At 41.7% G+C, this 144,179-nt stretch overlaps 2 protein-coding genes and 1 pseudogene across 2 annotated transcripts; 1 reads left to right on the top strand and 2 right to left on the bottom strand.

The window, feature by feature from the left end:
- Positions 1-33,276: 33,276 nt before the first annotated feature.
- On the bottom strand, positions 33,277-35,562 carry LOC148874596 (receptor-like protein kinase FERONIA pseudogene; annotated as a pseudogene).
- An 8,101-nt stretch (positions 35,563-43,663) lies between these two features.
- On the bottom strand, positions 43,664-116,389 carry LOC148874595 (chloroplast envelope quinone oxidoreductase homolog). The gene is made up of 4 exons (XM_088963717.1): positions 115,927-116,389; positions 76,759-76,900; positions 71,556-71,647; positions 43,664-44,682 (listed from the first exon to the last, which is right to left on the bottom strand). The coding sequence occupies exons 1-4, from the start codon at positions 115,990-115,992 to the stop codon at positions 43,993-43,995; spliced, it is 990 nt and encodes a 329-aa protein (XP_088819843.1). The 5' UTR covers positions 115,993-116,389; the 3' UTR covers positions 43,664-43,992.
- Positions 116,390-124,194: 7,805 nt separating this feature from the next.
- LOC148874594 (uncharacterized) lies at positions 124,195-124,617 on the top strand. The gene has a single exon (XM_088962212.1). The coding sequence runs from the start codon at positions 124,195-124,197 to the stop codon at positions 124,615-124,617; it is 423 nt and encodes a 140-aa protein (XP_088818338.1).
- Positions 124,618-144,179: the final 19,562 nt, after the last annotated feature.

The raw sequence follows: 144,179 nt of genomic DNA, 5'->3' as shown, positions 1-144,179 counted from the left end.
CTTACCAAGAAAAATTCAAAACCAAGACTGATCAGGTGGATCCTTCTACTACAAGAATTTGATATTGAAATTAGAGACATGAAGGGTGCTGTGAACCTGGCTGCTGATCATCTCTCTCGGTTAGACAAGGTAAGCTCAGAAGAGGAGATAACCAGCAACATCTGAGAAGAATTTCCGGATGAACAACTATACTCAATTCAAGAATATGCATCCCCTTGGTATGCTGATTTTGCAAATTATCTAGCTGCACAAGTCATTCCTCCTAACCTATCATATCAACAAAAGAAGAAATTCCTTTCTGATGTAAAATACTATCTGTGGGAGGAACCCTTTTTATATAAATTGTGTACAGATCAGATCATAAGGAGATGTGTCCCTGAGAAGGAGATGGAGTCGGTACTCCAATTTTGCCATGATAAAGAAGTAGAGGTCATTTTGGAGCTAGCCACACCGCAACCAAGGTTTTGCAATCAGGTTTTTATTGGCCTACATTATTCAAAGATGCTCACAGGTATGTATCCACATGTGACAAATGCCAAAGATCGGGAAAAATTTTCCGACAGAATGAAATGCCCCTCTCCAAAATTTTAATCTGTGAAATCTTTGATGTTTGGGGTATAGACTTCATGGGACCATTCTCGAATTCTTTTGGGAATAAGTACATCATCGTTGTTGTTGATTATGTATCTAAATGGGTAGAAGCCATGGCTTTGCCCACAAATGAGTCAAGGAGGGTGGTACATTTCCTGAAAAAACTATTTTCCCATTTTGGCACTCCACGAGCTATAATTAGTGATAGGGAAACTCACTTTTGCAATAGCCATTTTGAGAAGTTAATGTAAAGATATGGAATTACACATAAATTGACTACCCCTTATCACCCTCAAACTAGTGGCCAAGTGGAGCTAGCTAACAGGGAGCTCAAAAGAATTGGCATGTCCCCCTACAGGTTGGTCTTTGGTAAAGCATGTCATTTGCCAACAGAATTAGAGCACAAGGCCTATTGGGCTCTTAAATTCTTGAATTTTGACATTGATGCCATAGGGGTTAAAAGGAGGCTGCAATTGAATGAAATGGATGAATTCAGACTTGCCGCCTATGAAAATGCCAAAGTCTATAAAGAAAGAATTAAAGGATGGCATGATAAGAAATTGCTGAGGCGAGACTTTTATGTTGGGCAGCAGGTATTGTTATATATTTCCCGTCTCTGCCTGTTCCCAGGCAAGCTGAGATCCAGGTAGTCTGGACCCTTCACCATCACTTAGGTTTTTCCCCATGGGGCTATAGAAATCACCCACCCGGTTCAGGGCACATTTAAAGTAAATGGCCAGCGCCTGAAACCATATCTTGACAACCATTGATCTTCTTGTTCATGAACAGGTTAAGGCATCTTTTCTTCATTTTCTTTTTAGGATATTAGTTTGTAAAATAAAGATCTCTTTTTCAAAATTTCAATTCATTTTTAGCAGAAGAGGCTTGCCACCAAATTGCCCATTTTATCATCTAGGGAGTCCTCTATTCACCCTTCTCTTTACTTGCTATTGCTTTTGTTGATTTCATTGTCATTCCCTATCACTAGGAACATTGCAGACTGCTCATTTTAAGTGTGGGGGAGTGAGCCTGAGGCTAGGGTGTGGGAGCTGAAACCATGCACCTCATTTACCCCAACACACATATGCAGGCAATGACATATCCAAGTAGACTGGAACCCCTCAAGTTTGGTGATATTTATTAGGTGATTTTTTTTAAGAAGTAATACAATGAGTTGAGGGAGACCAATGTAATTGTTAAGTTTTTATTCTTGCGAATGACCCAACTTAGTATATGCATGAGAAAAAGGGGGAGCTGAATATGTCTTTCAGCATAACTAGCCTTAATTACCTTCATGTGTATGAAAGCACTTGATTTCATTGTTAATGGTCAAGAAAGCTAGTGCACATCTGAAATGCTGATACATGAGGTTCAATAATTGAGCCCAAATTGACCTCCTATTTTGAGCTGAATAGTAAAACTAGCAGCTCAGAACATGAGTCTTGTTATCTACCTCAAGCATGTGACTAGTGTGAGATGGAGTATAAAATGCACTTACACTAAAATAAGAAGAAAAGGGTGAGATGGAGCATAAAATGCACTCACCCCTTGAAATAAGAAATTACGGTGACAACTGGGGTTTAAAGGGGCATACTAAAGTTGAGCTCTCATTAAGATATAGTTACATATGTGAAACTTAGTGCAATTAGCTTATTAACTTTGACAATTAAGGAGCTGATTTATATATGGATTAGGAGTGAAAGCTAGACTTTGATGAAATTCGTATTCTCCTTTCCCTGGATCTTATACATGTGTTAAAATGGTAATTTATAAGAATAGGAGCTGAACACTTATAAAAGTTCCCCAACCACTCAATGCATTTCTATCCTAAAAATTCACCCGATAAATGGTGAGAACAAAAGAGGGGGAATGTTCAATTTATGGCTGATGTCTTTGCTTGAGGATAAACAAAAGCTTAAGTGTGGGGGTATTTGATGAACATACAATTTATCTATAATTTATGAGGTCTTTGCATTGATTATTATGCTAGTTTTATTTAATTTTGCCCTAATTTAGCTTAATGCTAAGAAAAGATTTCAGGGGTAATTAATCATAGAAAAAAAAGGAAAAAGATAAGAAAAAAAGGTCCAAAAAGACCAAATTCAGCCCAGCCCGGTTATGGAAGCAAGAGAGCACACTTCGGCCCAAGAAGTACAAGTTGATTCCTTGAGAAAATTCAAGAAAAAAAAGTCTAGCAAAGAGTAAAATTCGGCCCAGTAGAGAAGGCCTATTCTCAGCCCAAAAGAGCAGCCTAGAGTGTAGCTATCATGTGCTAAGAGGGAGCCTAAGTGCAGTCCAAATAGCAGCCCAAAGAGCTAGGGGCAGCAACCCTTAAAAGGCTTTCAAGAGAGAACTCTAGAAAGTTGAAGGGGGGTGTAATACACCCCATTCTAGAGGCTTCAAGAAGGGGCAAGAGCCCCCTTGAAAATCTATATAAGGAAGCCTCTAGAAGGGGGGAATGTGTTCAATTTCTTGAGAAAAAGGCTCTCCCACTCCTAGAGGTTCGAATACCTTGAAGAGAAGAATAGAGAAGAAGGACTAGGCGCAAGGAAGAGAAGAAGAAGGGCTGAAAGAGTTCAAGTGAAGCTAGCAAGAAGAGAATGTGAGATCGAAATTGGGGGTTTTTGATTCAAAGATCTATTGTAATAATTCCATTCTAGTTTCATTTTCCTTTGATTCGAATTAAGCTTCCTTGTTGTAGTTTTCTTTTCTTTCTCCCTCTTCCATTCTTTTTGATGTAATTAAGTTTGTAAAATTTCAGTTCAAAAATCAATTTCATTTTGATTCATTCAAATGGGTGTGAATTGTTCTTGAAGTATCTTGATTAGGGGTTAATTGTAGATCAATTCAACCAATTAAACTTTCAAAACTTAGATCTAAATTCTTAGATTTGAGATTGCAATATCTGAATTGCTTGAAAGAGAATTCAGATCTACAAATTTTCATATTGGCCAAATTGATCTAAGCTTGGAATTCTTAGAGTGCTTGAGAAAGACTCTAGGAATTCAGATCTACTATTCAAGAACTGAATTGGAAGCAAGGTTAGAGATAACTTTCACAATTCAGTTGGTGATCAATTCAGATTTGAATTGATGCCTTAGAAGTGTTTGAAGAAATGCATGCATGGGATTAGATCTTTGATAGAGATATGGGGATCATCATTAATGCATAGAATGAACATGCACTTGAAAGAGGTTGTTCATGACCTTGGGGTTTCACCAAACCAAGGCTTAATCACAATCTATTCGAATGATTCAACTTGATTGATTGCTGAATTATGAGTTTAGGATTAACTGCTTACTCTTCTAACCTGAATTGAGAGCAACTGGGCCAATAATTTAGATAGATTTTAGTTTAGGATTTTTAGCTTTTGAATAAAATTTTGATTTATTGTTGATCAGATAAGAAGTTCCCAATTTAGTATTGGTATTTGTTTCCTAAGTCCTCATGGGAATGATACTTTATTCACTACTTTATTACTTGAACGGCTAGTGCACTTGCTAGTGTCACAATGAGCCACACCAGGCACAGAATGTCTGCGCACCTGTTATTTGCAGTTTCTATTCATTTTGGTTTGCAAAATATTTTTTTTTTAATTTTTATAAACTGAATGTATATGATTCAATCAAGAATGTAATTATTTAATAGAAATAGGGTTTCTATTTTTTTTTTATTTTCTCGATTGAGAAGGCGATGACGATGGAGATTCGCAGATGAAGAGTTCGCTATCTGCTTTTGCAGTTTGGGAAACTGCAACCCTAATAACTAACCTCTGTTTTGTAGGTTGTACGAACAGTCCAGATCTGTTTTGATTGTCAAAATTTAGAATTTTAATTTTAGATCTTTCATTGAATTGTTTCTTGAATTAAAGATTGGTTTTTGGACCGTTAAGGACCAGATTGGACCAAAGCTGTTTGCATCGAATCTAGGATTCGAAAGGGGCTGTATTCAGTCCTGTTATTTCCCACTCTCATGTCTGAAATCAATTTTTATTGGAAGAACCAATTCGGCCCAACCTGTAAAGCCTAGTTTTAAGGGGTTAAAACTGCGAAAGCCCAATTTTACATAAAAGCTATATGGGCCGAACTGCTAACTGCGATTCAACCCATATATTTAGATGATATTAATGGTTAATATTATGGACTTTAAATGGGCTGATTAATGGGTTTTATAGTGAGTAATCGATTGGATCAATTCTTCCATATCATGTGATGTGTGGATGTTTGATGTGATACGACCATGGGCCATAAGCACTTCGCCCATGATGATTCGTTAGTGGCTCTTGCGCACACCATGGCTGAATGCACATCATTTCCATGGTGTCCCCTAAGGTCATTGGACGACCCCTTCCTTTTATGGTGGGCTCCACAACCCTAAAAAGGGACGCGTGTGGAAACCCTAGCCAATTTGGGCCACCATAAATGTAACTTTATGAAAGTCAGTGGGAGTCATACTGGTTTGACCTAAATTAACTAGGGCGTAATTTTTGTTCCCTCCAACAAATATGAGTGTAGGTGATAGGGAGATCCATATGATGGACTCTTTAAAGGCCTTCCATCATTAGCACGTTGATGGGTCCTTCAGTAATGAGAAAACGCACCATAAAATTGGGTTATCCATTTGCTGTTGGGTCTGTCAGAGTGTTTCATAAGATGATAGGGGCATCATAGACCGATGTGGGAAGGGCTTCACCAGAAAATGGGAACTCTCTCACGGTACCTTGGCGTAACCTGAATATGATGGGTGAGCACTCACTAGACAGAAAGGTTTACCTGAAAATGGCTCTGAACCTTGTCTGACAGAGGCCAAAGGGAAACTCATATGATGAGTGGATATGATCCACAGAAAGGTGGTGGGGTTATACAACTGAAACAGTTGGCTCCACGCACTCCATGTGATTTCCCACATTTTCCAAGACATTTCGTCGTCTCCGTCACTGAGATAGGAGGGAAATCTTAGAGATGAACAAATGGAAATGGAGCATAGATTAAAAGCCTTATCTCTGTAGGTCACATGAATCAAACTAAGATTCTGGACTAATGTTTTGTTGTTTTATCAGAAAATGGCAAATAGACAATTTGCTAAGTTGCTTGACGACAACAAGCTTAAGGGCCCAAACTATGCCGACTGGTATAGAAAACTTATGCTGGTCCTGACTTCAGAAAAAGTAGATAAGGTGGCAAAAAATCCTGTACTGGATCGTCTGGGAGACAGGGCAAAAAATCTGCAGTTCATGACCACGTAGATGACCAAAGGGCAGCAAGTTCATGACCATTGTCTCCGGATGATGGGTTACATTAACGAGCTAGAGGCCCTTGAGTCCGGGCTAGATCTGGTCACACAGATAGATGCCATTCTTAACTCCTTGCCTCCATCATTCAATCCATTCATAATGAATTACAATATGAACAAGCTGAATGTTAGCGTTCAAGAGCTCCGCAACATGTTGCAACGGGCAGAGGAAATGATTAGAAAGGATGAGCTGATAGCCATGCTTGTTGAAGCTGGAAAATCTGGCAAGAAGAGGAGGGCAAAGAGGAAACCCTAGAAAAAGGCCACTAAGTCTAAGAAACAAAAGAAAGACAAGGCATCTGATGCCTGTCACTTCTGCATGTAGGCTGGCCACTGGAAAAGGAACTATCTTGCCACCTGGAATCTAAGAAAGGTACTTACAAAACTTGTGTCATTGAGACTAATTTGTTAGTCACTTCTGTGTCCTGGTGTGTTGACTCCAGGGCTTCAACTCATGCATGTAATTCACTACAGGGGTTCAAAGTAAGTAGAAGGCTGAGTGAAAGGGAAGTGACGATTTTCTTGGGAACAACTGCAAGTGTTACATCTGCGGCAATTGGAACCATAGAACTAGTTTTTAGAGAAGGAATTATTGTACTTAAAGATTGTCTTTATGTACAGAACTTAAAAAGAAATTTGATTTCTGTTTCAAAACTGTATGCTGATGGATATATTGTTTACTTTAGTAATATGATTACTGTTAAATGCAATAATAAATTCATTGCATGCGGGGAACTAGAGAACAGTCTCTATGTTCTACATCGTTCTCTAGAAGCTAACTTAACCGAAACTACGTCGGTGGAAATCCCCAAGAAAAGGACTTCGTAATATAGTCAGTCCCACGTGCCTGTGGCATTACCGACTTGGCCATATCGGTATTGACCGGATCACAAGGCTGGTAAATGATGGTCCTTTGGATTTTCTAACCGTAGAAGATCTTCCCACTTGTGAGCCTTGTCTCCAAGGCAAGATGACAAAACGACCATTTAATGGTAAGCCTGAAAGATGTATAGGCACACTTGACCTTATACATACTGATGTATGTGGTCCCCTTCGATCGGATCGAGGTGGCGAGTATCTCTCTGACGAATTCAGGGACTACTTGAAGGCCAACTTGATAATATCACAGTTGGCTCCTCCTACAACACCGCAGCTTAACGGTGTTTCAGAGAGGAGGAATAGGACATTGTTAGACATGGTTCAATCACTTCTCACATGCTCGGAATTATCCACATCCTTTTGGGGAAATGCATTGGAGACTGCTATCTACATGCTGAATTGGGTTCCAACCAAATCGGTTCCAAAAACTCCATACGAACTTTGGACCGGAAAGAAACCAAATTGGTTCCAACCAATCAAACACTTGAAGATTTGGGGTTGTCCTATACACGTTAAAAGAACGAGTGCAGACAAGTTGGAATCCAAGACCAATCGTTGCCTATTTGTAGGCTACCCAAAGGATTCAGTGGGTTATCTTTTCTATGACCCAAGTGAGTAGAAAGTGTTCTGCAGTTAAAATGCCCAGTACTTAGAGACTGATTACATCCTGGACACCCATTGTTAGGAAATAGTTCTTGATGAGGAGAGCTCAGGAGCAGTGGGAGATGATGTAGCGTGATTCGGGCACTCCTAGCTGGCTGCAGACTGGCTCCTTGTTGGCAACGAATGACACTTGAGAATATGAAAGGAAGGATTCCCGGGGGTTTACCTGGTGGGAATACTCCAATGCTTAAGCTAGTATTGTGTCTAGGAAGTAAAGAGAAAATGAAGGCTAAGAGTAAAGGTCATGCTTTATCACTATATTCAAGCGATTAGAGGTTTTTTTTTCCAGAAAAAGGGGTTTCTCCTTTGCCCTGAGGGCTTTCATAGAGGCGTTTTTGTGAGATCGGGCATAACCACCACTGGGCCCCTACCACAGCCGTTACCTTCCAAGGCTGCGCAGGTGGCCGTTGTGACGTATTCCTTGCCCGGGAAAATGACACGTCTCCAAAGTGACAGGCATGCCTCCGCCTGCTGAGAGACGTGGGTGCAGACTGCCGAAAGGACAGAGACTGCACCGTCAGTAGGGACTGGGCGTAGTCTGATTGATACGGTGTGTTGGATAGAAGCTTCCTAAGGAATGCTCGTGCAGCTCATTCGCGAGCTACTTTTCAGCGAGCTCGGGATACTTCAGGAGTGCCCTTAGTAGAATTGGTCCTCGGGATGACTTGTTTGCTTGGGAGCTCGGGCGAGCTAGTTTTCTTAGCTTGCAAGCTAAAGTTGCCTCAGAATATCTCTTTGGAGGTAGCTCGGGGAACCTGGAGCTTGCGTCGTGGCGAGCTCCTCCTTTTGCGTGCTATGATGTAGCGAGCTACTTTATGGGCCCATTACTTAGCTGTACTGGATCGCAATGCTGAGCTATCGCTTACATCGAGTTAGTGTCCATGTGTCACTGTTTCATAGATCGGGTCAAATCATCCTTCATTAATTGTCCCCAACTCCTCGGGCTAAGAGTATCACCTTAGTGCAGGGAGTTTATGAAGCGCAATGAACTGATTTGACCGAAATTCAAACTTGATTGATTATCCTCATTAAATGCATTTGCGGGAATCAAGAGATCTTTTGACTTCTCTAACTTTTCGGATTCCGAAAACGTGTTGAGGTGGCCTTTAATTCCGAATGTCATGCGGCTGCAACTACCTTAATCGTGGAAGATGTGCCGCCAATCGCCTTTGGTTTTCAAAAGGCGTGTGGTCAGGATGTCTGTGGATCGTTGGATCTGCTTTGATCTGGGCCGTCAGTTTGAAAGGACGGGGGCTATAAATAGGGGACCCCCTCGGACCCTATCTTCTTCAAGTCCATCTTTCGGATTCTAAGGTCACGTACTTCGCCTAGTCTATTCGAGTTCCTCAGTCTGCTCCGTTCCATCTACTCTGGTGAGTCCCAATCGCCGTCAGCCATGTCTGGGTACCCACGCCATACCTATCACAAAGGCGATAGCCAGGATGATGATGCTCCCTCGAGCTTGGGAGGAGCCTGGGAGCATATCCCGGAGGCTCAGGAGGCCTCTGGCGACATGGCATCTACTTCTAGGGGGAGGGAGCCTGATACCTTTGGCCCTTCCTTAATGACAGCGGAGAGACTCAGGTCTCTGATCCGCTACTTTCGCCTCCCTGGGGACCTGGCTTACAGCCTCCCTACTGACAACTTCCCCTGGGAGCATGGTCCCAATGATATAGTAATCTTTCAAGAACAGCTCGAGGCTGGCTTGTGTCTCCCCTTGCACCCCTTGATAGTGGAGGTGCTGAATCACTTCAACATCACTATTGACCAGCTTCATCCCAACGCTGTTCGAAACATGGTTGGGACTATATCCCTGTGTCACGAGTACTACCTTCCTTTGGACCTTGATATTTTTGTCTCTATCCTTTGTATAAAGAACACTACTCCTAGGGTTCCTCCGGAGAGGCGCTTTTATTACCTCTCTCCCCGTCGCGGCTATAAGCTCTTATACGAGCTGCCGAATAAGATTCCCGCATGGAAGCAGGACTACTTTGTGGTCCGTAACCCCGAGGGGTGGCCCTTTCCCACTGCTTGGAGGGGCGCTATCCAGGACCCCGGGGTCGAGCTGGACCCTGAGATTCGGAAAACGATGCTGTCCTGGGCGTCGGTAGGCTTCCTTTGCTCGGACTACTTGGCTGAGGAGAAGCTCGTGCAGGCAGGCTTGAGCCCGGGTAGGTTGGTCTTTTAGGTTGCGTAGTGCCTTGTGACTATTGTGTACACATTTATTTTGTTTCTCGTTGGACTAATATTTTGTGGTCTTTTGGCAACCATCATGTCTAGTGCCGATTTGCGCCGCCTTCTTTCGGGCAGCCAAAGATGCTAGGTGAAGAGGACACGCCCCGACTGGACCCCTCCTTTGAGAAGCACTGAGTTTGGGTCTGCCGAGCCGGTCCTACCCTCTCCTCCGCCCGAGATTCCGGTGTCCCCTTCTGAGGGGGCTAGTGGGATTAGCCCTGGGGGAAACGAGCTCCCTCAGCCAAGGGAGGCCCCCTTTAATCCCCTTCAGCCCCATCCTTACCCCCGGTTCCCAGTGGGAAACTAGGAAGGGGTGAATGATAATCTGGTAGCTCGTTGGAGAAGTCGGAAGGTGATTACTAATGACGAGATTGTTCAATGGGGAAATATGGAGCCTAAGGATCTCTTCGCATTCGCCTCTGCCCATTGCATTGTGGTAAGTGGCCTTTCTTCCCCCTCTCTCTTGTTTTCCCTTTTCCGCTATCTTCTTATCTTCTTTTTCATCGATAGGTAAATTCCGCCATCCATGCCATGGCTCTCCAGACGCGCATCCATCGCGTCGACGCCCTCGACCAGCGGGCTGCCAATCAGAAGCTCCAGGTCAAGCTCGACCGGATCCGGGGCGAGCTCCATCACACCCGCAAGGGGAGCGAGTCTCAGGAGCTACTCGTTCACGACCAGGAGGCTCAGATCGCTCGACTTACTGAAGAGAGCGCACGTTATAGGGAGGAATCATCGAGGATGGTGGGGGAAAGGGAGCTCCTCAGGCAGTAGGTGCGAGACTTGGAGTCCACTCTTCTGAATCAGACCCGAAACTTTGATCAGATGGTGGAGGCTGAGCGAGAGAAAGCGATCTGGGATTTCAAAGACTCCCAGGAATTTCATGACCTCCAGACAGAGTATGGTTCGGGTTCGTACCGCTCGGGGTTTAAGCTCTGTCGGTGGCTAGTTTGGAAGAAGTTCTCCGGGCTCAACCTCAACGGCATTACTATGAAAGGTCTGTCCCCTGAGACAGCAGACCAAGCGGATGAAGAGGAGCCTGACTCTCCGGAGGATGAGGAGGCGGATCCTTGAGGTGGCGTTTCTCTGGGCTTCTGTGGCTTCTGTGGCTTCCGGGTGTCGTAAACCCGGTCTTTCACAAGTTTTCGGTTGGGCGGTTGTGCCCTGTGATGATCAAACCTTTCCCGAGCTGCTTAGCTCGGTTACTGCACTTGTTATCTTCCTTTTCTGCTCTTTCTTCTCTTTTTTTTTTCTTTTTTTTTTTGATAATGAAAGTTTCTTCCTTCTTCTGAGTATGATGAACTCCCTTTATTTTGCTAAAGCGATCTCATCTTTTGAGCTATCAAAGTTACATACCCGAAGTAGGGCTCTTCGGTAGGCGTTATCCCGATTTGTCACGTTTAAGGCCTGTGGTATACCGCGAAGAGATTACTACGTATGTCCGAACTAAGCATTGGTTGGTTATTCCTCAGTTTGACCAACGTATTGAAATGAGCTATGCTTCATAGGGTTTGAACCCGAGCTGCTTACACCTTTGATATTTCATACTTGCCTTCGCCACTGAAGTGACTGTCTTTTTTCACGCCGAGGTCTTTGTTAGCTCAGTGTTTTGGCCCTTAGGCTTTGGGGGTGACTCGTGGCCCACTCTCGGAGCTTGCCCATGCCATAGAGGCGACTGGGTCTTCTTGTGGCCCCTCAAGCTTAGGGAGGGACCCGTAGTCCACTCTTGGATTTCTCTCAGGCCGAAGTGGCAACTGGGGTCTTCTTGTGTCGAGGTCATGTTAGCTCGGTGTTCTGGCCCTTAGGCCTTGGGAGTAGCTTGTGGCCTACTCGATTTTTACAGATAATATTGCATCAGATTGACAATATTCCATGCTCGAGGTACTTGTTTCCCTTCGAGGGTCTCGAGCTCGTATGTTCCTTCCCCGAGCACTCGTTTCGCTCGGTAAGGACCTTCCCAGTTGGACCCAAGCTTGCCAGCACCGGGCTCAGGCACCATAACTTTACGAAGGGCCAGGTCGCCAACGTGGAGGTTTTGCCTTTTGACCCTGGCATTATAGTACCGAGCTACTCTCTGCTGGTAGGCTGCGGTCCTAATGTACGCGAGGTCCCTTACTTCGTCGAACAGGTCGAGGTTGGTACATAGCTCATCTTCGTTTATTTGATCATTGTATGCTTCTAGGCACAACGTAGGTACTTAGATCTCTACGGGGATCATTGCTTCGATGTCGTAGGTGAGATTGAAGGGTGTTTCTCCCGTGGCATTTGCCTTCATTGTTGGCCAATAATACCCTTGTTGAAGCGCTTTCTGGGCAAGGGCCCTACCCCCCAAGTGTCCACTGCACAGACCCTCATGAGTGTCGCGGAGTATGAGCTCGGCTTCGGTAGGTCGCAAGCAACGCAGGTAGGGGAGCGTATAGGATCTCCTGTATAGCCGCTCGTCTATCATGACGTATTTAGCTGCCTGGCGTTGCACCCTTTTGGCTGCAATGCGATCTGTAGGGAGGGACCCGTGTAACAAGAAGCTCATTAGTGGGTCAATCCAGCTCGGCTTTGTGCAAACAATGGGAGCGACCTCCTCTGCCCCCCTGAGAATGCTAGGCCGAGATAGGTCCTCTATGTACACGGTTCTCATGGTGATGTCGCTAGTGCTGGCTAACTTGGACAGGGCATTGGCCTCGGCGTTCTCCGACCTAGGGATCTATCTGATGAAGTGTGACTGAAAGTTGAGCAGGGCCTCTTTGACTTTGGCTAAGTAGGCGACCATGGTCGGCTCACGAGCTTCATATTCACTCGTGACCTGGTTGACCACGAGCTGGGAGTCGCTGTAGATAACGATGTGCTTGGCTTTTACTTCTCTGGCTAAGGCTAGTCTGGCTATCAACACCTCGTATTCTGCTTCATTGTTAGATGCCTCGAACTCGAAGCGTAGCGCGTACTCCAGTTTCATGCCGCTTGGGCCGTGCAAAACTATTCCGGCACCACTTCCCTGTTGGTTCGAGGAGCCATCTACATGAAGGATCCAGGGCTTCTCATCCCAGCTCGCAGTTAGCCGAGCTAGGAGAGGTGCCACACTAGCTACTACTTCACGGGGTTCGGACTCGACTGACCCGAGAGCTTTGGGCTCACTCGAGGTGGGAGCCTCGCGCTCAACCGGCCTGGGAACTTCAGAGCTGAATGTGCATTCGACTATGAAATCGGCTAAGGCTTGGGCCTTAATGGCAGTTCACAGCTTGTATAGGAGGTCGTACTCGCTGAGTTCAATGGCCCACTTCGTCAACCGACCGGAGACCTCGGGCTTAAGCAATACTTGCCTCAGAGGTTTGCTGGTTAGGACAATAACAGTATGAGCTTGAAAGTATGGGCGAAGCTTCTGAGCTGCAATTATCAATGAGTATGCTAGCTTTTTCCATCTCCGGGTATTTCATTTTTGCTCCCTACAATACTTTACTAACATAATAGATGGGTCGTTGGACCCAATCTACTTCCTTTATTAGTACCGAACTTACCACCTCGTTGCTCGCCGAGAGGTAGAGTTCTAAAGCCTCACCCTCATCGGGCCGGGTTAAGGTCGGCATGCTAGTAAGGTATTCCTTGAGCTCGTTGAATGCGAGTTGGCAATCTTGGGTCCATTCGAACCCTTTGCTCTTTATTGCCTTAAAGAATGGCCATTCAACCTCTGAACCTCCTTCAGGTTCTAGGGTGGTTTCATGTCCAAGATGGCCTTAACCTTATCCGGGTTGGCTTCAATGTCATGCCGGTTAACGATGTATCCTAGGAACTTACCCGAGGTTACACCGAACACACACTTGTTTGGATTCAATCTCATATTAAACTTACGCAAAATTTCAGAAACAGAATCTAAGTCTTGTATTAATTCATGTGAGAATTGAGTTTTGACGACCATGTCGTCCACATAACATTCTACTTTTCTGCCGATTAACGGTGCAAACAATTTATTTACAAGCCTTTGAAAGGTTGCACCTGCGTTTTTCAACCCGAAGGGCATAACCTTGTAATAGTATAGGCCGAACTCTGAATAGGCGTCCAAGAAACTTAGCAACTCATGCCCTGAGGTTGTGTCCACCAAATGATCGATTCAGGGGAGCGGGAATCAGTCTTTCGAGCAAGTCCGGTTCAGGTCAGTGTAGTCGACGTACATGCGCCACTTGCTGTTGGCCTTCTTTACCAGGACAGGGTTGGCTACCCAGCTCGGGTATTGGACTTCTCTTATGAAGTCCGCTGCGAGGAGCTTCTCGACTTCTTCGTTGACCGCTTTCCACCGTTCCGGGGCTAGGTTGCATTTCTTCTGTCAAACGGGCCTAACTACAGGATCAGTGTTCAGCTTGTGAGTTATGAGTTCAGGGTCTACACCGGGCATTTCTACCGCGGACCATACAAAAATATCTAAATTTTGAAGTAAAAAGCTTACCAGTTCGGATCGTAGGGGCTCCTGGACGGATGCGCCGATCTGAAGCGTCCGAGTTGTGTCTGTTATCGAGGTCGGGACTGCGACTGTTTCTTCCGTGGGTGTGGCTCACTCTTCGCCTTGCTCCGTGGGTCATTCTAGTTCAAGGTCATCGGCCACCTTGGTTTTCCCCTTTAGGGCAACGTAGCACTTGCGGGACTCGAGTTGGTCGCCCCGCGCTACTCCCACACCGAAGTCTGTTGGGAACTTCATAGCCAAGTGGTCAGTGGAGACCACCGCCCGTAGGACATGGGTGATCAGTCGACCTACTATGGCATTGTAGGGAGAGGGGGTCACTACCACCAGGAAGTTGTGTTCGAATTTGACCACACAAGGCCATGTGCCGATCTCTATAGGTACTGTTATTTTCCCAAGGGGCCGGACTTCTTCTCTGCTGAAGCCTACCAAAGGAGTGTCTGCCGGCTTCAGGTCGCTTCTCTGCAACTGGAGCTGGTCAAACGCAGCTTTGAAGAGTATGTCGGTCGAGCTGCCTAAGTCGACGAGTATGCGCCTGACCTCGAAGTCGTTGATTCTCAGCTTTATTACGAGCGCGTTGTCGAGGGGGTAATGGACCCCTCGTGCATCGTCTTCTGTGAAGAAAATTGGCTCTTCCGTTCTCGACCACTTTGGGGGGTTCTGCTCCTCCCGGGTGACCTCACGAACCGACGTCCGAGCTGCTGCTGAGGTGCAACCCGCAATGATCGAACCTCCCACTATCATGTGGACAGTCCCCCGAACTGACCTCTCCTCTGGAGGCCTTCTTTGTGGTTGTTCGGTCGACCTGCTGCTAGACTCGGGAGCGTCTTTACCGTGCTCCCCTTGCTGACATGCTCTATTACTATTATTATTATTCTTATTATTTTGTACAAAGTTTCTCAAATATCCGCGACGGGTGAGCTCCTCTATCTCGTTGCGGAGGTTTTTACAACTCTTGGTACTGTGACCGTGGTCTTTGTGAAAGCTACAATATAGACTCTTATTTCTTTCATTGGGATTCCCCCTCAGATGGGGTGGCCACTTCACGTATGGGGCATCCTTGATCGCCATCAGGATCTCGGCCCGCTTCGCGTTCAGTGGAGTGTAATCAGCTCGGTCCAGGGCAAGAGCTCAGAACAACTGACCCGGCTTTGCACCCCGAGCTGTTTCCTTTTTTCTTCGGGTGTCCTCTTGACTGGAAGGCTCTCCTTCTCTCTTTCTTTTCTCAGGTACGCCCTCGCCCTTCTGGTTTATCTCCTCTTCGGTGGCTATGAACTTATCCGCAAGTTTCAGAAACTTGGTTATGGTCACGGGTTGGTTGACGACCATGTGCCACTAGAACTCTTTGTGCTTCATGCCCTTCTTGGCTGCTGCAAGGCGTACGGCGGGGTCTAGGCGCGGTATCTACATACAAGCATCGTTGAACCGCTTGATATAGCTCCTGATAGACTCTCCCTCTCTTTGTGCTACATTGAAGATGCTTTCTTCAGTTCGCGGGCACCGTTTACTGGTGACAAAGTGGGACGTGAAGGCTTGTGCGAACTGCGCCCAACTTCTTATCGACCCGGGTGCCAAGTTCCGGTACCATGTGCAGGCTGCTCCCCTGAATGTAGTGGAGAAGGCCACGCACATGCACGACTCACTAGCTCGTGCCAGGTGCATCTGTGACTGAAAGGCATCTACATGATCATTTGAGTCAAACGACCCGTCATACTTGTCAAGAGGGGGGAGCTTGAAATCCTTGGGCATCGGGACTGCCAGGAGTTCAGAAGACAGGGGGGATGGAACCGAGAGGAGGGGAGCTTTCGCTTCGGCCGAGCCTACCTCTTCTTTGCCCATGAGCTCGGGTGAATCGCGGGTGACAGATCGGCGAGCTCGGCGGTGACGTCTTTGCCTCTTGATGGGCTTGGCATTCATGCTGCTCACCTCCGCGCTATCCAGAATGGTTTGCGCCGGGGGTAGCCCGGTCTGCTGGTGATGGCTACGGATAGAAGGGGCCTGCTTGGAGTCTGTTGCCAGGATCTCGAACCGGTTTTCAAGGATCAGGGTTCCAAACTTCGACTGTCAAGGCGACGATGACCTGTCGAGCCGGGGTCCTCCTGACCTGTCCGCCCGCGGCGAGATCGGGGTAGTCGGTCTCTCCCGTTTGTCGCGGGGGGAGGCCTGGTTTTTTGGGAGATTTTGGGGGGCCCCTCCTCGGCCGGAGTGCTCGCTCTGGCGGTGAGACTTGGCTTGCTGCGAGGCCAGGTGCTGAGGCTGTTGAAGCTGAGGTTGGGGCAGCTGGGGGAACTGCTGCTGATACTGGTACTAGGAGACTTGGTGCAGCATGTGCTGTTGATATAGCTGAAGTTGTTGGAACTGTTGCATTTGGGCCTGCATGGCTCTCATGCACTACATCAGGTCCTCCAGCTGGTTTGGGCTGGCCACTGGGGGCACGACCGAAGGTTTGGTGAACGTCATTGCGGCTGTAGCAGGGAGTGGGGCGATGATAGGTGCCATTGTGAGAGGCATGTTCAAGCTGGGGATTCCGTCCGTTGAGAGGGGGACGGTGAACTGTCCGATATAGACAGTAGGAAGCTGGGGCTGTTCTCTGGAGTTATCCATTTCCGTTCTTCGTCCGACGTTGCTAGAGGAAGCCATGAACGCTGGGTTGTTTCAAGGAAGAAGAAGGAATTGAAAGAGTTTAGAGAGAAAAGCTTTTTGAAGCGTTTCCCACAGACGGCACCAATTGATGTAGCGCGATCTGGGCACTCCTAGCTGGCTGAGGACTGGCTCCTTGTTGGCAACGAATGATACCTGAGAAGATGAAAGGAAGGATTCCCGGGGGTTTACCCGGTGGGAATACTCCAATGCATAAGTTAGTATTGTGTCTAGGAAGTAAAGAGAAAACAAAGGCTAAGTGGAGGTCACGCTTTATCACTATATTCGAGCGATTAGAGGTTTTTTTTCCAGAAAAAGGGGTTTCTCCTCTGCCCTGAGGGCTTTTATAGAGGCATTTTTGTGAGATCGGGCATAACCGCCACTGGGCCTCTGCCACAACCGTTACCTGCCAGGGCTGCACAGGTGGCCGTTGTGATGTACTCCTTGCCCGGGTAAATGACACATCTTCAAAGTGACAGGCACACCTCCGCTTGCTGAGAGATGTGGGTGCAAACTGCCGAAAGGACAGGGACTGCACCATCAGTAGGGACTGGGCGCAGTCTGATTGGTACGGTCTGTTGGATAGAAGCTTCTTGAGGAATGCTCGTGCAGCTCATTCGCGAGCTACTTTTCAGCGAGCTCGGGATACTTCAGGAGTGCCCTTAGTAGAATTGGTCCTCGGGATGACTTGTCTGCTTGGGAGCTCGGGCAAGCTAGTTTTCTTAGCTTGCGAGCTAAAGTTGCCTCGGAATATCCCTTTGGAGGTAGCTCGAGGAACCCGGAGCTTGCATCGTGGTGAGCTCCTCCTTTTGCGTGCTACGATGTAGCGAACTGCTTTATGGGCCCGTTAGTTAGCTGTACTGGACCGCAATGCTGAGTTGTCGCTTACGTCGAGTTAGTGTCCACGTGTCGCTGTTTCATAGATTGGGTCAAATCATCCTTCATCAGGAGATGTCCCACAAGTTCCAGGTAGTGACCAACCTAGAAGATCCACTCGGGTATCCAGGTCACCGGTCCATTATGGTTATGACCAGGATAGTTACCTGGTGGAAGCCTTGACTAGTGAGGAGGATCCCATGAGTTATGCGGAAGCTATGTTGGACATAGATTCCCAGAAGTGGGTGGAGGCAATGAGAGTCGAGATGGACTCGATGGAGGCCAATGGAGTCTGGACTCTAGTAGATCCGCCATCCGGGGTAAAAGCAATTAGTTGCAAATGGATCTATAGGAGGAAGAAGGGCCCCGATGGCATTATTGAGACCTATAAAGCTCGTTTGGTGGCGAAAGGGTATACTCAGAAAGAAGGCATCGACTATGAGGAAACATTTTTGCCCGTGGCCATGATTAAATCCATTAGGATCCTGCTAGCTGTAGCAGCATACCATGACTACGAGATTTGGCAAATGGATGTCAAAACCGCGTTCCTGAATGGAAATCTTAGTGAAGATATCTACATGCAGCACCCGCAAGGCTTCAATGCTGCTGGTCAGGAACACATGGTATGTAAACTCAATAGATCCATATATGGACTTAAGCAGGCTTCTAGGAGTTGGAACATCCATTTTGACTATGTCGTCAAATCGTTTGACTTTGAGCAGAATCTGAATGAGCCCTGTGTTTACAGGGAGTCCAGTAGGGATAAGGTCACCTTTTTTGTGTTGTATGTGGACGATATCCTATTCATTGGGAATGATGTAGGAATGTTGACTTCGGTCAAGGTATGGCTTTCGCAGCAATTCTCCATGAAAGATCTTGGAGAAGCTTCCTATATATTGGGTTTTCGACTCTATAGAGATAGATCGAAGCGGATAATTGGATTATCTCAGGCTGCTTACATTGACAAAATTATCAAAAGGTATAGCATGGAGAATTCCAAGAAAGGAAACATTCCTTTCAGGCACTGAGTCACTCTCTCCAAGAAGATGTCTCCCAAGACTTCTGAGGAGATTGAGGGAATGAAAGACATTCCCTATGCCTCAGCCATAGGGAGCATTATGTATGCCATGCTGTGCATTCGCCCTAACATTGCTCAAGCGGTGAGTGTCATAAGTAGGTTCCAGGCCAACCCAGGGCAGGAACATTGGACTGCTGTGAAGAACATACTCAAATACTTTCAAATGACAAAAGAGTTTTGTCTGGTATTCGACGATAGTTCACTACAAATTCTGGGGTATATTGATGCCGATTTCCAATCGGATCCAGATGATAGAAAGTCTATGTCTGGGTATGTTTTCATGATAGGATCGTGTGCTGTTTGCTAGAAAAGCAGCAAACAGGGTTTCACAGCAAACTCCACAATCGGAGCTGAGTACATTGCCGCAAGTGAACCTACCAAGGAAGCCATGTGGATGAAGAAGTTCATTCACGAATTAGGAGTGGTTTTGTCCAGCACATCACCCATCCCGTTGTTGTGTGACAACAATGGAGCGATCGCCCAGGCTAAAGTGCCTCAGGCCCACTCGAAGTTAAAGCACATCGAGAGGAAGTACCATGTACTGCGGGAGATCGTTGGTAGAGGGGACGTCCTGATTCAAAAGGTAGCATTAGCGGATAATGTGGCAGACCCATTAACTAAGCCACTCACACAGAATACCACATTGGACCTAAGTGCAAGTGGGAGTTGTTAGACAGTTTTGTATGCCCTTAGATCCAATCAGTTTTGATGTACTTTTGATATTTAATGTAAATAAATAAAGTACATGTTTATTCATGTTGTGTGGTATGCTTCTGTGTAAGACCCTAAAACTGGACACTTAATGAGACTTGTGTTAGTTTTAAGTGTTCACAGCCATTCTAGTTTTTCCCATCCATCTCCAAGGTCTTGGGTATAATTGGAAAATTATCTGGGTTCAGTGTTTCAAACAAGCACACGCTGCATGTGCTTTGGGTCTAACCTTAGAAGTTGAGACAAGCTGTCCCAACTTCTTTGGCAACACATCAGTGTCAACCTTGGTAAGATAAACTGTCCTAGTCTATCCAACGGGTGAGACCATTGTAAATTAACATGAGTCTCATGAGTGTTTAGTTTAAGGGGTAATTCCATTGGAACATACCAATATCAACATGAAACAATAATGTACTTTTATTCATTTACAATAAATATATTTGTACATCAATCTGATTGGAGCTAAGAGCATACATTGTCTAACAGTGTTTGACTCTCACTACAAGAAAGATGACTTATAGCGACAATCAAAGTCCCTAAAAGACCCTAAAATTTCCAGTAGAACTCTTACCGGCAGTTGGCAAAGTGCTGCTAAAAGAAGTGTCGATAGAAGTTCTAGCGATAGTTTTGTTGACTGTCGGTAAAATTGGATGACTGCCACTGAAACTACTTTTAGCAGCAGTCGCGGCAGCCGGTTCACAACAGCCAGCAAAAGATGGGACGACTGCCACTATAAATCTGAAACATCTTTTAGCGGCAGTCACCTTTAGCGGCAATCACCACTGCCGCTAAATTTATATTTTTTAAAGTATTCCTGCAATACAAGAGTGGATTCCATTATAAATATCATTACCTGCTTGAATGATCAGCTAAATTATTTCAAAACATTAGCTTTCAAATGCACTTCTTTGAAAAATATATACACAAGGGAATCAAGCACCATTAAATATATCACCTTCAACCATCTTTACTGTTGCACAAAGACCAGAATAGTTGTTCACAAGTGTTCCATTAAATATATCACCTTCAATTTGTTATCCACTAGGTATGCATTATCAACAAAAACTTGTAGATCTTCACATTATTTTTGCTTTCACAAGATCTAGAAACAGATGGTACATACTTTTTTACGTATTTTCTTCTAGGAACTTATAATGGGCTTTAGTTGCAAAAGCACAGTTATGATGCCTCCATGGGTGCATGCCTTCATGCACTATGCTCTATTTGTTCGGATGATGTTGTTGAAAGCACAACTGGAGATATAATCAATATTTTTCCTTAATCATTGGAAAGCGCTAAAAGTCCAAAACTTAAGGTTAAATTGATATCTCAATTGTGTTATTTTAGATAAACATTGTCTTTGTTTTTGTTCCATTCAGTGGTAAATATAGCCATGTGTAGTGCATACATTCAGATTGCCAAAACTTGCCCCCTTCATGTATGGAGGCTAGAATCTCTTCTCAATATGCTCTGTTACTCAAATCCTTGTTTTCCATTGATAGATTGCATTTGTATAGTGGTAGATCTACTCGGGCCTGATCTTATTGAAGAGGGAGCAATGATTGCAGTATATCAGTTTCAAGTGGCAAAGAAAATGAAAGCTTGAAAACTGGAGAGAAGAGGCCTGCTCAAATCCTGGACTCTATGAAGATTAAGCGCTAATAAGTGGACAATGATATATTGGTTTCCATGGTGTAGACTTGGCCATAGACCACAAAGTCATCTGCTGATGAAATAAAATTTATAACGGTTAAGAAACATAGCCAAATGGTTACAAGGGACATCAAGTTGATTAAAGAATATATCTACATACCTGAGTTCTTTGCTCATCAAGAGTGAGATTGCATTTCCTGTAGGGACCTAGATTTGAACATAGTAGTAAGAAAATATCTGAATTAATTAGTGGTTTTTTCAGATGTTATAAAAAAGGTATGCCTCACTTGTGAAGCTCTTAAATTTTGGCATGCTTAGACAGTTCAGATAGTTAAAAGAAAAGATTAAACAATAATTGCTGCATAGTAGTTTAAAGAAATTTAGTTCTCCTTATTATAAAGTAACTAGGTCTGAAAGGAGGGAGATATCTATCATATAGATGCCAAGAATGCAGCGGAATAGGGTGGACGAATTTCAAAAATTTCTCTCCTCCCTTCCAACTGGGAATCATATTCCCTGATTTTAGAATACAATATTCAAGGATCTAATCGAACCAAAACCGAATCAGATCTTAACCAAAGAGAAAGGGAAGGGTTATACCCGATATAAAGAGTCAGTATCTCTCAACGTCGGTGTTCACGCCCAAAGAATACTGCCAAGATCTGCTCCATAATATTAACAATTAACATTATAGTCCATAATAAGCCCATTTATAATCCATAATATTAACAATTCAAGAATGATCTGAAATTAATATTTCTGATTTTAGACAATCACAAATCAAATATGGACTGTTCGTACCACCTACAAAACAGAGTTTAGTAATCAAGGGTTGTAGTTTCATAAACTGCAAAACGCAGAATGTGATATCACGATATGCAAATCTCTAGCACCGTCGCCATCTTCAATCAAGAAAATAAAAAATTACAGAAACCTAATTTCTATTAATTAATTACATTCTTGATTGAATCCTATACATTCAGTCTAGAAAAATAAAAAAAAAATTATTTTACAGACCGAATAGAATAGAAACTGCAAAAGGATTGCACAGACTATCTGCGCCAAATCTGCACTTCGATCTCCATGTACGAACAACCCATTTAAATCAAGAAATAAATTAAGAACATTTCCAAATTAATTTCAGATTTAACAAAAATTAATTTCAGATCAATCGCCCACATCCAGAAACAATTCCTTGGAATAAAACCAACAATCTGCGCAAATCCAGGTAGAACAGCTTCTGCCCATTTGCGTAGGTTCAGATCTGATTTTCTTGGTTCAAGATTCGAACCTATTGCTCTGATACCACTGAAAGGAGGGAGAGATCCATCGTATGGACTTCAAGAATGCAGCGGAATAGGGTGGGCGAATTTCAAAAATTTCTCTCCTCCCTTCCAACTGGGAATCATATTCCCTAATTTTAGAATACAATATTTAAGGATCTAATCGAACCAAAACCAAACCAGATCTGAACCAAAGAGAGAGGGAAGGGTTATACTTGATACGAGAGTCGGTATCTCCCAACGTCGGTGTTCACGCTCAAAGAATACTCCCAAGATCTGCTCCCACTAAAGAAGACACAGTGATACTAGAGCAGAACCAGCAGTGTTCGTCTTACGAACCAAATTCTTCACAAGAATTCGATGGAAGCAAAGAGCACCGTACACAATCAGCCTTTCAGCAAAGACTGATATCAAGAACACCTTCTTGATCTTTCCCTCTCAGAGAGATCAAACCAGGCAGTGAATGGCGGCGACGGCTGGAGGAGAACTCTAGAGGTGAAGTTGGCGTATTTGCTTTTCTTCTCTCTAGGGTTTCTGAGATCCTATCTCAAATTGCAGGAGGATTTTTTTCTACTAAACCCTTGGTTCAAATTCTTGTAATTCAAGATTAGGGTTTTTCCTCTTTCGTAGTGATTAAGAAACCTCCTAATCCTATTAGGAGTTATCCCAATCCAAATCTGTATTTGAAAAGTGAATTATCTTAATCCTATCTGCAGATTAGGTCAGTCCATTCCTGATCTTATCAGGAGGTTACCAGATTCAAATATTTATTTGAATTTGGTCTCCAAGAGTGGATAGGGTCAAAACCCAATCCTTTGGCTTGCCCTAATCTCAGATCCACCCCTTTAAGTGGGTAATTAAATCAGCCAGTTCGAAATGGGCTTTAGGCCCAATATGTATTAAGTGCTCAACAGGCTTCCAAACTGCTGCCCAGTTGGGCTTCTTTGTATGGCGTGGGACCCAAGCATTGATCTACACATCAACCATACGGGTTCAGCCCAGCCTTTGTTAAAAGGCCTAGCCGAATTCACTAGAAAGCCCAGTGAACCCCTTGAGCCCATCACGTGGACTCTATGGGCCCAACATTTACACTAAGTGGTCCATGGGCCAAGCCATCTTATAAAAACCCAAGGACTGTGGGCAATTGCAAGATTAGCCCATCAGGTGTAACCCTAAATGGTCTTACACTCAACCTCTCAGCCCATAATGATCAAACACTGCCCGACAAGAGAGGACCTCTCCCTCGGCTGCAAGGAACAGTGTTGCACTCTCTGCTCACATGGATCCCGGGATTTAAAACCATTTGCAAACATTTTGAAACCATACATATCTATATATCTTATATATAAATTTTGCAAAACAAAATTCTAACGATTGTAATCAACTGCCGGCAGTTTGGTTTCCATCAGAGAGAGTGCATTCCCGATCATTACCTTTGTCCGACAAAGGGGCTGATCCTGTCACTATGATCACCCACTCAGATGAATTCTCAGACTGTCCTAACATACCCAGGTTTTGACCCCCGCTAAGGATCTCACTGATTGGCATATCAAAGACAGCCCAATCCGACACCTAGTGTAGTATCATAATCGAGTCTACGGGTTAGGTGTAACTTTCCAGTTTTGTCCATAAATCTCCAAGGTCCAGGGTAATACTGGAAATCTGGTTCGGTTCAAAGATTCAATTAGTCCTACACTGCATGTGCCTTGGGTCTCACCCTGGCGGCTAAGACAGGCCACCCCAACATTTGGCAGCACACCAGTGTCAGCCTTGACAGGACAAATCTCCCCAGACTTATCCAACGGCTGTGAACATTCTAAACTAACACGAGTCTCATTAAGTGTCTATTTTAAGGGTCTTACACAAAAATATACCACACAACATGAATCAAACATGCACTTTATTCATTTACACTAAATGTCAAAAGTACATCAAAACTGATTGGAGCTAAGGGCATACAAAACTGTCTAACAGCTCCCACTTGCACTTAGGTCCAATCTTGTACAAGTCGGTGGTGGTTCAACACAATTTCTCAAGAAATTCACTTCCATATGTAATGGTTTAGAGTATAGGGCATCCGTTTGTGATTTTGAATGATGGGCATTAATGGCAGGATCTGGGGAGTTATGGGATGAGAACTTGTCTGGATTGGCGGGTTCACATCCGAGAGAACCGGCTTGACAATCGCCATTTCGAATTTCCTTGCCGGAACCGGTTAACAGATCAGTGCCGCCGGCCAACTCTAGCGAACTTGCTGGTAGTGAGCCTTATGAAGAATGGGATGATTCGTCATTGTCTTGTTTCTCCGCAGGTTCGTCATCTTTTCCTCTGGGAGAGTGTAATTTGCTGAAGGGCGTTGCTCTGATTTCCAGAGTAATGAAGTCAGACAGGAGATTTTAAATTCGTTGTTTTCCCTTCTTCTAAATTGCAACGATGTAGAGCTTCCAAAAGCTTGTGCTTTATTCGACAGGAGATATCTTCATGTCCCATTAAACTACAAAATTTGCAATGTCGTGGTAGTCTTTCATATTGAACATTGATCGGGATTGTATCACCGTTCAGAAGTGTAAATGGGACCTCTTGTTGAATTGGATCGTTAATATTGATTTGGACTCTAATTCTGGCGTATTTGCTTCATTTATTAATGCTTTTGCTTGCAGGCTCAAAAGGTTTTCCCAGAGCAGAGGCAATCTTTTTGACAGCATCGAGGTTTAGATATCCGATAGGTAAACCTGTAAGATGAACCCAGAAGCTTGCTTGATCAAGAGGATAGTCAATTGGTCTAAAGTTTGGATCCCCTTTTTGAGTGATAATAAGATAGATCGTTGTCAAATAGCCAAGGTCCTTTTTCCAAGATTTGATCTCTTCCAAAGCAGCTTGGGAACTTGACTAAATACGAGTTGGGACCAAAGTCCATAATCTCGCCATTTCCAAGTTTCCATGATTTATAGATCATTTCTATGAGTCCTGCCACTCTGTAAATTTGATTAGTAAGAACTTTGAAGACTAATGTTCTCTAGGAAGCAGGTCGTTATTTGTAAAACCAGAGCTTTTCTTGTTTTCATTCATTGAAGATTCAGATATATATATACACAGATACACAGCCATACATAGCCATTGAATCTCCTAAGTTCATAGGAAGTCAAACTCAAAACGGAGATTCCTACTCCTAATTTGATCCTAACTCAGCGGAGTCTCCTAATTCTGGAGACTCCCAATTCAATCCTAACACCCCCCTCAAGTTGGAGCATGTAGATTGTGAATGCCCAACTTGCGGAGAAAATACTCAAATTCTCTGCAACCCAGTGCCTTTGTAAAAATGTCAGCCAGCTGAACAATAGTCGACACATAAGCAGGATGAATGCAACCATTTTGAATCTCATCACGAACAAAATGGCAATCAACTTCAATATGTTTCGTATGCTCATGAAACACAGGGTTTGCTGCAATATGCAAGACTGCCTGACTATCACAATATAATCGCATTGGGTTCGAATGCGTCACTCCAAGAGCCAATAACAATCCCTTCAGCCATTTTAACTCATACGTGGCCATGGCCATAGACTGATACTCTGCTTCCGCTGAAGAATGAGCCACAGTGTCTTGTTTCTTAGTTTTCCAGGAAATCGGCGATTTTCCAAGTAGAATAAACCACCCAGATAGGGAACGTCGGGACAAATGACAGCTCGCCTAGTCTGAATCACACCATGCATATAACTGCAAGTCACAATCTGAACGCAAGAGAATTCCTTGACCAGGATTTCCTTTCAAGTAGCGCACCACTCGCAATGCAGCCTCCCAATGTCTTTCTTGCGGTTGCTGCATGAATTGAGACAGAATATGCACAAAATAAGACAACTCAGGACGAGTTGCTGAGAAATAAATAAGCTTGCTCACCAAGCACCTGTATCGCTCAAGATCAGATAAGAGAAGCCCATCTGTCAAGGCTAGATTGTGATTCTGCTCCATAGGAAAAGGAGCAGGTATTGCACCAAGTAATCCAAGTTCAGTGATAATATCCAGAGCATACTTTCGTTGAAACAAAAAAATTCCTGTTGAGTTTCGGGCAACTTCAATGCCCAAAAAATATTTCAATGGTCCCAAGTCTTTCATATGGAAGCAGTCACTCAAATATTTCTTGAAGACTTGAATTGCCATACGATCATTACCTGACACGATAATGTCGTCCACATACATGAGGACAAGCACATGTACCCTGTCTCGACGAAAGGTGAATAGGGAGTAATCTGAACCTGATTGCTGAAACCCATATGTCTTCAAGGTTGCAGTTAATTTAGCAAACCAACATCTTGGCGCTTGTTTCAACCCATATAGAGACTTTCGCAACCGACACACCATACCTGGTTTATTTGACTGAAAACCAGGAGGCATTCTCATGTAGACTTCCTCATGAAGGTCACCGTGCAAGAATGCGTTATGTACGTCCATTTGATGAAGCTCCCAATTTCTAGCTGTTGCGACTGCAAGAAAGGTACGGACAGTAACCATTTTTGCAACTGGGGCAAAAGTTTCATTATAATCAATTCCCTCAACCTGCTTGTTCCCAAGAATCACAAGACAGGCTTTGTTTCTTTCCATTGTCCCATCAGCGTTGTACTTGATTCGATATACTCATTTGCATCCTATGGCTCATTTTTCGGATGGAAAAGGCTCTACGGTCCATGTCTGATTATTCTCAAGTGCTTGTATTTCTTTCTGCATTGCATCCCTCCATTTTTCATCATTTACGGCCTCAGCAAAAGAAGTAGGTTCAACTCCTACAGTAATAGCTGCCAAGAAAGCACGATATCGACAAGAAAAACTGTTACAATTCACATAGTTATCTATGGGATAAGGACTACCTACAGGATGTGATTGGCCGAGTGAGCTTGCAAAGGGATGCAGAGAGGGACTCAAGCATTGTGTGGTGTTAAGCACATAGTCTCTTAACCTTGTGGACTGCTGTTTCTGTCGATGCCCACGCCCCAAATGAGAATCAAAGTGCTGCTGTTGCTCAACATTACCACTCCCCATGACGTCAGGACTGTCTTCGCTTGCATTTTCTATGGTGACGTCAGAAGAATTCATGGGTTCACTAGTATTGGCATTCGGGTCTACGTGGGTTCCTTCTTCTACACTGATTCCTTCTTTGCGAGTTCACCTCGCTGGTTAGTCTCCATCTCGCCATTTGCTAGTCCAGGTGAATAAGTGGATGGTACCAACACCTCATCTATCCCACTTATTCCACAATCTTGTGCTTTGTTCGGTTGTGCATCCTCTTTGTGTGCATGCGGGAATTCATGCTCAACGAAAGTAACATCTCTGGAAGCAAAGAACATGTTGGACTCTAAATCATACAAGCTCCATCCTTTCTTCCCAAAAGGATACCCGACAAAAACACACCGTCTGCTTCGACTGACAAATTTATTCCCTCCATGACCATGATTGTGCGCATATGCTAAGCAACCAAAGACTCGCACATTATCATAAGAAGGAGATCTCCCAAATAACATTTCATAGGGAGTCTTCCCCTTTAACAGAATGGACGGTGTCCGGTTGATCAAATAACATGCAGTCAGGATGCATTCCCCCCAAAAATCAATAGGCAAGCTGGCTTGGAAGTGCAAAGCTCGGGCAACATTGAGTATGTGACGGTGCTTGCGTTCAACTCTCCCATTTTGTTGAAAGGTCCCGACACAAGTGGTTTGATGAATAATACCACTTTCAGCAAAATAACTAGCCAAGCATACAAACTCAGTCCCATTATTAGTATGGATCACCTTTACAGGTTTGTTAAATTGCCTTTGAACCATAGCAAAAAAATTTCAAAGAACTCATCCCACTTCCGTCTTTTCAACTAGAAGATAAATCCAAATGCCTCTAGAAAAATCGTCTACTATGGTCAAGAAATAATGAGCACCACAAGAAGTTGCAGTTCTATAAGGACCCCACAAATCACAATGAATTAACTCAAAAATATCGGATGCTTTATTATTACTAGAAACAAACTCTTCTCGACATTGTTTAGCTCGGAAGCATCACAACCCTTAATATTGTCATGATTATTATTCTTAGTACTAATAAAAGGCAGCAACTTAACAATTCTATAAGAAGGATGCCCTAACATTTGATGTCAAATATCACATGTCCTGCTCTCTGTAGTCTTCATTGCTCTTGTTGATGCAATGCTTCAGAAATAATAGAGTCCCTCTTGCTGCTCACCCGCTCCAATCATGATCCTTGTAGTGTGGTCCTATATCACACAGAATTTATTAGTGAACTGGACAATACAATTTGATTCCTCAATCAATTGTGATACAAAAAGTAAGTTGCAATTCAAACTAGGCACATATAAAACACTAGTCAGTTTCAGATGATCGTCCAGTGCAACTGTGCCTTCTTTCTCTGCTATTGTCGCTTTCCCGTCTGGTAGCCCGATAGAGCACGGAATGATATTCTTTATGTCTCTCATCGACTGGAGGCTTCCTGTCATATGATGAGAGGCCCCTGTGTCTATTATCCATTCTGACAATTTTTGCTTACCACTTAGTCGCTGACTCCCCTCTTCCTGTGTGTTCAAAAGATTGAGCAACATGTTCCATTGCTCACTACTCAGTCCATTTAACCCAGTATTGGCTGGATCAATTGATTCTCCTTGAGATGCATTGCCTTGCGCAGAGGCTTTGGCTGTATTGGCCTTGACTTGACCACCACGACCTTTTCCTCGTACCCTTGCTCCTTTTTCTCTGTTTTCAGTCATGCCGACTATTGTGTCTAAAATCCCACAATCGGCAGCAGAATCACCACAAAAGATAGAGAACCGATCTCCAAATCTCCCTAATACCTGCTGCAGAACTTCAACTCGCCGAAAACCTATTAAAGATCATGACGTTCTGATCAAGAATGAACCCCTGAGTTCTCTACTCTTACCTGGTGAGGCGAAAATCCAAACTTTTTGTCCCGCGAAAGCCTTTTTCTCTGTTCGTCAGGAACAGAGAATGATAACCTTTTTCTCCCGCCGCACGAAGAAGACAAACCTTTCTCTTTCTTCTTCACGAGAAAGGTAAAACTCTTGAAGAAGACGGAAATAATTTTGCTCGGTACATGAAGTTTCTTCGGCCGATAATCTATAGAGTCAACTCCATGTCGGTAACCCAACAATCATCATAGCAACAACAATTCAGCTTCACGACGACTTCCTTTTCAACTGTCATCACCACCTCTGGTAGCAATTTTAATATGAGGACCAAAGACGCAAACTCGATGATCTCTTCTCCGATGCCTCAGTTGGTACCAAACCCGTCTTCCGCGTACTACCCAAGGTGGATCAACGACAAGTGAAATAGCAATTCTTACTGTTTAAATGGAGGAAAAAATGAACAGCGACGACAACTAGACGAAACGGCGACAATAACTAGGATGATCAATGGTGCCGGCAACAGAGGGAGGACGGCGACAACTCTTCAGCATTTGCGATGAGTTGATATAGCAGCAACGCAGAGGAGAAATGCAGAGAAGCAGAGCTCAGAGAAACGCAGAGGTGATTTTCAGAGGAAAAACGCAGAGGTACACAGAAAAGCAGAACTCAAAGACACACAATTCAGTGGACCATACATCAATTGCTGCCTTCGGAGGAAAACGCAATTCAGCAGACCAGAAGGAGTGTCGTCGCTGATCACTGGTCCGAAGTGCCGCCGTTGTTCACCGAAGGAGATGATGAACAGTGATACTTCAGAAACCACGGGTGCAGGCGACCTCGATGAAACGAGAAGGAGTGTTGCCGCTGATCACCCAAGGAGTTTCACATCACTAGTCCTTTGCCGGCGCCGAACAATCGTTGCTGCCGCCGCTGATCTCTAGAGTGCCGATGGCTCTGATACCATGTAAAACCAGAGCTTTTCTGGTTTCTTCTTTTTTCTTGTTTTCATTCCTGAAGATTCAGATATATATACACAGATACACAGCCATACACAGCCATCAAATCTCCTAAGTTCATAGGAACTCAAACTCAAAACGGAGACTCCTACTCCTAATTTGTTCCTAACTCAGCGGAGTCTCCTAATCCCGGAGACTCCCAATTCAATCCTAACATTATCCGTTGCTTTGATCGGACGAGGCAACCTCAGACTCGACAAATGTTTAAGTAGTTCCTCATCTCCGGAGAATCAGAAGGGGTGGAGGAATTCTCCACGTTCATTAGAGGAGTACAGTACAGATAAAAACTGAGAGCCTTGCACTACGGCAAAGAGAGAATTTGAACCAATTACTACATCTCGATTAATGACTGAATGATTATTTGAGTTCTTCACAACAAACTAACCATCTTTAGATTTGGGAACCATAAACTACCATTAGTAGGGGTAAAACCGAATTTTTAAAAACTGAACGTGTGAAACATAAAGTCAAACATCAATGTTATAAAAAAAAATCAAACAGAAAGCGAAATATCTAGTTCAATATTTTATTAAAACTAAATTTTATTAATATTATATTAATACAATTAATATTATATATATATATATATATCAGTGAAATGATATATTATATAATATTATCTATCTATCAATTTATATATATATATATAACATAAATTTTATTTAAATCGATTAACAGAATTTTTAATCCTGAAAACTGGAACCGAAACTTTAAAATTTGTTCGATTTAGGTGGTGTTTGGTAGTGTGTTCATCTCGTGGATGGACTGTTTCGGTCCATGCCACGAGATGAACATGTAGTTCGGTTGGGCATGGATTGGACCAGTCCACACTATATTGTGGACCAACCTCGTCCACACCCGAAAATATCGACAATGGGTATTTATCCTGGAATGGTTATATATATATATATAACATAAATTTTATTTAAATCGATTAACAGAATTTTTAATCCTGAAAACTGAAACCGAAACTTTAAAATTTGTTCGATTTAGGTGGCATTTGGTAGTGTGTTCATCTCGTGGATGGACTGTTTTGGTCCATGCCACAAGATGAACATGTAGTTCGGTTGGGCATGGATTGGACCAGTCCACACTATATTGTGGACCAACTTTGTCCACACCCGAAAATATCGACAATGGGTATTTATCCTGGAATGGTTCCGTCCACAATTTATTTTTGATATTATGTTTCACATTCACAATCGAAACCTTGCATTTTACCGTTAGCCTCTCCACCACGGAAGCACTCTATCATTGTGCTTTGCCGCAAAGGGAGGTCTCCTCCACCAAAGCGCTCTTCCAGGCTTTCTCTGTCATTTTTTTCTTTTGTTTCTGTTGTTGATATTGATTTTGGTGGTGTTACTCCCTTTTTTCCACCGCCATTTCCTTTTCTTTCTAATTCTTCATCTTCTCTTGCGGTTCTTCTCCTGAGCACCCCCACCAAAATGCAACTTTAAGTCTCCAAATTCTGAAACCTTTTTGTCAAGAGGCACAATCAATAACACCTTTTCAATTCCAGAAGTCGGAGTTGAATCCTTTGAAGAGAATTCTTATTCGAAGGACAACCCTCTACTAATCACCAATTCTGGACCCCCTCCAAGGGACCTACAATATAAAGATTTGTGATATGGATCACCGGGCACGGGCATGATCCATCATATTAGTAGAGAAGCTTCATGTTATGAAAGAATAGTCAAAGAACAACTACAATTTTCTTCATGTTGTCCACACGTTTTATGGATAGATGTTTTTTCCTTGAAAAGAGAAAAAAAGGTGAGGAGCATTATGAATGAGGTTAGGGAAGGCTAAGAAAACCTAGATTTAGAAGTGAGAAAAAAATTAGATAGATCTTGTATTTTGCTTTCATTATTTAACAGAAGATATGTCCCTAGATTGTGCTGAATGGAGGAATAGGACTTCTACCACTTACACCACTTAGGTGAAATCCAACATGAGTTGTGATAGACAATGTGAGGAATTTCCATTTCAAGAGAAATTTTAATTCTTCAAAATGATAAGTTTGATCAGGAATTATGAGAGGAGAAGAAATATTAGGGAAAATGGAATGCTTTCTAAAACTTAAAACTTTGTTAACATATGCAAATTAAACACTTAAAATTTAACACCAAACAGCAAGTCAAGGCATGTGTCTTTGCTGAATGGTAAACACAAGATAAAAATAATAATTTTTATTTTTTTAATTATTTTATTACCATTTTTGTTGAAATTAATATTCAATTGCCAAAGTCTTTTTTCAATTTATTTATCATATAAATTATAAAAATTAGACATTTATGATCGACTATATAGATTATTTCATAAATTGTATATACGATATGTGGAATAAAAAAGTGTGGTGGGTAATGATCCACACCATGCCTACAAAACACCAGTCTTAGTGTGGATTGGCCACGCAATCTATCCACAGTTCAAAACAATTGCGAACTGTGGTGTGGATTGATCCCTGCCACTAAGTGTGGTGTGGACTGGTCTACACCACCCAATTTTTCATCCACACTACATACCACTAGTTTTTGTGTTTTAGCCAAACAATGCTCACCCATTATTTGCTACTTGCCCTTTTATCTTAAGAATAACTTACCATAAATTCAGAATTCACCATTATAGCATAGGTTTTTATTCTAAACTGTTTTTTTTTTTTTATAAATTTTTACTATAAACAGTCGAATTGCGGAAAACAAATTCTATGAAACTGTTACATTTCTAGAAAACATTGTTGGATAAAATGACTGAAAGGCTGTATTTGGTTGCAGTGCAATTTTATTTGCACTAGTACAAATGTATGGAAGTGTAAATGAAAAAAAAAATGCAAAATTTGGTTTACTTTTGTTTTGGATCGATTTTACGTTATTCTTCTTTGGGTTTTATTTTACTTTATTTGTACTGCAACACCAAAACATTTGCACTGCCATATAGCTATTATCATCATCCAGTGATTATTTGCAAAATCGTTGTTCGAGTGTACAAAGGCCAAGCAATGCATTTGATGCCTCACGACCAATGAAACAGATTAAAGCAAATCCCACTTGCAAAAGCCGGCCGGAGATTATACTGCTTCCACTGTTGTCATCAGTCCAATGAAAAAGGAGCCAAAAACTTCTAGCATTATCACCGGCCTTCCGGGTTTACGATTTCAGAGAAGGACATCACGCCATTACATTCGCTAGTGATAATTCTTCCTCCATCTCTGCACGAATCATCAACACTGTTGCTAATCTTCTCTGCGCTCTCTTGGAGTTGCAATGCAAATTCAAGGTTCCACAGTACGTCAGCCATTGTTGGCCGTTCTGCTCCACGGTCAGCCAGGCACTTCTCTGCAATCTTCGTGAACTTCTTTAAGCACTCAGGTGCAATCTTGTCCCTCAAATATGGATCAAGGATTTGATCAAGGGTCGCATTGTGTAAGCAGCATAGAGCCCAATGAGCCAACAAAACCTCATCTTCTGGAAGCTTATGGTCCAACGCTGGTCTGGCGCATAATACTTCGAACAACACCACGCCGAAAGAATAGACGTCAGATTTCTCCGTTAGATGCTGCCGCCGGTAATACTCTGGATCCAAATACCCAAAACTACCCTTCACTGCCGTGCTGACGTGAGTGTGGGACAAGCTACTTGCAGTGGGCCCCATCTTGGATAAGCCGAAGTCTGAAACCTTGGCCACCCATTTCTCATCCAAGAGGATGTTTGTTGTCTTGACATCACGATGGATAATCTTGTACTTGTCACCAGTATGGAGGTAGTGTAAACCACGTGCGGCTCCAATGCAGATCTCAAGCCTTTGCTTCCATGGCAGAGGAGAAGTTTTGTAGAGATGATGACGGAGGGTACCCTGGGACATGTGGTCGTAGACGAGGATCAACTCTCCACGCTCCTCACAGTAGCCGATGAGGGAGACGAGATGGAAATGTCGTAGCTTGGATAGCAGCTCGATCTCGGTTTGGAACTCGTGGGCTCCCTGTTGGGATTTTGGGTTTCCACGCTTGACTGAAACGGAGGTGGCTCCACCGTCGATACAGCCCCTGTATACTTTGCCGAACCACCTACACCGATCATTCTGCTCTCATCAAAATTGTTTGTGGCCGCTTTGATCTCTGCCAACGAGAAATGACGGCAAAGATTGGACAACTGGGGTATTGAAGTGTTGCTCTTCACACTTCTGGCTCGCCGGGAAGAAAAGAAGAATATGATAGAGACTATAACTACAACACCCGCCACCCCTCCGGCAACAATGAACGAAATCTGTTTCTTTGAATTATCTGAGCGTCGGGAAGATGACCATGTAGGGGATAACGACCAATTCCGTGTAGGAATTGGATTGGGTTCGGAGAGATCGCCGTCCGTTTTGCTCAATTTGAAGATCTCTAATCCATTTAAGATTCCATCGGAGTATAAAGGCTTTGCTTCTAAGTTGGGACGTAGCGCGAGCCACATATCTTGATTGCCTTCATTTCCATTTGGACCCACAACGATGTGATCTCTATACACTGGAATACCGTTTCCGCCGCTCCACTCGATGATGTCGACGCGTTCTTCTGCCGTTTGATTTCTAATAAAGATTCTAAAGATCCTTTCGGAACGCTTTGTTATCTCATGTTGGAACTCGCAGAAATGGAGCCTGAAAAGGTAATAGAAGCCTGATGAATCAACAGGAAAATACCAAGTCAGGTCATACTTTTCATTCAGAGACTTGTTCATTCCCATCGACCGTGCAGTGCGGTAGACACTCTCTGGTGCTGTGTAGCTAGGTACTGAAGGAGTATACGTGACCGAGATAGTCATATTAGAAGGAATAACACCCAGTTGGCCACCGTGAAAGTAAGGAGTATCCTCTGACCATGTGCGATACATGCCAGTATCATCTTGAGGTGAAACTTCTCCTCCTCCGACGTTTAATCGATAAACCATCTCAAGGGCGACAGGAATATCATTCTGCCGAATTGCATAAGGGAGTATTTCATCTCGAATGTAGAAATTATCGGGCATGGAAAGGATCTCGATTCCATTCACAAAGCCATGTGTTTCGAAAATATTGGGAGTTGGTGAGAAAGTGATGATTAATTCGCTCTGCCTCTCTATGTTGACAACAAATTCTTTGAAGAAGCGATCCGTGTCGAGGAAATTTGCGGTAAGAGAGGCACTGAAGTTACGGAGGAGAATATAAGGACCAGCGGAAACGTCAAAGAAAGCATAGCTTTGATTGAGATTAGAATATGAAGTCTCCTCTCTAATCTGTTCAGAATTTATCGCTCTGCTCTGCATAATTTTTGTTCATTTTCACGTGCAAACATCTATGGATTTTTCAAGACTCTGACTTTTCTATCCAATGTTGGTAAACTAGCGTGTTGGGCCCCCTCCTTCGCAAGGGCAAATGCGAAGACAAATGCAGTTAAAAAAATAATTGTAAAAATAAAAGAAGGATTTAAGATTTATTTATTTATTATCTCAAAAAAAATATTTATTTATTTATTTAGAGCTTACCATTCTCCATGCCCCCGTCTAAGATTGGATTTTAGTAAGTTTAATTGCCAAAGGTGGGGTTTTACTTCACAACTTTTTTACAGCACTATTAAACACCGAGTTGTTCCATTGGATGATGCATTTTGGATTTTGTTGTTCTGTGACTTCTACTCGCTGATATATGTTCTCTTTTGGAGACAATTGACCTTCATTGTTAACGTTTCACGACTTTTGGCGTTGTTTGTAGGGGTCTCGTGAGATGTTATATCTTCCCATGCTTAGTTTTTTAAGAGGGGCATTTTGGACGATGGACAAGTGGACGCTGTCAGTGATGCAGCGTCCCACTTCGCCGGCTCGACATGCGGCAGTCAACATTAGGTATGAAGACAAGTTAGAGCAAGCTTGTTCTACAACATCAAATATGCGGCTGAACTTGGGCGAGCCGATCCTTCGACAGGCTCAGCACGCCCGAAACAGCCCTGCGGACAATGCCCGCATAAGCGCTGTAACTACAACACATAGAATGGTACATCGATTTGACCACCTCCAGACCAGCAGGCGACCTGTAACTGCTGCATGGATCTAGCAAACAACTAATCAATGCACCCCACGATTTAGGAAACAACTTCGTACATGGCTCAGAGATATTGCCTGATAGCACTTGAACCTGAGGTAGCTATAAAAAGATCATAGGATCACTCCAAAAGGTAGGCACACATAAGCCCTCACTCTCTCTCTCACATTCTCTTTGGAAGAACTATTCACTGACTTAAGCATCGGAGTGTCCTCCTAGGTAAAGACTTACCCAAGCACTCTAACCTCTCTTTCCTTTCAGTTCTCAGCTCGGCCTCACAGCTTAGCACACTAGCTCGACTCACACTGTAGATTGAACTCGAATCCACTCTCCAGACAAAGAAGACATTGCGGCCCCAAATGAACAAGGACCAACAGAAAGCCAAGTAGAGGCCCCCATTGAATCTAATGTGGCGAGCTCCGCCGAAGGTACCAGAAGAAAGAAAAGAATGCACCGTGTAGGGATAAAGATACAACTCGCTCGGGCAGGGGGTGAAGCTCGACCAAGAGAAGGTAGTGCGGCAATAGGGAGAATAATCACCTTATCTGAACAACTAGGTTTGACTAGGGAAACCCCTCTTGCACCAGAAATCCTCAGAGCTCCACGCCCTAGAAACTTTCGGGCACCCTACCTTGGAATCTTACCGAGGGAAATCAAACCCGATGGAACATGTTAATGGTTTTCAAGCTCTAATGCTCCTTCACGGAGCTAATGACGCTAGCATGTGCATAGTGTTTCCCACCACCTTAAAAGAAGAAGTTTGGTTATGGTATTCGGAACTGGCCCTAGGATCCATAAAAAATTGGGACCGATTCACCCAACTCTTCATCAACCAATTCATCACGAGCACACAACACTCAAAATCAGCTATGTGCCTGTTTAACATAGTCCAGGAGCCTAATGAACCACTTAGAGAATACATCTAACACTTCAATATGAAAAGATTGCAGATCCTGATTTGGACCCCTCTATATAGCTGATAGCAGCCAAAAAGGGCATTAAGCACTGAAAGCTAAAACAGGAGCTAGAACTCTACCCTCCAACTACTATGGAAAGATTCCTCATAGTTGCTCATGAATTCTTTAGGGCAGAAGAAGCAGTCGGAGGGGGGACTGAGACAATAGGAAAAAGGAAATGAACAGATGAAGAAGCAAGCACCAACCGAACCAAATGAAGGAGTAGATCACCTCGTAAAAAGTAGATCTTCAAGGAGAAGGCATAGCAGGTTGTCGTGCCGAAAAAGCAGATTACCAAACAAAAGAACATTTTGAGGATAGTTGTACCAACAACCCCAACCACCAGCCTTCTCAAGGAAAAAGAAACGATTCCTCCAATTCCTAACCTTATTTGGGAAGTTAAAAATTTTATTCCCACTAGAAAAGGGAGATAAAAACAGAAGGGACCCGAAACCCACTTCATGTGCACCAAAGCTGAGAGAGCCTCAATACTTAGAGGAAAATCACGGTGATGAAACAAATTGATTAACCCAATCAGCATCCTAACCCCATTAGGAGCGAGCTGGCCTAGGGACACCTGATAGTGCACTAGGACAACAATGATGAAGGGAAAAACAAAGGCCAGCCGCCAAAGACTCTTCGTAGACACATAAACCTTCCGAGCCATGCTTCCAAGGATAACGACCAGGACCATACATGATCCATTGGTACTCATCTGGGATCTTGTATCTATGACACAATTCTACCACCTCGTCCCATAACAACTCGATTCCCCCAAATGAAGTCGTCGCATCCTTGACCTCCTCCCTTTTACCTACCATCGCTTCATCATAGAAAGTCTCGAAAGAATTTTCACCGGAGGAGCTAGACTCCTCCCCTAACCTGTTACAGTGAACCCTATTCTCTGAAGAACTATGCAACATATTGGAAGTGAAATACTCACCGAAAGAGACGCTGGGAAGGACTTGGAAACAACCACCGCCGGACTTGATAGAAGAAAAACACATCTCACCCATAGGAAACAGAGCTCACCTCAGTAGGAAACTCCAAATCTTCACCTCACTCAGAAAAGTCCAAAGACAAAGTGGGGACCTCGAGGCCCCCCCTTATTTAAAAGCTTGCCTAATAAGAACAATTAACTACCCAGATTCGAAAGAGATGTGACAAGAGCACGTCTTCCACATCTCAGCAACGCCTACAACTGATAGGCTGTTGATGGCTGCAAGCAGACGCGTGTGCCAAATTTGTCAGTGCCCAATCGCGAAATTTGAAAGAAGCGCGCATTTTGCGTCAATCGTGGAAATTGAAAGAAGCACATATTTTTCAAAATTCAAAAGCCCACCACAACAAGCCTCGCTAATTGCACCAAACCAAAAAAGCTGAACCAAACGCGTAGACCAAGCAACAACAAGCTGAACTAGACCGGCTATAAAAGTAAACTGAACCTGAAAATAGAAGCTAGGTGAACCCAAATTGCCCCAAAAACTTCTACTCTCTTCATCTGCTAAATAGAAACTCGAGAGTGGGGGGCTATTGATGAGGGGCATTTTTGTCAACCCACTTGATGATGGACACGTGGGCGCTGTCAGTGACGCAACATCCCACTCAGCAAAATAGCTCACCGGCTCAACATGCAGCAGTCAACATCAGGTATGAAGTTGAGCTAGAGCAAGCTCAGCCCACAACGTTCGATACAGTAGAACAGCTTGCTGGAGTAACACGTGGCAGTCAACATCAGATACACGGCCGAGCTAGGGCGAGCTCGATCCTCCGACAACCTGAGCTCGCCCGAAACAGCCCCGCGAACAACGCCCGCGTAAGCACTGTAACCACAGCACAGAGAGCAGTACACCGAGTTGACCGCCTCCAGACCAGCAGGCGACCTATAACCGCTGCATGGATCTAGCAAACAACTAACTAGTACACCCTAGGATTTAGGAAACAGCTCTGTACAAGGCTCAGAGACATTGCCTGACAGCACCTGAACCTTAAGTAGCTATAAAAAGACCCCAAGATCACTCCAAAAGGTAGGCATACAGAAGCTCTCACTCTCTCTCTCACATTCTCTTTGGAAGAAATATTCACTGATTTAATCACCATATGTCCTCTTGGGTAAAGACTTACCTAGGCACTCTAAGCTCTCTTTCCTTTCAACTCTCATTTTGGACCCCTAGCTCGACTCACGCCACTCAATCCGAACCACCTCATCAATTCTGTACCTCATCTATTAATGGGCCTATTTTCGGCTTCATCAATTTTATTTGCTTTTGTTTAGTAGTATAGTGTAGCTTTAGCTTTAGTTCATATTCACTTTTTGTTTCTTTCAAAGAATGTTCTTACTGTTGGTCTTTTGTTTGTATTCTGAGCATTATTTCGTTTAGATTTTGGCTTAAAAAAAGTTCGATTTAAGTAGTTGACATTGGGACACATTTATTTATTTCTACTTATTCATCATGACTTGGTCAAATTAATTTAGTACATAAAAAATCCCAAGAGAATGGGCTCCCAAAACCTTATATTTATTAATGTCGCTCATAGATTCATATTAATAAAAGATATTTTTAAAAAATATTTAACTATTTATGAGATTAAGAATTTAAGACCGATATGTACTTCTTTTCTTTTATTTTCTTTATATAGAAGTACACAATGCTCATCCCCAATATCTATAATCCCAGCCCTGGTGGTAGTGATTTGATCCCGAATCTCCGTTACAATCAGCAAAAACAAAACCCATCAACTGAGTTGGGTTGATTCAGATACATTTCGAGTTACTTGTAGGCTGTATAAATAACTCGATCATCCCTATTTGATAACCATATAGTGTATAGGAACTATGGCTATGTTTGGTTTGAAGGAAAATTAATGTAGGGGAAAGGAAAGGAAAGGTAGGTTACAAATCTTGTATTGGTTTCCCTCTCTTTCCCTTCCTTTCCCTATCTTTTCCTTCAAACCAAACATAGCCTAAAAGAAAACTAATATGAATAAAAAAATTTTAATTAATAAAATTATAAATTAATACTTGAAATTAATTATGTAATCTTAATAAGAATAAAAGTATTATCTGATTATTATTGATATCAGGGCCCATGAGATGCATGGATAACATTATTAATATGCATCTAATTAAATTCCATTTAAAAAATAAAAAATTAATAATAACTTAATCTAACAGGAAGTAATAAAATAATTTATTAATTAATAAAAACAACAATTATAAAAAAATAATAAAAATATTACTAGAAAAAAAAATAGTTTTATCCAAGAAGCCCAAACAGATTTAGGTTTTCTATGCACCTATAGATTCATTTGGGACAAGGGTGGACTATGTTAAGAGATTTTGATAGGTTCCAATTCATTAGCATCACTATCAAATAAACATCAAATCGCTTAGTGTTATAATTGTTTAGATGTAGGAATTTAGCTTGTTCTTTTTTTTTTTTTCCTTTAATCTGGAAATTTCGAAAGTTCCAAACAAATCTATATGGCTGCAAAACAGGCAAATGCAGTGAAGGGTCCAAATGAACTAGACTCATTTCCATGGCTACTAGCAAGTCTAGCATTATCAGAGTGCAAGTGTTATAAGAAGCCTAATTCTAAAAACAATGTTTTCTTTATAGAACATGGACTGCTCTACCATACCACTGTCACAAAACTTCTAAGAAAACATGCACATGTAGTTATTGGAAAATAGGACTTGTGACAAGAGCTGCTCATGGAATTTGCACTATTGACAAGTATCGAATTAGAGGCAATTGTGTAGAGGCATTTGAAAGAAATAATCATATTGGATGGCTTAAAGATGATATGGGACCTGGAATTCAGATGATGGAGCTATCAATGATTTGGTTAATCCTCACTTTGTTCATTTGTTCTCTTCTGATAAACCAGACTTCAATAATTTTGATGCTCAGCTCATACCTTCGCAAATTACAGAAGAAATGAATCAAACTCTTTGTTCCATTCCCTCTCATGAGGAAGTGAAGTCTGCATTATTTTCTATTGGTCCTCTCAAAGCCCCAGGGCCTGACAGAGTCCATGCTCTCTTTCTGGAATCTTGTTGGGACACAGTGGAACAAAGAGTTTGTTCAAGAGGTTTTAAGAAATCCAGATTTAATAGCTGAAGACAATGATACAAATCTAGTTCTTATTCCCAAAATGGATAATGTGGAATTTGTGACAGATCTTAGACCTATTAGTTTGATGAATGTTCCTTACAAGGCAATTACTAAGATTATTGCCTTAAGGCTAAAACATGTAATGGACTTCCTTATTACGCCATTTCAAAATGCCTTCTCCCCAAGGAGACAAATCCATGATAATAGAGTTCTGGCCTCAAAGATCATTCACACTATGCAAGAAAAAAAAGGGAAAAAGTAAGGCTGGTAGCTTCTTGTTAAAAGTTGATTTAGCCAAGGTCTACGATAGAGTGGGAATTCCTATTCTAGAGTTTTCACCAATGGGGTTTCTCTTCGCAGTTTGTCTCCTTAATCCGTTCTTGCATCATCTCTACTACCTATTCCCTCCTTCTAAATGGCAATGTTGGAAGCTCCTCCAAACCTGAAAGGGGTCTAAGGCAGGGTTGTCCTCTCTCCCCATATTTGTTCATTTTATTATCTTCTCCCAAGATTTTTGTTGCACAATTTAGATATTGCTATAGGGGTTCAAACTTGTAAGGAACTATCCAAAGTTAAGCTATCTTTTCTTTACAGATGATATCCTTATTGTTGGTAAATGCTCCACCTATGAAGTTTCTAATATTAAAGATATTTTGCATATATAATTTTGGAGTTGTTTTTGGCCAAAGAATAAATTTTGCAAAGTCAACTATTTATTTCAGTAAAAGGCTGCATTTGGAAACGATGCAAATGGAGTGTAATGGTTCAGGGTATATTTGCACTCTGATTCACTTTTGCCTGTGTTTGGGAACATTACATTTATGCATTGACAAATGACAGACCAATGCATATTGACATTGATAGTAAGATGTAAAACTACATCAATGAAAAAGAAGTAAATTTACATTCAAGTGGGGTTCTGATAAAAAAGGCATATGCTTTATTGGAATTCATGTTTACATCGGTTACAGTTAAAAGTCTGTTTGGTAAGAAGACAAATTTTCCTGTGCAAAACTAACCCAATTTTGCAATTTATATGAACCGCTTTACACTCTACATATTTGCATTCACATTTATTTGCATCATTTCGAAATGCAGCCTAAGTAATTGGAAGACTGATTGCCTTTCACATGGAGGAAGAGAGGTACTTATTAAATCAACTATCACCTCAATCCCCTCTTACTTCTTGACCTCAAATTCCCTCCCCCACTCTGTTCTCAAATTAATTCAGTTGCTCGGGATTTTTGGTGGGGTCATAAAAGTGGCCAGTCTCATATCTACCTTTAGAGTGGGCAGAAATTCACAACAGAAAAAATAGCGGCGGACTGGGGGTTAAGAATATTCTCTACAAAAATAGAGTGGCTACCATGAAGCTACTTGGTGCCTTTCTGGAGCGTTAAACCTGAAGGATCATCTTCTTATATCTCGCGTTGCATGCTCAACTCGAGGGGGATTTTATTAAGGGGGCTCGATTTCTGATCTCTAGATGGGACAAGAAACATTACCCTAAGGCTGTGTTTAGTTTGAAGGAAAAAGTAGGGAAAGCTTTACAAACCTTGTATAGGTTTCCCTATCCTATGTTTTCCTTCCTTTCCCTACCTTTTCCATCAAATCAAACATAGCCTAAGTGATTCTCAATTGAGTGAATTTCGATGTATTTGAAAGTCAGAATTAATTGGGGAGAATTTTGATTCCATTCTAGCTCAGAAGATTCTTAATATTGAAATACCTGTTCGCCCCTTAGTCCACCAGGATCAGTTGATCTGGACTTTGATGCCAAATGGCCACTTCTCCAGTGCCTCGGCCTACAAGTTATTAAATTCTGATATTGCTGATTCTTCTAACAATCAATTTGCAAGCACAAATTTTTCTTGAAAGGACTTGTGGGATTTTAAGGAGCCGCCTCCTCACATTCATGTGTTCATTTGGAGAGTAATTAGACGTATTCTTTCTCTAGAAGGAGTTCTTTCTAAGTTCACAAGGAGGATAGACAATCTTTGCCCTCTCTGTTCATTTGGGTAAAAGTGTTAGCTCTTCTTCCTTTTCAATTCTGTGAGATTTGTATATAAGCCTCGAAACTTTACGTTAGGGTCTCATTATGTGGCTCAGAAGGTTAAAACTTTTGGGGATGGGATTATTTGGTTGGGCAACCCCATCTTTGTAATATTTTGCCAATTAATTTTATAGGATAGGGAAACCTATACAAGTGAGACTGAATATATGTACTCTTTAAATCAAATATTTGCACATACAAGTGAGATACAACACTGCCAGTATCATATAACAAAAACAACATTAAGTTCCCTCAACACAAACACATTAGAAGACTGTACATAGGTGCTCTTCGAGCCAAATATTTGCACACAACAAAATGATACAGGTTCTAAAAATAGAACCGCCAAATAAAAAAGACACCATGGTTTCCAGATTACAATACAGAGATACACAGGAATTTTAATACATGAATTACAAACGAAATATTTAGTAATTTTAGTATGAATATATCTTCTGCAAGTCCCATTTATAGTGATATTAATGAAATTCTTGTCCAACTTACCCCCAGGGGGCTAATTTATCCCCTAATTTATGGCTCCACGATTATTTTTCCAGTAGCATGACCTTCTATGCTCTTAGCCCAAGCATCTTCAGCCTTGCTCAGTGGATGTTTCGAGTCCACTAATGTCTTAAGTTTCCCTTCCTTCACCAAATTAACCAAAAACTCCAGATTGTCTTTCTTGGGGGTTACAAATGTTAGCACGTACTTCTTCTTAGAGAAGGTCAACTTCTTCAATGCACAGGTCAGCAAGGAACTAAGGCCAGGAGTGATATCTATAACTTTGGCATTATCACTCAAATTTGGCTCAAAGGTTGACCAAGGAATACCAGTCGCACAGTGGAGAACTACATCATATTTCCGACCAGAAGGACTCATCAAGGCTGCTCCATTTGTAGTCTTGTAATCAAGAACTTCATCTGCACCTAGGCTCTTAACCAACTCAATGTTTCGAGCCCCACAGGTTGCTGTGACATGTGTGTTCCCAAGCTTTGCCAGCTGAACAGCATAGTGACCTACACCACCTGAGGCCGCAGTTATCAGAATGCTTGTTGGATTGCCACTACCATCAAGCTTGACCCCAGCAGAATTGACAAGCATCTGGTGTGCAGTGAGGCCAGCTATAGGTAACCCTGCACCTTCAGCTGCTAATACTTCAGGAGGCCTCTTAACTGTCAAGCTCTCTTGCGCCATAGCAAACTCAGCAAGACCACCTCCGGTCTGTAATTTCAAAATGCCATGATTAACAACAAGCAGAATAAGTGATTTATTAACATGAACAAGGGCATTGGAGCCCATTAAGGTAGAAAGATAAAAGGAGTTCATTAGAGGCACATATACAAGTATATATATACATCAAAAGATTGATAAGAATTATTAACTGTCACTCGTCACAAAGACTTCAAAAAATAAATCTAAAAAGCTGTTTAAGATATGTTACCAAAAGAAGTACCAGAAAGGCCTAAGTTCCAAGATATGCATCCAAAGGAAAAAAGAAAAAGAAAAAAAAAAAACTCCACTGGACAGAATAGATATGAAGAAAAAGAGAAAGAAAAAGGAAAAACTTGGTAGAACTAATCCAACATACACGAGCAAGAGCTACCTTAGATGCAGGACACATGCTCCTCTTAAGGGTACCCTGGTTGCATGGGGGCAATTGATGTTTTTGCAACAAAATAACCCCATGAAAATGAATGAAACGGGTTAACCATGTGGAGTGTAGGTTAACCATGCATTGTTGCATGGACTCTCCTAAATGGATGAAATCCATATCTGATACATGGTGCACTCTGACGCTCTGGATTCTTGAGTGACACTTCTACATAAGACATTCCCTTCTCTCCTTGCTTATTTGGCATAAGTGAGCATCTAATGTTTATAACGACTTCCATCTTTCTATATAATAATTTTCTTGGTAACAAAGATAAACTTTTTAGACTTAATTAGCTCTTTTTTTTGTATATATATATATTTGAAAAACGTAAATGAAAAGTGATTGCATTAAAAAGGGGCACACCTCAAAATTGTAAATACAACCTTTTGACAGAAACACAAAGCTATCAAAAAAAAACTTTAATTTAGGAGGCTCTGTGCACAAAAAATCTCTGATTTCTCTTGGACAATATAACCCAACAGAGAAGAAATGCACAATGGACCAAAGGCATTTTCCTCTCCTACTGAAGCTGGTGTTTGCCACTGAGAGAATAAACCTTCAACATCCACAGGGACCACCCATTGCTGACCGAAAAACTCCACAAAATGAGACCACAAACTGTATGCAAGTAGACAATGAATCAAAACATGGATTGCTGACTCACCAACACTCCCACATAAATGGCATGAATTCTCCACCTGCACACCTCTAGATGCCAGATTATCTTTTTTTTAATGAATAACGAAGCAACTTTATTAATAAAGCAGATCAAAATACAAGAGTTCAGTCACCCCAGAGGTTGAGATGACCATGAACCATAAAGAACAAACTGAAAGAAGCCAGCCCTGCAAAAAACAATTATAAATCAAACTCTAAAACAGAAACCAATACATCAGGATATGGTCCCATCTCCCCAGAAAAGATTCTCTGTTTCTACTCCCTTGTCTAGCTAATCCATCTGCAAGCCCATTTGCAGATCTGCATTCCCTTTGAACAGCAACCACTGTCTCCTTTAAGCTCGGAATGTGTCTATACTGCCACAGGCACCTCTCCTCTTTTCTAACCCATTCCGCCACCACTTAAGAGTCCCCTTCAACAATGATGTTGTAGTTATTCTTCCTAGCCAGCTTTAGACCCTTTAGGACAGCTAGAATTTCTGCTCTATGATATGATTCCATCATAATTTCTGAATAGGGATGTCAATGGCCAGGTTAAATGGCAAACCCAACTAGAGTGGAACCTATAGGGTTACATTAGGGTTTCAGATCTTTAACCCAAATCCGGTTCAAGTCCTGCTTCCCCACCCTTTGGTCATGATACCTGACATTTCTTTGTACTTTTGCATGCCTTCTAACATCATAACCTTAAAATTTAGGATTTGCTTTCATGTTTCTTTTGGTCTTTCTTCTTTCACTATTAAGTGACACCCTGAAATCCATAATCCAAATTTCAGATTAAATTCATGACTCTTGGGTTTTCAAAATATGTTATAAAAGTACAATTGAAAGGCTGTAAGTTGACATCAGGTTAAACCTATAGGGTCAGGGAAGATTTGGAAAATGCTTGCTATTTAATTGGGTTAGGTCAGGTTCAAGTGGAAGCATTTGGGGTTGGGATAGAGTTAAGGTAAACCCCTACCAAACCTGACCCATTGAAGAAGTTGCTATCAGCCTCCAGTTTCTAATGATATCATCAGTAGAGAAGGTTCTGAACAAGTTAAAGCTTTCACCCAATGTGCCACTCTCACTGTTATGAGGTCAATAAGTATCTTCTGTCCTGAACCTTTCCTTTGAAGGGTCTTCCATTTCTTTCCTCCCAAACAGTCCACAAAATAGCGGCTCAAGAACATCTCTAAAGTATCTTTCCTCTCCTAGTGGACGGGTTAAGGAAAATGTTGCTGAAAACAGAATGCAAATCAGTAGGAGGAACCACCTGCACCCAATAAGAGCAGAAAACCACTCCCAAATAACTGTCACAAAATTACAGGAGATTAGTAGGTGGAAAGATTTTTCCCCATTTGCATTGCAAAGAATGCAGACATGAGCCAACAACTTACATGGCACACCAGCATCCCAAATCCATCTCCATGGCACATCCGGGGAATCTACAGGATGGTCCTCCCTATTAATTGATCCCAGCATAGATACCAACTCCTCCCTTTCCAATCAAGTAAGTTTCATCTCAACTTGGGAAACCATATTACCTGCCACCCTCCTCATAGCAGTTCTTAATAGTGGCCTCCTTGTTATATACTATTTCATACATTGTGGGATTTGAGATGCCAAAATAACTGAGCCACACCACAGCTTTCTAGAACCAGATGTGTTCACCATTGCCCACTTTGAAGGCTTGGAAAAGATCTCTGAGTTTCATAATGCCCTTCCACAGACTTGTACCAAATGATGATGCAGATATAGAAGTAACAAAAGAATCAAAGGAAAATTGAGTTAGTTTTCCAATTCCACTACCAATTTCAGAATGTGTTATAGGCAAGGATCAAGGTTTCATAACGTATCAGCCCGTATAGGCCAATACATATTGTATCGGTTACCCACCGATATGCTACTATAAGCATTGTTTTGGGGTTTGATCTACACCCCAACTAGCATATCGGTCTGTATTGATATTTAAAACCTAGGTTATATGATATTGGTACTGTTTCAGTTTTTATTTTCAAGTTTTGGGCATCTCAAGAATAGGTTTCTGTTTTATAGATTTTTATTGCTGTTTCAAAATTATTATTTATGATGACTTTCGGAATTACTATTTATAGTAATTCTTGTAATTACTATTTTAGTAAACTCATGGTTTACTATTTTTATCATAGACATTTGACACTAAAACAGGTTGATACTTTTTTTTATTTTTGAATCTTCTGACTACAAGATTATTCTTCCTGAGCTCCAACAGATCCCTATTCTGCTGGACGGAGCAAAACCCTAGCTTTTCAAGCACCCAAGTTCTGGTTTGACTTCAAGTAAGTTCACATAGTCAAAAATTTCTGTTCTTTGATTTCCGTTTGATTAATGGAGGCATATGGAAGTGAGTTCAAACAGGTGCCAGCTTCTGGACCTGCTCCAGTAGATTCCGTTTTGACGGGTGTTACCACAATTAAGCTAGATGGGACGAACTATCTTGCTTGGGCACAGTCTATAAAAATCTATGTTTGTAGTAGAGTAAAACTCGGGTATCTCACAGGCAGCAGGGTGAAACCCGAAGAGGCAGACCCTGAATTTGAAAGATGGATGCAAGAGAACTATACTGTTATAGGATGGTTAATCAACTCTACGCAACCTCATATAAGCCAGCACTATCTCTGGATGTCTTTGGCTAAGGAGATATGGGTTAGTGTAACTGAGACCTATTCACAGAAACTGAATGTAGCTAGAGCATACAAATTGAAAAGTGATGTGAAGAACCTGAGACAGGGGGAGAAGAGTGTGGCAATCTATTACTCCATACTAGAGTCCCTATGGCAGGAAATTGATGTTATGGAAACAGTGGTATGGGAGAGTAAAAAGGATGCTGAAATGTATAGAAAGCTAGTGGAGAGAAATAGGGTGTTTGAGTTTCTCACTGGAGTCAACCCTGAGTTTGATATTATCAGACAGAACATTTTGGCCAAGGATGAGGTTACTCTTTCACAGGCATATGCTATGATAAGTAGTGAGGAGAGTAGGCGGCAGGTGCAGTTGTAGAATCCATCTACAGAACATTTTGCACATGCGGGAATGAAACCGAAGGGCCCTACTGAGAAAAGAGAGCAGTTGTGTGAATATTGCAAGAAACCACGGCATACAAAGGACACCTACTGGAAGCTTCATCCTGAACTTCTTCCCGATAGGTTTAAAAACAATAATAACCCTAAGAAGGGCAGTCAGGTGGGAAAATCCAAGACTGCTAATGCTGCTACAGTGCCTGAGGGGGGAAGTAAGGAAAGTGAAGAAAAATCAACTATTGAGCAATTGGCTGCAATGAAGTTGGATTTTGAGAAGTATGGGAGGCTCCTAAATCACCTGGAAGCTACGGTTTCTTCAACTCACCCTTCCAACAGTACATCATCTTCATCGGCTTTTGCTCACTCAGGTACATATGCCTCAGCAAATCATGCTTCAGCTTCAGGTAATCATAAACTCCCTTGGATTATAGATTCTGATGCATCAAACCATATGACCAGCCTATCTAACCTTTTTTGTTCATACCATCTCTCTCTAGGAAAGAGAAAATATCCCTGGCCGATGGGTCACTTGCCCCGATCTCTGGTAAAGGAGATATAAAGACCTCTAACACCCTGTTCTTATCTTCTGTTCTCCATGTTCCTAAGCTTAACACAAACCTTTTATCTGTTAGTAGCTTAACAAAGTCCATGAACTGCAGCATAACCTTCTTTCCCACTCATTGTGTTTTTCAGGACCTGTAGTCTCAGAGGACGATTGGGAGTGGCCATGAGGCAAACGGAATATACCTGCTTGACACACCAGATCAAGTCTTGGGATCACCTCATGGAGTTGCTTTAGAGTCAGTTGTGTTAGAGTCTGTTAACAAAATTTTGTTATGTCATTGTGTTTTTCAGGACCTGCAGTCTCAGAGGACGATTGGGAGTGGCCATGAGGCAAACGGAATATACCTGCTTGACACACCAGATCAAGTCTTGGGATCACCTCATGGAGTTGCTTTAGAGTCAGTTGTGTTAGAGTCTGTTAACAAAATTTTGTTATGTCATTTTCGGTTTGGTCATTTGTCTTTTTCTACTTCAAGTCATCTGTTCCCATATATGTTTAAAGGAGAGTCTTTATCTAGTCTTCATTGTGAGTCGTGTGAGCTAGCAAAGCATTGTAGACATTCCTATTCAACCAGTAATAAAAGATCTTTTGTTCGTGGAACCCGCTTTGTATCTCGGAATGTCACCTTTGCAGAGTTGATTCCTTTCTTTAGTGTTCCTCCTGAGGGGGAGAAATCTGATGAACCCTTTGCTATGTCTCCAGCTGTTCCTCTTCCCATCCCCTGTGAGTCTGATCATGGGGTATACACCTCTCCCACTGGACCCACCCCTGATCCTCCTTGACTCCTTTCTTTAGTGTTCCTCCTGAGGGGGAGAAATCTGATGAACCCTTTGCTATGTCTCCAGCTGTTCCTCTTCCCATCCCTTGTGAGTCTGATCATGGGGTGTCCACCTCTTCCACTGGACCCACCCCTGATCCTCCTCTTGCTTCTGCTCCTACTCTCCAAAGGTATTACCAAAGGCGGAGATTCAGACATATGCAGGTTGTTTCCACTCCTTCAGAAGAGCATCTGGCCACTCCCACAGTTCCTGAGGAAACAGGTCAGCCCCCTATCGACCCACCTTTGACCGTCCCTGACCTTGACCTTCCTATTGCTCTTCACAAGGGCAAGCGGAAGTGTACAGCCCATTGCATCTCCAAACATTTATCTTACAGCCTTCTCTCTCCCTCCTACTACTCCTTTCTTGCTTCTGTCTCTTCACATGTGATACCCAAGTCTGTACCGAAAGCATTGTCTCAACCTGAATGGAGGGATGCTATGATGACTGAACTTGAAGCATTACATAAGAACCATACCTGGGATGTTGTGGACTTGTCGGAAGGGAAGGAACCAATGGGGTGTAAATGGGTGTTTACCATTAAATATCACTCTGATGGCTCGGTTGAGAGGTATAAGGCTAGGTTGGTTGCCAAGGGTTACACCCAAATGTATGGCATTGACTATCTTGAGACCTTTGCTCCTGTAACTAAGATGACTTCAGTTAGGGTCTTGCTTTCTCTAGCAGCTACCTTTGACTAGCCCCTACACCAGTTTGATGTTAAAAATACTTTCTTAAATGGAGATCTGCATGAAGAGGTTTATATGTCTCTACCTCTAGGAGTGTATGGGAAAGAAATGAAAGGCAAGGTGTGTAAACTACACAAAACCCTTTATGGTCTCAAACAATCTCCTCGGGCTTGGTTTGAGAGATTTCGGGCTGCTCTTGTCTCCTTTGGCTACATTCAAACACAATATGATCATACACTGTTCTTGAAGAGAAATGACTCTCTGGTGACCTTCTTGATTGTTTATGTTGATGATATTGTGGTCACGGGTAATGACATTGAAGAGGCCAGTAAACTAAAAGCATTTCTCCACTCTGAATTTGAAATTAAAGATTTGGGAGATCTTCGGTATTTCTTGGGCATTGAAGTTGCTCGATCTAAGGATGGTATATTCATATCTCAGCGCAAATATGTCCTTGATCTTCTTGCTGACACTAGTAAACTTGGAGCTAAACCTATCACCACTCCCATTGATCCTAATCATAAGCTTTCTGCCACAGATGGTGCACCGTTGTCTGATAAGAAAGTGTTTCAGAGACTGCTTGGGAAGTTGTTATACCTTTGCATGACTCGGCCAGATATTTCCTATGCAGTAAGTGTTCTCAATCAGTTTATGCATTCTCCCAGAGATACTCATCTAGCAGCTGCAGAAAGGGTTCTGTGCTACTTGAAAGGTACTCCAGGGAAAGGTATTCTATTTGCTAAGCATGGTTACATGAAGCTGGAAGCCTTTACTGATGCAGACTGGGCAGGATGTATTGATGACAGAAGGTCCACCTCTGGTTATTGTGCTCTGGTTGCTGGGAATATTGTGTCATGGAGGAGTAAGAAACAATCAGTAGTTGCTAGATTCTTAGCTGAAGTAGAATACAGGGCAATGGCTCATGGTGTGTCAGAATTACTATGGCTACGATCCCTTCTAGAGGAATCGGGGGTGGACTACGAGCAACCAATGATGCTCTATTGTGACAACCAAGCTGCTATCAACATTGCACATAATCCAGTTCAGCATGACAGAACTAAGCACATTGAGGTTGATAGGCATTTCATAAGGGAAAGAGTCTCTTCAGGAGAAGTCTGTTAACCATTTATCACATCAGAAGAGCAACTGGATGATATCTTGACCAAGGGAGTTCCCAAGGGGAAATTGACACACTATATAAGCAAGCTGGGCATGATTGACATCTATGCTCAGCTTGAGGGGGAGTGTAAAGAGACTGGGCCGAATGGGCCCTAACAGCCTCTTATGTGATATCCTTTTTTTATCTTTTATTTTATGTTGATGGGCCTCACTTAATGGGCCTGTTATTTGTTTTTATTTTATTTTCTTTATGTAACTGCCAAGCTGGCCGCCCACTTAAGGGTATACTTGTCATCATCAATTTGTTTTTAGAATTTAATAAAAATAGGGTTAGAGGAGAAGGAAGACTAATTCGACTTCTTCTTCTCTTACCTCTTCTCTTCGACATACACAGCTCTTGCACTATCATTCAGATCTGATTTGTACTGTTAATCACGGATTTTAAACTTGATATTAGAGGACTGATTCTCATCTCCTTTCCAACAAGAGCATCCACAATATTACTCCCTCCTGGACTAAGAGCTTGTCCTCAAGCTCGAATTCAGGATAGGTGTCTTGAAACACAGCCAAAGGAATCCATGTAGCTTCATTCAATGGTAAGCTGGCCCATTCCACCAGAACCTCAACAACACCTCAATTAATTCTGGAACGAACAATAAACTGAGGTTGGGGAATGATTTTGCCCTCCTGGATCGGGTTCCAATGAAGAGGGTTCATCATCATCTTCCTCTTGTTCTACCAGGAGGCAGAAAAGTCTCTTGCACTTGTGCCCTGCTGAGTAAAGTTCATCACAATTAAACACTGTCCCCTCGCCCTGCGTTCCGCCATCTCAGCCCTGCACAAGCGCTTAATAGGGGGTGCAACAACGTTGCTTCCCACACTGGATGCCGATCTAGAATTGTTGCTCATCTGTGGTTTCTGTTCTTGGATGGCTGCTGAAGATGGAGCCATTCTGAGTGGTTTCAGGGCTGCCCATGTTGTTTGAGGCCGCCCTATACTGATACTTCCGCGGTTGAGTTGCAGTTTACGTTCAAAAGCGCGAGCCAAATTCATAGCAGTAACCAGATTGGGGGGATTTTGCATCTTCACATCCACCCTCAAAGTTTCCGCTAACCCCGCGGTGAACATGTCAACCTGTTGGTCTGGTCGTACCGAAGATGCTCTTGCAAGGAGGGTCTGAAACTGACGCTGATACTCAGCCACAGTTCCAGTCTGTTTGAGGTTGATTAGTTCGCCTAATGGATTGCTTGTTAATGGGGGTCCAAATCTGAGAAGGTAGTAGGATTTGAATTGGGTCCGACTGAGCCCAGGTTTCTCTTGCTCCAATTTATAAAACCAGAGTTGCGCCTCCTCTGTCATGTGGAATGCAGCTAAGCCTACCTTGTCCCTGTCCTCTGTCCATTGGTTGTGGAAGAACTGCTCACATCTGTGAAGGGTTGAGAGATCCATCACATGGACACCCAAAGATTGCGGAATAAGGGGCGAATTTCAAAAATTTTTCTCTCCCTTCAACTGGGAATCACATTCCCTATTTAGAAAATCATATTTTCAAGGATAAATCTTGAACCTTAAACTGAACCAAATCTAAACCAAAAGGAATGGGAGAGAATGATACCTGATACGGAGAAACAATATCTCCCAACGAAGGTGTTCATGCCCAAGGAAGGATCCAAAGACTGCTCCCACTGAAGATGGCGCAGTGCAGGATGGAGCAGAATCAGTAGTGTTCTTCCCCAAGAACTCTGTCCTTCGCAAGAAACAACAGGATGGAACGTGAGCACAGCTCCCTTTTCAATCCTTTCTCAAAGAATTGATGTCAAGATCCAATCTTGACTTCTCCCACAGCTGGAGATCGAACTGGCAAACAGGGCGGCAAGAGAGTATTCGCAGGGTGCAGAATTCTCTCTTCTTGATTTCAGCACTAAAAGAGGATCTGATGTGTTTCTTGGTCCTTTCTCAAGGCTGTCGCCCCCTCCTTCCTTTTGTTAACTTGAAAAGATCAGCTCCTAATCCCATTAGGAGGTGCTTATCCAAATCATATTTGGATCAGCCTTCTCTTCTAATGATAAGGATAAACCCTTATCTTATCTGCAGATTAGATTAGCTTTATCCTAATCTTATTAGGAGGTTTCTAGATCTGAATCACATTCAGATCTGGACTCTCTGAGTGGATAGGATTAAGACCCTATCCTAACTGCTAATCCATCTCAGAATTCGCCCCTTTAATTAACTAAATTAATAGCCCAGTTCGAAATGGGCTTTAGGCCCATTAAGCTTATGTGCTCACTTAACCTTCCTAACTGCTGCCCAGTTGGGCTTCCTTGTATGGCGTGGGACCCAAACATTGATCTACACATCAGCCACATGGGTTCGGCCCAGCCTTTGTTACAAGGCCTGGTCGAATACACTGTTAAAGACAGTGCACCCCCTGAAACCCATCAAATGGGCTCTATGGGCCCAACACTTACCCTAAGTGGTCCCTGGGCCAAGCCACCTTGTAACACCCAGGGACTGTGGGCAGATGCAAGATTAGCCCATCAGGTATTATCCTCAATGGTCTTACACTTAACCTCTCAGCCCATAATGATCATACACTGCCCGACAAGAGAGGACCTCTCCCTCGGCTGCAAGGAACAGTGTTGCACTCTCCACTTATATGGATCTCGGGAATTAAAACCTTTTGCAAACATTTTAGAAACCATAATATATATACTTTTATATCTCATATAAAATATATTTTGCAAAACAAATTTCAATGGTTGAAATCAGCTGCCGGCAGTCTTGGTTTCCAACAGTGAGAGTGCATCCCCGATCATTACCTTTGTCTGACAAAGGGGCTGATCCTGTCACTATGATCACCCACTCAGATGAATTCTCAGATTGTCCTAACATACCCAGGTTTTGACCCCCGCTAAGAATCTCACTGATCGGTACATCAAAGACAGCCCGATCTGACACCTAGTGCAGTATCATAATCGAGTCTAGGGGTCGGGTGTAACTTTCCAGTTTTGCCCATCAATCTCCAAGGTCCAGGGCAATACTAGAAATCTGGTCCAGTTCAAAGATTCAATTAATCCCACACTGTATGTGCCTAGGGTCTCACCCCGGTAGCTGAGACAAGCCACCCCAACCGACTTGGTGGCACCACAGTGTCAGCCTTGTCAGGATAAGTCTCCCCAGACCGACCCACTGGCTGTGAACATTCAAAACTAACACGAGTCTCAATAAGTGTCCAGTTTAAGGGTAATACACAGAAACATACCAAGAGAACATGAATCAAATATGTACTTTTAATCATTTACAATAAACTCATAAAGTACATCAATTTTGATTGAAGCTAAGGGCATACAAAACTGTCTAACAATCTGTACAACCATCCCAAAGGATCTCCAGTTCCATTATAGGAAGGAAATTCTAGCCTGCTGTATTTGGGAACGATCGCGGTTCCCTGGGCAACAACCTGCTGCTTGCCAGACGATTCTGCCATGTCTGGTTGGCGACCGTCTGTGGTTGCAGCCCCTTCTGAACTCTTTTCCTTGCTGGAAAAATATAACTCCATCAAGCGCCTCAATTCTCGGACATCGTCCTTGATCTCGTGCACCTCCTTGCTGTTTTCCACGAGTTTGTGCTCCAGATCATGCACCCTAGTCTTCAATTGCTCAAAGTCACCCATGACGCCCTGCTCTGATACCAAATTGTTAAGGGTCCGCGAATAGGATCTCGTCACAGGTCGGTTAACGGGGAAAACTTTTTGTTTTCCCTTGTTTCTCCCTTTTCTCGAGGAACCTATCTTTTGCGCCTTTAGGGTGATTTGTTAAAGAGATCACCAACTCTCCTCTGCTCTTTGTTGACTGAAATTATCGATAGTTTTATTGAATAACATCTGCTCCTTTAAATAGGAATTACAAGAGTCCTTCTTAAGGAAACTTTCTAAAAAACATTGAGAAACTTTCTAAAAAGGGACTTTCTAAAAAACATTAGGAAACTTTCTAAAAAAACATTAAGAAACTTTCTAAAAGACATAGGAAATAATAATGCTACTGCCTAATTAATAGGAACACTGAATTAAGAAACATAGGAAATAATAATGCTACTACCTAATTAATAGGAACACTGAATTTAGCTAAGAGATAAGATAGGAACACTGAATCTAGCTAAGAGATAAGATAGGAACACTGAATCTAGCTAAGAGATAAGATAAGATAGGAACACTGAATCTAACGCCCATTACTGTTGTTGTCTGCGGCTATATTCCTTTCCAACAAAAGCATCCACAATACATTTTGAGCCCATAGTAATGTGCTCAGGGGTTCACTGCGTTTAGCAGTGAATTCGGCTTAAGCCTTTTCGTAGAGGCTAGGCCGAACCCATGTGGGCTTATGTGAGGTCATTGTGGGGTCCCACACCATACAAATCAAACCTAAATTGGCTAGGCAACACTCTTGGGTTGTGAGCCATATAGCTGATGGGCCTAAAGCCCATAATTAATATGACTAATTAAGATGTCACATGACTTCTTAAGTTGTCATGTGACATGGGGCGAATCCGGGTTTGGAAATGGGTATGGAACACCCATCCTCTTACAAATCAAACCTAAATTGGCTAGGCAACACTCTTGGGTTGTGAGCCATATAGCTGATGGGCCTAAAGCCCATAATTAATATGACTAATTAAGATGTCACATGACTTCTTAAGTTGTCATGTGACATGGGGCGAATCCGTGTTTGGAAATGGGTATGGAACACCCATCCTCTTAAGAGGATGAGTCTTTTTTTTATCAATAACAGAAACTTTATTAATTAAGAGAAGATTTGTGAAGCTTTAGATACAATAAGGGGGAGATAAAATGTCTTAGCTCCCCATCAACAAAATACAATGAAAGGAAATTAAAAATTAGCCCAAAAGATAGATTCCCTATTCACCCCTTGCTTGGCTAACCGATCTGCAAAAGAATTAGCGGTCCTCTTCACCCAGCTGTATTGTATATCAATGCCCCTACACAGCCATAAAAATTTTTTCTTTTCATCGTTATAGCTCCACAAACCAGTGTCCTCTTTCTTCAACCAACCAATCACCACCTTTGAATCGCCTTCCAGGATCAACCGACTGATATTTAGTTCCCTTGCTCTTTGAATTCCTTCCATAGCTACAAGGATCTCAGCCCTAAGAGAGTCTCCTCCAACAGGGACTGAGAACAAAGCAATAACAATCCCTTCCTCATTCTTGAATACTCCCCCAATCCCAAAGGAACCTGGATTGCTTAGACTACTGCCATCAAAATTCAATTTCATAAATCCAGAGGGAGGAGGGGAACACGAGGGACTAAGAGTCCTCTTACACATAGTAGAGGTTGCTATCTCTTTCCAGTTTCTTAACAGGTCAGCCATAGGAAGGTCTGAAAACAGTTCCATAGATTTTATCCAATGGGCAGCCCTTAAAAGTATTAGGTCTAATAGGTCTTTCAGAATTCTTTCCTTATTTGAAAAAATTCGTGAATTTCTTTCCTCCCACAATGACCAACACATGGCTGTCCTAATACTCTTCCAAATCATCTCCCCTCGCTTCTTAGGCCATCTGAAAAACGAAGGGAAGAACAAACTTTGGACACTCTCAGGAGGATTCCAAGAACACCCAAAGTGGGAAAGTGTCCACTCCCATACAGTTTTAGTAACCTTACAAGAGACCATATGGTGGTAACCGGATTCCCCATCAGCTTTACAGAGAGAACATCTATTAGGAAGTAAACAATAATTGGGTCTCTTTTTCTGAAGTAAATTGTTGAGTTGGGCCGATTTCTAGTTATTGGGCCTAGTTGTTTTGTTTTTATTTTAAGTTGTTAAGTTAGGAAATTGTTCGGCTTTAGGTCCATTAGCTTATGTTTTTTAAGTTGTGAATGTTCAGCTACTTTAGTAGCCATCCTACTAAGGGCATTCTTGTAATCTTTCATTCTTTTAAGTTAAGTATAAAATATAATGAGGGGTTGGCGGCTAGAACAAATTCAATTCTGGTTAACATCCCACTCTTTCTTTCCTCTCTTTTCTTCTCTACTGCTGAAACTCTTCATCTTCTTCTTCTCTCTTCACAAAGAATTCATCCTGATTTACAAACAGTGATTTCTACTTGGTATCAGAGCAAGGCCGAAGGTTCTTTGAGCTGTTTTCTCATGCAGCCCTAGATCGGCTGACTGCATGGTGATTTAAGAGTGTTGAAGTTTGGCCTGCCCTAGAAGTCTGTTTTGTTTGTTAGCTGAAAAGTAAAGTAAACAGCAAGAAGGAAGAGAGGAAAGAAGAAGGAAGAAAGAGGAAGAAGAAGAGAAAAGGTTTGGCTCGAATTAGGAAAAAAGTCAACCTTAGTTTCGGCCAGACCTGTTATTATATTATTAATATAATTGGAAAAGACAATAAGTGCCCTTATTTAAGTAAGAGGCACTCGAACTAATATAATAGTACACATCAGCATTCTCAATAGGTACAAAGACCGAAATACCCCTTCACTAACACTCCCCCTCAAGCTGGTGAGTATATATCATATAATCCCAGCTTGTTACATATGTAGTCCACTCTCCCCCGACTCAAACCTTTTGTAAACAAGTCTGCCCACTGGTTTCCCATATTAACATATGCAGTCTCCATCACTCCATTCAACACCTTCTCTCTCACAAAATGACAGTCAACTTCGATGTGCTTGGTTCTTTCATGAAACACTGAATTGGAAGAGATATGAACCGCTGCCTGATTGTCACAATAGAGTTTCATTGGAGTACTGATGTCATATCCTATCTCCTGTAGAAGGTTCCTTAGCCACACTAATTCACAAGCAGTATGTGCCATGGCCCTATATTCTACTTCTGCATTGCTTCTTGCCACAACTGTTTGCTTCTTACTTTTCTACGTTACCAGGTTACCCCCCAGAAAGGTGCAATAGCCTGTGGTAAACCGTCTATTAGACATAGAACCTGCCCAATCAGCATCGGTGTATCCTTCTACTTCTAGTTTTCCGCCACTTTTGTACAGCAAACCACGGCCAGGAGCTCCTTTCAAGTACCTCACAATCCTTAGCACTGCATTCCAATGTGGGACCAAAGGTTTCTGCATGAACTGACTCACCACACTAACCGCAAATGAAATATCTGGCCGAGTAATGGTTAGGTAGTTTAGTTTGCCTACAAGTCGTCGGTATCTGCCAGGGTCTTCAAATACTTCACCTCTATCACTGCTCAACCTCGTATTTGTTTCCATAGGTGTCTCAGTCGGTTTAGTACCCAACAAACCTGTTTCTTCCAGTAAATCAAACACATATTTCCTCTGACACAAATTAATGCCATGCTTAGATCTTGCTACCTTTATGCCCAAAAAGTATTTCAATTTGCCAAGGTCCTTTGTCTGAAAGTGTTCCTGTAGGAATGCCTTCAATCTATCAATGCTCATTTTATCATTCCCCGTCACAACGATATCATCTACATACACCACCAGTGGTATTTTGCCTACCAGAGAGTCATGACTGAAGATAGAGTGATCAACTTGGCACTGTTTCATACCAAACTTCTTGACCACCTCACTGAACCTACCAAACCATGCTCGAGAGGACTGTTTAAGTCCATATATAGCCTTCTTAAGTCTGCATACCATACCATCCTCCCCCTAAGCAACAAACCCTGGTGGTTGCTCCATGTAGACCTCCTCAAGCAAATCACCATGCAAAAAGGCATTTTTGATATCTAGCTGATATAGAGGCCAATCATACATAGCTGCAAGGGAGATGACAGCACGAACTGACCCTATCTTAGCAACCGGGGAGAATGTCTCTGTGTAGTCAATGCCATAGGTTTGGGAGTACCCTTTTGCAACTAGCCGTGCCTTCAGGCGCTCAACACAACCATCTGGCAAGTACTTAACGGTATACACCCACTTACAACCAACAGCCTACTTCCCAGGAGGAAGAGCGGTGAGGTCCCAAGTGTGATTATGATGGAGGGTAGAGAGCTTTCCTTCCATAGCACGACACCACTCTGGAAAGGTAAGGGCTTCCTGGACATCCTTAGGAACAACCACTGAGGATAACAAAGAGATGAACTGACGATGGGAGGCAGAGAGGTGAGTAAGGGAAACAAAATTGGAAATAGGATGAAGGGTAAAAGTGCGTTTACCTTTCCGTAAGGCAATAGGAAGATCAAAGTCGGATGCTGGTGTCAGATCTGGAGCTGGATCTGTCGACGGTGATGAAGCCGGAGGAATCACAGCCGGTACACGTGGGCTATGTGTATACACGTGACGGATAGGTGGACGGTCAACGGACGGTGGCACCGGAGGTAAAGACATAGGCATGACTAGAACCAGAGGAGGAGGATCAACCACAGGAAGGGGAAGAGGAGGAGGTGATGTGGAGGAAGCAGCATCACCGGACCCCACGAAGAATGGAGTAGACTCGAAGAAAGTAACATCAGCACATACCAAGGAACGACGAGAACTGGGATGGTAACACTTGTACCCTTTTTGAGTCCGGGGATAGCCAAGGAAGATACACTTAAGGGATCGTGCATCTAACTTGTCAGTCCCGGGACCCAGATTATGGACGAAGCAGACACACCCAAATACCCGAGGAGGAAGCGGAAACGGAGACATGTTGGAGAACAAGACACTAAAAGGAGAACGACCATCAAGAATAGACGTGGGCATCCGATTAATTAAGAAACAAGAGGTGAGCATTGCATCACTCCAAAATGGTTTGGGAACATTCATGTGGTGCATGAGTGAGTGTGCCGTTTCTACAAGATGTCAGTTCTTTCTCTAAGCAACCCCATTTTGTTGTGGGGTGTAGGTACATGAAGTTTGGTGTATAATGCCATGTTGGTCCAAGTATTCTTGAAAAGATGAAGAAAAGTATTCACGGCCATTATCAGAACGGAAAATTTTGATGTGAACGCCAAATTGATTGCGGATCTCAGCATAAAATTTCTAGAAGATGGCAAATAATTCACTTCTTTCTTTCATTAAATAGAGCCACGTCATTCTTGAAAAGTCACCAACAAAAATAACAAAATATCTATATCCATTATATGACATCACTTTATAAGGACCCCAAACATCTGAATGAATTAAAGAAAAAGGACTCGACACACGGTTATCAACCCTAGAACTAAAGGGAACACGATGGTGTTTCCCAAATTGACATGACTCACAATCTAGAACAAAAATTTGACTCAATGAAGGGACCAAGGACTTCAGCACTTTCAGCGAAGGATGACCAAATCTACAATGCCACTAGAGAGGAGAAATAGATGACTGAAGGGTCGTTGACGTTCTTCCACCACCATCAAGATAATACAGCCCACCGGCTTCATGCCCTCCACCAATCTTCATCCCCGTCTTGAGATCCTGAAAAACACACATAGAGGGGTAAAATGTAATGGAGCAATGAAGGGACTTGGTCAGCTTACTAACAGACATAAGATTAAATGAAAGCTTAGGTACATATAAAACAGAGGATAGGGATACAGGGTCTAGGTCAACATTACCAAAACAACGAGTGATGTTGAGCAATGAGTGAGAGACGAAAACACACCTGGAGTTCCCGTCATGTGATCGGAGGCTCTAGAGTCAATAATCCAGGGGTTGGGTGTGGATGCCAAACAAGCCATACCTGAGTGTGCAAAGGTAGTTGTGTTCTGCTGCGACGTGGATTGAACAAACCTTTCATACTCATCCCGAGGAACACTCACCATCTCCTTGCCTAGACCATCTGAGGGAGTAGAAGGCATCGGGTCAGCTGACTGGTTCTCCTGTCTAGAGCTGAAACTGGTGTCACTAGTCATGGCATGGTCTAGGGGTTTCTCATCAAAATCAGGAAAAGTTGGAGAAAGGGGGAGAGTTCTGTTTCTGTTGGACTCTTTAATTTTGACCTAGGAAGTGGCGCCCTAATTTTTTAGGGTTCCTTGGAGTTTTCTGTAGGGGGCGGTTCAAGTCCTACCTGATTTGGAGGTTTCTGGAGAGAGTAGCTGCCTCTTCTCTCTCTTCTCTTGTTCCACATAAAAGGAATCTTTTGTGGGAGGACCATCTAGGGCACCAAAAAGGTGTCGTTGGTTCCAAAAGTGTTTAATTTGATCTTCTTGCATATTACAGTAATTTTCTTTGCACCTTTTGAGAAGTATGGATGGTCACGGAGTTGAAAACAAGCCCAGGAGTGAAATGAGACTAGTGGGAGGAGGTGTTGGAGACCTTTTCGGGGCTGTGACCATTACTACAGTTAAGTTGGATGGTTCGAATTACTTAGAATGGTCACAATCTGCAAAGATGGCCATCGATGGTCATGGGAAGTTAGGGTATATCATTGGTGAAGAAGTGAAACCCGAAACTAATAGCTCCCAGTAGGTACAGGAGAACTATATGGTGATGACTTGGCTGTGTAATTCCATGTTGCCCCATATAAGTATACTTTTTATGGGCAAATACAGCTAAGGAAATATGGATGGGGTTGCAGAAACCTATTCATAGAGGGAGAATGTTGCTCGGACTTATCAATTGAGAAATCAGATTATTGCTACAAGGTAGGGAGATGGACCTATTGCAATTTCCTTTTCAGCCCTTAAAACCCTGTGGCAGGAGATTGACCATTTATAGACATTTGTTTGGGAAACCACTAAGGATGTAGCTTCCTACCAGAAACACCTAGAGAAGTATAGGGTGTTTGAATTTCTTGCTGGCCTTAATCCTGAGTATGATATTGCAAAGCAGCACATTCTTTTCAGGGATAGTGTTACCCTCTCCCAGGCATATGCCTTTGTGTCAGGAGAGGAGAGCAAGAGAAATGTGATGATGAAAAATTCTGGGTTTGATCAGTCAGCCATGGTTAGCACTGTAAGACCTAAACAATGTGGAGACCGGGATGGCAGTGAAATCAAGAAGGAAGACAAAAAAGATTTGATCTGTGACTACTATAAGAAGTCTAAACACACAAGAGATACTTGCTAGAAGCTTCATCCACATCTTATGCCGAATAGACTCAAAAATATGAAGGGAAATGCTGACAATGGCAGTCACTGATGACATTCAGGCCCCTCCTACTACAGTTGCTCTGGAGTCTGTTGCAGCTGCTGTAGTAAGGGCCGAACTTGAGAGGTATGGGCAGTTTCTGAACCAGTGGGATACAACCAGTTCTAGTTCAGCAATAGGCGGACAACAAGGTATAGGTGGTTCTGTTGGAGTTCATTCTACTTCCTTTGCTCGCACAGGTAGTTCACATACCACTGCAAATTATGTTTCTACTTCAGGTAAGGAGGGAGCTCTTTAGATTATAGATTTTGGAGCCTCAAAGCACATGATCCATAGCTCCACCATTTTTTCCTCTTACAAGCTCTGTTCTGGCAAAGACAGTGTCTCCACAGCTGATGGATCTCATGTTCCCATTGATGAGAAGGGGTCTGTCAAGATTAGTGATTCCATTTCCCTTCCCTCTGTCCTTCATGCTCTCAGATTGAGTACTAATTTGTTATCTGTTAGTAGTTTGATTAAGAACCTGAACTGTTCAGTAATTTTTTCTCTTGGTCATTGTATCTTGCAGGATCTTGATTCAAAGATGACGATTCGGAGTGGTCGTGAAGTGAATGGAATCTACCTCCTGAATGTGCTTCCTCCTCATCAGAGTCATCATGTCATTAGGGATAGTGATTTAGGGTCTATGGGTCAGATTATGCTTTGGCATAATTGTTTGGGTCATTTGCCTTTTTCTTCTTTGAGTCTTTTGTTTCCAAAGCTATTTGAGTCTGTTAGTTTGTCAAGTCTGGAGTGTGAAGGTTGTCAACTTGGAAAGCATTGTAGATATTCCTTTAAAGCTAATAACAAAAGGTGTTTTCTTCTTTTGATGTTATTCACTCTGATGTGTGGGGACCTTATCATGTTCCTTCTATGGGTGGTTATCGATATTTTCTCTTATTTGTGGATGATTTATCTTGATATTCTTGGGTTTACTTGATGAGATCCCGAGATGAGGTACCATCCTTGGTACGGCGGTTTCATCAAACGGTGCTAACATAGTTTGGAACACAAATAAAGGTGTTCAGATCAGACAATGCCAGGGAATATTTTGAAAAACACCTTGCTTCATATATGTCGGAATATGGTGTTGTCCATCAGAGCAGTTGTTCCTATAGTCCACAACAGAATGGTGTTGCAGAAAGGAAGAACAGACACATTGTTGAGATTGCAAGAAGCATGATGATCACATCTATAGTTCCAGTTCGGTTTTTGGGTGATGCAGTTCTTACAGCAGTATATTTGATTAACAGGGTGCCCTCTCGTATACTTGGATTCAGCACCCCATTCTATCTTCTTTTTCCTGAGGGGGAGATGTTTCATATTCCTCTTAGGGTGTTTGGGTGTGTCTACTTTGCACATATCCTTGGTCCTCACCGCTTGAAGCTTGACCCGAAGGCAAAGAAGTGTGTCTTCTTTCGATATGCAAAAAATCAGAAAGGGTACTGCTGCTATGATCCAGTCTCTGGGAGTCGGTATGTTACTATGGATGTCACTTTTTTTTATTCCACATACTTCTTCTCGAAGAATCCTTCTCAGGGGGAGTGTTTTGGGGAAGTGAGGGAGCAGTCTATCCCTCTCCCAGTTCCAGTCCATGTGTTCACTCCTGGGCCTGATCCTCATGTGTCACCTACCTTACCACCTCCCTTGTGTCCTACTTCTTAGTGTTACTCACGACAGAGACTTCATAGGGAGGTTGATTCCGCTACAGTAGAACTCACCACTTCCTGTCGGTTCCTTGGAGACTCCAGATTTAGCTGACACGGATTCAGGTATTCCTCTTGATCCCTATATTGTTTCAGTTCCCATTGATTTTACTAATCCCATTACAGATAACTTGGACCTTCCTATTGCCCTCAAAAAAGGGAAGAGAAAGTGTACTGCTTATTGTATTCCACAGTACTTATCGTACAGTAGACTTTCTCCTTCCTATCATGTTTTTCTTTCCTCTCTTGACTCTGTGTCTATACCCAAGGGTGTTAGTGAGGCTTTCTCCAAACCTGAGTGGAAGACAGCTATGTAGGAAGAGATGGAAGCTTTAATTAAGAATCAAACATGGGAGATTGTGGACCTACTAGAGGGCAAGGAGACTGTTGGATGCAGATGGGTTTACACAGTAAAGTATAAGGCAGATGGAAGTATAGAAAGGTACAAGGCCAGACTTGTTATAAAGGGGTACACACAAACCTATGGCATTGATTACTTAGAGACCTTTGCACCAGTTGCAAAGATGACCTCTGTTCGGATACTCTTGCTACCACATACTCTTGGCCCTTGTTTCAACTTGATGTGAAGAATGCTTTCCTAAATGGAGCTCTGCAAGAGGAAGTGTATATGGATCTTCCTACTGGCTTCTACAGTGATGCTGAAAAGGGAAAGGTATGCAGGCTTAAGAAGTCACTTTTTGGCTTGAAACAATCTCCCAGAGCATGGTTTGACAGGTTCAGGAAGGCCTTGGTTGCTTTTGGCTACACTCAGATTCAATCCAATCATACCTTGTTTATTAAGCGAAGGGGATCCTTGGTGTTAGTCCTAATTGTTTACGTGGATGATATTATTATCACAGGTAATGACCTAAGTGAGATTGATTGTTTGAAGAAGAATCTACACAAAGAATTAGAAATTAAGGATCTTGGAGAACTTAGATACTTCTTAGGCATTGAAGTTGCAAGATCAAAAAATGGAATTTTTATCTCTCAAAGGAAGTATGTCTTGCATCTTCTTCAAGAAACAGACAGTGGTGGCAAGATCAAGCATTGAAGCTGAATACAGGGCCATGGCACATGGAGTTTCAGAACTTCTTTAGATCCGTTCTCTATTGGGAGAGATTGGTGTACAGGCAGAAGAACCTATGATGCTGTACTGTGATAACCAGGCAGCAATTAACACCAGTTCAACATGACCGGACTAAGCACATTGAAGTGGATAGACATTTCATTAGAGAAAGGGTGACTTCTAGGGAAGTTTGTCTCCCATACATTGCTTTTGATCTACAGCTTGCTAATGTTCTCACAAAAGGTGTTGCAAGAAACAAGCTGGAGCATGATCTACCCAAGTTGGGAATATGTGACATTTACTCCCAACTTGAGGGGGAGTGTTGAGTTGGGCCGATTTCTAGTTATTGGTGCCCAATTGTTTTTTTCTTATTTTAAGTTGTTAAGTTAGGAAGTTGTTGGGCTTTAGGCCATTAGCTTATGTTTTTTAAGTTGTGACTGTTCATCTACTTTAGTAGCCACCCTACTAAGGGCATTCTTGTAATCTTTCATTATTTTAAGTTAAGTATAAAATATAATGAGGGGTTGGCAGCCAAAACTAATTCAATTCTGGTTAACACCCCACTCTTTTTTTCCTCTCTTTTCTTCTCTACTACTGAAACTCTTCATCTTCTTCTTCTCTTCACAAAGAATTCATCATGATTTACAAACAATGATTTCTACTTAAATCATTTGTGTTTATTCTTTCCAGGAAAATTTCCCAACAAAAAAAACCAACCCGAGGAGGGGCAGATGACTAAGTTAAGGTTTCAAGAAATGAAGCACAAGAGAAAGTACCTGAGGTGGAAGGGGTCCAAAATCTGGTGTCTTCCTTATTAGGATCTAGGAAAACATTCTCAAGGATGGCTAAGAAAGGTAAAAGGCTGTTCAAGTCTGTATCCCTAATTACCCTTCGTAGGGCCAAGGTTCCACCCAAAACCAGAAGTGAAGTCTGAAGGACCTAAAAAAGAAGAGATGGGTTCACTTTTCAAGTCTGACAGAGCGTACAGGGAGGGAAACTGGTCCTTTAGAAGTGAAACCCCAACCCAAAGTTGTTCCCAAAATTTTATTCGATTACCAGAGTTAAGACTATACCTGATCCAAGGGGAGAAAGCTGGAAGTAAATTTCCAAGGAGATGCAACTGTAGCCCTTGCCACAATTCCAGAATCCCAGTCGTTGTCTTCCAGCCCATGTATTCTAGCTACAATCTTTGTTCACAATTTTTCCTTTTCCACTTTAAACATCCACAACCATCTTCCCAGCAACGCCATATTCCTTTTCTTGATGTTTCCAATCCCAAGGCCTCCTAGTTTTTTACATCTAATTACCACCCCCCCATCTCACCCTATGATCTCTCCTCTATAGGCTCCCACAGAAAATTCCTCATTAATTTTTCCAATAATTTGGAGAGCTTAGTGGGGATCTTAAACGTTGAAAGATAGTAAACAGGTAGGTTAGCTAGGGTAGACCTAATCAAAGTGACTCTCCCACCTAAGGAAAGATAATTTCTCTTCCAGGACACAAGCCTCTTCTCAAATCTCTCTACTACCGGAATCCAAAAGCTTACGTTCTTAGGATTATCTCCTAAAGGGAGGCCCAAGTACGTCAAAGGCCAATCTGAGATTGCACAACCTAACACACCTGCATAATCCCTTAACTCCCTCTCCTCCACATTCACTCCCACCACACAACTCTTGTCAAAGTTCACCTTGAGGTTAGACATCTGCTTAAAGAGTTGTATTGCCAATTTTAAATTACGGATCCAATTTATGTCCCCACCCTCACAAAACAAAATTGTTACATCTGCAAACTGTAGATGTGTCAGTGGTACCTCCTCCCTTCCTACTTGCCACCCTTTTATCAGATTCCTCGAGTCTGCTCTATGGATTAATCTCCCAAGTACATCAACAATCAGAGTAAATAGAAAGGGGGAGAGAGGGTCTCCTTGTCTTATACCTCTCAAAGAAGGAAAGAAGTCGACCACCATTCCATTCACCAAGATAGAATAGTGACAAGTCCTAATATAACCCTATATCCATTTACACCACCTTTCTCCAAAGTCAAAGCTTCTCAACACCTCCACTGAAAAAGACCAATCTACTAGGTCATAAGCCTTCTCCAAATCCAATTTTCATACCACTCCCTACTTCTTAGATTTCCTAAAGCTCTTCAGACTCTCATTTGCAATGAGGATTTGATCAGTGATCTGTCTTCCCTCCATAAAAGCTCCTTGGTTGGGTGCAATAATAGAGGGAAGGACCTTCTTTATCCTTAGAGAACACTTTTGCAATTATTTTATACAAGCTATTCACCAAACTGATAGGTCTAAAATCCTTTGGTTGTGAGGCCTCTTTCTTCTTTGGAACTAAAGCAATGAAGGTTGAGTTCAAGCCCAGATTAATTATTCCCCTTCTGTGAAACCCCTCGAAGACTAACCTAAGATCCTTCTCCACAATATCCCAACAATCCTGATAAAATGCCATTGTAAAGCCATCTAGGCCTAGAGGTTTTGCCCTATCCATTGAGAATACTGCTTCCTTTATCTCCACCGGATCAAAACTCTTTTCTAACAACTTTCTGTTCTCTGCACTTAAGAGTTGGCCATTCCAAACCCTCCAACCACACCCTCTCATTCAAAGGCCTTCTAAATATAGATTTGAAATGATTTACTAAGGCCTCTGCTATTTCTACCGGGTTGGACAAAACTGCTCCTTCTACTTGCAATTTTGATATGAAATTATTTTTTCTCTTCTCATTTGCCATTGAATGGAAAAATCTAGTGTTTCTATCTCCCTCCTTTAGCCACTTACACCTGGATGTTTGCCTCTAACTCATTTCCTCCTTAACCAGAATATCCTCCATCTGCCTGCTCAAATCCCATCTCATCTTCCTGTCTTCCTTTCCAAAGGATCCCCTTTCTTCCTTAAGAGGATGAGTCTTATCTCTTAATAGAGTCCAAATCCAAATAAAGATTTGGATAATCTCCTAATTTGATTAGGAGAAGTGCTCCATAAAGAGATAAAAGAAGAGGGCGAACTGATCTAGAACACTTGTCAATTCTTCTCTCTCTCTTCTTCTTTTGTCTCCCAAGAAACCCTAGTTTGACTACAGATTTTAGGACTGATAAAGATCAGTTATTTCTCTGATTTTTGCAAGAAAATTTCAGAGAAATTTCGTGCTCACCTCCCCAGTTCGATCCAAACAGTTGGGTTGCAGTTTTGCTGAAAACTGCGTTGCCGAATCGGCTTCAAGATCAAGTTGCGCCATTTTTAGTGGAAGCTGGTTTTAGGGACTGATTTGGGCGTGAACTTCCACCTTGGGATTTACACTTGTGGTATCCGTATCAGGTATACATCTCTATCTTTGTTTGGTTTCAAATCTGGGTCGGTTCAGTGCAAGATCAATCCTAGAAAAATGCAGTTTTTCGAATTGTAGGGAATTGGATTCCCAAAAGGTTAAGAAACACCACATCTGATTTCTGAACTATCGCAAAAATCAAAGAGTCATGAGTAAATTCGAGGGCTAACAGCTGACTTCCTTCTCCTATCTTCTGTCTCTGTGAAAGTCTTCCATTTAAAAATCAATTCTTGTGAGATGTTACAAAAAAGAAACCAAATTGTTGCCTTTCACAGCATATCTTCTGTCTTTGTGAAACAAGTGGGGAAACTACACATCATCTATTAATCCCCAGCATTTTTTCTTCTGGTGTTTAGGATTTCAATTTTACTCTCTTTGGTTGTGGACTGTCACCTCCTGTTGACTTAAAGTTTTATTTTCCACATCCTTTATCAATCCAATAAGAAGAAGAGGGAAAATCCTTTGGAGATGTGCAAGGACAGCCACTTCGTGGTCTATTTGGGAAGAGAGGAACAACAAAATCTTTAATGAGAAAAAGAGAACAAAAAAAGGAGGTTATTGAGACTATAATTAAGGATAGTGAGCTGGGTGAAGACATTGGATGTCTTTAATCCTTTCTCCATTAAGGGGCTGGTAGGCAGTAGCAAATCCAATGTCTATCAAAGAGTGGTAAAGAAATTAAAATCTCCACTTTCTAGACCTTTTAAACTCAATTTTGATGGCAACATCTTAGGAAATCCTGGCCCATTAGGGGTACCAGGGTAGGGGGAGTTATAAGAGATATATCAGGTCCTTTCATTGCATTATACTCTAGACTGCTAGGAGTGAGACTCAATTAATATAGAATTACAGGTTCTGCTTCATGGCCTAAAAATCTACTAGAGACTTAAATCTGCATGATGTAGAGGTTGAAGGAAACTCTAAGATAGGAGTCAGCTGTTTGAGAAATAGCTCCAAATGAACCTGGCAACACAGATACACCTTAAGAAAGAAGGCTCTTTCTTTCACAAGAGAATTGGGGATAACTTGGTCTTGGACTCCTAGGGTAGCAAACAGTGTCGACGACCAATTGGCTAGATAAGGAGCATAGTTGTCAAGGTGACAAGGTGCCCTTTGAGGTTTGCCTCACCTAATCGCCAAGTAGTTTTGTACTATGTATTATAAAATACTTTTTTATTCTTTATTTTTTGACATTATGATTATAAAATAGGCACTATTAAACTAAAATATTCATTTTGTGTGTTTATATACTAATTTCTTTTTATTATTTTCTTATTTGTTAGGGTTTAATCAATACAAGCATTAAACATCAACACATTTCTACTACTACTACTATAACAAAAATAAGGGTTCAGCCCCTATACTTTTTGAATTTTCTTTTCCTTCTTTTTCGTCTTATGAATATGTTGATTTTCAATACTTTAACATGAACTCTATACTTTTGTTATGAAAATTATGAATAATTATTAAGGAAAAATGGTTATGGTACCAGGGGAACCACCCAAGGATTTATGTTTTCTAAATAAAATAAATCCATCACCTAGGCAACACCTAGGTGCCTGCCTAGGCGACAAGGCAACAAGGTGCCCCTCCCCTGTCGCCTAGCATCGCCTTGGCACCTTGAAAACTATGATTGGGAGAAAAACAGGAAAGCTTGTATTGGAGGGCTAATATGTAAATTGCAATTAAAATGTGAACTCCCCTCAGGGAATGGTTAGGTATCATATGCTAGCCTATAATCCTGTATTTTTACTGTGCATACTCACTTTCAGTAATAGACAAATCTACTACCTTTCAAAAAAAGTAGTAATTACTATCTTTTGATTTGCCCCCAAGTCCATTTTTTTTATCATCCTGAAACAGATTCATGGACACAAGTCGGATCCCAACAGTCATATCCAGGTACATACAACAGCTTAAATCTCAAAAGCAAGAAAAGCCTCTTTCAGAGTCAGGAACCAACATTGAGTTCATTTTCATAAAGATTGATGTAAATTGGTAAACTGTCGGCTTTTAATGGATCAAAAAGTTTTGAAGAAACATCCAGACAAAAAAGAAGTCTCTTAGTGTTCATTCAATTAAGTAGAACAAGGTATGTCTAGAGCCAATCTAACTGTGGTTCTTTCTTCTTTGGCTAGGTAGACCAGTCTGTGAGGTTTTCTAGGATCCAATCAATGCCACTCATCTCTCCCTAATTGGAGGGACCAACTGCAGATCTTGGTCTATCCAAATTGAGTCCACAAACCTAACTATTCTATTTTCATATGCAGCTCAACATTCTAAATATCTATTTACAAACCGTGGTTCTTCTCAGTAAATCCCTATAGAGTAAAATGCAAGAACAAGTGAATAAATAGGGGTGTTATCCCCAAAACATGAGGTTGAGTACTCACAGCATGGCTAAGCACAGCAATGACCTTGTCACCAGCTTTGAAATCCTTGACTCCAGACCCAACCTCTACCACCTCTCCTGCTACATCAGTAGCTGTTTCATCAAATATCAGGACAGTGTCAGCTGCCTCTGGTCTTAGAATTTGCAAAAATAAGTAAGAAATGAATAACATGCCTCTATCTCCTTGTACAATGATCTAGTGATGTTTGTTCCTACAAGAAGTGTTACATTGAGATTGATGAAAAAAAGTGTTACTTGATCGGTTAAAGCCTTCAACCACCATATCAAATATTATATCTGTTTTTCTTTATTAATTTAACTTTTAGGAAAAAATGTTGCATTAAGGTTGTACAAGACAGCAAGTGATATCCATGAAGGGATGAGAGATCCATCATATGGACGCCCAAAGATTGCGGAATAAGGGGGCGAATTTCAAAAATTTTTCTCTCCCTTCAACTGGGAATCGCATTCCCTATTTAGAAAATCATATTTTCAAGGATCATTCTTGAACCATAAACTGAACCAGATCTGAACCAAAAGGAGTAGGAGATGATTATACCTGATACAGAGAAACGGTATCCCCCAACGAAGGTGTTCACGCCCAAGGAAGGATCCAAAGACTGCTCCCACTGAATACGGCGCAGTGCAGAATGGAGCAGAATCAGCAGTGTTCTTCTCCAAGAACTCTGTCCTTCGCAAGAAACAGTAGGATAGCACGTGAGCACAGCTTCCTATCAATTCTTCCTCCAAGAACTAATGTCAATATCAAATCTTGACTTCTCCCACAAGTGGAGATCGAACTGGCAAAACAGGGCGGCAAGAACAGGGAGGCGGCAAGAAAGAATTCTGCAAGGATGCTTAATTCTTCCTTCTTGATTTCAGCACTGAAGAGGATCTGAATATCTCATTCATCTAAAGGCTGCCACCCCCTCCTTCTTTTGTTAACCTAAAGGATCAGCTCCTAATCCCATTAGGAGCTGCTTATCCAAATCATATTTGGATCAGCCTTCTCTTCAGGTGATAAGGATAAACTCTTATCTTATCTGCATATTAGATTAGCTTTCTCCTAATCTCATTAGGAGGTTTCTAGATCTGAATGTGATTCAGATCTGGACTCTCTGAGTGGATAGGGTCTAATCCATCTCAGAATTCGCCCCATTATTAACTAAATAAATAGCCTAGTTCGAAATGGGCTTTAGGCCCATTAAGCTTATGTGCTCATTTAACCTTCCTAACTGCTGCCCAGTTGGGCTTCCTTGTATGGCGTGGGACCCAAGCATTGATCTACACATCAGCCACATGGGTTCGGCCCAGCCTTTGTTACAAGGCTTGGCCGAATACACTGTTAAGGACAGTGCACCCCCTGAAACCCATCAAATGGGCTCTATGGGCCCAACACTTACCCTAAGTGGTCCCTGGGCCAAGCCACCTTGTAACACCCAGGGACTGTGGGCAGATGCAAGATTACCTTTGTCCGACAAAGGGGTTGATCCTGTCACTATGATCACCCACTCAGATGAATTCTCGGACTGTCCCAACATACCCAGGTTTTGACCCCCGCTAAGAATCTCACTGATTGGTACATCAAAAACAACCCAATCCGACACCTAGTGCAGTATCATAATCGAGTCTAGGGGTGGGGTGTAACTTTCCAGTTTTGCCCATCAATCTCTAAGGTCTAGGGCAATACTGGAAATCTGGTCCAGTTCATAGATTCAATTAATCCTACACTATATGTGCCTAGGGTCTCACCCTAGCAGTTGAGACAGGTCACCCCAACCGACTTGGTGGCACCACAGTGTCAGCCTTGTCAGGATGGGTCTCCACAGACCGATCCACTGGCTGTGAACATTCTAAACTAACACGAGTCTCATTAAGTGCCCGGTTTAAGGGTATTACATAGAAACATACCAAGGGAACATGAATCAAATATGCACTTTTATTCATTTACAATAAACTCATAAAGTACATCATTCTGATTGAAGCTAAGGGCATACAAAATTGTCCAACAATCCAATCATATTCCCAATCTAGCATTCTGGCCACAGATGGTGAAACTTAGATGATGAGGTAGATAGGATAGCTGAGGTATTGGGATTTTTTGGTAATAAAAGATAAGAAAACATTATTAAAAAAAAAAAGAGAAGAGAAAATATGATAGGAAGGTGACTAGTGATCACCTGAGAGAATGAAAACAGAGAAAAGAACTCCCCACATCTTCATCACAACATTCTACTCCTCCCATCCCCCCAACCAAAAATCTTCACCATACCAACTCAACAAATCCCCGCTAAAAACAAAAAAAAAAAAGAGAAAAAAAACACAAGAAACCCATCAGAACATTACAACAACAGAATCAAGAAAGATCCATCAAACCAAACTTAAAAGGAAAACTCTCTACTTTTCCTACTGATTTTCTTCAAATTCTTCACCTTTTTTGTAGGACGAATTCCAAACAAACCCCCTTTCGATCTTGCAAATACTTTTGACACCTGAACAGTTCGATTATTTTTCTGGCTTCTAGATCTTCTTACTGCATTAGGCTTCTTCAAAACCCTTTCTAGTCTTTTGCTCTTCACTAATTCTTTCCAATTCCAGGCTTGCATTTCTCTCAAACAGCTTAGAAAACACCATATTTCCTTCCTCTCACCAAACCACTCCACTTTAAAACCACTTAAACTTTTTGACATATCTAACTTTGAGCTGACATCTAACTCTATATCTTTCTCCAAAGTTCCATTATCCTGCTGCTTAGGTATTGGCATCTTTCTTCTAACTCTCTAAACAATTTCTTCAAACAATCCCCCTCCCCCTAACAATAATAATTCCCAAGGTTTTGCTTACTTCTACTTCATTTTCCGCCAACTTTTCCAGATCATCTTTCTCTAAACTTCATGAGTTTCATCCATTAAGACATCATCTTCATTTGAATCATTTTCCTCTCTTTCCTCCTCTTCACCAGCTGAAACCTCATTTCCTTCCTACACAGGACTGGTATGGTACCTTCTTTTCCTTTTATTAGCCTTGAAGCATAATGGAGCCAAACCTTCTTCCCCTTGTCAATTTCGCCATTCTTTTCTGAAACACACCTCCCATTTTCATTTTCAAGTTTCAACCACAACCTCCTCAATTCTTTCTTTTTCTCCACCTCCCATTTTCAATACCATAACATTGCCCATTCATCATTTTGAGCATAACATGCTTCATATCTAGAACATTAGAAACACGCCTATTAGCACCCAATTTTTGCTTGGCCCGCCACCTGAACCCCCAATGTACCCCAAACCCGATCAGACCATTCTGAAACACCAAAGAACCCAAAGAACCCGAATTTCAGCCCAAAAGCCCCCAAATCCACCGTTAAATCTGCCCAATACCAATCCAATGGCCCCGATCAACCCCAAACATCCTAAAATACCTACCCATGAAATCTCAACTCAAGATTCCTCCATTCACCCTTCCATCAAACCAAGAATCCCTTTCAAGCACTTTCGTTGATCTGAAGCAGCCGCAACCCAGATGTCCTTGATCCTAACACCTCTGAACCCATCACGTAAATTGAATACTGCCGGAGCCTATAAGATGAAAAATGATATGGACAATTTAAAGTAAATTATTCACATAAGTTGAATGCTTCTAGAGCCTATAAGATGAAAAATGATGTGAATAATTTAAAGTTGGGACAGAAGCCTTTGCCCGTGTACTTCTTAGTGCTGAAATCTCTTTAGTAGGAGATTGACTTAATGGAGATTATTGCATGAGAGAGCACTAAAGATGTTGAGACCTATGGGAAGTTGGTAGAGACGAATAGGGTCGTTGAGTTCCTCAATGAACTCAACCCAAAATGTGACATTAGCAGACAAAATATTCTACCAAAAGATGAGGTGACTTTATCTCAAGCATATATGCCATCCAATAGTAAAGAAAGCAGAAAACATGTTTAGGTTTTGGAAGCACAAATTGTTCACACTGCAAATGCTAGGATGAAGCCTAAGGCTACTAATGAAAAGGACATTATTTGTGAGTATTGTGAGAAACTAAAGCACACAAAAGACACTTGTTGGAAGTTGATCATAGGTTTACTTCTAGTTTCTCTACAATGTAATTGTTATTATGTTTGTGCTGGTAATAGAACTGAGGTTTAAAATGTCAACGTCGATGAAAATGTTGGTCATCCAAATATAGGAAACATGTTGGAAATGTCAAAAGCAATGTATGGAAATATTGTAAAAATTATACACAGAGGAAACATTCTGAAATATGCAAAAATATATAGTTTATGTAATGAGAAAAGGTGCATAGGTACACCATAGTAAATTATTTTATTGTTCCAAATCATCAAAACTACATGATAGAATGAGTTCAAGCAAAGTTTAAATTCATAAAATGTGCAAATGATTCTAATAAATTAATGAAATAATATTGCCCAATAAAAATTGAGATTTATCTTGATGTTTATAAAGAATTTTGAGCTGGATAAAAGTGAAAATTATATTCATTAGGTTGGCAATTACATCTATACTCCACAATATCTAAAACATTGCTGCCAACTTATAATACCATCTCTTGTATTCCACATGGAACCAGTAAATGTTATTGGGAAATATGTCAATTGCAGTAATATTTCGTGTCAGTAACCATGGAAATGGAAATATGTTGTGGGAATAAGAGAAAATTTATGAACATTTTAAACCATGCATAGAACAAAATTTTGGTTAGATTTTTTATAGGGAGACAAACCCTTGAAAGACCACTTTCTTCTCATATTTCATCATTCCTATAAGAATGGACCTCTCACCTGTTTTGCTTTTGGTTATAATTTAGGCTTGTCTTGGGATTTCGTTTTAAGAAGAGTATTATGAGACTTTGAAATATTGGAGGCATTTGATCCAATTAATTTCCTGGAAAGTGTATTTCTACATCATTCAAAACCTGACACACACATGGACTATAAACCCCTTGGGTTCCTTTTCCTATGCCCATTTCTTTGAAGTACTTTCTTCTAACCCCACTACAATGCAGACTTTTCTGGTACAGGCTATTTGGAATGGGCTGGTTCCACCTTAGATTATGGTTATATTTTGGGAGGTTTTCCACCTGAAAATTAACGCCCCCCCCCCTAAAAAAAAAAAAGAAACATAGATCATAACCCAAGTTGAAAACCTTCAATTAGGATATAGATAAAAAGCTTCCTGAGAATATACCTGGTATGTGAGGGAATTTGTGTGGCCGAAATGGTCGTAGAATGCCTTTCTGAATTTTCCAATCAATTGGATTTAGACTTGTTGCCTCCAGCTTCAGCAAAACTTCATCTTTCTTTGGTGTTGGAACTGGAACTTCCACATGCTGCAACAATTAGGATGTATCACTTATAACAGCTCAGTAAGCATGCTGAAATCTTCTAATTTATGATCAACTTCATGTTGCTAAGTACTTCAAGTAAAACAATCATCAGTGTTGCCAGGGACCTTGATAAGCCTAGCCACGTTGACACTTGGCACTTGGCTTGCACTACTTATCTCTGGTTATGTACCCTGCATTTAGAAAAAGGAGGGGGGAGGAGGATGTTGGCACTTAACACCTTCAAAGTGCCACGAGAATACACCTCAATTTTTTCTTACCATATTTTGAATCATTTAGGTAATTTAATAATTATTGACAGATGTATTTGTTTGTGGTTCCTTTTAGATGTTGATCTATAAGACACCAATATTGGATACACTTTTCCGCGGTAGCTCAATAATGGATATACAGGCTCATAGCTTTCAAGGTGAGGCTAGATGATACAGGTGAAACTAGGCATTACCTTGGTGATGTTCTATTTTTTAATAAAAACCTTGAGTCCTAGGGTAATTCCTCAAGGTCCATGGCAACAACAATCATCTATCACTAGTAATTAGGAATAATGTTCATAAAAAAAGTATAAACGTCATATAAAAACATAGAAAATCAACATATTCATGAGTAGAAAAAGATGAAAGGAAATAAAATTCAGAAAATATTTTGTCCTAGGAGAAGAAGAACCAAAATGTGTGTTGACTGAATCCTAAAAATAATAAAGCAATGAAAAAACTCATAAAATAAGCAATGTAGTGTAACAATGTCCATTTTATTATTATAATTTCAAGATATAAAGAATTTAAAAATATTTAATATTTTCATAGCACCATCTACAAAATAGTTAGGCTCTTAAGCCAGGCAACCCTCCACTGGTGCCTTGTCACCAAGTAGTGCCTTGACAACTATGTTCATGCCATGCACCAACATAAAAGTTAACAGCTTCTAAGTTCTAACACCAAAAATAGAAAGAGAGAATTTGAAGAATAAGGATGCAAAACAAAATTGAATCTATACATACAATAGAAACTAGCTTTGAACTCTCAAACTAAACTCAGAAATCAATCAAATGTCAAACTCCTATTCCATATGATAAATAACTCTACCAGTGTGTGTTTGCCCTACACTACTGGTCCCAAGCCCAGATAAAGGAGGGCGCATCAAGCTGGCAGCCAACACTAAAACTTTTGTCAAACTCTCATGATATGGATCCTGATTTGTCTTTCTGTGCTCATACTAGAGCAATCTTAATAAACAATGCACTACACCCTAACTCGAGTGTAGTGTTAATTGGGCAAAGGTTTGTTAGGATGGTCCCCATAAGTGATGTGCCATGGCAACACCTGGTTGTGGCGTCAAGTAGGCAAGGGTTCCCACATCATTAGCTAGTCCAACAAACATGACTTTGTTTAGCCACTTGAAATGTAGGAACATTAACAAGAAAAACTATGGAATTAGTAGACACTGAAGAGAAGGGTTAATATTACATGCCTACAAGAAACTTAATGGAGGGGTAAAAATGCTAAAGAAACTAATAGCTACAAATTATGGTATACGGAGGTAAATAAAAGAAATGGTGTAGCGATAATAGTAAATAAGGATTTTAAAAAATGAAATTGCAAATGTTAACTTAAAAGATTTGGGATGACTTAGGATTGAAATGACAAACAATATAAATAAAGTAGAAAAAAATGACTTGGGAGAATATAAATGGAAGTAGCAAAGCATTAAAGAACCTTGGCGGTGAAATGAAGAGGTTCAAAATATAATTTAAAACGATCATGATACAAGAATGGCGAAAAGCTAGAAATGTAAAAATCTAGGAAAAATATAAAATCATATAAAGGAAGTTGAAAAGAAAGTGAATAAAGTTAAATGTAAGGCCTATGATGACCTTTACCCCACAAATAAGGTACTAAAGAGGGAGAAAAAGGAACATATAAACTAGTAAGGCTAAGAAAAATGAAAGGCGAAGATTTAAACCATGTTAGGTGCATTAAAGATGAAGATCAAATAGTCTTTGTAAAAGATGAGGAAATCAAACAAAGATGGAAAAGGTATTTTGAAAATGTATTAAATGAATAGCAGGGAAAGGATGCTAATGGAGAAGAATCTAGCAATACTAGTAATGTTAAAAATAATGTATACCTTCGTAGAGTTAGACCTATTGAAGTAAAAAAAAAAAAAAAAGCACTAAATAAGATGAAGGGAAAAGCATTAGGATTAGTAAAAAGAAAAGAATAAGCCTAATGATTGGAGAAATAGTAGTATGGTGCCTATATATAAGAACAAAAGTGATATACAAAGTTGTAATAACTATTGAAGGATTAAACTTACAAACCACAGTATAAAACTTTGGGAGAGAATAATTGAACAAAAATTACAACTTGAAACAAGTGTATTGGAGAACCAATTTGGATCTATGTCAAAGAGATCAACCATGGAACTATATTTCTTTTGAAATGATTGACAAGAAAATTCAGAGAGAAGAAGAAAGGTTTTCATATGGGGTTCATTAATCTAAAAAAGGCATATGATAAAGTTCCTAGAGAGATAATATGGTTGATCTTGGAAAACAAAGAGGCTTAAAATAGGTATATAGACCAATTAAAGATATGTATGAGGGGGTAACAACCAAAGTTAGAACACCAATGGGGAGACTTCAGTTACTATGGGTCTTCACCAAGGTTCAGCACTTAACCCTTATCTATTTGCATTGATCATAGATGAATTGACTAAACATATTCAAGTGGAAGTTTCATGGTGCATATTATTTGTGGATAACATTCTTTTAATTGATGAAACTAATGAAGCATTAAATGCAAAATTAAGCCTATGGATAAATGCCTTAGAATCAAGAGGTTTTAAAATAAGTAGGACTAAATCAGAGTATATGACATGTAAATTCAGTAATAATAGGAGTGTTAATCAAGATACACTAAGAATTGGAGAGCAATGTTTTAAAAGCGCAAGAAGCAAAGAAGCACTAGGGGCAATTTGCGCCTGAGATACAAGACGCAAGGAGAGGTGTACACCTTAGCAACCATTAATGCATAGCCATTTGGAGTTTTTAGTCCCATGGACTATTCTCTTTGTGCTTCTTTTTTCTTGGAATTGTGTCCTCAAATTGCCCCCTTCCACAGTTTCCAAATGAGGTCATCTGCTAGGTACCATGTGATGTAGGATTTTTGTGATTTAGCACTATTCTTGCAACCCACTGAGGTCTAGATGTGTAGCACAAACAAAAAACTAATAAAGAAAGAATAGAAGAAAAGAGAAAAAAAAATGGAAATAAGATGAAAACCCTACACAATCACACACAAGGGTGAGGACAATCACACCCGCAACTTGGCAATCACACCAAATTCTGTAAAGAAACTTTCATTGTTCATTAGCCAAAACTGTTCTTCAAATAAGCTTACAAACTTAATAAGAAAGAAGCTTCCAAAGGAAGAAACTTGCCCCCCCCCCCCCCAAGTTAGCTTGCCCAACAAGCCACTTACAAAAAGAAGCTAGATTTGACTAAAGCTGCCCCCCAAACAATTACAAACATAAAGCCAAACAAAGCAAAATTACTAGCTAAGACTTGTCCCCAAACATAACCCCTAAACATGCAAAATTACAAAAATACCCTTGTTACCCATAAATCATTAATTGGCTGAGAGGTTAAGTGTTAAGACCATTAAGGATTATACCTGATGGGATAATCTAGCATCTGCCCACAGTCCTTGGGCCTTCATAAGATGGATGGACCCAAGGACCATTTAGTGTAAATGTTGGGCCCATTAAGAGCCCATAGTGATGGACTCAGGGGTTCACTGCATTCAGCAGTGAATTCGGCTAGGCCTTGTAACAGAGGCTAGGCTGAACCCATGTGGCTGATGTGTAGATCAATATTAGGGTCCCACACCATACAAAGAGTGCCAAGCTAGCCAACATTAAAGTGGAAGTGAGCCTGAAAGCTTAATGGGCCTAAAAGCCCATTTCGAACTGGGTTAATTAGATTAAATAAATAGGGGTGGATCTGGGATTTGGATCACCAGATAAGATAAGGGATTATCCTTATCCACTTAAAGAGTCCAGATCCAAATAAAGATTTGGATCAAAGGAATTCCTAATTTGATTAGGAAGGCTGATCTTTATCTACAGATAAGATAAGGGATTATCCATATCACTTAAAGAGTCCAGATCCAAATAAGAGAGCAGGGCAAACCTTCAAAACACATTCACTGAATACAGAGAGAAGACAACACAGTTAGACTGCTCTTGCCTTCTGCTCTTTTTTCTTCCTACTCTTGCCACCCTACCCTGTTTGATCTCCAGTTCTTGAATTGGATCAAGATTCGACCTTGATATTGTTTCTTGCCAGAAGAAACAATTTAGAAGTTGTGCTCACTGTCCCATTCGATTCTTGCTGAAGAATCACTAGTTCTTGGTGAAGAACTACCTGTTGAACCTGCCTCATCCTAAGCTGTGTCATCTTCAGTGGAGGGATGATTTGGTACAATCTTTGGGCATGAACACCTATGTTGGGAGGAGCATTCTTGCGTGGATTCCGTATCAGGTATATCCCTCCCGAATTTTGGTTTCAGATTTGGTCCGGTTTGGTTACAAGAACGAACTTTGAAAATGCAGTTTTCTAAATTGGGAATAGGATTTCCGGATGGGAGTAAAGAAATTTTTGAAATTTCACCCAACCTTCCTGTAGGGTTCGGCCATCCATATGATGGATCTCCCATCCCTTCAAGCCGAACCCTATTTTGTGTTATTTTATTGTTGTAATGGCTTCAAACCGAAGGGATATCATTCCTGTGAAGATGAACTATGGGATGTGGAAGTTCCATTTTGACTTTTATGTTGAAGGGAAAGGTTTAGAAGGATATCTGAATGGAGATATTTCACACACTCTGCTGGATCTGAGGGTTCAATGTGAACAATCTCATATTCAGTCCATAAATCAAGAAAACCTAAATAATATTCCTGTATCCTCCTATCTCCTTGGCTGTAAGAAAATATTCCTAATTCTATTTGGTACTGTTTAGATACGTTGGACTGTTGATAATCTTTTTCCAGATACAAGTACATCTCATATGCTGTTTTCGTTCTCCTCATAGGTACAGATATATGATAATCAATAGAACTCAGAATCCAAGAAACAAGCTTACCATTATCCAACTTCCATTGTTGTAAAGCCTTGGCCTCGGTCCCAATTGGTTTAGTGACTGTTCGAGATATTTCACACACTCTGCTGGATCTGAGGGTTCAATGTGAACAATCTCATATTCAGTCCATAAATCAAGAAAACCTGAATAATATTCCTGTATCCTCCTATCTCCTTGGCTGTAAGAAAATATTCCTGATTCTATTTGGCACTGTTTAGATACGTTGGACTATTGATAATCTTTTTCCAGATACAAGTACATCTCATATGCTGTTTTCATTCTCCTCATAGGTACAGATATATGATAATCAATAGAACTCAGAATCCAAGAAACAAGCTTACCATTATCCAACTTCCATTATTGTAAAGCCTTGGCCTCAGTCCCAATTGGTCTAGTGACTGTTCCATTCAGATATCCTTCTAAACCTTTCCCTTCAACATAAAAGTCAAAGTGGAACTTCCACATCCCATAGTTCATCTTCACAGGAATGATATCCCCTAGGTTTGAAGCCATTACAACAATAAAATAACACAAAATAGGGTTCGGCTTGAAGGGATGGGAGACCCATCATATGGATGGCCAAACCCTACAGGAAGGTTGGGCGAAATTTCAAAAATTTCATTACTCCCATCCGGGAATCCTATTCCCAATTTAGAAAACTGCATTTTCAAAGTTCGTTCTTGTAACCAAACCGGATGAGCACTTTGAGAAGAGAAAGGTGACTCAATTCTTGATGAGACTTAGACCTGAATATGAGATAATCAGGTCTAACATACTGAGTAGGGGAACACTTCCGGATATGGATTCTGTTTTAGGGGAACTTCTGAGGGAAGAGACTAGATTTTCACTACAGCAGGGTTTGACGGGAAGATGACCGATGTTGGGGCTGAAACAGCCTTTGTTGCTCATGGAGGTAAGAAGCCAACCTCCAAGGATTTCTCCAAAACTCAGTGCTATGAGTGTAAGGGTTTTGGACACATTGCATCTCACCATAAGAAGAAGAATGTGTGCACCTATTGCAAGCAACATGGTCACATCATTCCAGACTGTCCAATCTGACCAACTAAGGGTTCTCAGAAAAAAAACTTAGCCCCGGGCCTATCAGGCAACAGATGGACAAGCAACGGACACTGTATCCACCAAGGGTGATTCTTCAGTGAAAGGTTATTCAATAGGTGTCATGGATGAAGAAAAGGTCTGGCAATTGGTATCTTCTGCTATTTCCTCTGCTTTCTCTGCTATTAGCTTGTCTAGTAAGTTCTCTGCATATTGTTCTTCTCCTTCACATGCTTGGGTTATAGATTCAGGTGCCACCAATCATATGATAGGAGCCTACCTCAATCACCCAAATCCTTCCACTAAAACTCACCATAAACATATTATTACTGCCAATGGTGAAAAGTTAGACATCATTGGTAGCAATGATTTGTCCCTTAAACTGTCACCAACTAGATCCTTCCCTCTCTCCAAAACCCTTATAGTTCCCAACCTTACTACTAATATGATTTCTGTTGGCCAACTTGTTGATGAAGCAAATGTTCTCAACTTTTCTCATGATGGTTGCTTGATACAAGACCGGTACACTAGGAAGGTGAAAGGAAAGAAGTGTAGGTTGGGCCGCCTGTTTGCGCTTGAGTTTGAGAAATCTCAATCAAGAGCATCCTCAGCTTTACTTAGTTCTTCTTTGTCTGATTCTCTGTCGAGTTATAGAAATAATGTTTGGGATTTATGGCATAAACGGTTGGATCATCCATATTCCCAAAAATTAATGTTTTTGTTTGACTCTGGTTTGGTTAAGAATAAATTCCTCCCATTCATACTTTTGATGTTTCTTGCACAACATGTTGTTTGAGTAAAATTAATGTTTTACCATTTCTTCATGCATCTAAACATGCCACTAAACCTTTTGAGATAATACATAGTGAGGTTTGGTCTGCTTCTATTACTTCACAATTGGGATACAGATATTTTGTATTGTTTATAGATGATTGTACCAGATATACTTGGATTTATTTTTTGTGGCACAAACCATAAGTCTTTGGCACATTTAAATTATTTCATACTATGGTGCAAAATCAATTCAAGTGCAATGTGACTATCCTCCGCTTAGATTCAGGGGGAGAATATAAAGATGGAGACTTTCAAGCCTACTTGAAGAGTTATGAAATTCAATCTCAGCGTAGCTACCCAGACACTCCACAACAGAATCGTGTGGCTGAATGGAAGAATGAACATATTCTCAGTGTTGTGCGGACATTACTACAAGAATCTCATACTCCAACTTCGTTTTGGGTAGAAGCAGCCAGTACAGCAGGGTATTTGATCAATTTTCTTCCCTCCTCTGTTCTAGGCATCACTTCTCCCTTCCAAAAACTTTTTGGTCATCCCCCAGATTTCTCTAGTCTTCATGTTTTTGGTTGTCTTTGTTTTGTACATCTTCCTGTTCGTGAATGATCTAAACTAACTGCTAAGTCTACTATGTGTGCCTTTGTGAGATGTAGTCCTGACGACAAAGGATTTTTGTGCTATGATCCTGCTATTTGTTGTATTCGGATTTCCCGGAATGTTGTGTCTCTTGAACATATTTCTTTATTTGTTGAGATTGCTAGATTATCTGCTCCTTCCATCTCTATTTTGCAGGATTTTGATTTAGACAACACTACTACTTCCTCCACTGAGAGAGATTTTCTTGTCTTCACCCGTAAGCGGCTACGTGTCCCGGTCCCTGCGCCTACAACCCCACTTCCACCTGGTCCAGAGCATCCCACCCCAGTACCCCCTGTAAGTGATACTTTGAGCCAAGATCCTCCTATTTTAGATAGTAGTTTGGTTATTCCACTTCATCGCTCTACCCGTATTTCACGACCCCCTGACCGCTATGGTTTTCCTTCATACCATAGTTCTTTTTCTGTTGTACTTTCTTTCACAAATATCCCTAGATCTTATCAGCAAGCCATTAGAAGTTCTCAGTGGAAAGAAGCCATGGATGCTGAAATTCAAGCCCTCCATGAGAATGATACTTGGGATCTTGTGCCAGCTCCTCCAGATGCTTCTATTGTTGGAATTCGTTGGGTCTATACGATCAAACTAAAGTCAAATGGTTCCCTTGATCAATATAAGGTCCAGTTAGTTGCCCAAGGATACAGCCAGGAATATGGGATTGATTATGAAGAAACATTTGCCCCGATTGCTAAGATCACCACAGTTCGGACTCTTATGGCCATATCTGTTGTTCATTCATGGACTGTTTACCAACTAGATGTGAAGAATGCTTTTCTTCATGGTGAACTAAAGGAGATAGTCTACATGAAACCTCTACCTAGATATTGCAATGATCCTTCACGTGTCTGTCGCCTAAAGAAGTCTCTATATGGTCTGAAGCAAGCACCCAGGGCTTGGTTTGAATGCTTCCGGGATGTTGTTGTTGCATCTGGGTATAATTAGAGTTCCTCTGACTACTCTCTCTTTGTTAAGAGAAAACCCCAGGGTATCACTATCCTCTTATTGTATGTTGATGACATGCTTCTAACTGGGGATGATCATGATGGGATTTGTGAGCTAAAGTCCTTACTTCATAACTCATTTCACATGAAGGACTTGGGTCCTCTTACTTACTTCTTGGGTTTGGAGGTCCATCGTAGCAGTCGAGGGCATTTCATTTGTCAACAAAAATACACCTCTAATCTCGTCAAATTAGCTGGAATTACTGATGAGAAACATGTTGATACTTCCTTGGAGTTGAATATCAAACTATCTAAATCCAAAGGCCTCCTCCTTCCTGATGCTACTTTGTACCGTCAACTTGCTGGCTCTCTGATCTATCACACTGTGACCAGGCCAAATATTTCACATGCTATTCAGGTTGCCAGTCAATTTGTCTTTGCCCCGCGGTAACCTCATATGACTGTTGTTCACCGCATCATCCGTTATGTTCGAGACACAACCTCTCGGGGACTGTTTTTCTCTTCCTCATTATCCATACAGTTGAGGGTTTATGTTGATGCTGATTGGGCTGGTTGTCCTGACACTCGTCGATCCACTATTAGGTGGTGTGTCTTCTATTAGACACTAGACAATTTTGTATGCCCTTAGCTCCAATCAGTTTTGATGTACTTTTGACATTTTGTGTAAATGAATAAAGTGCATGTTTGATTCATATTGTGTGGTATGTTTCTGTGTAAGACCCTTAAATTGGACACTTAATGAGACTCATGTTAGTTTAGAATATTCACAGCCGTTGGATAAGTCTGGGGAGATTTATCCTGCCAAGGCTGACACTGGTGTGTTGCCAAATGTTGGGGTGGCCTGTCTCAGCTGCCAAGGTGAGACCCAAGGCACATGCAGTGTAGGATTAATTGAATCTTTGAACTGGACCAGATTTGTAGTATTGCCCTGGACCTTGGAGATTAATGGGCAAAACTGGAAAGTTACACCTGACCCCTAGACTCGATTATGATACTGCACTGGGTGTCGGATTGGGTTGTCTTTGATATGCCAATCAGTGAAATCCTTAGCGGGGGTCAAAACCTGGGCATGTTGGGATAGTCTGAGAATTCATCTGAGTGGGTGATCATAGTGACAGGATCAGCCCCTTTGTCGGACAAAGGTAATGATCGGGGATGCATTCTCTCTGATGAAAATCAAACTGCCGGCAGTTGATTTCAATCGTTGGAATTTTGTTTTGCAAAATTTATATATATAGATATGTACGGTTTCAAAATGTTTGCAAATGGTTTTAAATCCTGGGATCCATGTGAGCAGAGAGTGCAACATTGTTCCTTGCAGCCGAGGGAGAGGTCCTCTCTTGTCGGGCAGTGTTTGATCATTATGGGCTGAGAGGTTGAGTGTAAGGCCATTTAGGGTTATACTTAATGGGCTAATCTTGCATCTGCCCACAGTCCCTGGGTTTTTATAAGATGGCTTGACCCTGGGACGGCCCATAGAGTCCATGTGATGGGCTCAAGGGGTTCACTGGGCTTTCCAGTGAATTCGGCTAGGCCTTGTAATAGAGGCTGGGCCAAACCCATGTGGCTGATGTGTAGATCAATGCTTTGGTCCCACGCCATACAAAGAAGCCCAACTGGGCAGCAGTTTTGAAGCCTATTGAGCACTTAATACATATTGGGCCTAAAGCCCATTTCGAACTGGGCTGATTTGATCAGTCACTTAAAGGGGCGGATCTGAGATTACGTTAAGCCAAAAAGGATTGGGTCTTGACCCTATCCACTCATGAAGACCAAATTCAAATTAGGATTTGAAGCCGGTAACCTCCTGATAAGATCAGGAGTGGGTTGATCTAATCCGCAGATAGGATTAAGAAGACTCCTAATCCAAATACAGATTTGGATTAGGATAACTCCTAATGAGATTAGGAGGTTTCTTAATCACAAAGAAAGGAGGAGAAACAAGAATTCGAATTACAAGAATTCGAACCCTAAGATTTTCGCAGAATACTATGCAACTTTGAGATAGGATCTCAGAAACCCTAGAGAAGAAAAAAGCATTTCGCCATCTTCTTCTCTAGCCTCCTCTAGCATCCGCCCCATCTACTGCCAGTTCGAGTTCTCTGTGAAGGAAGATCAAGAACGTGCTCTCTGCTTCCATCGAGTTCTTCAGAAGAACCTAGTTCGTGGGACGAACACTACTGGTTCTGTTCCATCATCGTTGTGTCATCTTCAGTGGGAGCAGTTCTTGGGATTTTCTTTGGGCGTGAACACCAACATTGGGAGATACTGCTTCTCCGGATCAGGTATATCCCTTCCCTTCTCTTTTGGTTCAGAATTGGTTCGGTTTTGATTCAAGATAAATCCTGGATAATTCAGGGAATAAGATTCCCAGTTGGAAGAATGGCAAGAAATTTTTGAAATTCGCCCACCCATTCCGCAACCTTTTTGGCGTCCATATGATGGATCTTACCATTCTTTCATCTTCATGGGTGCTAATCTCCTGGAAGTGCAAGAAACAGCAAACTGTCTCCAAGTCTTCTACCGAAGCCGAGTATAGAGCTATGTCTTCTGTATGTAGCGAGATTGTTTGGCTGAAGTCTCTTTTCATGGATATTGGTACTCATCTTCCTACTCCTATCCCTTTATATGCTGATAACACCAGTGCTATCAAGATCGCATCTAATTGTCTTTCATGAGAGGACTAAACATATAGAGGTGGATTGTCACTTTATTAGAGACCTTTTTGTTGTAGGGTCTATATCTCTTCCTCATGTAGCCTCTCACATGCAGATTGCCAACATCTTCACCAAGGCTAGGACTAAAAGTCGGCACCTTATTCTTATGGGCAAACTGATAATGATGTCTACGCATTAGTTTGAGGGGGAGTGTGAAGATATACCTTGATGTACATTATTAGAATAGTCCTTGTTGTGCAGTATCGTACTCTTATTATTTTATTTGTTCTTTTTTATCTTTCAGCCCCTATAAAGGCATTTTTGTAGTTGTGCATATCTTTTATCTCATTAATATAAAAGAGACTCTTTGGGGTGGGGGTCGACTATTCTTGACACCCTTAATTCCGTTTTCTCCTTGCTCTCAATTCGGTTCACAGTCCAAACCAACCAAATTTTTTTTTTCTGATAGACAACGATAATGAAAATTTTATTAATTAAAGAACTAAGTGTGCATCATACAATTACCCACTAAGAGGCATGAGGTGCAGCCTCCAAACTACATCTTAAATTTTACAATTGAGCCCAAAAGAGCCGATTCCTATGTACTCCTTGTTTAGCTAGGAGATCTACCAACCCATTTGCCAATCTTCTTTCCCATTGAACTGTGACTGAAATATTTGAAGTCAGCCACTTAAATCTTCTCAAAGTCCCCCTGTACAACCAAGCTGCCGCCTCTGGTTCTTTTAGCCATCCAACAACCAATTTGTAATCACCTTCAATCATTAAATGCTCCACTACCAACTCTCTTACATATTCTGCTCCATGTAACACAGTTTGGAGTTCTGCATTTACCGAGTCTCCCCTCCCTATAGGACTAGAAAATAGAGCTACAATCTGACTCTCATCATTTCTAAAGACCCCCTATTCCAGATGGCCCCGGGTTGCCCAAACTACTGCCATCAAAATTTAGTTTAATGACGCCTGCATCAGGAGACTTCCAATCCACCACTAGCTTGCTTCTAACTGCGGAACTTTTAGCAAGTTGTTCCTAATTTCTCCTTATGTCATCAAAAGTGTAGGAGGAGAACAAATCCAAGGATTTTACCCAACTTATGGCCCTACATAAGATACTTTCTAACACACGTTCGATCCCTCTCCTTGTCATTAAATTATTAAATTATCATAATTGCATTAATTAATAAATAATCATTACTTATTAATTCATAATCTAATAGCTAATTATTAAATTTTAATTAATAGCTATTAATAACCAATTATAACTATTAATTTCTGAAAATGATTAATGATATTTAATTTAAATTACTCGAAACATTGGCCCCATTCGTTTTTATAAAAATTAATTTGTTTTTTTATATAAATTAATCATTATTAATCATTTATAATTGTTGACTAACTATAAATTATGAAAATCATAAACATTGTCCAAAAATGGTTTATTACAATTTCAAATCATTATTGAATATTGAATATTTATTTTTTAGTTATTTGATAAAATTAACTTTTAGTAATATTAATATTTTTAGTTATTTCAGTAATTAATAATATTAGTAATTAACATTCTCAATAATTATTACATTCAGTAATTAAATAATTCTAATATTTTTATTTATTTTTTATATTTTGTACTTATTTGATTTAATATTATCATTAATTATTATTATAATTATTATAAGTTATTTAATAAATTAATATTTTTAGTAATTAAACTTTTCAAAACATTTTTAGTTATTTTTTTTATAATTTTTACTTATTTGTTTTGATGCTTCAAATAATTATTTATTAATATTATTTTTATTTTAACATTTTAAAATACAAATATTGAAAATTTGTTAATATGTCAATAAATTAATTATTATTTTTTATTTTTGCATTTTAAATTATAACTTTCAGTAATTGTATTTTTTTTAGTAATTAATGTTTTTCAATTATTGAAAATTTTAATATAATTTAGTGTAATTTCTAAAAATTACTGAATTTTGAAAAATGTTTGTATAATTAATGAATAATTACTGATATATTACTAAATTATAATATTTTTTTAATACAAGTAGAATACTGATTTATTGGATTTTCTCGTGCATCGCACGGGTCCTCACTAGTGTAAGATAAAGCCCATCAAGTTACCAGCCTTCTAATGGTCTCTTGCTCTTAACCTCTCAGCCCTAAATAATTAAAACACTACTCACGGAGAAAGACCTCTTCCCTAATTGCAAAGTGCAATGTCACACACTCTGCTCAAATGCATCTCGGGATTAAAACCTTTCGCAAACCCTTTTGCAAATTCCATTTCAAATACAGTTGAAATCCACTGCCTACAGTTTTAGGTTTCTATTAGAGAAAGTGTAAATCCTGATATTCACTTTGTCTGGCAATACCAACACCAAGGTGTTAGCAAGAATGTGTTTCAAGGAAATAAAAGGATTCACAATTGCTTCAAAATACTCAAAATCATTTGTCTTTAATAACTGTGTTAGAGGAGAAACAATAGTACTACAATTTTGAATAAATCACTAAAAATAACCAGTATTGGGCCAAGGCCAATGTAACATACAACGTATTTTGTCTAGGTCAGCCCATACAGCGTATTTTGTCTAGGTCAGCCCAAATAGTGGATTTGTCTTTGACCAAAATCACATTAAATGCTTTAGAATAAATCTAATTGCCTCTTAACAAACTCAATGTGGTATGTAAATGTTTAAGAGGGAACAACAATCCTCATTGTACATGAGGATGTCATCAAAAAATACCAAAATAAATTGTCGCAAGAACAAGCAAAAAATCTAATTCATTAAGGATTGGAAAGTGGAGAGAACATTGATGAGAAAAGTAAATTATCGCAAGACTAAAGTCACATTAGAAGCTTTAGTATAAATCTAATTGTCTCTTAACAAACTCAATGTGGTACATAAATGTTTATGAAGAACGAACGATCCTCATTGTACACGAGGATGTCATAAAAAATTACCAAAATAAATTGTCGCAAGAACAGGCGAAAAATCTCATTCATTAAGGATTGGAAAGTGGAGGGCACATTAATGAGAAAAAAAGGGATCACCAAAAATTCGTAATGACCCTCGTGTGTTTGAAATGAAGTCATGTGTACATCTTGAGCATGCACCCGAATTTGATGGTACCTTGCTCGTAAGTCTAGCTTAGAAAAGAGATTATACTCTATTTTTTAACCATATCTTCCATATATGCACATAAAACAATTTACCACTCATACAATAGAATTCTCAAATGATATAATCAAATTTGACTTGAAAGTAAAATAATCCACATACTATGAGTCTTTATCCTCCATATGATAGAAAATAAACTCAATATATGCTCTTAAATAACATGAATAAACCAATTTCTAGTAAGGTCTCTAGACAAGTCAACCTTCACAAAACTAAATATAAACAAAATAAAATGACAAAGCAAAGAACTAATTCTGAACTGAATTGATTTGAATCACAATGAATCACAAGAATCGTATAAATCGTAAGATTTATGAATCAAATCATAGGATTCAAACAAGAAATGTATGATTTTTGCATAAAAGGATTCAGACATAAGATTTGAATTGAAACCCTTGGGATTCATGATTCAAATCGTGAATCATATCATAAATCATAAGATTTTGACAACATGGAGATAAGACCTTGTTTCACTGGATTAGAAGATATGCTAATGCTCTAGCTGATTCCTAAGCTAGAGAAGATGTAAATATGAGTGAGCTTTACAAGATGCTGACTTACCAATAAGGAACAATTACATTTTGAATGTAGGAGAGGTTGTTGTTTGGAAGCCTTGGGGTAGAGTTCAGATCTGCTACCAACAAACTCTCACAACACTGTACCAGCTAGCCATAACAATCGCACATCAAAGGAGATGTTCCCAATTTGTGGCTGCAGTGGCCTGTTGGTACAGCATTGGGAGTGTTTTGTTGGTAGCAGATCCCTGCCCCATGGGGTATCTGTTCTTATTGCATCATATGATTCATATTCCCTTCACACCCTTTCTTCTTTTAATAGATTCTACTGATCTCATTACTGAAGAAAAAAACAACTGTACATAGAAACTTCTTATGAAGATGGTTATGTGCTGGCTAAAAGGTAGAGGTCAAGAATAGTGGCAGTATAAATACATTATGAGAGAAATAAGAAGTTTTGCAAGGAAAATGGGAACCAATTTTTCTTGGGTTCTAAAAGCAGATAAATCATAAATGCTTAGGTGCCACATTGGCCAGGATAGGGGTCAACAGGGGTCGATCATTTTGGGGGCAATTGTAAGAACAAGTAATGTGAATACTTAAAATAGGATTAGGTTAGGTGGCAGATGCTAACCTAAATGGAGGGATTCTTGGCATGTATTCATTATTTTCTTGCACTTAATAAAGTCCAAGTTGAAAAAAACAATCAAGCAATTCAATTTTTTCATCGCCAGATCTGCAACTAAGTAAGCCTTTACTGTCTATAAAAAGAAGTGTGCATTACTGAGATTTTAACTCAGAATCTCCTGCTTATAAACCAGTGTTGTATGCATTTACTGCATCATGATCCCCAACTAGATAAAACAATATAAAATGTGCAATCATTTCTTGTCCACCTGAGAAACAATTTCACTTTCTAAAAGAGAAACTTAGGAGAATAGTTGCAGAAAGGAAAACTATGGAGAGAAGTGATATGAGAAAGGAAGAGGAAAAAGTAAAACACATGGCTCAGCTTACTATTACCCCTAAAATTTGTGCCTGATCACTCCACAAGCTACTGGGTTTAGCCATTTTTTTGTAAACAATTTAGAAAAAAGTTCAAACACCTAAACTGACTGTTAAGCTTACCATTACTAGCTAGAATTACACCAGTTCACCATTTTTTTGTAAACAATTTAGACAAAAGTTCAAACACCTAAACTGACTGTTAAGCTTACCGTTACTAGCTAGAATTACACCAGTTCACTGAGATAAGAAGATGTTATAAGGGTATACTAGTATATGATTCTGAGCAAAAAAAAGGCCATTAGCCAATGTTGCTCCCAGCTATCTGGGGTCTTGGGAGGGATAGACTGGATATAGTCCTAACCTTTGGCAGTTTTTTGCAGAGTGGCAGCTCTCAGACTTGAAACCGTGTTCTTCTTACTTTCCAGCCTGAGATTTTACCATTACACCAAGCAATAGGCCCTATTCTATAGAGAAATAGATAAATAATAGTAATAATAGCAACAGCAGCAGCAATAGTAGTAGTAGTATATATTGATATGAGTGTTAATAATGAACTGGATCTGTTGCAGTTATCATGCACTTCACACTTCCATTCAATCTGTGACAGGTATCCCATTATATGTATGGTACGGGACACCTGTCACAGACTGAATGAAAGTGCAAGATAAGTGCAGTAATAAAAAGTTCAGCATATAAAGAACCACCAAAAAAATAGGTCTTTTATTCCCTCTGTTTTTTTTCAACTTAAACCAGGGAGGTCACTCAAAAATCCTGGCATTTTCCTATTAATCAATTGTAAGTTGCCATTTAAGCATCTAGTAATATAATTTATGATTAAATAGTTTATAATTAACATTTAATTATGTATGGTTACAAAAATACATTATAAAATATATAAATATTCATGTATTTATTTATTTAGCATAAAGGAACATCTATGCATCAATCAACATTGCCAGGTCAAAAGGCATAGACATCATCCAGCCACCATATACATTGTAACGCCTATATTATATTAGGAGAAACAATTCTCCACATATGTATATTGGGAGAAGCAATTCTCCATGTGGGACTTAGTTGGTTAGGGCATTGTAAACCCAGGAAATAACAATAGAATTGCAGTGTTTCCATGCTCGCAATTCAGCTGTCTTGATTGAGTCTGGTTTCCCAATCGATCCATCTACAAAGCTGACCTTGTTCTTGGCCCACAGAGCGTTCAGCATGGCTCTGCGCCAAGTTGGATAGTTCTCACCATTGAGAGGGGTTGAGACAAGCACAGCTCCTGGATTATCTGAAGGATGCAAGTAATAGAGAGAATCCAGATCGTAGTTACAGCACAGAAGTTTCTTCGCACGCAACAGAGGCAGGATTCTCCTGCTCTGATACCATCTAAATTTTGTTAGAGCAAAAAAAGGATGATAATGTTTCCATTCGATCAGGATTTATAGATACATGGCAACTTGCTTATGCCAGCTGTAAATGAATCAACAAATAGAGTAACAACCTAACCAACTAAGTCCCACATGGAGAATTGCTTCTCCCAATATACATACGTGGAGAATTGCTGGCAACACATTGTTTACTTTCAATCAATCGGGCAACTTACTTCCAGTCCTAGCTTATGTTGATGACCTTATCATTGCCGGCAATGATACAAGTAGTGTTTCAGCTCTCAAAGATTATCTCAGCTCTTGTTTTCCTATAAAGGACCTCGGGTACCCACAATATTTTCTCGGCATTGAAATTTCTAGGACTGCAGCTGGGATATTTCTTTGTCAACGTAAATATACACTTGACATACTCACTGATGCTGGTATGCTTGCAAACCTAGCTCATTTCCTATGCTACAGCAGCAACACTTACAACCTGATTCTGGACCTCCTGTAGGCCACCCAGATCAGTACAGAAGATTAGTAGGTCGGCTAGTTTATCTTACCATCACCAGGCCCAAATTGACATACTTGGTACATGTTTTAAGCCAATTTATGAGCAATCCTTGTCAATCTCACTTAGATGCAGCCATGCATGTCCTCCGCTACCTTAAAGCATCTCCAGAACAAGGCATCTTACTCTCTTCCAAGTGTGTTTTGATCTTAAAAGCCTACTGTTACTCAGATTGGGCTGGATGTCCCACTAGCTGGCATTCCACCACAGGATATTTCACTACTCTAGTGTCAAGTGTTCTCTTCACCACGCCATCAAGTGCCATCCATCGTGCCTACAGCCACCACTCCAGTGTCCAAGTGTGTGTCATGGGTGGGCTATGCATGTATTTTTGTATGGGGGATTGCCAATGGCATTCTTGTAATTATCTAGTATGATTTTTCATCCTTTTGATGTATCTTTATGTCACTCCCCCAAAAGCTTAACGTACTCTTTGAGGGGAGGTAGGTAGTCGAGTGAGTCATAAGCGTGTAAAGGTTAAGCACGAGATCCCCTCGACACTGAACTGTGTGCTTGTGCTTGCCATCCATTAATGCAATACAAGTAGCCTTTTTGACTAATTCGTGTGCCATCTTGTTGCCTTTTCTTGTGTTGTTGCTTGTTACATAGGCTTACTTGTCACATTCGAGTGTCGCACGAGGCCCCAGTGACTAGCCCCATGATAGTTGGTATTAGAGCAGAAGCTCCTACACACACATTGGACCCTGTCTTCACCCCAACTTCAGCACAATGAAGAGCAATCGTGACATTGCCGATGACACACTACACGGGCTGCACCAAGCCCACGACACCAATGAGGCTCCACTCGACGATCCTGCCAAGACGCAAGCCCCAAAGGGCCGCACAACTAAAGCTAGCAAGCGTGACAAATCTGTCGACCAATTAGCTAGCCTGGACATGCGCATCCTACACTGTGAGGCAATAGTAGGTGAGACTCGAGATCGGGTCAACGAACTCCATCTCAATGTGGAGATGATAGAGAATGCTGTGGTGGAGCTGGAAAGCCGCTTTAACAGAGCCCTCTGAGACGTCCAGAACACTTTGCAGCAGTCACAAGGCAGCTCTTCCCAAAGCTGAAGGGATGAGAGATCCATCATATGGATGGTCGAACCCTGCAAGAAGGTTGGGCGAAATTTCAAAAATTCTCTCTCCCATCTGGGAATCGCATTCCCTATTTTAGAAAACTGCATTTTTAAGGATCAATATTGAAACAAACCGGACCAGATCTGAAACCAAAAAGGGAGGAGAGGGATATACTTAATACGGAGTAACAGTTACTCCCAATGAAGGTGTTCACGCCCAAGGAGAAGACCAAAAACTGCTTCCACTGAAGATGACACATTGTGAGGTGAAGCAGAATCAGCAGAACGGCTCTTCAGTAAGAACCGAATTCTTCAGCAAAAAAGTAGTAGAGGGCTGGTGAGCACGACTTCAGATCGCCTCTTCTACCAAGAAGCAATATCAAGAACGATTCTTGATCACTCCCACAGGTGGAGATCGAACTGGGTAGGGGCGGCAAGAACAGGAAGAAAAGAGCAGAAGACAGTAGCAGTCAAACTGTGAGTTGTCTTCTCTCTTAATTCAGCAAACTATGAATTTGTATATAGAGGTCCGCCCTACTCTCCTATTTATAGCCTTAAAGAGAGGTTCTCCTAATCTTATTAGGAATTTCCTAATCCAAATCTTATATTTGGATCTGGACTCTCTTTAAGAGATAAGGATAATCCCTTATCTTATCTACAGATAAAGATCAGCCTTCCTAATCAAATTAGGAGTTTCCTGATCCAAATCTTTATTTGGATCTGGACTCTTTGAGTGGATAGGGATAATCCCTTATCCTATCAGCTAATCCAAATCCCAGAACTGCCTCTATTTAATTAATCTTATTAAGCCAGTTCGAATTGGGCTTTAGGTCCATTAAGTCTATGTGCTCACTTAACCTCTTAGCATACTGCCCAGTTGGCTATTCTTGTATGGAGTGGGACCCAAACATTGATGTACACATCAGCCACATGGGTTCAGCCCAGCCTTTGTTACAAGGCCTGGCCGAATTCATTATAGGAGACAGTGAACCCCTGAGTCCATCACCATGGGCTCTTAATGGGCCCAACATTTACACTAAATGGTCCTTGGGTCCAGCCACCTTATGAAAACCAAAGGACTGTGGGCAGATGCAAGATTAGCCCATCAAGTATTACCCCCAATAGTCTTACACTTAACCTCTCAACCCATAATGATCAAACACTGCCCGACAAGAGAGGACCTATCCCTCGGCTACAAGGAATAGTGTTGCACTCTCTACTCACATGGATCCCGGGAATTAAAACCTTTTCCAAACATTTTGAAACCATAATATATATGTATATCATTATATAAATATATTTTGCAAAAACAAATTTCAACGGTTGAAATCAACTGCCGGCAGTTTAGGTTTCCATCAGAGAGAGTGCATCCCTGATCATTCACTTTGTCCGACAAAGGGGTTAATCCTATCACTATGATCACCCACTCAAATGAATTCTCGGACTGTCCCAACATACCCAGGTTTTGACCCCCTCTAAGGATCTCATTGATTGGCATATCAAAGACAGCCCAATCCGACACCTAGTGCAGTATCATAATCGAGTCTAGGGGTTAGGTGTAACATTCCAATTTTGCCCATCTATCTCCAAGCTCCAAGGCAATACTGGAATTCTGGTCCGGTTCAGGGTTTCAAAAAAACCCACACTGCATATACCTCATGTCTCACTCTGGCAGCTGAGACAAACCACCCCAACCAACTTGGCGGCACATCAATGTCAGCCTTGGCGGGATAAAACACCCCAGATCTTGTTAGACAGTTTTGTATGCCCTTAGCTTCAATCAAGAATGATGTACTTTATGAGTTTATTGTAAATGCATAAAAGTGCATATTTGATTCATGTTCCCTTGGTATGTTTCTGTGTAATACCCTTAAACTGAACACTTAATGAGACTCGTGTTAGTTTAAAATGTTCACAGCCAGTGGACCGGTCTGGGGAGACCTATCCTGATAAGGCTGACATTGTAGTGCCACCAAGTCGGTTAGGGTGGCCTGTCTCAGCTGCCAGGGTGAGACCCTAGGCACATACAGTGTAGGATTAATAGAACCTTTGAACCGGACTAGATTTCTAGTATTGCCCTGGACCTTGGAGATAGATGGGCAAAACTGGAAAGTTACACCTAACCCCTAGACTCGATTATGATACTACACCAAATGTCGGATTGGGCTGTCTTTGATGTACCAATCAGTGAGATCCTTAGAAAGGGTCAAAACCTGGGTATGTTGGGACAATCCGAGAATTCATCTGAGTGGGTGATCATAGTGAAAGGATCAGCCCCTTTGTCAGACAAAGGTAATGATCGGGGATGCACTCTCTCTGTTGGAAACCAAGACTGCCGACAGCCGATTTCAACCGTTGAGATTTGTTTTTGCAAAGTATATTTTATATGAGATATAAAAGTATATATTATGGTTTCTAAAATGTTTGCAAAAGGTTTTAATTCCCGGGATCCATATGAGTAGAGAATGCAACACTGTTCCTTGCAGCCGAGGGAGAGGTCCTCCCTTGTCAGGCAGTGTATGATCATTATGGGCTGAGAGGTTAAGTGTAAGACCATTGAGGATAATGCCTAATGGGCTAATCTTGCATCTGCCCACAGTCCCTAGGTGTTACAAAGTGGCTTGGCCCAAAGACCACTTAGGGTAAGTGTTGGGCCCATAGAGCCCATAAGATGGGATTCAGGGGGTGCACTATCCATAACAGTGTATTCGGCCAGGCCTTGTAACAAAGGCTGGGTTGAACCCATGTGGCTGATGTGTAGATCAATGTTTGGGTCCCACGCCATACAAGGAAGCCCAACTTGGTAGCAATTTGGAAGGCTAATTGAATACATAACCTTAAATGGGCCTTAAGCCCATTTCGAACTGGGCTGATTTGATCAGTCAATTAAAGGGGGCGAATTCTGAGGTGGATCAGCTGATGGGATTGGGCTTAGACCCTGTCCACTTAGAGAGTCCAAGATCTAAATGAGATTTAGATCTGGAAACCTCCTAATTAGATCAGGAGATGGCTGATCTGATCTGCAGATAAGATAAGGATTATCCCTTATCACTTAAAGGGACTTCTAACCCAAATATGATTTGGATTAGCAATTCCTAATCTAATTAGGAGCTGATCCCTTTAAGATTATGAAAGAAGAAAGGGGCGAATATAATTTTGGTGATTGAGGTTCAATTCTCTTCAGAGCAAAGAAATCACAGAAAGAGAGATTTCCTGCACACTGCGAATTCTCTCCTGCCACCTCCTTCCTGTCATCGCCATTCCCTTTAGTTCAATCTCCAGTTCTTGGGAGAAATCAAGATTTGATCTTGATTCCAATCTTTTGGGAAAAGATTGGTTGGAGCTGTACCCACAAGCCATCCAGTTGATTCTTGCGAAGGATCAAGTTCTTTTAGAAGAACATTGCTGATTCTGCTTCATCCTTCACTGCGCCATCTTCAGTGGGAGCAGATTTTGGATCCTTCCTTGGGCGTGAACACCTCCATTGGGAGATATTGATTCTCTGTATCAGGTATATCCTCCCTCCTACTTCTTTTGGTTCAGATCTGATTTGATTCTTGATTCAAGATTGATCCTTGAAAATATGTTTTCTGAAATAGGGAATTCGATTCCCTGCAAAGATGGGAGAAATTTTTGAAATTCGCCCTATCCATTCTGCAAGATTTGGGCGTCCATGAGATGGATATCTCATCCCTTCAATGGTATCAGAGCCAGGTTCAAATCTTGAATCAATTTAATTCAGATCTGAACCTGCGCAAATGGGCAGAAGGTGTTCTACCCGATTTGCGCAGATATGGGTTTTGGGAAATTTATTCCCAAAATTATTGGGCGAATAATCTGAAATTATCTTTATATAAATCTGATTATTGTTTAGAATAGTTCTTTATGATTTTCTTGATTTATGGGTTGTTCGTACAAGAGGAGATCGAATTCTTGGTTTGCGCAGGGAACCTGCAAGATTTGCAGTTTCTTGATTTATTCATTACATTTGGTCTGTAAATAATTTTTTTTTTATTTTTAGACTCAATGTATTAGATATTCGATCTGATGTAATTTTAATAGAAATTAGGTTTTCTATTTAATTTAATTTTGGATCGAAGATGGCGGCGCAAGGAAGGAGATTTCGCAGATGGGACATTCGCTACCTACGATTTGCAGTTTATGAAACTGCATTCTGTGATCTAACCTCTGTTTTGCGGGATGGATTGTACGGACAGCCCTGGATTAACTGATTCTTTTTTTCTTTTATCAGTTCTTTAATTTCATATTATTTTCTTGAATTAAAGATTTAATTAAAGATCAAACCCTAGACCCATTCGAACCAAGATTGGTTCAAAATTGTTTGGACCGAATCTAAGCTTTATTTAAGGCTGAAAGTCAGCCCTAATTTTTCCACAAATGGGCCTAAGGATTGATGTTTAATTAAATGGTTAATTCGGCCCAACCTGTAAGGCCCAGTTTTAAACTGTTAAAAATGCCAAAAGCCCACTTCAAAGGAACAAGCTATATGGGCCGAACTGGGTAACCCTGATTCAGCCCATATACCTAGATGATGTTAACTGTTAATATTATGAATTAAAATGGGCTTCAAATGGGCTATTACAGATAATTAATTTATTGGATCAATTCCTCCCTGCATGTGATGTATGGATGTGTGATGTGCTACGTTCATGGGCCATAAGTGCTTGGCCCATGCAGATTCGATGGTGGCTCTTGCGCACACCATGGCTGAATGCACATCATTGCCATGGTGTCCCTACTGGTCATTTGATGACCTCCCTCAATGGTGGGCCCCACACCTCCTGAAGAGGGTACGTGCGGAACCCTAGCCGATTTAGGCCCACTGAAATCACATTTCCAGAGACAAGTCGCTGTCTCCGTCCCTGAGCAGGAGGGAAAACTCAGAGATGAAAAAATGGGAATGGAACATAGATTAAAATCCATATCTATGACTTGAACATGAATCAAATAATGTTGTGGACTGATATTTGTTGTTTTATCAGAAAATGGCAAACGGACAATTTGCAAAGCTTCTTGACGACAACAAGCTTAAGGGCCCAAACTATGCCGACTGGTACCGTAACCTAATGCTGGTTTTAACATCTGAAAAATTGGACAAGGTAGTCAAGTCTCCTGCCCCAGAATGTCCGGGTGATAGGGCTTCTGAAGCCCGTAGGAGAGAATTCCAAGAATGGGAGGATAAAAACTCCCTAGCCCGCTGCTATGTCGTTGCTTCTTTGGACAACTCAATACAGAGGCAGTTCGATCAGATCGAACTCGCTAAGGACATATTGGACTGTCCGAAAACAATGTATGAAGAGCAGAACCGTTCTACTCGACAGAAGGTCTTGAAAATGTTCATGACCGCTCAAATGTCCAAGGGGCAGAAAGTTCACGACCATTGTCTTCGGATGATGGGTTACATTAACGAGCTGGAAGCCTTTGGATCCGGGCTAGATCTTGGAACTCAAGTAAATGTCATTCTGAACTCCTTGCCCTCTTCCTTCAATGGGTTCATATTAAACTACAATATGAACAAGCTAAATGTCAGCGTCCAAGAGCTGAGCACTATGTTGCAAAGGGCCGAGGACTTACTTAAGAAGGATGAGCCTGTGGTGATGCTTGTTGAAGCTAACAAAACGGGCAAGAAAAAGAGGAAGGCAAAGAAGCCTCAGAAGAAGACTACCAAGCCCAAGAAGCAGAAGAAGGACAGGGCAGCAGATGCATGTCACTTCTGCAAACAAACCGGCCACTGGAAGAGGAACTGTCCTTAGTACCTGGAATCCAAGAAAGGTAATTTCGAATCTTGTGTCATAGAAACCAACTTATTGGTGACTTCTGCGTCCTGGTGTATTGACTCTGGGGCTTCAACTCATGCGTGTAACTCACTGCAGGGGTTCAAGGTAAGCAGAAGGCTGAATGATGGAGAAGTGATGCTCTACTTGGGGACTTCTGCAAGCGTTGCAGCTACGGCAATAGGCACCGTAGAATTAAAATTTAGAGAAGGAAATATTGTACTTAAAGATTGTCTTTTTGTGCAAAATCTAAGAAGAAATTTGATTTCTGTCTCAAAACTATGTGCGGGTGGATATTCTGTCTTTTTCAGTAATACGATTACTATTAAAAGAAACAATAAGTTCATCACATATGGGGAACTGGAGAACGGTCTCTATGTTCTACATCCTTCTCTAGAAACAAACATAGCCGAAACTGCGTCGGCTGAAATCCCCAAAAAAAGAGCACATGATACAGTTAATCCCACGTGCCTGTGGCATTACCGACTTGGCCATATTGGTATTGACCGAATCACAAGACTGGTAAAGGATGGTCCTTTCGATTTTCTAACTGTAGAAGATCTTCCCACTTGTGAGCCTTGCCTTCAGGGTAAGATGACAAAGAGGCCATTTAACGGTAAGCCTGAAAGATGTACAGGCATGCTTGACCTTAAACATACTGATGTATGTGGTCCCCTGAGTGTTAGGACCCGTAACCAACACGTGTATTTCATTACATTCACCAATGATTTTTCACGATATGGTTACGTATACCTAATGAGACACAAGTCTGAATCTTTTGAAAAGTTCAAAGAGTTCAGGCAAGAGGTCAAGAAAAAGTTAGGGAGAGAAATTAAGGCCCTTCGATCAGATCGAGGTGGCGAGTATCTCTCTGACGAATTCAGGGACTACTTAAAGGACAATGGGATAGTATCACAGTTAGCTCCTCCTGCTACACCACAACTTAACAGTGTTTCAGAGAGAAGGAATAGGACCTTATTGGATATGGTCCGGTCACTTCTCACCCGTTCAGAGTTACCCACATCCTTTTGGGGATACGCATTAGAGACTGCGTTATACGTGCTGAACCGGGTTCCAACCAAATCGGTTCCTAAGACTCCTTATGAGCTTTGGACCAGAAAGAAACCAAGTGTAGGACACTTGAAGATTTGGGGTTGTCCGGCTCACGTTAAAAGAACGAATCCGGACAAATTGGAATCCAAGACCAGCCGTTGCCTATTCGTAGGCTACCCAAAGGGCTCAGTGGGCTACATATTCTATGATCCAAGTGAGCAGAAGGTGTTCTGCAGTCGGAATGCACTATTCTTGGAAAATGACTACATCCTGGACAATTTGCGTCAGGAAATTGTTCTTGATGAGGAGAGCTCAGATGCAGTGGGAGGCATCCCACAAGTTCCAGGCAGTGACCAACCTAGAAGATCTACCCGGGTGTCCAGGCCACCAGTCCGTTTTGGTTACGATCAGGATAGTTATCTGGTCGAAACCTTGACTAGTGAAGAGGATCCCGTAACATATACGGAAGCTATGTTGGACATAGACTCCCTTAAATGGGTAGATGCCATGAGAGCTGAGATGGACTCAATGGAGACCAACGGAGTCTGGACTCTAGTGGATCCGCCCTCCGGGGTAAAAGCAATTGGTTGCAAATGGATCTACAAGAGGAAGAAGGGCCCCGATGGCAGGGTTGAGACCTACAAAGCTCGTCTGGTGGCAAAAGAATACACTCAGAAAGAAGGCATCGATTATGAGGAAACCTTTTCACCCGTGGCTATGCTTAAATCCATTAGGATCCTGCTAGCTGTAGCAGCTTACTATGACTATGAGATTTGGCAGATGGATGTCAAAACTGCGTTCCTGAATGGAGATCTTATTGAAGATATCTATATGCAGCAACCGCAAGGTTTTGTAGCTACGGGTCAGGAACACATGGTCTGTAAGTTGAATAGATCTATATATGGATTGAAGCAAGCTTCTAGAAGTTGGAATATCCGATTTGACTCTACGGTCAAAAAGTTTGATTTTGAGCAAAACCCGGATGAACCCTGTGTTTACAGAAAGACCAGTGGTGACAAGGTTACGTTTTTGGTTCTATATGTAGATGAAATTCTACTCATTGGGAATAATGTAGGAATGTTAACTACGATAAAAGTATGGCTATCACAGCAATTCTCCATGAAAGACCTTGGAGAAGCCTCCTATATACTGGGTCTTCGACTCTATATAGATAGATCGAAGCGGATAATAGGATTATCCCAATCTGCTTATATTGACAAAATAGTCAAGAGATATTGCATGGAAAACTCCAAGAAAGGAAATGTTCCTTTCAGGCATGGAGTCAATCTCTCCAAGAAGATGTCTCAAAAGACCTCTGAGGAGATCGAGAGCATGAAAGACGTTCCCTATGCCTCAGCCGTAGGGAGCATCATCTATGCCATGCTATGCACTCGTCCTGACATCGCCCAGGCAGTGAGTGTAGTAAGCAGATTCCAGGCCAACCCAGGGCAGGAGCATTGGACTGCTGTGAAATGCATACTAAAGTACCTTCGAAGGACAAAAGAGTTTTGTCTGGTATTCGATGGTAGTTCACTACAGATCCAAGGGTTTACAGATGCGGATTTCCAGTCGGATCCGGATGATAGAAAGTCTACATCTGGATATGTTTTCACGATAGGATCGTGTGTTGTTTGCTGGAAAAGCAGCAAACAGGGGTCCACAGTAGACTCCACAACCGAGGCCGAATACATTGCCGCAAGTGAGGCTGCCAAAGAAGCCGTATGGATGAAGAAGTTCGTTCATGAGTTGGGAGTAGTTCCGTCCAGCACATCACCCATCCCATTGTTGTGTGACAACAATAGAGCCATTGCTCAGGCTAAGGAGCCAAGAGCCCACTCGAAGTCGAAGCACATCGAGAGGAAGTAGCACGTACTGTGGGAGATTGTTGGTAGAAGGGACATCTTGATTCAGAAGGTAGCGTCAGCGGAAAATGTAACAGACCCATTGACGAAGCCACTATCACAGAAAGTGTTTGAAAAACACATGGAAAGCATGGGACTCCGGCTAGTACCTGATTGGACCTAAGTGCAACTGGGAGCTGTTAGATAGTTTTGTATGCCCTTAGCTTCAATCAAGAATGATGTACTTTACGAGTTTATTGTAAATGAATAAAAGTGCATATTCGATTCATGTTCCCTTGGTATGTTTTTGTGTAATACCCTTAAACTGGACACTTAATGAGACTCGTGTTAGTTTAGAATGTTCACAGCCAGTGGATCGGTCTGGGAGACCTATCCTGACAAGGCTGACACTGTAGTGCCACCAAGTCGGTTGGGGTGGCCTGTCTCAGCTGCTAGGGTGAGACCCTAGGCACATACAGTGTAGGATTAATAGAACCTTTGAACCGGACTAGATTTCTAGTATTGCCCTGGACCTTGGAGATAGATGGGCAAAACTGGAAAGTTACACCTAACCCCTAGACTCGATTATGATACTACACCAAATGTCGGATTGGGCTGTCTTTGATGTACCAATCAGTGAGATCCTTAGAAAGGGTCAAAACCTGGGTATGTTGGGACAATCCGAGAATTCATCTGAGTGGGTGATCATAGTGAAAAGATCAGCCCCTTTGTCGGACAAAGGTAATGATCGGGGATGCACTCTCTCTGATGGAAACCAAGACTGGCGACAGCCGATTTCAACCGTTGAGATTTGTTTTTGCAAAGTATATTTTATATGAGATATAAAAGTATATATTATGGTTTCTAAAATGTTTGCAAAAGGTTTTAATTCCCGGGATCCATATGATTAGAGAGTGCAACATTGTTCCTTGCAGCCGAGGGAGAGGTCCTCCCTTGTCGGGCAGTGTATGATCATTATGGGCTGAGAGGTTAAGTGTAAGACCATTGAGGATAATGCCTAATTGGCTAATCTTGCATCTGCCCACAGTCCCTGGATGTTACAAGGTGGCTTGGCCCAGGGACCACTTAGGGTAAGTGTTGGGCCCATAGAGCCCATAAGATGGGATTCAGGGGGTGCGCTGTCCATAACAGTGTATTCGGCCAGGGTTTGTAACAAAGGCTGGGCTGAACCCATGTGGCTGATGTGTAGATCAATGTTTGGGTCCCACGCCATACAAGGAAGCCCAACTGGGCAGCAGTTTGGAAGGCTAATTGAGTACATAACCTTAAATGGGCCTTAAGCCCATTTCGAACTGGGCTGATTTGATCAGTCAATTAAAGGGGGCGAATTCTGAGGTGGATCAGCTGATGGGATTGGGCTTAGACCCTATCCACTTAGAGAGTCCAAGATCTAAATGAGATTTAGATCTGGAAACCTCCTAATTAGATTAGAAGATGGCTGATCTGATCTGCAGATAAGATAAGGATTATCCCTTATCACTTAAAGGGACTTCTAACCCAAATATGAGATTTGGTTTAGCAACTCCTAATCTGATTAGGAGCTAATCCCTTTAAGATTATGAAAGAAGAAAGGGGCGAATATAATTTTGGTGATTGAGGTTCAATTCTCTTCAGAGCAAAGAAATCACAGAAAGAGAGATTTCCTGCACACTGCGAATTCTCTCTTGCCGCCTCCTTCCTATCATTGCCATTCCTTTTAGTTCGATCTCCAGTTCTTGGGAGAAATCAAGATTTGATCTTGATTCCAATCTTTTGGGAAAAGATTGGTTGGAGCTGTACCCACAAGCCATCCAGTTGATTCTTGCGAAGGGTCAAGTTCTTTTGGAAGAACGTTGCTGATTCTGCTTCATCCTTCATTGCGCCATCTTTAGTGGGAGCAGATTTTGGATCCTTCCTTGGGCGTGAACACCTCCATTGGGAGATATTGATTCTCTATATCAGGTATATCCTCCCTCCTACTTCTTTTGGTTCAGATCTGATTTGGTTCTTGATTCAAGATTGATCCTTGAAAATATGTTTTCTGAAATAGGGAATTCGATTCCCTGCAAAGATGGGAGAAATTTTTGAAATTCGCCCTATCCATTCCGCAAGATTTGGGCGTCCATGAGATGGATATCCCATCCCTTCAGATCTATCCAACAGCTGTGAAGATTCTAAACTAACACGAGTCTCATATGTGTCCAGTTTAAGGGTATTACACAGAAACACACCATAATAACATGAATCAAATATGTACTTTATTCATTTACAATAAATGTCATAATGTACATCATTCTGGTTGGAGCTAAGGGCATACACTCTCTAACAAAAGCAGCCTTCAAAGCATGATGGACAGCTTCCAAGCACAATTAGATGAGATGAGGGCTGAGCTAACAATCATGAAAAGAGCTATGGCCAATTCCACCGGCCCTTCATCCGCTCCATCCACCCACATCAAGGTGCGCCAACCAACTCCATACTCCAGTGCTCGTGATGCTCAAGAGCTTGAAAACTTCTTGTGGCAACTTGATCAGTACTTCTCTGTGACTAGCATCCATGATGACCAAACCCAGGTACGTACAGCCGCCATGTATTTAAATGATATTGCAATGTTATGGTGGCGTAGATGTTGCCAGGACATTGAACGTGGCACTCAGACCCTCAACACCTGGACCGATTTCAAGAGAGAAATCAAGCAACAGTTCTTCCTCGAAAATGTTGAGTACTTGGCACGAAGAAAGTTGAAGAACTTGAAGCACCAAGACTCATTGCATAACTATGTCCAAGAGTTCTCAGCCCTGACCCTTGAGATCTCCGACATGTCTGACAAAGACCTTTTGTTCAACTTCATGGATGGTCTCAAACCATGGGCGGAACTCGAACTACAACGGTGTGGGGTGAAGGACTTAACAACAGCCATGGCGGTGGCCGAGCAACTAGTTGTTCTAAGGAAGTCAGAAGAGGAAGACCACCAACCACATAGTCCACGTACCAATAGCTTGAGTGGGGGAGATCAGAAATCAACCTCTACACAGGAGAAACCAGTGCCCACTAACAAGCCCAACAATTACCAACAAGGGAAGAAGCCACAAGCAGCCTCAAGCGATCAGGGCCACCGGTTCACTAGGAGACCAACTACTCCTGTGCCTTGTTACCTTTGCAATGGGCATCATCAGACGAGTGACTGTCCGACACGGAAGAAACTCACTGCCTTCATCGCCAAACTCAGCGACAGTGAAGAGAGTGATGAGGAGAAACCCACAGCGGCGCCAAGAGTAGGCGCCCTTCAACTCATCAACACCATGGTTAAGAAAGAGGCCACATCCAAGCGGCCCACCAAAGCCCACAAAGGGCTGAAATATGTAGACATCACCCTCGGGGAGATTTATGGTTAAGACCCTTAAACTAGACACTTAATGAGACTCGTGTTAGTTTAGAACGTTCACAGCCGTTGGATAAGTCTGGGGAGATTTATCCTGCCAAGGCTGACACTGGTGTGTTGCCAAGTGTTGGGGTGGCCTATCTCAGTCGCCAGGGTGAGACCCAAGGCACATGCAGTGTAGGATTAATTGAATCTTTGAACCAGACCAGATTTCCAGTATTGCCCTGGACCTTGGAGATTGATGGGAAAAACTAGAAAGTTACACCTGACCCCTAGACTCGATTATGATACTACACTGGGTGTCGAATTGGGCTGTCTTTGATATGCCAATCAGTGAGATCCTTAGCGGGGGTCAAAACCTAGGTATGTTGGGACAGTCTGAGAATTCATCTGAGTGGGTGATCATAGTGACATGATCAGCCCTTTTGTCGGACAAAGGTAATGATTGGGGATGCACTCTCTCTGATGGAAACCAAACTGTCGGCAGTTGATTTCAATCGTTGAAATTTTGTTTTGCAAAATTTATATATATAAGATATATAGATATGTATGGTTTCAAAATGTTTGCAAACGGTTTTAATTCCTGCGATCCATGTGAGCAAAAAGTACAACACTGTTCCTTGCAGCCGAGGGAGAGGTCCTCCCTTGTCAGGCACAGTTTGATCATTATGGGCTGAGAGGTTAAGTGTAAGGCCATTTAGGGTTATACCTGATGGGCTAATCTTGCATCTGCCCACAGTCCCTGGGTTTTTATAAGATGGCTTGGCCCAAGGACCACTTAGTGTAAGTGTTGGGCCCATAGAGTCCATGTGATGGGCTCAAGGGGTTCACTGGGCTTTCTAGTGAATTCGGCTAGGCCTTGTAACAAAGGTTGGGCTGAACCCATGTGGCTGATGTGTAGATCAATGCTTGGGTCCCACGCCTTACAAAGAAGCCCAACTGGGCAGCAGTTTGGAAGCCTGTTGAGCACTTAATACTTATTGGGCCTAAAGCCCATTTCGAACTAGGTGTTTTAATTGTCCACTTAAAGGGGCGGATCTGAGATAAGGGCATGCCAAAGGATTGGGTTTTGACCCTATCCACTCTTAGAGACCAAATTCAAATAAAGATTTGAATCTGGTAATCTCCTGATAGGATCAAGAGTAGGCTAACCTAATCTGCAAATAGGATTAAGATAATTCCCTATCCAAATATAAATTTGGATTGGGATAACTCCTAATGGGATTAGGAGGTTTCTTAATCACTAAGAAAGAGGAGAAACCCTACTCTTGAATTACTAGAATTCGAACCAAGGGTTTTAGCAGACTCTCCTTTTGCAATTTGAGATAGGATCTCAGAAGGTCTAGAGAGAAGAAAAGCAAATACGACAACTTCATAGTTCTCCTCCAACCGCCGCCGCCATTCACTGCTTAGTTCGATCTCTCTGAGAGGGAAAGATCAAGAATGTGTTCTTGATATCAGTCTTTGCTGAAAGGCTGATTGTGTACGGTGCTCTTCGCTTCAGTATCACTGCATCATCTTCAGTGGGAGAAGATCTTGGGAGTATTCTTTGTGCGTGAACACCAACGTTGGGAGATACCGCTTCTCCGGATCAGGTATATCCCTTCCCTTTCTCTTTGGTTCAGATCTGGTTCGGTTTTTTGTTCGATTAGATCCTTGAATATTGTATTCTAAATCAGGGAATGTGATTCCCAGTTGGAAGGGAGGAGAGAAATTTTTGAAATTCGCCCACCCTATTCCGTTGCTTTCTTGGCATCCATACGATGGATCTCTCCCTCCTTTCAGAAGTCTCCCCCAAAGCCATTCCAACATCAGCGCCAGCATCAACATCAGCACCAGTGCCAGTACCAATGTCAGCAGCAACACCAGTGCCAACATCAACATCAACTACGGCACCAACGTCAGCGCCACGAGCCAATAACACGGAAGACTCTTGGAAGACCCAAGGCCGTCAACAGCCACAACCAGTTCCACTATGACCATCATCGGGGAGAGCGAGTACCACCAAATCCACTTAGGTACCCTGTCCACCACCACAATGATCAAACCAACCCTCATAGGAGCCTTGTGAGGAGCAACCCTTGGGGGAAAAATCATCATGGGGAACAATACCCGAAAAATCTAAACCTTCATTTTGACCTAGCCCTGGCCACAAACCTTCCTACCACCAAAGAAAAACATCCAAAATCCTACCTTGAAGCAGCCAGGCAAGGAATTAACGTAGGGACTAGCCATAGGTTTTCCCACCATCAAGAACACCCTAAAGACTTCCACCCATCATCATGCCCAGGCCTTGGAAGAGACAAAGTTCGTGGAGCAGCTGAAGAACCCTCCTTCATCAACAGCAGATCTGAGCCTCGAGCAGAGGCCAGTCTTCAAGGACGAAGACTGAATTGAGTGGGGGAGACTGTCACAAGTGCTCTCTTCACCGCGCCATCAAGTGCCATCCATCGTGCCTACAGCCTATTAGACAGTTTTGTATGCCCTTAGCTTCAATCCGATTTGATGTACTTTTGTTATTTAGTGGAAATAAATAAATTGCATGTTTGATTCATGTTGTATGTGTTAGACAGTTTTGTATGCCCTTAGCTTCAATCCGTTTTGATGTACTTTTGTTATTTACTGGAAATAAATTAAAGTGCATGTTTGATTCATGTTGTTTGGTATAATTCTGTGTAAGACCCTAAAACTGGACACTTATAGAGACTTGTGTTAATTTTAAATGTTCATAACCATTGGATAAGTCTGGGGAGATTTATCCTGCCAAGGCTGATTCTGGTGTGCCACCAAGTGTTGGGATGGCCTGTCTCGGCCACCAGGGCAAGACCCAAGGCACATGCAGTATGTGATTACTTGAATCCTTCAACTGGACCAGATTTCCAGTATTGCCCTGAACCTTGGAGACAGATGGGCAAAATTGGAAACTTACACCTGGCCCCTAGACTCGATTATGACACTTCACTGGGTGTCGGATCGGGCTGTCTTTGATATGCCAATCAGTGATATCCATAGCGGGGATCAAAACCTGGGTATATTGGGACAGTCCGAGAATTCATCTGAGTGGGTAATCTTAGTGACAGGATCAGCCCCTTTGTCGGACAAGGATAATGATCGGGAAAGGCACTCTCTCTGATGGAAACCAAGCTACCGGTAGTTGATTTCAATCGTTGGAATTTTGTTTTGCAAAATTAATATATATATATATATATACGTATATGTATGGTTTCAAAATGTTTGCCAATGGTTTTAATTCCGGGGATCCATGTGAGTAGAGAGTGCGGCACTGTTCCTTGCAGCCAAGGGAGAGGTCCTCTCTTGTCGGGCAGTGCTTGATCATTAAGGGCTGAGAGGTTAAGTGTAAGACCATTTAGGATAATACCTGATGGGCTAATCTTACACCTGCCCACAGTCGCTGGGTTTTTATAAGATAGCTTGGCCCAGGGACCACTTAATGTGTAAGTGTTGGGCCCATAGGGTCCATATGATGGGCTCAGGGGTTTACTGAGTTTTTCAGTGAATTCGGCTGGGCCTTGTAATAAAGGCTGGGCCGAACCCATGTGGCTGGTGTGTAGATCAATGCTTGGGTCCCATGCCATACAAAGAAGCCCAACTGGGCAACAGAATGGAAACTAGTTAAACACTGAACACTAAATGGGCCAAAAGCCCATTTCGAGCTGGGCTGATATGATCACCCATTTATGGGGCGAATCTGAGATTAATGTTAGTAAAGGATTGGGCCTTTAACCTTATCCACTCTAGGAGACCAAATTCAAATTAGATTTGAATCTGGTAACCTTCTGATAAGATCAGGAGTAAGCTAACTTAATCTGCAGATAGGATTAAGAATATCCCCTATCCAAATACTGATTTGGATTGGGATAACTCGTAATTAGGAGCTTTCTTAATCAAGAAGAAAGGAGGAGAAACCCAAGAGAAATATATCAGATTTCGAACCAGGGTTTTGTACACAAGGGATACCTCCAGCGAATTGAGATTAGATCTCATGCCAAAACTCCAGAGAGAAGAGAAGCAAGTTCAGCCATCTTCGTCCCAGGAGTTCTCCTCCAGCCGCCATCGTTCCCTTTTGCAAGATTTGATCTTTGCAGCAAAAGGAAGTCAAGAAATTAGTTCTTGACATCAGTCTTGCAAGAAAGACTGAAAAGACTCGGTGTTTAGAGTTTCCAGAGGGTTCTTGCGAAGGATCTAGTGTGTAGGACGCACCCTGCTGGTTTTGTTCCATCCACAGCTGTGTCATCTTCAACAGGAACGGATCTTGGTGTATTCTTTGGGCGTGAACACCAACTTTGGGAGACACTGCTTCTCCGGATCAGGTATATTCCTCCCTTTTGCTTTTGGTTTAGATCTGGTTCGATTATGGTTCGAGTAGGATCCTTGAATATTGTATTCTAAATTTAGGGAATGTGATTCCCAATTGGGAGAAGGTAGGAAAATTTTTGAAATTCGCCCACCCATTCCGCAACCCTTTTGGCGTCCATTAGATGGATCCTACCATTCTTTTAGTATGGTATGGTTCTGTGTAAAACCCTAAAACTGGACACTTATAGAGACTCGTGTTAATTTTAAATGTTCACAGCCATTAGATAAGTCTGGGGAGATTTATCCTGCCAAGGCTGATACTGGTGTGCCACCAAGTGTTGGGATGGCCTGTCTCGGCCATCAGGGCAAGACCCAAGGCACATGCAGTATGGGATTATTTGAATCCTTGAACCGGACCAGATTTTCAATATTGCCCTGGACCTTGGAGACAGATGGGCAAAATTGGAAAGTTACACCTGACCCCCAGACTCGATTATGACATTTCCCTACGTGTCGGATCGGGTTGTCTTTGATATGCCAATCAGTGAGATCCATAGCGGGGATCAAAACCTGGGTATATTGGGACAGTCCGAGAATTCATCTGAGTGGGTGATCTTAGTGGCAGGATCAGCCCCTTTGTCGGACAAGGGTAATGATCGGGAAAGGCACTCTCTTTGATGGAAACCAAACTATCGGCAGTTGATTTCAATCGTTGGAATTTTGTTTTGCAAAATTAATATATATATATATATATATATATATATATACGGTTTCGAAATGTTTGCAAATGGTTTTAATTCCCGGGATCCATGTGAGTAGAGAGTGCGGCACTGTTCCTTGCAGCCGAGGGAGAGGTCCTCTCTTGTCGGGCAGTGCTTGATCATTAAGGGCTGAGAGGTTAAGTGTAAGACCATTTAGGATAATACCTGATGGGCTAATCTTGCACCTGCCCACAGTCCCTGGGTTTTTATAAGATGGCTTGGCCCAGGGACCACTTAATGTAAGTGTTGGGCCCATAGGGTCCATGTGATGGACTCAGGGGTTCACTGAGTTTTTTAGTGAATTCGATTGGGCCTTGTATTAAAGGCTGGGCCGAACCCATGTGGCTAGTGTGTAGAATATTTGGGTCCCACGCTATACAAAGAAGCCCAACTGGGCAGCAGATTGGAAACTACTTAAACACTGAACACTAAATGGGCCAAAAGCCCATTTCGAGCTGGGCTGATATGATCACCCATCTATGGGGCGAATCTGAGATTAATGTTAGTAAAAGGATTGGGCCTTTAACCTTATCCACTCTGGGAGACCAAATTCAAATCAGATTTGAATCTGGTAACCTCTTGATAAGATCAGGAGTAATCTAACTTAATCTACAGATAGGATTAAGATAATCCCCTATCCAAATACTGATTTGGATTGGGATAACTCCTAATTATGAGGTTTCTTAATCAAGAAGAAAAGAGGAGAAACCCTAAGAAAAATACAACAGATTTTGAACCAGGGTTTTTGGGTGCAAGGATACCTCCTGCGAATTGAGATTAGATCTCATACAGACTCCAGAGAGAAGAGAAGCAGTTCAGCCATCTTCGTCCCTGGAGTTCTCCAGCCGCCGCCATTCCCCCTTGCAAGATTTGATCTTTGCAACAATAGGGAGTCAAGAAATCAGTTCTTGACATTAGTCTTGCCAAAAAGACTGTGAAAGATTCAGTGTTCAGAGTTTCCAGAGGATTCTTGCGAAGGATCCAGTGTGTAGGACGCACCCTGCTGGTTCCGTTCCATCCACAACTGTGTCATCTTCAGCAGGAGCGGATCTTAGTTCCTTCTTTGGGCGTGAACACCAACTTTGGGAGATACTGCTTCTCCGAATCAGGTAAATTCTTCCCTTTTGCTTTTGGTTCCGATCTGGTTCGATTATGGTTCAAGTAGGATCCTTGAATAATGTATTATAAATTTAGGGAATGTGATTCCCAGTTGAGAGAATGTAGGAAAATTTTTGAAATTCACCCACCCATTCCGCAACCTTTATGGCGTCCATTAGATGGATCCTACCATTCTTTCACAGCCGCCACTCCAGTGTCCAAGTGTGTGTCATGGGTGGGCTATGCATGTATTTTTATATGGGGGATTTCCAATGGCATTCTTGTAATTACCTAGTATGATTTTTCATCCTTTTGATGTATCTTTATGTCACTCCCCCAAAAGCTTAACGTACTCTTTAAGGGGAGGTAAGTAGTCGAGTAAGTCATAAGCGTGTAAAGGTTAAGCACGAGATCCCCTCGACACTAAACTGTGTGCTTGTGCTTGCCATCCATTAATGCAATACAAGTAGCCTTTTTGACTAATTTGTGTGCCATCTTGTTGACTTTTCTTGTGTTGTTGCTTGTTACATAGGCTTACTCGTCACATTCGAGTGCCGCATGGGGCCCCAGCGACTAGCCCCGTGACACTAGGGCATTCTCCTCTCTCTTGGAAAACCAAGAAACAAGCCACAGTAACTCGTTCATCAGCTGATATAGAACTTCGATCTATGGCTGCAGCCACAAGTGAACTTATATATTTGAAGAAACTTTTCTCAGACTTGGGCCTTCAGCATTCTGAACCCATGCAACTCTTTTGTGATAATAAAACTGCTTTACACATAACAGCAAACCCAGTATTCCACGAGAGGACAAAGCACATCGAAATTAATTGTCATTTCGTCCGTGACCATTTAGTAGCTAAAAGGATCATTACAGCTCACATTCCAACCGCTCAACAGCCTGCCGATGTCTTCACCAAAGCTCTAGGTCGGGACAGACTACATAGTCTTTACTCCAAGTTGGGCATTGTTTCCCACGCTCCAACTTGAAGGGGGGGGTATTAGGAGAAACAATTTTCCACGCATGTATATTGGGAGAAGCAATTCTCCATGTGGGACTTTGTTGGTTAGGCGGTTACTCTGTTTGTTGCATCATATACAGATGGCATAAGCAGGTTGCCATGTATCTATAAATCCTGATCGAATGAAAACATTATCATCCTTTTTTTGCTCTAACAAAATTTAGATATTGCATACTTAATTTAACTTGCTAAGCTTATTAATATTCCGAAACACTAATTAAACTCTTGTAGGATTTTAAATAAAAGGTAGACAAATGAGAGCTCTAAATATTGTTATGATTCTTCTCCTTCTGCAATATCTTGTTCATCATAAGCTCTTCAGTCATAGCATGTGGAGACAACTCTTAAAAAGAATGTCAAATGGGTCTTAAACTCTGAACCCAGTGTGCATATCCTAGTTGTCAGTATCATTTCTTCTATTTTCTTCTCATTCTTTTCTATGACTTCTCCAGTTTTCGCCAATCAGTGGTTTAGTGCATTCTTATATATCTACCTAATTCTCGCGGAGTTCCAATGGTTGAAAATTCTTTCATAAAAATAAACAAACATTGAAAGAATTCCGAGTTAAAGAAAAGGTATATTGAAAGAACTCCTTCAACCCAAAAGCACATAAATCAGCCTTTAAGAAGAAAGAACAAATTTGTAGATTAAAACCAAACTAACAGAGAAACCCAATAAACTGAGAAACTAAAAAAGCAAAAAGACGTGAGGAAATAACAAAATAAAGGTTACCTTCAAACCAGCTGATCCACCACCATAAGCCTCATAACGGACAGCTTGCATAACCTTCCCGGCCATAATCACAAAAAGGAAAAGGCAGATTTAGAAACCCAAATCCGTATCAGGGCTACAACAGTTTTTCAGAGTTCAGAGTAATAAACGAAACACTGCAATGATTATCCTGGTGTGAACCCCGGAAACACTTTTCCTCCCTTTGGCTGAATACAGAGAAGCCACGGTCCACAGCGAGTTCAGTTTCATAAACGTGGCATTTGTTCGTACTTTCGACACGTCACCTACCAACTCGCATTAATGAGCTCTTGCTTCTTATTTTCTTTGTTTTGGTAATTTTGTCTTTTTATTTTTTTGTTCCGAAGTGTTTTGCATTGATTAATACAAATTTTAAGCCACGATCCACAGCGAGTCATCAGTTTGATAAACGTGGCATTTGTTCGAACGTTCGACATTTTCACCTACCAAGTCGCATTAATGAGTTCTTATTTCTTATTTTCTTTGTTTCGATAACTTTATCTCTTTTTATTTCTTTGTTCCGAAGTGTTTTGTATTGATTAATACAAATTTTTCATAAATCCCTGTCGTGATGTAGATAGACATTCGAATTAGAAAAATGCATGCATAACAATGAGCCCGGGTCATTTTAAAAAGTATTAAGATAAGGGTCACAACATAAAGCTCCTTCGATGAAATTGGTCCATTTTGAATTACGAGATGAATCGACTCCAGGTTGAATTGCTGATCTGGCTTGGGAAAAGCCCATTTCATTTGAGAAATCATTTTTAAAAGTATATTAGATAAAGCATATTGTGTCATTTTGAGATGATTCCTGATATATTGGTTAACACAGCTCCTTTATAATGAGTTCGGATCTACTGACCACGATACATTGCTGACTACGTGCATATTGCCACACATCAAGAATATTGGTGATGTAAAATATAACTAATATTTCTGATGTGTGGCAGGATGTATGTGGCAGTAATGTGTTATGGTCAATAGATGCGAACTTGTTTACAATTGTCCAAAAGTGCTAGTATAAATTGCATTTATAATGATAAACGGCTTTAAATTGAAAACATAACATGGAGTGATTAGACTTAAGGCTCAGTTTGGAATGACTCTAAATACAAATATTTATAAAATAAATGCATACAAAATATAAAGTTTTGTATTCTATATATTTGTATTTTTATTCTTTCCAAATGGAACTTAAAGTAATAACTGCAGAGCCTCCAACATTTATGATATGGGGTATGGTAGAAATAACTTGATAGAATTGGAAAGGTGGGGGAATGAATCAAATTTTAAAGAGATAGTGGATCATCATTGGTGGACTTATTGATAAATGAAACCAAAAAAAAAAAAAAAAATCCCTGAGGTGAATTGAATTATAAATTTCCCATGAACTTATTTGCCCACATGATGAAAGAAAATTTTCAATTAAAAACACAAGAAAACCGAAAATTAGAGAATCCAAATGTAGGCTTGCTTTGGAATGAGGTTAGGGCTATCCTACCCATAGGTCAGGTTGGGCAGGGTGTACCAGTCCAAACGAATTGATAATTAATTCCATAAGTTAGATTTAAACTGTTATAATTATTAACCGGGACAATCAAGTCTGAACCATTTAGACCAATAGTACGTGTAAAATATAACTGTTTTTTAACCGAATTTATCTTATAAAATTTACCCCTTTAACATAAAATATAACAAAAGCCAAGAAGCCTTTATATTTTATTAAGGTCTAAATCAGTTTAGAATCCTTTATATATTATTAACTATGTAATTGATTGGGATTTAAATCAATTTGGAATAAAAAGAACAGGTTTTCACCAACTTAATTAATATAATTAAGGACAAAATCATAGAATTAAAACTTACAATGATTGGTTCGGAAGGTTCGGAGGAATAATGTGACCAATCCATACCCTTCGTCATTCAGTCCTATCTATGTTTTAAAACCTAGCATGATGGTTAAATCATTTTGCCCTATGGACAGTACCGACTCAACCATCTGGTGAATTGGTGACTCTATATGAAAGAATAGTTGGTCATTTGACCCAATGTTTTATAACACAACTTCAAGGGTGAACCATCTTTTGGTTCACCAATTCAACCGTCTGATTAACAGACAATCCATAACATCATGAAATTTTCAAAAAAATAAGATAACAAAAAGAGTCATTTATTAATACAACCGCTATAATTTTATGAATTTAGTAAAATCTATTTTGTACTTTGAAGTATTAAGGGTAATTTTGGAATAAACATTCATGAACTCATGCACTTAAACATTTTTCATTCAGTTTATTTAATCATGTTACTATTTTCGGATAGAAAAACAAATACTTCTTAATGAAAAGTTTATTAAATAAATAGATTGCAATTATAGAGAGTGTTTTAATAAAATGAAAACTGTAGATCATGTTTAAATAAATCTATGAAGTCTTCTAATAAAAACCCAATAACCTGCAAAGTGCCAACCAGTACCAGTAACCTAGTAAATGGACAAAGTAGGTCACCGTCTCGACCACATCCAAGTTTGACGGGTCATCAACAAATAATCAACATCAATGTTTTTTGCAATATGGTGAGTTAGTGGTTGGTCACAATGATTCAACTATTTCAATAAGGAAAATTTATGTATCCCAAATTCAGAAGAGATTTGACCAATCAAAGCACCTGTAAATTTGATGAATACCATTTTATTGGTCACTTTTTTTATATTATCGGTTGATTGGCTGCAATTTTTTTCTGTTATCATGTATGCCCTTCTAACGTACCTGGCCTTGATATGGTAGATAGTGCAAAGTGGAGCCAATAGTGAGAAAAGAAAAGGAGGACTAGAGTTTAAAACCTTGGTCCGTGATGATTTCTTCTTAATTTATGAATTTAAAACAAATAAATATATTGGGTTTGAATATTTTATAGTATTTTATTTTATATTATTGTTTTTATTTTTAATTTTATATAAATAATTTTAAGAATATGAACGATAAAAAACCAAAACATTTTATAAAATTCTGAAATCGACCTAATAGATCTGCAAGTTAAGTTGTTTGAAGAGATTAGACCTTTAGACTCATTAAAAATTTAATAAATTTTCAATCCAACCTTACCCAAATTGCACCTCTAAATATCATTAAAGCTTCACACATTTTTTTATTCTAGAGACCAGGATGTATCACCTAACGATTGAACCCACACACCTTGTAACTTTATTGGATTTACGTGGCTTGATGCCCTTCATAATGTACCTGCCATTGATATGATGGATAGTGCAAAGTGGAGACAGTCATGAGATAAGAACAAAGTATATAACAAACTTTCAATCATTTTAAGACCATGGTCCACAATGATTTTTTTTTTTCTGAATTTCAAAATTTTGAACAAATAAATTTATAGGGTTTTGATGTAGGCCCAGATGGCCCAGACTAATACCAGGACTTACACGTGTCAAGAGGTGCATGTTAGGTCTGAGACAATCAGTTGGCATGCTATTTAACTCGGCGCAAAGCAGAAAATCAATGGCACGGGGCCACTTGGCGCCCTGGGATGGCCATGTACCCCGTGTACGGACTCAATCCCTGTTGTCCGACCTCACCTACCTCCAAGCCAGTTCAAGTATAAATAGGAGGCAACCCCCTCCAGGTAAAGGATTGGACATTCTAGCTCTCTAGCTCACTCTTGAGATTTCTTGTTGTGACCCCCTTCAGGTAAAGGATTGGACATTCTAGCTCTCTAGCTCACTCTTGAGATTTCTTGTTGTGACCCCCTTCAGGTAAAGGATTGGACATTCTAGCTCTCTAGCTCACTCTTGAGATTTCTTGTTCTGACTTCGTCTGGGTGCTTGCACCTTAGACCTCGTCCACTTTGTACCTTCTTGCTAATTTGACTATCGAAGTCCTCACCTCGGGTCTTCACCAGAGCCCTCTGACATTACCCTTCCTTGCATAACAAACCTCAAGATCTTTATCTACCTCGGATACCAGAAGTCGCGGACCTCAGATCTCCCCCATTTCGGACTCCGCTCCTCGGTCATGCTAGTCCTCGGCTTCCAGCACCTCGAATCCCCTCGGGTTTAGGAGTGAATTGACAGTGTTGATCTCGGCCAATCCGAGCATCAACAATTGGTGTCGTCTGTTGGAAAGTCGCTAAGACTTCCTTTAATCTAACTTATAATCAAGAACACCCCTAAGATCCAATCAACATGATACGAAACACTAGGAATTCTTAGAACATGGTCACCAACGAACAGCTTCAAGCGGTCCCAACCGTTTGGACCACCTCACCCAGCGTGCCAAGGAGGTGTGTCCTAGGTAGGAGGCCACTCTCAAGGTAGCCGCCCCGTCGGGGCATCGGATCAGGGGCAGCGCAAGTTTGTGGACCCGCTAGCCCTCAACTCCGCCAAATCCCACTGGGCCAAGCCCTTTGAATTTGGTAGCAGCCGACGTGCCAACCAACCACCTCGGAATGCAAGACTTCCCAACCGAAGGGGAGAAGAATTAGCTCAGCCCGGCAACAACCGCCAGGACTCCGAACAGCACCACTGTCGCCGAAGACGAGAGGCCTCCTGGGACAAAGGAGGACGACACGACCACTACAGCCCTCACTCTAGGGCTGAGGGCCGACGTTGCGCCTCTCCCTCTCAGGTCTCCGACCTCCGTGACCTCCTCAACAACTACCATTCCAGACGGAACGGCCACGGCCCCACATCCGAGTACTTGGGAATCCGAGATGACCCCCACTGAGTCCATGAGGACAGGGAAGGGGCATAGGTCCCCCTTGACCCTTAGATCATGGAATTGCAATCTCAACTCGGAGCCGTCAGGGACGAGCTCTGTCAAGTCAGAGAAAGTTGAGCTGAACCCTCATCTAGTCAGAGCCATACCTCTGGAAGGATGGATGCTTTCACCTCGGACATCATCTCTGAGCCCCTTTCCCTACACTTCAAAGCTCCCACGCTGGAGATGTACGACGAGATATCAGACCCCGATGATCACCTGGAAAGTTTCAAGGCGCTCATGCTCCTCTATGGATACTTTGATGCGTTGACGTGCCAGACTTTCCAGGCGACCTTCAAGGGGGCAGATTGGCGATGATTCTCCAGCATCCCACCTCGTTCCATCAGTTTGTGGGAGCAGTTCGCAAACTTGTTCCTCGCACACATCATCAGCAGCAAGCAATGCCAAAAAAACGTCGTCTCGCTAATCTCTGTCAAGCAGAAGTTGGGCGAGAGTGTGTGGTCTTACATTGTTTGCTTCAAGAAGTAAGAACTCGAGGTTTGCGACCTTGACCCGATGGTCTCCATGCACGCTGCCATCAATGGCCTCCTCCCCGGTTTGGCCTTGAAGTGCTCGGTAGCCAAGACTCTGCCAAAGTCTAAGGCAGAATTCCTCAAGAAGGCCCAAAAGTACATCACAATTGAGGAAGCATCGGCCGGTGACCACCAAGAAAGGGAGGTCGAGCGCCACCGTGGGGCTTTCGAGAAGAAGAGAAAGAATGAAGACCACCACAGCAACAACAAAAACAACAAAGACAACAAGAAGCCAACGGCCTCAGCCATGGCTTACAGTCAATACACGCCACTTAACCCGAAGAAGTACTGCAAGTACCACCGCGACATCGGCCATGATACCGAGGACTGCTACGAGTTGAAAAATGAGATAGAGTCCCTCATCCGCTGCGGCCACCTCAAGCAGTACATCAGAGGCGAGAACGGAGCCTTGTCCTCCCATCAGTAGCAGCAACAAACACCAACAGCTGAACATCTAGGGGCCAGCCCCAAAGAAGCTAAAGTAGAGCGGAGCCCTCGCCTTCACAGACGAGGACTTAAAGGGGGTCACGGTGCCCCATGATGACACGCTTGTGATCTCGGTCATCATCACAAATTTCAAGTGAAGAGGATTTTGATGTACAGTGGCTCCTTGGTTGACATCCTCTTCTATGGGGTGTTCGAGAAGATGAAGCCGACAACTGAGCGCCTCCAGCTTGCCAATGTCCCACTTGTCAGCTTCTCCGGCCAAGGTTCAAAGTATCGTTATGTACCAGCCCGTATTGGCCGATACGTATCGTTTCTGGGCCCTTCCGATACGCCCCTACAATGGGTGTATCGGGGGTCTAACCGGTTCAGGGGATGGAGGGGTCCTAGACCGGCTCCCCTGAACCAGATTTGAAAAAAAGTAAAAATAAAATAAAAAAAAACAAGTATCGAAATGCTCGATACGCCCCTACTGGTGTATCGGGCGTATCGATATTTTGAACCATGTCTCTGGCAACATAGTTCGACCAAAGGGAAGAATCACCCTACTAGTCACAGTAGGGACAGAGCCTTGACAGGTGACGAGGATGACAGAGTTCCTGGTCATGAAGACTAGCTCCCCCTACAACGCCATCATCGGGAGGTCGATCATCCACGCACTCAAGGTAGCCATCTCCTCCTATCACTTCGCCCTCAAGTTCCCCACCGAGCATGGCATCGGAGTCGTTCGGGGGGCCAACAAGTAGCTTGCCAGTGGTACATGGTGGCATTGAAGGGCAAGAATAAAGAAGCACTACCAGTTGAGGGCCTCGACCACATGGAGGAACCAGCGAGCTGAGGCCAACCGGCCGAGGACCTCATTTCGGTCCCCCTAGACGAGGCCAAGCCCGAGAAAATAGTTCGTGTCGGATCCAACCTTCCCTCAGAGAGCCTATCTGAACTGGTAAGCTTCCCCAAAACTATTTCCAATGTCTTTGCTTGGTCTGTCACTGACATGCCCAGAATTGACCCTTCGGTCATTACTTACAGGCTAAGAGTGGACCCGAGCTCTAGACTAGTTTGGTAGAGAAAGAGGAACTTTGCACCGGAGCGTTGGAAGGCCATAAGAGAGGAAATTGACAAGCTACTCGATGCCAGCTTCATCCAAGAGGTACACTACCCTAACTGGTTGTCGAATGTGGTTATGGTAAAGAAAGGTAATGGGAAGTGGCGAATCTGTATTGATTTTATAGACCTCAATTGAACCTGCCCAAAGGACAATTTTCCTTTGCCAAGGATAGACCACCTTGTCGATGCCACTGTAGGGTACGAGCTACTTAGCTTCATGGATGCCTTCTTCAAATACAATCAGATAAAAATGTACCCCAAGGACGAGGAGAAGACCTTGTTCATCACCGAGCATGGCACCTACTGCTACAAGGTAATGCCCTTCGGCCTCAAGAACGCCGGGGCAACCTATTAGTGCCTCGTTAACAAAGTGTTCAAGAACCAAATGAGGAGGAATGTCAAAGCCTACATGGATGAAATGGTAGTGAAGATCATGAAGGCTGAAGCACACACCTCCAACCTGGCGAGGCCTTCGACACTTTGCGGAGGTACACCATGAAGCTCAACCCCAGCAAGTTTGCCTTTGGCGTCACCTCGAGTAAGTTAATGGGCTTCGTCATCACTCAGTAAGGCATAGAGGCCAACCCAGAGAAGATCCAAACCATACTAGACATGGCACCACCTCAGCCGGTGAAGGAGACATAGAGACTAACTGGTAGAGTGGCCGCCCTCAACCGCTTCATGTTGAAGTCAGCTAACAGATGCCTACCCTTCTTTCAAGCCATCAAAATGTTAAGACTTCTAGTGGACAGAAGAGGGTTAGCACACCTTCGACGAACTGAAGACATACCTCACCTCACCTCCCCTCCTTTCTCGTCCCCTCCTCGGAGAGATCTTGTACTTGTACCTATCAACCGGGGATGAGGCCATCAGCTTGGTCTTGATAAGAGAAGATGGAGTGCAGAAGCCAATATACTATGTCAACAAGGTCCTCTGCGATGTTGAGACCAGGTATCCCGGGGTAGAGAAGTTAGCCTTCGCCTTGGTGGTCTCGGCCAGGAAGCTCAAGGCATACTTTCAAGCCCACACCATAACGATCCTGACCAACCAACCACTCAAAGCCGTTCTCACCAAGCCAGAGACCTCGGGGCATTTGATAAAATAAGCCATCAAACTCTCTAAGTTTGACCTCTAGTACCAGCCGAGGCCAGCAATTAAAGCCCAAGCCTTTATAGACTTCATAGTAGAATGCACCTTTAGCCGAGGCCTCTGTTGAGCTCCCAAAGATGAAGTAGAAGAAGGACCTCGGCCAGTTGGGGAGCCTCAGCCCACCTGGAAAATCTTTGTTGATGGGTCATCTAACTCTAAAGGAAGTGGAGCAAGTCTCATCCTCCTCACCCCAGATAATGCTAAAGTAGAGTACGCGTTGAGGTTTGACTTCTTGGCATCCAACAATGAAGCCGAATACGAAGCCCTCCCTCACTGGGCTACAGCTCGCTAAGGACCTCAGCTCACAACACATTGAGGCCTTCAGCAATTACCAACTGTTGGTGAACCAAGTTAATGGCGAGTATGAAGCTAGGGAGCAGAGCATGGCCAAGTACCTCACCAAAGTTCAGAAGCTAGCTTGTCACTTCCAACACTTCTCCTTACAGCAAGTTCCACGGACCGAGAACATGAGAGTCGATGCCCTGTCCAAGCTGGCAAGCACCTCAGGTGTAGCCCTCGGCCACGTAATTCGTGTGGAGAAATTGGCTCAGCCATCTATTGACAAAGCTCATGTCCTCCCAGTCCCGGCTGAGCCATCATGGATGGACCCCATCATCAACTTCCTTTTGACTGAGCAGCTGCCTAGCAACAGAAACGAAGCGATGTGACTCCAACGTCAGGCCGCTCACTATACCTTGCTCGAAGGGAAGCTATATTGGTGTTCATTCACCCTCCGTTACCTTTGATGCCTTCATCAAGAGAAGGGCGAGTACGTGCTCCAAGAGATTCACAAAGGCATCTACGACAATCACTTCGGCAGTAGAGCCTTGGCCCAGAAAGCACTAAGGCAAGGGTACTTTGGCCAATGGTCCAGAAGGATGTGGCTAAGCTAGTGTGAAGATGTAACAAATGTTAGAGACACTCCAACATATGACATCAACCAGCCACGACATTGTCAGCCTTCAGCAGCCCTTGGCCCTACGCCAAATGGGGCATGGATCTCCTCGGACCCTTCCCCCAAGCAACAGGGAACAGAAAGTACCTCGTCATTGCCATCGACTACTTCACCAAGTGGGTCAAAGTCGAGCCCCTGGCCACCATTATAGTCCAAACAATTCAAATCTTCTTTTGGAAGAACATCATCTACCGCTTCGGCCTCCCCCACATGCTCGTCACGGACAATGGAAAGCAGTTCAATGACGCAAGGTTCAAAGAATGGTGCACCTCTCTTAACATCAAGCAGTAGTACACCTTGGTAGGCTATGATAACTCCATAGTTTGATGCCTTAAGGGCATCGATTCAGGGGTATTTTCGGCCTTAGAATAGTTAAAGTGTGTCATTTTCTCAGTTAAATCCAATGTTGTGACCTCTGTGGGTCTTTGTGCAAAACTAGGGAAGTTTCATGGCTGAAATGCAGTTTTTGGGAAGCTAGTGTGAAGTCCAGTAGAGAGAGGGGTGTTTTTGTGAAAAACTGCGAACAGGAGGGTGCCTCCTATCTGCTAAACCTAGAATGGTGCCCCTCCTACTGTATTAGCACGCTCCCTTCTCCTTAGCAAACCCTAGTCGCCCCTAACTATTTAATCTCCGCCCTCCACCTCTTCTAATCTCCACCATTCATTCTAGGGCACTCTCTTTGTAGCTTTTAAACCCTAGGGTGCCACCTAACTTCTAATCATCACCATTTAGCACCTAACCACTAGATCTCAGCCCTTCATTCCATTCTCTATCTCAGCCATTCACTCTAGGGCGCCACCTAACTTCTAATCCTCACCATTCAACCCCTAACCACTAGATCTCAGCCCTTCATTCCATTCTCTATCTCAGCCATCCACTCTAGGGCGCCACCCACTTCTTTTAATCTCCACCTTTCAACCCTAGGCACATCAATCTCCTCCATTCATTTCTGGGCACTCAAATCTTAGCCCTACATAATATTGGGCGCCCTCTCCTTCTCTTCTCAACCTTAGGATCAACCCAGAACCATCCTAACCCTTCATTAGAGACCATAGGGCGCCCATATCTTTGCTAAAACCCAATTGCCGCCCTCCTCTTTCTCTCTAATCCCAGTTGTGTCCATCCTTTTCTATAAAAAGGACCCAAGGGCTCCTGAGAAAGGGTTGGATTCTGCCCCCATGTAAGACAGAAGGCTAATCTTGAGAAGTTCAAGGGTAGAGGAAGAAGAGGACGCCCACGCAAGAAGAGGGGTTCCTACTTGCAGTTCGCCAAAGCCACTACTGCTACCTCTAGATTCAGATCCCAACCATCAGTCTTAGATTTAATTTCTATTCTTTCATTTCCAGTTCCATTTTTTCCTTTCTGCAATTTACTTTATTCCAGATTAATTTTTGTCTTTTCCTTTCTACAGATCTAGAATTCGGCCAGGTAAGACGTATGGCCTAGCTCGAGAAGTTCGAGGGTCAAAGAAGAGATCTGAAGACTACTACCTCTCATCGGATTATAGACTTTTTATTTTGTTCCTTTTATTTATTTATTTCTATTATTTATTTATTTTTCTGCACTTGTCACTTTCAGCCTTGTTCAACTTTTATTTTAATGATCTCTAGTTTAATTTAATTAAATTATGTGTTTCTGCAAGTCTCAATTGTGTTCTCTTTCTCGGATTTAAGTAAATAATGATTTTTCCCTCGCTTCCCTCTGGATACGACTTGTTCTCACCATTAACTACATTTATAGTTGTTTGAGAATCGAAAAAAATTTATAAATATTAAAACTAGTGTTCCGAAGTGGTTAACGACACGCTTCAGAACACACTAGGCTACCCTTAGATGAACGGCCTAGCCGAGGTCACTAACCGAACTATCCTAGATGGATTGGAGACTAGACTTGACAGGGCAAAAGGCCTATGGGCAGACGAACTAATTAGTGTCCTATGGGCTTATCAGACGACACCTCGGACAGTCACGGGAGAGACCCCTTTCAACCTGATTCATGGCACCAAGGCCGTCATTCCAGCGGAGATCAGCTAACCGACACTTTGGACCGAGGCGTACAATGAGGCCGAGAACAGTGAAGCACTGAAAGCAAACTTAGACCTATTAGAAGAAGTTTGAGAACAAACACAGATCAGGGTAGCGACCTATTAGGAAAGAGTGGCCCGCTACTACAACTCATGGGTCAAGGAAAGGCACTATCGAGAAGGAGACCTCATCCTCAAGAAGGTTATGGTACCTGAGCCCAACGTTGGCAAGATCGGCCCCAAATGGGAAGGTCCCTACAAAGTCAAACACGTCGTCTACCCCGACACCATTCGCCTCGAGCACTTGGATGGAAGACCAATCACTCGGACATGAAACTCAGAGAACCTCCGAATTTACTACCAATGATTTTATCTCCTATTGGCTGAACAATGAATATAGCGCAAAGTTTCTCCTTGGCTCTATCTTTATTGTGTGTTCTTATTATAAGTGGCTAGGACCGCTCGGCTGCACGACCAATCGACGCGCATAGACTCCTTTGAGGCACTTACGCTCGGACTGGACTATCGTCGGGACATACGACCTGTCTCGAGTCAAACGTCTGTCTAAACTCTGCATATGAGGCAAGGACAGGAAGGGACCTTGGCTGCAAGCCACGGTCAATGCTCTCGACCTATAACGAACACTAGACTTAAGCACCTCGTTAGGAAAAAATGAGCCAGGTCAGCTGAGGTATCACACACCTCGCCCCAAGCCTCGGTAGCAGACAGCCGCCTCGGCTCCATGGCACTTAGCACGACAAGGGAAAGAGGATAGTAACCCCGACCACCTCAGCGGTCCACCTTGGCCTCGCCTAAGTTAACACTTAAGGATATAAAAGTGTGTCAGGCGAGGTACACCTCGGTGGCATATCTTGGCCTCGGCCATGCCCTTTAACTTCCTAAAGCTATCATCTAAGTAACGAGCCACTTCGGACTATTTTTTGTCTACTTGTGACCTTTTAAAGGGAAGGGGCATGGACCCCTCGATAAAAAAAAGGAGAGAGAAGAAGAGAGAAAGGCACAATGTAAACAAAAAAAAATTGCCCACTTCATTTCCACAGTTTAGCTTACAAAAATTTTTGGACCCTAAGGCCAAGCACATTTACAACAAAGAAAACAAAAAACAAGGAGAAGAAGCACAGGAATTGGCTAGGCCTTGCCCTCGGCTGGAGGAATGGCAAGATGCTTGACTATCGCGTCTGCAACCTCAGCGGGAACCTCGGCTTCATCGTCAGGAGGGAGAGAGTCAGGGAGCACCTACAGCTGGTCGATGGGGAAGTCCAACACCATCTTCAATAGTGCCTTTTTGGTGTCCTCAATACCCTCCAAGTAGGCATTGGATCCGTAGTGCGCCAGGCACTTCTAGTACTCCAGAGTCTGCTACCAAACAGCGACAACATTCTGGTAGTTTGCCTCGGCCTCTGCTGTTACCTCCTCAGCCTCTACTGCTCATGCCTTGGCGTTAGTGGCCTCCTTATTGGCTTTAAGAGCGACCCCATCAAGGTGAGCCTGATCCTCCTCGGACCTCCTCAACCACTCCTTGGCCCGGGTGATGAGAGCCTTCTCGGCCTTCAAGTCACCCTCCAACGTCTGCTGGAGTTGCTTCTCCACCTTCAACAAAGCGAGGGTCTCACTTTGGCTGCTCTCTACGGAAGCCACCCGCACTTGAAGTTGTTCATTCTTCTTCTTGAGCTGAGCCACACGCTCGAGGAGGCTGGAGCGGTCACCGAGGCCGACATAATGATGGAAAACCTGCACCAAGCACACCATCAGTAGAGCCAATAAAAACTAGCAAGCAGCAAGTCAAAAAGAGAAGAAAACTCACCTCGGCCAAGAAGTCCATCCCCTCGTCGACGAGGGCAAGGGGGTCCATTTGCATCGTGTCGAAGCGGTCCCCTGGAGGGACCATCCCCTTGATGAGGGCCTTACCAATGCCCTCAGTATTAATGGAGTCCCCCTTGCAGACACAACACTTCGAGCGGAAGAGACGGTTCAGGCACTCCCCGTCCTCAGCGGGCTCAGAAGCGGAGGGAGGAGAAAATGAGGGCCCGGTGCTGGGACCCTATACAACAGCCTCCTCGGAGCAGCAGGAGCCCCCTTCCTCAGCACACCGCCCAGCAGTCCTTGTGCACAGGCCTTTTTTGGCCTGTCTCCTTGACCTTCTTCTTCTCTTTGTTGCCCCCACTAGCGGGGGCCTATGGACGAGGGTTCCCCCTAGCAGGCATGGACCCCCTCTCCACCCTTGTGGGCAACACCTCGACCACTCTCCTCGGAGTTTCCTCGGCCTTCTTCTTCCCTCTTTCGCCCCCACCATTAGAGGCACTCGGCCTTCTTCTTCTCTTTGCCGCCCCCACCAGTGGGGGCCTGTGGATGAGGGTTCCCCCTGGCAGGCGTGGACCCCCTCTCCACCCTTGCGGCTGGCACCTCGACCACTCTCCTCGGAGTTTCCTTGGCCTTCTTCTTCCCTCTTTCATCCCCACCATCAAGGGCCTATGGACGAGGGGTCCCCCTAGTAGGCGCGGACTCCCTCTCCACCCTTATGGGTGGCACCTCAACCACTCTCCTTGGAGTCTGCCCCCCCGAGGTGCTCTCTACCTGGCCTTCTTCCTGGCCAAGGCGCTCTCCAATAGCAATCTCTTGGCATCCACGGGCATCTCTACAAGAAAAAAAGATAGAATCAGTACCAAACAACAACAAGAAGCTGACGTGTTAAGTAGCCGACGCAAGGACTTCTCCTACTGGGGGGCATTGCTAAGCCCCACAAAGACCAAAGGCAGCTCGTCCTCCACTAGGGGCTTAGCCCAAAGCATGCCCAACACCAAGAGATGGGTTACCACAATGACTTCATTTAGGTACATCTCCCCTAAGCTAGACATGAATGACCATCCCTCGGGGCAAGAGATGAGGAAAAACCTCTCTTTCTAGCCATGGATGGATGAGGGGTTGTGTAGGGGGGCCGGCCCCTCCAAGGATGGAAGTAGTACATGCCACCCTCAGTGTTGCACTTCCTCGGCACAAACATGCCTCATAATATCTTCGACTGTAGGACCACGTCTTGGATCTGAGCCACCACCAGCATGCCAATAATTGTCCTAAGGGCGTTGAGGACAAGCTGGCTAAGAGGTACCCCATACCACTTCAGCAGCTCGGGGACCAGCAGATGAAGGGGAAACCTGAGAACCGACTTAAGAAAGTGCTGGTAAACAAAGATTTCCCCCTTCTCTGGTGTCCACGACCGACAATGAATGTCGGGGACCCTAATTTGATAGGACTGAGGGATAAGGTATCTCTTCACCAGGGACTTAACCTGGTCATAGTCCAGGACACTATTGACCTCCGAGTGAGGTATTCGTCCCACATTCATTCCTCAAGAAGCATATTCGGCTATCGTCCTCGAATTGAGCTCGGCCGCCAGTTCCCTCTCTACCACCATGGGGGACCCTTCGGGTTCCCCTAGTGCCGCAAACTCAGCACCCTCACAAGAAGTGTCCTCACCCCCTCGGTTGTACACAACATCAGCAGGGGCAGTCCTCTCCTTTAGCACCTCAACGTCTCGGTGTGGGGCAAGGATCTTGGCTACTGACAAGCCTTTGCTAGAGCTGACTTGGGTTGGGGTATGGAAGGAGCTCGCTCCCGAGGAGGCCAGGAGTTCATAGCACTCAGGACCAGAATCAGAAAGGGACATGGCATTTACCGAAGGGTAGACGATGAGGATGATGGAGATAAAGGTGAGCAACTGAAACTGAGGGCTCTGAGAAAGCAGGAAACTCTTGGGAGCAAAGGTACTAGTGAACAAATGACGGACAAATGCGTGACTAAGGTCCCTATTTAAAGAAAAATGGACGGCCTAGATCACACGGGATCCAATGGCTGATGAACGACTGCCTTTGCTACCCTGTCCGCTAACCGACACACGTCACTTGCCTCAGGTGGACGAAATGATGCCGGGCGAACCCGTGCACCTCCTCACCATGACTCACTGGTTTGCCCAATTGTGATAACTCAACAGAAGCGTGGTCCGGTTCACTTGTGTCCTGTCCCCCCTATGACGATGACTCAGCAACCCGTTGCCAGCACGGCCCCCAACTTGCCGATTCGAGGACTCGCGACCAGCGCGACCCAAATCCAGCTCTAGGAATTCCTTCATGACCCATGGAACCACAGAAAGAGACTTCCTCAAAAGCGATTAAGTCACTAGCTCGGGCACCCTTGTGCTTCCTCCTCGGCACCCTCAGCTGAAGCTGAGGCCTTCGGAGACACACCCAACATTCACAAGACTGGGGGGCAAGCCTCCCTTTCGCCCATCTCGTGCCATGGCAGCCTCGGAGCCGAAGCCAAGGACCCCTTTGCAGGTACAACTGAGCCGAGGCCCTACATGAGCCTCGACCATCCTTGCAGTTCAAAGGCACACCGACGCCACCGCAGGCCACGATGCACATAGGTCCATCGATGCCTCCTGGTACGAGACAATGCACTCCCTTCGGCCGAAGCCGAGGCCCCTCCCAACTTGTTCTTTCGCCACGGCCTCGGGAGTGGGGGGCAGATGATGTAGGCACAGATGTCCCAGACCAATCGTAGGACTCACACGTGTCAGGTCATATGGTTGTCATGAGAGAACCAATGGCGCTGGGTCACTTGGCACCCTAGGATGGTCACGTACCCCATGTACGGATTTAATCCCCGTCGTCTGAGCTCACCTACCTTGAAGCCAGTTCAAGTATAAATAGAAGGCAACCCCCTCCAGGTAAAGGATTGGACACTCTAGCTCTCTAGCTCACTCTTCAGATTTCTCGTTGTGACCTTGTCTAGGTGCTCACACCTCAGACCTCGTCCACTTCATACCTTCCTGTTAACTTGACCGTCGGAGTCCTCGCCTCGGGTCTTAACCCGAGGCCTCTATCATTACCCTTCCTTGCAGAACTGATCTTGGAATCCTTATCTACCTCGGATACTAGACGTCACGGAGCTCGGACCTCGGATCTTTCCCATTTCAGACTCCGCTTTTTGGTCACGCCAGTCCTCGGCTTCCAGCACCTCGGATCCCCTTGGGCTTAGAAGTGAATTGTCAATATTGACCTCGGCCAATCCGAGCATCAACAGGTTTAATTATATATATATATATCAATGAGAAAATGAATGATCATAACCAAGACATGGCATTTAAAACCATGATATCTATGTTCAACTAATAGAGAGAATCATGAAGGTAATCGTTGTTATTTCCTAGTTAGGAGACCACACGTAAGAAGGCTGCAAATCAGGTTGCCTAATTTGAAGAATTAAGACAATATATGGGGTTTGGATTAAGAACCGAATCCATTGAAAATTTTAGAAGTTTTCAGCCCAGTTCAACCTAAGTTGCATCTCTACACATGAATCCTAAACTCCACACTTTTTTTTTGTTCTAGAGACCACTGACCAGGATGTGTCATCATCCAACCTTACTCCTTACACAATTAGGAAGATTGAACCCACAAAGTTGAGTTCTAGAGACCACAAAGCGGAGCTAGTGGTCAGATAAGGAAAAATCATGACCAAGGTTTTGAATTATTTTATGGAGTTTAATTATTATAAAACCTTGGCCCATGATAAAAGATAAGGTATAAGAAAACTCCACTAAAACCCCTGTGACTAATGATGTATGGCCTTCTTGACAAACATTAAAATTAATTACATCTAGATGTTAGGTATGATCATCATATGAAAATAAAAGTGTTGTTGACTTTTCTATGAATATTAACACAAATGATAACTCAATAATTTAATTTACAATAATTATTAATAATTAATTTTACCCTAATATCAAGTTAATTAGTATAAATAGTAAAGCTTAAGTTAATTTCACATTAAAGCAATTATTTTTCTAATTTACTTATTTTAATTTAATTTATTTAGATTAAATAATTGTGATTTTAATTTCCCCTGTTATAAGTTAATTAAGTACTAATATATTTTTTAATAATACACCTTATCATATATTAAGTGTAACTTTTTAACTTATTTAATATTAATATTAAGTTACTATTATTATTACTTCCAGGCGGTGGTAATCTCCCATCCACACCAGAACCTACATGGATTTTACTTCTCTTATCATCTCTACAGTCATAAGAACCACAAGGCCTTCAACAATCAAAGGAATCATAGTTCTCTATGACTTCCTCATTGTTTTTGTCCCTCGTGGTACCAATAGTCTCAATAACCTTGGGTTTGGAGGATTTGATATTGAAACCAAAAACCAAAACCTCAATTCAGACACTAATTGCATCTTTGTTAAGATCAAATCATAACTTCTAACCCTGATGATATTGTTGAGATTGAGATCAATCTTAATATCACCTACACCCTTGGTCCCCATTCAATATTTTGAAGTTCTTCTTTTTACCATTTTAATATAAATTTGTCATTTTTAACTTTTAACAACTTTATTAATTATTTGATTATTATATTAGTCATTAATTATTTTTTATGGTTTCATCATTTTCATTCCTATTAATAAGATGAGTTAATTAGGTTACTTTAGTCATTTTAGTAATCAATTTTTAATTGTTTAGCCAATTTATGTTCCTTTTTTTAACTATTTAATAATGTTTTATAAATAGGGCCTATGATGACGTGGGCTGGGGGAGAGGAGAGACTTGTATAGTTACTTGTTAAAGAGAAAAAAAAAAGAAAAAAAAAGGATAAAATTTAAAGGGGGTCTAGGAGAGAAATGAGGGCCTCTGACATAGGGGAGAGAGAGAGAGAGGGTTAGAAAAAGGGAAAAATAAAATGGATTAGCCCATTGGCATTGCCCGATATTAAATATCAAGATTATGAAAAAAGAAAGAAAATCACAATTAATCTTCCTAATTTTTGTTCTTTCTTGTGTATTTGAATACAACATGTCAATATTACCCATCGTAGGTGGGATCCTACAATTAATCACTATTTAGATGAAATGCCCAATTCATCCATCCAATCACTACTACTTGTAGGTGTAAGGTGAAGGGCACCGGAGAGATCTACCTGAAGGATGGTAGGTGGTGGTGGTGATGATCTCTAGGAGACTGAAAACAAAAGTCGGAAGGTTGAAGTCTTAAACTAGCAGAGCTTACATAGGGCTTAGGGTAATATTTCGTGTGGGGATACTTAGAAATCCTCTATTCATAGAGATCACCTCAAGGAAAAGAGGAAAACTTTTATACTTTCATGGTCACGAATTTATTGAATGTAATGCAAGGCTAGAGTGTTAAGTTGTGAGGCACGCTTGTAAGGTCAGGTCATATGGTTGTCATGAGAGAAGGAAATCACATCGTAATTAGATCATAATAATCCTATGATGCAAAATTAGGGTGCCATGACTCATCACAAAATCGTTATTGTGACATTAACCATATCAAGAAAATGCATTGGAAAGCCACTACATGGTGTATTGTCACAATGTCTTTCTGCGCTAAGAGTTTGTGAGGATGAGTATATCTATAGGAAACAATTACACTGGAAACTAAGGGGACGTTCTTTTTTTGGATTTTGAGAGGGGGAAAAGTTGATCAATAGGATTTTGGTTTCAATTAATGTGGGGACCAGGGAAATATCCATCTCCTAGGTGGGTAAATAACTTTCCCACCTAGGACGAAAGTTGCTAACATTTGAATGGGATAAAAATGCCCCTTTTAATAATGGATTTTTAGGATTAAAATGGTCATTACCTTATTTACTTGAGAAATAAAAGAACATGGGTAAATGCAATTACCTACCCGGGTAAGTAACTTACTGAAAAGCGAATGGGGCCTAAGTGTTACTATCAAGGATTAAAGTATCGGTATTGGGTATTATATCGGATAATTCAGATATAAATACGGATATGTTTTGGAAACGCATGGATACGAATGAAAGATATAGAAATACTTGGATACACTAGTGAAATGCATACAAATCACATAAATACATTAATCATACTAAACCAAAAGCTGCGTTATCTATGAATAAGAAATAAACACATGATAAATGCATACTTCAATAGGTTATATGAAGAGAAATATTACAATAAACAATACTAGGACTCTAAAATATTCAAACATTGTACAATAACTATCACTCTTTCAATTTTAAAATGATGATTTTCAATTTTTATTAATTTTGGGAATATTTAATAATTTAGTATTTTATTTAAATAATAACTATTTTTTAAAAAAATAAATATGTTTTCATTTTTAACATATAATGCGTTTATTTTACAAATAATTGTAAAATAAAACAAATAAATCATTTAAGGTAGATAAAATACATTATATTTAATTTTTCATTTTTATTAATTTTTTGGGAAAATTAAATCTTACATTATTCGTTTAAGTTTTTATAATTATAATTTTTTGTTTTACATTAATTTTGTTGGGAAAATTTATTTATTTACTATTTTTATATAATAACTATTATTTCAAATAATAACTATTTTTTCATTTTTAACAAATAGTTGTGTAAAATAAAATATATAAATCATCTAAGGTAGATGAAAAATATTATTTTTATAAATTTTAGTTTTTATTAATTTTTTAGAAAAATTAAATCTTAAATTATTTATTTTAGTTTTCATAATACTATTTTTTAACTTGTATTAAAGATGAAAAACAATCCAAAAGTACTCAACGTACAATTTTGTCAAACTAGACACAAATAAACCTTCATATCGGTGTTTATCGGACCGTATCCACTGATACGATAAGATACGACCCAATATGGAGGCGTATCATACCGATACGCACGACTCATAGGATATGTATCCAGTCATAGCATATCCTGTATCCATGGTCATGTTAGACAGTCTATGCCCTTATCTCCAATCGATATGATGTACCTTATGACATTTGATGTAAATGAATAAAGTACATATTTGATTCATGTTATTATGGTGTGTTTCTGTGTAATACCCTTAAACTGGACACATATGAGACTTGTGTTAATTTAGAATGTTCACAGCCGTTGGATAGATCTGGGAAGATTATTTGAAACCCTAGGTACATGCAGTGGGATAGACCAGGGTGAGATCCGAGGTACATGCAGTGTAGGTTTACTTGAAACCCTAAACCGGACCAGAATTCCAGTATTGCCCTAGACCTTGGTGATTAGTGGGCAAAACTGGAATGTTACACCTGACCTCTAGACTCGATTATGATACTGCACTAGGTGTCGGATTGGGATGTCTTTGATATGCCAATCAGTGAGATCCTTAGAGGGGGTCAAAACCTGGGTATGTTGGGACAGTCCGAGAATTCATCTGAGTGGGTGATCATAGTGACAGGATCAACCATTTGTCAGACAAAGGTAATGATCGGGGATGCACTCTCTCTGATGTAAACCAAAGCTGCCGGCAACTGATTTCAATCGTTGAAATTTGTTTTTGCAAAATATATTTATATAAAGATATACATATATATTATGGTTTCAAAATGTTTGCAAAAGGTTCTAATTCCCAGGATCCATGTGAGTAGAGAGTGCAGCACTGTTCCTTGCAGCCGAGGGAGAGGTCCTCTCTTGTCGGGCAGTGTTTGATCATTATGGGCTGAGAGGTTAAGTGTAAGACCATTGAGGGTAATACCTGATGGGCTAATCCTGCATCTGCCCACAGTCCCTGGGTTTTTATATGGTGGCTTGGCCCAGGGACCACTTAGTGTAAGTGTTGGGCCCATTAAGAGCCCATGGTGATGGGCTCAGGGGTTCATTACCCATAACAGTGAATTTGGCCAGGCCTTGTAAGAGAGGCTAGGCTGAACCCATGTGGCTGATGGGTAGATCTATGTTTGGGTCCCACGCCATACAAGGAAACCCGTCTAGGCAGCAACTTGGAAGGTTAGTGAGCACATAGACTTAATGGGCCTAAAGCCCAATTCGAACTGGTCTAATTTGATTAGTTAAAGAAGGAGGCGGATCTGGGATTTTGATCAGCAGATAGGATAGGGAGTTATTCCTATCCACTCAGAGAGTCCAGATCCAAATGCAAATTTTGATTTGGAAACTCCTAATAAGATTAGGAGGGCTGATCTAATCTATAGATAAGATAAGGTCTTATCCTTATCTCTTAAAGAGAAGTCCTGATCCAAATACAGATTTGGATTAAGAAACTCCTAATGAGATTAGGAGCTCTATTTAAGGCTATAAAAGGAGGGTGAACCTCCATTCATCTCATCACAACAGATCTCAGATCACAGAAAGAGAGAAGACAACTATAATAAGACTACGCCATCTTCTGCTCTTGTGCCCTCTCCTACTTCCGCCATTGCCAGTTCGATCTCCACTGTAGGAGCGATCAAGAAGAGTTCTTGATATTAGTTTTTGGAGAAAAACTGATATGAAGTCGTGCTCACATACCCTCCATCGAATTTTGCTGAAGGATTCGGTTCTTGTGAAGAACTTGTTGATTCTGCTCCACCCTACACTTTGTCATCTTCAGTGGGAGCAGTCTTTGGAGTTTTCCTTGGGTGTGAACACCTTCATTGGGAGATATTGTTTCTTCGTATCAGGTACCCCCCTCTCCTACCTTTGGTTTCAGATCTGGTTCGGTTCTTGGTTCAAAATTGATTATTGAAAATGTAGATTTTCTAAAACAGAGAATGTGATTCCCTAATGGGAGAGAGAGAAATTTTTGAAAATTCTTCCTACCTTCCTACAGGGTTCGGCTATCCATATGATGGATCTCTCATCCCTTCAGTGGTATCTGAGCCAGGTTTAAATCTTGAACCGAAATAAATCAGATCTGAACCTATGCAAATGGGCAGAAGGCGTTCTACCCGATTTGCACAGATTATGGTTTTTCTGGGAAATTGTTTCCCAGATCAAGGGCGAATGATCTGAAATTAATTCTTTATAAGTCTGAACTTTATTTAGAGTTGTTCTCTATAATTTTCTTGATTTATGGGTTCTTTGTAAAAAGGAGATCGAATTCTTTATTGGCGCAGGATATCTACGATTTGCAGTTTTTTACATTCTGGTCTGTAATTAGTTTTTTTTTTTTTTATTTCTAGACTGAATGTATAGGAATTCGATCTGATGTAATATTAATAGAAAGATTAGGGTTTTCTATTTATTTTATTTCATGATCGAGGTGGCTGCGCAAGAGAAGGAGAATTTGAAGATAAGGAAATCGCTATCTGCGATTTGCAGTTTATGAAAGTGCAATCTGTGATCTAACACATGTTTTGTAGGTTGGGAGATGTGCGAACAGCCCTGTTACTGATTTCTGTTTGTCTTTGATCAGTAATTAATTTCAGATCGTTTCCTTGAATTAATTCTTGAATTAAAAATCAAACCCTAGACCCATTCGAACCAGATTGGACCAAACTGGTTGGGCCGAATCTGTGGTTCGGTGGGGGCTGTTCTCAGCCCTAATTTCCCACTTTTGGGTCAAGGGGTTGATGTTTAATTGTGAGACTTAATTCGGCCCACACTTGTAAGGCCCAGTTTTAAGGAGTTAAAACTGCTAAAACCCATCAATTGTAGAAAAGCTATATGGGTCGAACTGCTTAATGCTATTCAGCCCATATACCTAGATAATATTAATCAGTAATATTATGGATTAAATTGGGCTTTAATAATGGGCTTTATAGATATTAATTGATTGGATCAATTCTATCCTTGCATGTAATGTATGGATGTGTGATGTGCAACGTACATGGGCCATAAGTACTTGGCCCATGCAGATACGACAGTGGCTCTTGCGCACACCATGGTTGAATGCACATCATTGCCATGGTATCCCTAAAGATCATTGGATGATCTCCCTTCGTGGTGGGCCCCACACCTCCCCTAAAGAGGATCCGTGCGGAACCCTAGCCGTTTAGGGCCTACCTAAATATGGCTTTATGAAAGTCAGTGGGAGCCACTTTGGTTTGACCTAAATTAAAATAGGGCGTAATTTTTGTTCCCTCCTGAAATATGAGTGCATGTGATAGGGAGATTCATATAATGAACTCTCTAAAGGCCTTCCGTCATTAGCATGAAGATGGGTCCTTCAGTTATGAGGAGGCGCACCATAAAATTGGGCTATCCAAGTGTTGTTGGATCTGTTGGAATGTTTCATAAGATGATAGGGGCGTCATAGACCGATGTGGGAGGGGCGAATCCTAAAATGGAAGACTCTCTCACGGTACCTTGGAGTTCACGAATATGATGGGTGAGCACTCATTGGACATAAAGGTTTAACCTAAAATGGCAATGAACCTTGTTTGACAGAGGCCAAAGGGAAAGCTCATATGATGATTGGATATGATCATTCACAGAAAGGTGATAGGGTTATGCAGCTAAAACAGTTGGCTCCATGCACCCTTTGTGATTTCCCACATTTCTAGAGATAATTCGAATTATCCGTCACTGAGATGGGAGGGAAATCTCAGAGATGAACAAATGGAAATGGAACATAGATTAAAAGTCATATCTATGTAGATAACATGAATCAAATTAGGTTGTGGACTGATGTTTGCTTTTTATCAGAAATGGCAAACGGACAATTTGCAAAGCTGTTGGATTACAACAAACTGAAAGGACCAAACTATGTTGACTGGTACCATAACCTTATAGTGGTCCTAACTTCTGAGAAGTTGGACAAGGTGGATAAAAACCCTGCCCTAGAGGAGGAGGGTATAAAAGGAGGAGGAGGGCTATACAGATTTGGATTAGGTGGACTTCTTTCTGCAATTTAAGACAAGGTTAAGAGAAGTCCTGATCCAAATACAGATTTGGATTAGGAAACTCCTAGTGAGATTAGGAGCTCTCTTTAAGGCTATAAAAGGAGGAGGAGGGCGAACCTCCATTCATCTCATCACAACAGATTTCAGATCACAGAAAGAGAGAAGACAACTACAGTAAGACTACGCCATCTTCTGCTCTTGTGCCCTCTTCCTGTTGCCGCCATTGTCAGCTTTTTGAGAAAAACTGATCTGAAGTCGTGCTCACATACCCTCCATCGAATTCTTGCTGAAGGATTCGGTTCTTGTGATGAACCTGCTGATTCTGCTCCACCCTACGCTGTGTTCTTCAGTAGGAGCAGTCTTTGGAGTTTTCCTTGGGTGTGAACACCTTCATTGGGAGATGTTGTTTCTTCATATCAGGTACCCCCCTCTCCTACCTTTGGTTTCAGATCTATTTCGGTTCTTGGTTCAAGATTGATAATTGAAAATGCAAATTTACTAAAACAGGGAATGTGATTCCCTCATGGGAGAGATACAAATTTTTGAAATTTGGACCTACATTCTTGTAGGATTCGGCTATCAATATGATGGATCTCTCATCCCTTCAGGTTTTAGATACAAATACAATACACCCCGTATGAAGAATATTGTATCGATACCTTAATCCTTCTTTATTATGTTAATGTTTTAATGCACTACTTCTGCCCCATATAGCACCCACTTATTACTAGTAGTGATTCTGTTAGTAAGCATGATCTTTAAATGCATTTAAAAATGAATTTGATTATTTTGTTGCTTGCCTATCTTAATGTAGCCCCTACTTACTAATAGAAGTATTTCTGTTAATAAGATGAATGATATGTTGGGATTGCTATTTAAGCAATGTAATTAACTAAACAAGGTATGTGATGAATGATGGAAACCCCCCAAATCTGAAATGATTACTCATGTGTTGGAACAACGTTTCGTGTTCTTGACAAAGGTGTGATTCAATTAATGAAATGGACTAAATGGAAGGATAATCAATCAATAGCACAGAAATGATTAGCCATTATTGTGTCAACTTATTAATTAGGTGTGCATTAAATGGCTGCCTAGTACCATTATGCAAGGTAGTGGCCAATAGTGTAATTACATGGTTGTGCACATGGCACTACACGTGCGTTTATGATTATTTAAGTTACATTGGAGTTAAAAAAAAAAACTGCCCATCCATTTTGACCAATTCCAACCTGTTACCGTTTCATCATCATCTTCTTCTATCTTTAGTTTGTGAAACTTTGTTCATTTTCTTCATAAGTACTTTGAATCTGCAATGGAATAAACCATGTATGTGGAAGTTTCAACATGTCCGATTGACAACTACATTTGTTTGTGTTAGACAGTTTTTGTATGTACTTAGCTTCAATCGGATTTGATGTATTTTTGTTATTTAGTGGAAATAAATAAAGTGCATGTTTGATTCATGTTGTTTGGTTTAATTCTGTGTAAAACCCTAAAACTAGACATTTATAGAGATTCGTGTTAGTTTTAAATGTTCACAACCGTTGGATAAGTCTGGGGAGATTTATCCTGCCAAGGCTGATACTGGTGTGCCACCAAGTGTTGGGATGGCCTGTCTCAGCCACCAGGGTAAGACCCGAGGCACATGCAGTATGGGATTACTTGAATCCTTGAACCGGACCAGACTTCCAGTGTTGCCCTGGACCTTGGAGACAGATGGGCAAAACTGGAAAGTTACACCTGACCCCTAGACTCGATTATGACACTTCACTAGGTGTCGGATCAGGCTGTCTTTGATATACCAATCAGTGAGATCCTTAGCGGGAATCAAAACCTTTGTATGTTGGGGCAGTTTGAGAATTCATCTGAGTGGGTGATCATAGTGACAGGATCAGCCACTTTATCGGACAAAGGGTAATGATCGGGAATGCACTCTCTCTGATGGAAACCAAACTGCCGGCAGTTGATTTCAACCGTTGGAATTTTGTTTTTGCAAAATTAATATATTTATATATATGTATGGTTTCAAAATGTTTGCAAAATGGTTTTAATTCCCGTGATCCATGTGAGAGGAGAGTGCGGCATTGTTCCTTGCAGCCGAGGGAGAGGTCCTCTCTTGTCGGGCAGTGCTTGATCATTAAGGGCTGAGAGGTTAAGTGTAAGACCATTTAGGATAATACCTGATGGGCTAATCTTGCACCTGCCCACAGTCCCTGGGTTTTTATAAGATGGCTTGGCCCAGGGACCACTTAATGTAAGTGTTGGGCCCATAGGGTCCATATGATGGACTCAGGGGTTTACTGAGTTTTTCAGTGAATTTGGCTGGGCCTTGTATTAAAGGGTGGGCTGAACCCATATGGCTGGTGTGTAGATCAATGCTTGGGTCCCACGCCATACAATGAAGCCCAACTGGGCAGCAGATTGGAAAGTAATTAGACACTGAACACTTAATGGGCCAAAAGCCCATTTCGAGGTGGGCTGATATGATCATCCATCTATGGGGCGAATATGAGATTAATGTTAGTAAAAGGATTGGGCCTTTAACCTTATCCACTCTTGGAGACCAAATTCAAATTAGATTTGAATCTGGTAACCTCCTGATAAGATCAGGAGTAAACTAACTTAATCTGCAGATATGATTAAGATAATCCCCTATCCAAATACAGATTTGGATTGGGATAACTCCTAATTAGGAGGTTTCTTAATCAAGAAGAAAGGAGGAGAAACCCTAAGAGAGAAATACAACAGATTTCGAACCAAGGGGAAAATTGCAAGAAAGCTTCCTGCGAATTGAGATTAGATCTCATACAGACTCCAGAGAGAAGAGAAGCTTCTTCAGCCATCTTCATCCCAGGAGTATTCCTCCAGCCGCTGCCATTAACTGTTGCAAGATTCGATCTTTGCAGCAACAGGAAGTCAAGAAATCAGTTCTTGACATCAGTCTTGCAAGAAAAACTGAAAAGACTCAGTGTTTAGTGTTTCCAGAGGGTTCTTGCGAAGGATCCAGTGTGTAGGACGCACCTTGCTGGTTCTGTTCCATCCACAGCTGTGTCATCTTCAGCAGGAACGGATCTTGGTGCATTCTTTGGGCGTGAACACCAACTTTGGGAGATACTGCTTCTCCGGATCAGGTATATTCCTCCCTTTCACCTTTTGGTTCAGATCTGGTTTGATTATGGTTCGAGTAGGATCCTTGAATATTGTATTCTAAATTTAGACAATATGATTCCTAGTTGGGAGAAGGTAGGAAATTTTTTTTTGAAATTCGCCCCACCCATTCCGCAACCTTTATGGCATCCATTAGATGGATCCTACCATTCTTTCAGTTTGATGGTGTTACGATCCATTTGTCCCATGTTAGTAGTATGGGATGCTAATGTGAGGTATCCCACATCGATAGAATGAGATGCTATTGTGGGGTATATATGTGCTTGGGTTTCTTCCCTCTAACAGCTAGTTTTTAGGGGTGAGTTCTCTTAAGGCACATAACAAATGGTATCAGAGCCTCCACTATGCCTCATAGTTGCAATCGTGCGGCGCAGGTGGTGACGTCGGTATTGCAATGTTTGGCCAGGACTAGGTGGACTAGTGCAAAGCCAGCCTGCGTGGGCGCTGGAACTGTGGAAGCGTGGTGGGATATTACGATCCATTTGTCCCATGTTGGTAGTATGGGATGCTAATGTGAGGTATCCCACATCGATAGAATGGAATGCTGTTGTGGGATATATATGTGCTTGGGTTCCCTCCTTCTAACAGCTAGCTTTTAGGGGTAAGTTCTCTTAAGGCACATAACAGATGGATGCCAAAAGGTTGCAAAAAAGGGTGGAAGTTTCAACATATCCTATTGGATTAAACAGAGTTTGTTCTAGAAAACTCAATGTTCTTTAAATTACTTTGCTCCTCAGGTCTTTTTGTTATGGATTATTTTAGAATTTTAGCTAAGAATGAGGGGATAGAGTTCATAGAGCCCCTTTTAGCCCACTGGTGTTGGACTCATACGTTCTTAGGATCCTATGGTGAATTTGGTATTTCAATAGAAGATGAGACTGCATTAATTCTTGTCTTTGTGCATGAGAGGTACAATGGACCCATCGCAATTGGAAAATGCTAGCTGAACAAATTTGGTAACAACCAATTAAGTAATAATAGTAAAAAAAATAGTTTGAAAATATTTAGACAAGGCAGATAATTAAGGACAGAGTAATCGATGCGGGTTCCACTACAAAAAGTTGCTCAAATGTTTGAATGCTCTCTTCACAAATTGCTCTTACCAAATGCCAACAAATTTGTAAGTTATTTTTGTATTCTAACTACCAAACACGATTGAGACATTCACAAATGCAAATTGGCCCATGTTTTATATTTTTGCAAGTCATACACTTTTGTATATAAAGAAAGAAAAAGGGGGAAATTCCATATTAATATCCTGTATTTTAGGATAGTCTCAGTTTAGTACCCGATTTTCAAAACGTGCCACTTTAATACCTAAACTCTCAAAAATTGCCAATTTAATTCAAAATTGTTAAGGAACATTAAATGACTTGTAAAAGGACAAAAATTCCCGTCATGTGTCATCTAATTTTCTTT

This window comes from Nelumbo lutea, chromosome 1 (genome assembly GCF_056320005.1).
Source record: "Nelumbo lutea isolate HS-2025 chromosome 1, American lotus-T2T, whole genome shotgun sequence".
Taxonomy (NCBI): Eukaryota; Viridiplantae; Streptophyta; class Magnoliopsida; order Proteales; family Nelumbonaceae; genus Nelumbo; species Nelumbo lutea.
The sequence above is the reverse complement of the archived record's forward strand: the minus strand, read 5'-3'. Positions and strand labels throughout refer to the sequence as shown.

Excerpts from the sequence above, each read along its gene's own strand:
- LOC148874595 (XM_088963717.1), bottom strand. The coding sequence starts at position 115,992 with ATGGCCGGGAAGGTTATGCAAGCTGTCCGTTATGAGGCTTATGGTGGT. Across the intron at positions 76,901-115,926 it reads GTGGATCAGCTGGTTTGAAG|CATGTGGAAGTTCCAGTTCC; the intron begins GTAACCTTTATT and ends TAATTGTTGCAG. Across the intron at positions 44,683-71,555 it reads TTGCTGTGCTTAGCCATGCT|ACCGGAGGTGGTCTTGCTGA; the intron begins GTGAGTACTCAA and ends TTGAAATTACAG.
- LOC148874594 (XM_088962212.1), top strand. The coding sequence starts at position 124,195 with ATGAAGCCGAATACGAAGCCCTCCCTCACTGGGCTACAGCTCGCTAAG.